This window comes from Natrix helvetica, assembly GCF_964273705.1.
Source record: "Natrix helvetica genome assembly, chromosome: 1".
NCBI lineage: Eukaryota > Metazoa > Chordata > Lepidosauria > Squamata > Natricidae > Natrix > Natrix helvetica.
In genome coordinates, this window is record NC_138548.1 from 44,323,555 (window position 1) to 44,467,733 (window position 144,179).

The 144,179-nt window shown below is 39.7% G+C and overlaps 1 protein-coding gene across 5 annotated transcripts; it reads right to left on the reverse strand.

Moving 5' to 3' along the window:
- Positions 1-30,878: 30,878 nt before the first annotated feature.
- On the reverse strand, positions 30,879-103,220 carry TUNAR (transmembrane neural differentiation associated intracellular calcium regulator). Of its 5 annotated transcripts, XR_014173973.1 has the most exons (4): positions 102,637-103,220; positions 88,275-88,552; positions 48,431-49,119; positions 30,879-30,999 (listed from the first exon to the last, which is right to left on the reverse strand). XR_014173973.1 is itself a non-coding variant. In XM_081937392.1 (3 exons), the coding sequence occupies exons 2-3, from the start codon at positions 88,311-88,313 to the stop codon at positions 48,934-48,936; spliced, it is 225 nt and encodes a 74-aa protein (XP_081793518.1). In that variant the 5' UTR covers positions 88,314-88,537; positions 102,637-103,220; the 3' UTR covers positions 46,283-48,933. The 5 variants fall into 5 exon arrangements, 4 of the variants coding, with proteins under 4 accessions (XP_081793518.1, XP_081793517.1, XP_081793519.1 ...); XM_081937392.1 differs by lacking the exon at positions 30,879-30,999 and having other exon boundaries at positions 46,283-49,119; positions 88,275-88,537; XM_081937391.1 differs by lacking the exon at positions 30,879-30,999 and having other exon boundaries at positions 46,283-49,119.
- Between the last annotated feature and the right edge of the window lie 40,959 nt (positions 103,221-144,179).

Consider the following 144,179-nt stretch of genomic DNA (forward strand, 5'->3'; position numbering starts at 1 on the left):
TCTACACTAGAAAGAAATAGCGGTTGTGGTCATTAACCAGCATAAGGGAATTGATATTCAAATGTCCAAAACCAAATTGACAATATCAGGATAATTAGGAAAGAATACCAACAAAGAATTTTGGCTAAAATACAATACACATTCAATGAAAATATGGTATGAGATGTGCTTAGGCTACAAAAGGGAGCAAAGGAGAAAATATATGAACGTTAGCAAGCCAATTAATATAAACATTGAAATAGCAATAGAAAATACAAATATATTGTAGATAACAATAAAATTACCCCAAATGATCTTACAGATTCCTGTAAAATATGAAAAAAATGTAGTATAATAATGGATGGCATGTACACACCAAAGCATAAAAGTTAAAAAATAGCCAATGCTCCAATTCTGACCCTGAGCTGTTTCTGATTATCTATACTCAATTAGGCTCAATTGTTCCTAATTATTCTTTGCCTGATTTTGCATCTGCCATGCAAAATCTGTCTACTTCATGTGTCATTTCAGGGTTTAGTTTAGTTTAGTTTATTAAATTTATAAACCGCCCCCTCTCCCCGAAGGGACTCGGGGCGGTGTACAGACAATAAATATACAATAAAAACAACAAAGCAAAACAGCAGACCCAAACAAACCAACTTAGACACACAGTCCGTACAATAACCAAACTAACAATAGTTTAAATAGTTCCAATTAAAACCAATTAAAACCCCAAAATTTAAAAATTTAAAATGCCATCCAGGAGGGTCAGGATTAGATTATACTGTATTTCTCATTTACAATTACAATTGCCAGCTAATTTGAACAAGTGGGTCTTGAGTTTCTTACGGAAGGAGCGGAGATCAACAGTAGTTCTAATATCGGGGGGGGGGGGAGGTCGTTCCAGAGGGTTGGGCCCATCACAGAGAAGGCCCTACTCCTGGGCACCGCCCACCCGCATTGCTTAGCGGATGGTACCCGGAGGAGTCCCTCTCTGTGAGAGCGGATTGGCCGCAGGGATGATGTTGGAAAGCAGAAGTTGTTTACAGTGTTGATTGTTGTATCCTGTTTTGCTGGTCAGGAGTGCAGCATTTTGGGCATCTCGAGATTTTAACATAAAATTGACAATACAGAACCATCATACAGGTGTTTGATGGTTTCTACCTGTCCTGAATCACAAGAACATACACATAATGAATATAGCATCTTTTTGTATCTTCCAGCCAGATGTCCTGAATGAAGAGTATTTCCAAAGCACCAGAAGGCACGACAAGAAGCAAAGGATGGAATCTAATCAAGGAGAGAACCAACCTGAACTAAGGGGAAATTTCTTGACAGTGAGAACAATTAACCAGTGTGAGGGGTCTGTAAATATTTTCACGACCCTCTTTTTGACTCTTGCAGTGTACAGGTCCACAATGGAAGGCAGGTTGGCAGTAATTTTTTTTTTCTGCAGTTCTGATTATCCTCTGAAGTCTGTGTCTGTCTTGTTGGGTTGCAGGACCTAACCAGACAGTTATAGAGGTGCAGATGACAGACTCAAAGTGCCTTCCAACTCTGTTATGCTGTTATATATTAGCCTGCTTTCATTTTTGTAATGTAGCTCTTGAGGTTTAATGTTCCTTCTCTTCTAGATCATCTATAAGCAGTTTCTGAGTGTTTGGTGACCCCTTTCTCATTTTATGATTAGCTTCATCCGTGCTGAGAGCATCAACGGGTATGTAGAGATTGATTAGGAAGGTCTAGGTCAGTGATGACTAACCTTTTTGCCATCGTGTGCTAAAAGCAGGGGGAGCCCGAAGGTGGGGTCGTGCGTGTGCCTGGCCACACCCATAATTTTATGCGCCCTCTCCCGCGCATGTACGTGTGATCCCCCTATGTTCTCCCCACTTTTTTATTTTTTTTATTTTAATTAGATTTCTAGACCTCCCACTCTCCCCGGAGGGACTCGGGGCGGTGTACAGGTATAAATTTAAAAAACCCATCCAAACAATAATATACATCGTTAAAATTAGATTAAATAACCCCTGTACAATTTATAAAAATTAAAACTAACCCATAAAACCAATCATAAAATTTAAAAACCAAAGCTGAGGTGGGAAGGCTGGGATTAGGCCAGGCCAGCTAGCTGGAACAGGTGGGTTTTAAGTTTCTGATGGAAGGAGCGGAGATCCGTAGTCAATCTAATGTCAGGGGGAAGGTGATTCCAAAGGGTCGGGCCCATCACAGAGAAGGCTCTTCCCCTAGGCTTCGCCCGCTGGCACAGCCTAGTGGACGGCACCCGGAGGAGTCCCTCTCTGTGTGAGCGGATAGGCCCCACTTTTGCCACGTGATGGCACGGTAGACCCATTTTTTGCAAAAAAGGACTCCTCCCCCCCTCCCGGAGGCTCTCTGGAGGCAGGAAATGGCCCATTTGCTGACTTCCGGTCAGACCAGAAAGCCCGTTATTCGCTTTCCCGAGGCTCCAGAGGGTTTCTAGGAGCTTGGGGAGGGGGAAAACGGCCTTCCCTGCCCACCCGGAAGCCCTCCAGAAATGACCCATTTGTCAAATTCAGGGTTGCCCATTGGGCCATTTTTCTCCCTCTGGAGGGTTCAGAAGGCTTCCCTGAAGCTTCCAGAGAGTGAAAACGGCCCAACGCGCAAACCGGAAGTTCAGGAACAGACTTCCGGTTTGCCCGTTGGGCAGTTTTTTGCTCGCCGGAGGATGAAAAACAGCCGAAAATAAGCTGGCGTTAACAGGGCAATGCCTCGCGTGCCCTCAGAAATGGCTCCGAGTGCCATCTGTGGCACATGTGCCATAGGTTCGCCATCACAGGTCTACATTTTGTCAGTCTTTTAAATAAATTTTAAGAATTAAAACAGAGAAGTGAATTAGTAGCTTTCCTCTAAATAGAGGGAGTGATAGTTCATTATTATATAACAAATTAGTTTGTATATCAGAATCCAAATCTAGGTCAATATCAGATGTGAGAGAAATTCTATACTGGTTAAATTCTTGAATCTTGTTGTAGGTGTGAGCCTATAGGGATAATTTCATCTTCTTGGAACTGCATTGAACATGAAAGTTGGGAAGTTATACTCTCCTCTAAGTTGTTGTCCAGTAGGTCTAAGCGATGTCAATGGAGATGTTTGTTTTAAAATCAGGAATCTATTCTGAAGATCTGTTAACTGAGCATAACAATGAGTCATTGGAGGGGAGAAAAATTATCTCTACACTGAAGCATTGGTTTCTGTAGTCATTATCTTCTAGATAGAAGGCTGTAGCCTCAAGCAAGTGGGGAGAGTTCAGCTGAATCAGGCTGGATTGGAGCATCTTTAAAATTCTGGAAGAGAAAACATTATTTTTGTTGAGTAGTCTGCCATTCTAAACATCATCTGTGCATTGCATGATTTATGAACAAGATTCTTTTAAACCCTAGTAAACTAGGCAGAAATGAAATGTATCCAGATCTATGAGCTTGGGATGACAGTTTAGAAGCTTGCTTGGCAGATTTATGACCGCTTTCTTATGCGCAGAATTCCTGGCCAACAAGCTATTTAAAGGGATAAACAGCAGAGCCTATCCTTTGAAGCACTCAAGTTTTATTTCCAGACTGTTTTTAGTAGAACATTTCCCATTGTTAGATGTGATATGGCAACTACTAGCACCAGGCATTGTTAGAGCTTGAATGAGCTTATCAAGTTTAAACTGAATGTCATTTAGAGAAAAGAATTTTTGTGGGGCAAAACTTTCCTTTCTGTTCCCTGCAAAATAGTATGGCTGATGGCAACTAGAGTTATATCAAACCTTGTTGGGCAATATGGAATTGGCAAGTGTTGTCATTTCTCAACCTACTTTGGAGAGGATGTAGAGCAGGGGTGTCCAAACTTGGGAACTCTGGGAGTTGAAGTCCACAAGTCTTAAAGTTCCCAAGTTTGGACACCCCTGATGTAGAATCTTCTTTTTCAAGACAGCAAGCTTGTTTTTAGGTAAAGGGGTACTTACAGCTCTGTGAGAAATAGGATGGGCTAGGAAATATATAATTTGTTTATTCCTACCTTGGTTTGCTGTTTCCCCACCTTTTTGTGCCTTGTTGAATACTATCTGGGCTTTTTATCCATCTTTTCTTCTTAGTTCTAGGTTGTTTCCTTGATTTTCTTTGGTGGTCATTTCCAAAGTAATCTATTTTAATTTTTAGCTTGGATTTTTTCCCCTTTATATAGATACAATTGCCACCTCTCAAGAAACTTTATATTTCCATGCACTACATGCTACATTAGCTTTAGAGGCCTCACCCATACTACATCGCCCATATATAGTTAACTTAAGGTTGCCAATGGCTCCCTTGAAAATGAGATTTTAAAACTTTATATTCAAGGTAGGATACCAACAAAATTTGAACTAAAAATCAAAGAAGTGTCTAGGAGAAGCATGCTAACACAAGTCATTGCACTGTAAAATTGTGAACAACCCCATTGCCACTATCTGTGGGCTAATATGAAGTTGGGTTAACCTATAAAGTAGGCCTGTCTACCCAGATATTTGAAGAGACAAAGGAGAACAAGGACAATTGGAAAGGAGAACAAAGGAGGGAAAAGGAGGATACACTGATTCTTTAATATTTGCTCTACATTTATTGGAGGGGAAGGGATTACAAGTGAGTAAACAGTCACACAATGGGAATACACTGAGAAGAAAGTGCTAGCCTCAATTGTTTGCCTATGGTGTTCCTGGTTAGGAGGTAAAAGCTTTCAGTTGGTGACTAATTAAGGTCCTGTCAATTTCAGGCAGCAATGCAAGCCACCCTGAAGGTAATAATTAATTAGGGTCACTGCTCAGAGCTTGTTAACTCACAATTAGCACTTATTAGGAAAGTGCTGCCTAATAGAAAAAAAAGCTGCTTGAGGAGAGAGAGATGCTCAAAAAGCCAGACAATACTTGATTTTAAGACTGCCTACTAGCCTTTGAGTAAAATTGTCTACCCACCGCCTGTATCTAGGGCCAAACAAACATTCTTTTGGGCCAAAGTGATACATTAAGTTTCAGAGCAGAATTTGGCAATAACTGTCAACTTTTCAGAAACTTCACTTATTCAGGAATTGGTTTACTCAGCAGAAGACTCACAAACACAACTCAGTTGGACTCTAGACAAAAATTATACCATCTAATGGATCATTTGCTACTATATTGCATTTGTGCCCCTGAAGTTAAACTCTAAGTAGGCTTTTTCCATAACAGAGTTAATAGACGCTTCAACAGTCTCTTGATGGCTGTAGGAGGTAGAGGGGAAAATGTTACATAGCAATTCTGTATAGCTTGCCCCCTTCAGTACTTATTCACAATCTCTTTACTTTTGTGCTTTCTTTCGCAACTCTGCTTCAGGCTACCATTTTGCCTAAGGCACCTCTACTTGTCTTAGTGTAGTGTCCTCCATTTCTGTTATCCTAAATGAACCTGTTGAAAGCCTATCTAGCCCAGTTTCTTTTTCCTTGAGCAGCCAAGTGAACTTCAGTTTAAAAATGCAAGCAGGAGATTTGTACAAGAGCCTCCAGGTTTGGGAGAACTAAATTTATTTTTTTCAAAACAGGAAATATAATTTATACAATTAATACGTGAAGACTTGTTCATTTAAAAGAAATCATAGGGCAGGTGTGTTAGTGCTATTTACACGCATGAAACATTAATTTTAAAGTTTTCATAAAACGAATTATTAGACTGGAATGTGCATTCAGTTTTCCTCTCAGATCGTCTTCCACATTTGCATTCGTATAAAAGAAAAAAAAATACCCCCAGGCTATCACTGTGCTAAACAACTAATTTCCACATCGTCTTATGCCCTGAGATGTCAAACCACCTAGTAGGGCTGTATTACTATTACTATTATCCTTCTCATCTTTCCTATTACCTATTTCCTTAGCTTCTTATGACTATAACTTTGTTATTTCTATCTCATGATTTATGTTGATTGCTTTTATTAGTATCTTATTATGATGTATGTTGATTAATTATTTAGTATCCTATGACTATCACTGAGTGTTGTATCTTATTATTTATGATGATTGTACTTTATGATTATGATAACGATTTATCAGTTGTTGCTTGTATGTACGCTTATGTATCAGAAACAAATTCCTTGTGTGTCTAATTACATTTGGCCAAATAAAGTTATTCTATTCTATTCTATTCTATTCTATTCTATTCTATTCTATTCTATTCTATTCTATTCTATTCTATTCCATTCCATTCCATTCCATTCCATTTCCCACTCTCCACTCCGCAAAATTACTGTACTATCTAGGGAAAGGGGGAACTATAGGATTAGTAGTAAATTAATATATTTTACCACTCAATTCTGGAAATTAGTGGGTGAGATTTTTTTCATTCTCTAAAACTTCTTTTCCTGCTAGATAGTTGGGTAAAGAAAAACTGGACGGGGGAAAGTGAAATATCAAGACATAATGGAAGAGTTTTTTGCAAAAGCTGAGCATAGCTTTTGCAAAGCTGGTTCTGAGCATATATTTAAAATACAATGAAGTAAGTAGAATAATAAATCCACATGCAAAATTGCAATTTTCAATACTAAATTACTTTCTTCATAGGGTAGCTTGGGTACAGTCTGACTCAGAAAGTTTGTTAAGTCTTAGGTTGCAAGTGATTGGAAATACAGACCCTGAGAAAGAAGAGGATATATCGAGCGATCTGATTTAGGAGAAGGCCTGCAGAAACTTGAAAATCATCTTTATTCCTATGCTTAGAGGCTAGAAAAAAAATCCATTCAGGTGCCAAACCATGTGATGGTCATCCAAGAATGATAATAACATACTAAGTTACTTTAAAGCAAGGCTGTCCAACCTCAGGGAGACTTCTCCAGCCAAACAAGTCATAAAGTGGCCAAGATTGGATACCTTGCTTTAAAGAGTCCACTGGAGTTGGGTGGCTTACAAATCCAAACAAAGAAACAAATGCAGTCAGGGCAAATTGCACCCCCTCTTCCCCCACCAGCCCAGCACAGATTACCTTAAACCTCTTTTATCCTTAGAATTATCCCAACATTCACTGAAGCACTTGTCAGAAACTTAATGGGATGATTTCCCATCATTTTGAAGTGGGAAAACAAAAGAAAATCAAAACAATTGAAAGTGCACTGTTTTTAATGAAAATATTACCTCTCTCTTTAAAATATTACCTTTCTCTTTAAATATTACCTTTCTCTTTTCCATAGACAACCTTTCTTTGGCACATGGCAGTGATAAAGGATATTATGCCAGAATGTGGCCTTTTTTTTTACATTTTACATTACATTTTGTACGTTATCAACCATCATTTATATCCATGATGGCGAACCTATGGCACGTGTGCCAGAGGTGGCACGCAGAGGCCTCTCTGGGCATGCTCACCGTCACCAGCTGCTCTTCTGGTTTCCAGCATGCCAGTTGATCTTCAGGCATGCCGGAGCACCGAAAATCTGAAGAACAGCTGGCCAGCTGCTCTTTTGGTTTCCGGTGCGCCACAGGTCTTCGCGCATGCTGGAGCTCTGGAAAACCAAAGACCAGGGGGCCAGTGCACACATGCACACCAGCCAGCTGGTCTTTGGGTTTCCAGCATTCCATCACACATGTTCCTGTTGGGCATTCAGTGCCAAAAAAGTTCACCATCACTGATTTATATCTTAGTTTAGGTGAATCCCTACACACTAAGTGTCTAATGTTTATAATCTATGTTTAACAAACAAAGCATTTCCTTCCTTCAAAAATGGAAGAAAAGAAAATTCAGTCTCATCCTCAGGCCTATTTTACTTTATTCCCATAGCATGATAGCCTTTACTTTCCCTCAACTATAAAACATAGTTCCCAACCACAAAAAGGTAGCCAACGACTTATTATAATAACATTTGGGATACATATGATCAGGCATTTGTCATGATTTTCTCAGTTTGAACATTATGGACCACTTAATTAGAAGCATCTAAAGATCTTTGCCTTAAAAATATAAAATCGCTATTAATTAATTTAATTAATGCTCTTCGTTGCTGACATTTAGTATGTAAGATTAGTGGATTGATGTAACTGATGTTTAATTTGGGTTCAGCACATTTTTGTTAAATAAATTACATTTGTGATGTTTCCATGGGAACAAAATAATTGGCGGGTTGCATATTGCTACAGGATTGTTCCAAGTAATATTGTGTTTTGTGGAAATTCAGATGGCATATCATCCTCCTCATCTAAGTGTATTGAAATTCAAGTATCTTTTTGTGAAGAGAAGACTACAGCTTAGAATAAACTGAAAAAATCAGGCTTCAGATCCTTAAGTTATCAGTATTTGGAGTAGTTGTTGTCTCCTTGGCAACCTGATTTAGAAGCAGCAGATTCAACAGTGTAAGAGCTGCCATGGATCATCTCAAAGATCTGTTTAATCCAACATACTCTTCTAACAGTGGCCAATAAGAACCTGTGTTGCCCAGTTATGTTTTTTCAGTATTAGTCTAATATTAGTCCAAGTTAGGAACAATCACTATATCTTGTAGCAGCAAACTCTATGCACCCTATGAAAACTACTGTATAACTGTCCTAAATTTAATTTCCTGGGTCAATTCAGTATTTTATTGTAATCAGAAGGTCTACACCTTTCATCAATCAACAAGAAGGATTGCAAAAGGTGTTCATCAATTTGCAAAGAACAGCAAAACTTCCAGTCCAGGCCACATACTACATTTTGTTGAGCCCAAAAATTAGTATTTGGAATAACCTGTAAAGGATGATATCAGAAGCCAGATTAATATCCTCCAATCTTCAGAATGTTGTAGCTTGTAAATACATTATAGTGTGTGTGTGTGTGGGGGGGAACAATTAGTGATGGATGGTTAGAGAAACTGACTGATCCCTTCCCCATCCTAGAATATGCCGACATGAATACGAATTTACAACTTTAGCTTCCTTGTACATATTCTGTCCATATAGAGATAACGGAAAAGGGCCTTTGTATGATCCTACATAGGAATATTCAGCTATTTCTACATAATGTGCATAAGTTTCATTTTGATGATGATTTTAACACTGTCTTCATTTCTTATTCCAGTTACAATGATGAGTTGATGTAGTTGCATAAAGTTGTATTCTAAGTGTAGTTTGACCAAAAAGCCTATGTTTTAAATAGTAAAAAGTTATTTTGTTTAAATTGTGGTTGAAGACACAAAGCCTAGCTGCCCTTGTGTATCCTTGCCTTCTCATTCTTTCCCTAATATATAAATGTGGGATTAAATATACACATGAACGACATGAAAAACCAAAACACTGAATAAATGGCAATGCTAAACCAGTTCACAGAACATTGTTACTTTTATGATTGTGGCCAATATTATTTTCCGTACCTACGTGCAACTTGTATTGGTGTGAGGGCACCGTCTTGTCAAAATCATGCAAAATCTGGTTGATCTTTGAGAGAGAGGTTAATTTGTACTTGATGGATGAAGTATGAAAGGCAAACAACATCCCAATTGCTTTTGATATGATACCAAATGTGATATGATCATATTCTTTTACTATCTATTTTATCACTCAAATATGGGGATATAAAACACGAGAAACACTGTTAGAACTCCTTATCTGATATTTATTTGCCCAATATGTGCAAAAAAAAAAAAGGGGGGGGGGAAGCAAAATCATACATTAATTAAAATTGATCTTGCAATACATGCTTTCGTAGCATATGACAAAATTATTAACATTTAAAATAACATTCATATATGAAATAAAATAGTAAATATATTAAACCCAAATTTCTAAACAATTTTATATCTGGCATCACAGCTTAGCAGAACACTGATTGTTCAAATATAAAAGGTGACCTCAGTTTCTGCAAATCACTATATAAATGGTTTTCTGTTATTGTAGTATCATTTTTGTTTGTTTGTTGCAATAATGGATAATTTTCATCAGCCTCTGGAGAGTTGCTGATTCCATACTGTGTAGACCCTCAAGCCATTATAAATCAGAAATAGAGGTCGCAGGATACCTCATTGCTTGACTACAAATCCAATTTCACATTTCTGGATCTAATCTAATGTTTTTCACCTTCAGCAATGTACTGTACTGTGTACTGGTTTTAAAAGGGCCACCGAAATATCACTGACAATTGCCATCTGCCATACTAGCTTTTGAATGAATACATCTGGATAGTGCTACTTGAAAAAGTAAAAGCCAGCTGTACAATTATATAGTTCTTTCATCACTCAGAAAAATGGTTGCTTGCTAGTAAAAAGGTTAGAGATTCATTACTATTATTTTCATTGCAAAGAAATGTATGGTATTTTAATGAATATCAGATTTCTTGTGGCACAGTAGGAAATCTTGTGATGCTGAATGGGAAGATAAGCTCAACTTTTGCTTTATAAAGGCCATCTAACAGTATTTGAAAATCAAATCTGACTTTGAAAAGGGTTTTCAAAAAGCACTGTATACATATGTGCATTTGCATTTATAGAAGGTCATGTTTTACTCCCCAAGGATTTCCATTTCTTCAGTTCATGGTTTATTTAATAGAAGACTGAAATTACTTTCTTTGGTTACATTTGAAAAAGAAAATGCATCAAAAAGGAAACAACAATGTACATGGTATTTGCATAGGATAATACAGAATATTTTACCACAGTGTGGAAAACTGATCAGTCAACTTTTGTATTTGATTCAGTTGCTATCCAAACCTTCCTTCCTCCCTCCCTTCCTCCCTCCCTCCCTCCCTCCCTCCCTCCCTCCCTTCCTTCCTTCCTTCCTTCCTTCTTCTTTTTTGCCTGTCTGTCTGTCTGTCTTTCCTCCCTCCCTCCCTCCCCCCTCCCATCCATCCATCCATCCATCCATCTCTATTTATTTTTGCAATTTAATTCTTTAATCAGTTTTGGATTGTACAATCTTTAAGTAAAGTACCACCCTCTGTAAGGGTTCTAACTTTCAAAATATCATTTTTTCTAGACATTTTCCATTTTAGGCTGATACAGTTTAATAATCTGTGATGGATTAATCCTCCACGGGTTTTGTCTAATAATTTATCTCAAATGACCTGTATTTATAGCCACAGGGTGTTCTCAGCTCTTTTGCTCCATTTATGAAGTGCGGTCCCTGGAGAGCTTTACCTGGTGCCTGCTTTAATCTAATTTCAGCATTCAGAGCACTTTTTCATTTTCCTAGGATTGTTTGGACTCGAGCTCTTTTCATGTGCAATGAGTTTTCCTGTTCTCTTTTTCCTGATTTATTTGTGATCTGAGACATTATTTCTCCCCAGTAGGTTGGATAATGAGCTTCTCTGGAAGTGCTTCTGTATTAAAGGGCAGGTTAATTCTGTGTACATGTAAACAGAAAGAAAAACCTCATCTTTGGATGCATCCATGAATATATAAATACACCACATACTATTTTTTTTTATTCTGCCATCTTCCCTCCTGCACTGGTTTTTTAGTGGAGGGAATTGGCAGCTTATTGCCTTCGGCAAACATCATCCAAGTGAATGTGGAATCCTGCTTGGAGATCAAGTGCTTTATGCTTATCAGACCCTGGCTGTTTTTCTTGCCCAACGGCTTAAAGCAGGCAAAGGATGTTGAATTATTTATAAAGAAAAGACTGGCTGGGCTGCATCACCAAATGGCAGAAGACTGTTCATTCATACTTCAGTCCTAGATCAGGGCTACTTATAAAATGGAATGAATAGCCAATACTTTGTTAAAACCCCATCGATTTAATTTGAGAACGTTGTGCCTGAGTAAATATCTTAGAGAATGATTGGGCAAGTAGTCCTAGATGAATTTTAAATGCTCTGCCAAGGAACATTCTGAGAGAGGCTGATATTCTCCACTTTTTCTCTCCCTTATATAACCCAAAGGCCCTTTATGGTTTAATGTATGTGGTCAATCTTTGTCTACAGAATGTCTGCACCTCTCAGTGCTTAGACCAAAGAGTTACATGAAAGCATATAAATTGTCTTGTATCATTACATGCAAAGAGATAAGGGGAGAGGGAGAGAGGGGGAGGGAGGGAGAGAGAGGCAGAGAGCATTCTGAGATACTTTGCAGACATTTTAACTGCCACCCCATTTCAGTTCATATTAATGGTACTGTATATCCTAGGTACTAGTGACTGTGACACTAAGGGATGGCATGACTTCTGCAATTAGGGAGGTTTTAATATAATCCCTGCACAAGTGAAATCAAGTACCTGGAAAAATAGTGTTGTTTATCAGAATCACTAATAAAGCCAGGGAGTCCACAGACTGTTAGGGAAATGATTATATAACAAAAGGTAAGATATACACTGTTCTATAGGGAGAACGAGGCAGACAGGAACTGAGGCAAGGCAGGTTGAAGCTAACACAACCTTTATTAACAGTAACAACAGCTCAGAAGTAAGGCAAACACGAACCAGCAAACAGCGAAGCAAAAGACAGCTGACAGCTCTTTTATACTCGAGCTGTCAGGTGCTTAACCAATCTGGTGGCTGGATTCTCCCGCCAGCAGGTTGCTTGCATCTTAGCCAATCAGGAGCTAGCAATGTAAGTCTATGTAAGTCTATGGCAGGAAAGCTCAGTACATAACACCCCTCCCCTCCCAGTTGGCACATGCGTAGTCCTCCAAGTACGCTGGCCAACGTCGGATCCGCCCTGATCGTCGTAGTTCAGGGGTGGCGGCCATAGGAGGCGTCTCTGCTGGCTGGGCCTGTGGAACTGCTGGAGACTGAGCGGCCGAGACGGCGGGAAGAGGAGCCATCGCTGGATCAACTGGACTTCCAGGTAGTGTTGGCGACGAGAATGCATTGGAGATGGGCGCGGAAGTGGCTTCTGGCGGCGTTAGTTCTCCAGGGTAGGATTGGGCCTGCCCTGGTTGGAGGTCTGAAGCACCGGTCGTTCTTCGTCGAAGTTGGTTAATGTGTCGGCGCCACTCTCTTCCATCGTTGAACTGGACCCTATAAGAGTAGGGTCCAGTTAACTGTATTATTTGTCCAGGGAGCCACCTTGGTTTAGCCCCATAGTTCTGGGCGTAGATTAGGTCTCCCAAATTAAAGGCTCGAGCCGCGTTGTCTGTGTTGGGGCTTTTATCAGACACATAGCCGGGGTGTAGCCGGTCCAGGGTCGTCCGGAGCCAGCGTCCTATCAGCTGTTCTGCTGGGCTCTGGTTGGTGACCGGGCACGGCATTGTATGCTGTGCCAGGAGATATTGGGACAATTTGTTATGCCAATTTCCTGGCCCAGGCGACCCAATGCCTCCTTAGCAGACTGGACGGTCCGTTCAGCCAGGCCGTTGCCGGCTGGGTGAAACAGAGCCGTGGTTGCATGTCGGATGCCTAGATGCCCTAGGAACATTTGGAAGGGTGCCGACGTGAACTGGGGTCCGTTGTCGGACACCACCACATCAGGCAGCCCATGGGTTGCGAAAAGCCTCTCCAACACCCTTATGACAGCCTCTGAAGTGGTGGATGGCATGAGTGCCAGCTCCACCCACTTCGAGTAGGCATCCACTATAATTAAAAAGTTCTTCCCTAAGAATGGACCAGCGAAGTCTAAATGGACTCGTGCCCATGGAGCCCGGGGCATGTCCCACTCTCTGACGGGCACTGACGGGGGAGCTGGCCTGGACTGCTGGCACTGTTGGCAGGCAGCCATCCAGTCCTCAATCTGCTGGTCAATTTTGGGCCACCACACGTAGCTCCTACCCAGTGCTTTCATGCGCATGATTCCTGGGTGAGCAGTGTGCAGACAATTCAAAATTGGCGCCCTAAGCTTGGGGGGAGGTACTACCCAGTTTCCCCACAGCAAGCATCCATTGAGAACGGATAGCTCATGCTGATGTACGGAAAAAGACTGGAACTCCTGATCAACTGGCCCTTGCGGCCACCCCCTGCGCACCCAGTCCAGCACCTAGGAGAGAACAGGGTCTTTGGCAGAAAGCCTGGCAATATCCTAGGCGGATATTGGCATGGCTAATTCCTCAACTAGGAGGACAGAGGCAGCGAGAGCAGGGTCAACCACAGGTGCTGGCAGGGGGCAGCGGCTGAGGGCATCAGCATGCCCCAAGTTCTTCCCTGGCCTGTAAAGCAGCTGGTAATTGTAGGCAGCCAGGAAGACTGTCCACCTGGACATTCTAGGGGACAGGATCTGAAGGGTCTGACGGTCCCCTGCCAAAAGACCCAAACGGAGTTTGTGGTCAGTGACCAATTGAAAAAAACGACTGTAGACGTAGTCGTGAAAACATTTGACCCCTGCTATAGCAGCTAGGGCCCCTTTGTCCAGCTGACTGTAGTTTCTTTCCGCAGACGAGAGTGTGCGGGAATAATAGGCAATTGGGGCTTCTGAGCCATTAGGAAGAACATGGCCCAGAACAGCCCCATGCCAAAAGGTGATGCATCACACACCAAAATCAGAGGGAGGCGATCGCTGTATTGGACCAGCAGTGACTGGGATGTGAGGATGTCCTTAACTGCCCTGAAGGCATGGGCTTCCTTAGGACCCCAATGCCAGGAGGTCTTAGAGTCCAAGAGCCTGTGCAGGGGCTCAGCCAAAGAAGCCTTATGCTGCAAAAATATGGCGTAAAAATTGAGGAGCCCAAGAAAGGCTTGGAGCTCCACTTTAGATGTGGGTGTGGGGGCTTTTTTGATTGCCTCTATCTTGGACGGGGTAGGGTGGATGCCTTTGGCATCCACGAGGTACCCCAAAAATTCTATGCTGGGAACTCCTAATTTGCATTTTCCTCGCTTAAGTTTTAGCCCCGCCTGGCTAAGTTTGATGATGAGGTCGGCTTGATCCTTGGCAGAGACAAGCACATCATCGAAATAAGGCACTACCCCAGGCAGCCTTTGGAGCAATTGCTCCATTAGGCTCTGAAAAATGCCTCAGGCTATGCTAACCCCAAACTGCAGCCTCTTGCACTTAAAAGTTCCCCGGTGGGTTACGATGGTCTGGGCCATGGCAGTGCTGATAGGTTTGTGTCAAGTCTAACTTGGCAAACACATTTCCCCGCCCCAGGGAGTGGAGCAGGTGCTGCACCACAGGTACAGGGTAAGGATTGGCTTGCAATCCTCTATTGATGGTACATTTAAAGTCACCACAAATCCTAATGATCCCATCCTGTTTGATGGGTATCACAATGGGGGTCTCCCAGGGGGAGTGGTCCACTGCCTCTAGCACCCCTTGAGTGATTAATTTGTCCAATTCTAAGTCTACCTTGGAACGTAGGGCAAATGGCACTCTCCTAGGCTTAAGGTGGATTGGTGCCACCTGGAGGTCCAAGCTAAAAGAAATAGGTGTCCCCGTATATTTACTGAGCCGGTCATCAAAGACGTCTGCAAGCTCGCTGGTCAGCGCGGTGAAGGGGTCTGGAACCACGGAGTGGATGCTGGAAACGTTGAGCCCCAGCGCGGAGAACCAGTCCAGCCCTAGGAGGCTGGGCAGCTGGCCGTCGACTATAACGAGGGAAAGAGGCCCTTGGAAGTTGTGGGTGGCGACCTCGAATGTGCCACAGCCCACAATAGGAATTAGTTGCCCCTGATAGTTCCTGAGGTGAATCGGGCACTGCCGGAGGGTATCCTTAGCAAGGCTGGGCACTATTCGCTTGATGGTGGCCCAAGAAACAAGGGATTTAGAGGAGCCAGTGTCCACCTCCATTTTACAGGGTTTCCCCTCAATTTGGACAGTCAGATAGATTTTGTGGGCTGGCTTTGAGAGCAATGCGTGACTGATAGCCCATTCAGAGTGCTGCTGGTCACCCGAGATGGTGAAATAGTCACGGCGGTGACTAGGCGCCTGTCTTGTGGACTGCTTTGGCAAGGTGTGTTCAGGAGGCCGAAGAGCAAGTGGCATGGCCGCCCTGCACACCTTGGCCAAATGTCCCTTTCTGTCACCACTGACAGGTGGCAGCTTTGAACCTGCAATTTGCCCTTGCATGGTTTCCCGCCACAGCTGAGGCAACCCGGCTGAGGCAAAAAGTCTCTCTGTGTCCGTTTTTTTCGGGTTGTCAAGTTGAGGCGGCTGATGTCCTCTTCAATGTATGAGAGATCGTCTGCTTCAACCTTGTCATAGTGGACAGCGTGGCCCCTGCTGGCATGAGTGGCTGGTGGCAGAAATTTTTTAATTTCTGCGGTAGACTTATCGGACATTTCGTATGCCGTGGCTTCATCCACGGCTGCCTGAAGGTTCAGCTCTTTTCGCGCCAGCAAACGTCGCTGGAGTCTGAGGTCTCTAATGCCACAGACCAGCTGTTCTAACAGGGCATCGTCCAGCACAGGGAAGTTGTAGAGCCGCTGTCCTGAGGGAAGCCATGTAGTCCGACATGGATTCCTCTTCTCCCTGGATCCTCTGTTGGAACGCATAGCGTCTCGCCATATGTGAGGGAGTTGGAGAATAATGGTTCTTTAGCTTCTCCAAAAGCATCTCCCAGGGCATTGAGTGCACTGACTGAGGGGCTGCTAAGGCCCTGGCTGTGCCGAACATCTCGTTGCCACAGGCGCTGAGGAAATAGCCTCTTTTACGGCCACTAGACAAACCAGTGAAGTCGTTTGCCTCCAGGAAGCACTCAAACTGTTCGAGGTAAGAGTCCCATGTCTCAGTGGCCAGGCTGAATGCTGTGAATGCCGGTTGGGTAGCCATCCTGAGAAGGACGGGCAGGAAAAAATCAGCTCCGAGTGACCTCTCGTCGCTTAGTGACTTTAGTCAGCTCAAACAGTGGCTTTGCTCTTGTCCTTTACCTCAGACCTGATCCCACCTTCGTCGCCAGTGTTCTATAGGGAGAACGAGGCAGACAGGAACTGAGGCAAGGCAGGTTGAAGCTAACACAACCTTTATTAACAGTAACAACAGCTCAGAAGTAAGGCAAACATGAACCGGCAACAGCGAAGCAAAAGACAGCTGACAGCTCTTTTATACTCGAGCTGTCAGGTGTTTAACCAATTGGGTGGCTGGATTCTCCTACCGGCAGGCTGCTTGCGTCTTAGCCAATCAGGAGCTAGCAATGTAAGTCTATGGCAGGAAAGTTCAGTATATAACATACACAATACCTTGGGTATTCCAAAACTAAACAAGACTAATAACCTCAATATTTTCGGCTTGATTTTTCAACTTTCTGAGCAAATTTTATGTCATCTCTCTACGATTACAATCTTTCTTTTCTCTTCATCTGGGATAACTTTTATCTGAAAAGAAAAGGCTGTTTTCCTCTGGTGTAGTGAATTGGATATTTATTTAGAACTGTTCAATAATCATGAGTCCTTAATTCAGGTGAGTCTCTCCTGCCACCATGTGATCATGCATCTTTTCTTGAGAAATTTCATTGCTACAGAAACTGTACACTAAATAATCTGCTTCTAGTAAAAAAATATTTGATCAATTCTTCTCCGATACCACTTTTGAAATTTTCACATCTTGGATCTTTGCTGTGATATCCAGGGGCAACAACATATTGGTTTTTTGATCATTTTTTATATGCATTGTTTTTTCTGTTCCCCCTAATTTTATTTTCTTAATTTCCTTAAATAAGAAAAGGTCTGTGAAACTAGCATGCTGCAGAGCAAAAAGAGAGATAAAGAAATGGATAGAAACTGAAGTATGATCTATATTTCTAATAGTGCCTCTGTAAAAGCCAAAGGCATTTGTAGAAAATAAAATAGTGTGTGGTTCAGAGGTGGTATTCAGCAGATTCTGACCAGTTCTGGAGAACTGGTAGCAGAAATTTTGAGTAGTTTAGAGAACCGGTAAACAACACCTCTGACTTGCCCCGCCCCCATCTATTCTCTGTCTCCCAAGTCCCAGCTGATTGGGAGGAAATGAGGATTTTACACTATCCTTCCCCTGGAGTGGGGTGGGAATGGAGATTTTACAATATCTTTCCCCTGTCACGCCCATCAAGCCATGCTCACCAAGCCATACCCACAGAACCAGTAGTAAAAAAAAATGGTGTGGTCGCAATCAAATGCTTTGTTTGTCTTATGGTACATAAATGTTCGTAAATGATCACATAAAACACAAACATTTTGTGAGAGTGTCCATTGGCCTCAAGGGTGGGTTCCTGCCAGTTCTAACCTCTTCTATAGAAGAGGTTCCACAAATCTACAGTGCCATTTAGAACCGGTTCCAGCTCCCTCCCCCCGCCTGTTCCCACATCATCAAGATGAAGAGCGAGAGGAGGAATTCTGGGAGTTGAAGTCCACAAGTCTTAAAGCTGTCAAGTTTGAACACCCCTGGGGTTTTTTTCTAAAGGGCTGGGGGTGCAAGAGTCTTGTAATTTGACAGCTTTAAGACTTGCACACTTCAATGCCAGAGTTCCTGAGCCAACATGACTGGAGGAGGAATTCTGGGAGTTGAAGTCCACAAGTCTTAAAGCTGTCAAGTTGAACACCCCTGGGTTTTTTTTTCTAAAGGGTTAGGGATACAAGGATCTTGTAGTTTGACAGCTTTAAGACTTGCGTGCTTCAAATGCCAGAGTTTCTGAGCCAACATTTTGGTTGCTAAGCAAGAGCGTTGTTAAGTGAGTTTCACCACATTTTACAAGTTGGCCACGCCCACCCAGTCACATGACTGGCAAGCCACTCCTACCCAGTCACATGACCGGCAAGCCACTCCCACAAAGCAGGTCACACCTACAGAAGAGGTTCTAAAAAATTTTAAAACCCACCACTGATTGGCCTGGAAGATTGGGGATCCTTACTCCAAGTTATTTGTCTCCATAAAGTCTATTAAAAGCTGCAGTATGTGATTTGTGTTACTAATGATTAGGAAGCAACAACTCACTAAGGTTTAAATCAGACTTTTTATTTGAGACCATGCTGATATCTAGACTGACAGCTACCTTAATACAACTGAAATTTTGCACGTGTGCTCATCTTCACATGGGTTGTTGTAGTCAACATGATAGACAACATCTTAATTATGTACAGGATTGCTGCTCATATTAGGAGGCCCCCTGATATGGAAAGCATTATGAACTGATTCTATTGTCTTAGGCTAAATTATCACTAATGTTTATATCAACTGTTGACCAACTGCTGCCCCATTGGTTCCTAAGGGCAAATGAAAAAAATTAAATGATGACAGCAACTTAGCAGACAACCATTTCTTCAAAACTTTTAAAATTGTAATAATGAAAACTCCTCTATACATTTAAGACAAAAGCTTTGTTATTGATGAAGGTGGAAGAATTTGTGGTTATGAGCATTCCTGAAAGCAGAATGAAGCAGAAGAGTGAAATCTCACACAAAGACTAGATAGAATGATTTACCAAAAGAGAACACAAAGTAAATTCTTAGCTCTCTATTTATAGTCTATGTTTTCTTTTGGTCGGTAGGTTGTAAGATTCTGAAGACTTCACATTAATGAAATCATATTTCCAGTTATAATGTGGCCAGATTGCAAATGTCCTGTTTTTCCTCTAATCATTCCAGTAGAAATGTGCAGATTAATAAAATAGGTCAGTCTCATATGAAGTATGTACAGAAAATTATCAATTGTTAAATTATCAATTATTAAACTGACTCGAATTACAGTTGATAAATAGAGAAAGCTACAAAAAGAAAGGAAAACTAATATTTTTCTTCTCTTCTTCTCTATTTTTATGTAACTTGGAAGAAGACTTTCAGAAAAAAAAGGAAGAAAGGGAGGCTGTTCTATATTTATTTATGCAACAATATGTGCTTATTAACTTTTTAAAAAAATATTTTTAATTTTCAAAACAAACACAACACAAAGAATCCTCCTTTTTTACATACTATAGAAAGTGTATCAGTTGGTTACAAAAAACTTTTGTGTATCTCTTCCACAGTCATCAATCATAATTCATATTAACTCAAGTATTTTAACTCAGATATTTATACATATTACCCTCATCATATCTCCCTTTTCATTTGACTACAATTGTTTAAACATCCTTCATCATAAAATATATCATGATTTAAAACATAACCACATACTGTCATTTCATTTGCTATTTCTAAGATCCTCCAATAGCACTGAATCCTTATGGCCTATTCTAGCTAAACATCCATAATATCTAGTAACAAAAATTTCTAATCCTCCTTACCAAATCACTGTTTACCATTTACATCCAATTTCCTTTGTTGTACCCATACATATATATATTTTCCTTTGTATCATTATCCCTCCTTTATTTGACTGTATCCTGTATCATAACAATTTCCCCCGTTATAATCAAAATTTAACTAAATTTAACTTAGTTCTTTTTTATTAGCCTTTATATATAACCAAAAAGATTTCTAATCTTCCTTTCATGGGTACCATTCAAATATTCATATCCGATTATTACTTATCATTATAATACATATGTATATATCATTATCATTATCAATTATTTATTTGACTATATCTATTGTCACTAAATTTCACTAAGTTTAACTAGCTTTAAATTATGCACTTCCATCTATCAACCTGTATCTTTCCAGTAGCAAAACAGTCTCATATCTTCTGCCATTTGTGGTATCAGTCCTCTAATCATCTCCTTTATCAAATTTGTATGGACTCCTCTTAGCAACTTATTGCTTATTAAGTCTCTCATGTGATTTCGATGCCCTTCTTCTGTTTCCTTAATCAGCTTATCTTTAATTGTTGGTGGTGTTATCAATGATGTTGCTAATAAGATTTCTCTCTTTAAATCCATAAATTCTTTTGTTTTTTCTTCTTCTGTATCTTGCCATCTGGGTAGAGTTCCCCTCCATTTAATTCCTCTTTCAGTGTTCAACTGTTTCCATTTCCAGACACAAACCAATCACCATAAATATCAGCAATTTTAATATCTTTATATTCATTTTCCTCTTCAATTTTTAGGATTTTAACCACCACTTTTTCCACTTGATAAACAGCTCCAACTCCTTCATCATATTTTGCCGTTAGATGCTCTAAGTCTTCCAACTTCTTCTCTATCCTCTCATATGTTTTGGATAATTTCTGTATTTCTGAGAATATCTTTTGCAGGCTTAAAATTTCTTTCTGCTGTTGAAGTTGTGCCATTATCTCCAGCTGACAAACATGGCTGCTCTGGCTTAGAAGGTTTTTACAGGATTAAACATAGATTCACAATAAGGTCTTATTTTCACTTTTCTCTGGTTAAAGATATACTTCAAAAGAACATCTGTATGCTTTTCTTCTTATCATTCTCTATAAACAAACAGTGAGACCTTGAAGTACCAAGCCAGAATAATCAGTGAGGAAAGTAACAGTGCTTTGTTTCCAATACACAAACTCCAGCCTCTTTCTCTCTGTTGTAACAATTTTCTTTATTCCTTTTGTATCTTTTTTATATTTCAAGTTAAACAAAAGTCAAATTTTTGAATGAGTTATAGAAGAAAAGGGGGAAAACACCCACAGTAGTGAAGAAGTAGAATTTTAGTCCATAGATTACAAAGAATAATAACAGAAGAAGAAAAAATAGAAGAAGAAAATTTAATCCATTTGTTTTTCCATCCATGAACATAGCATTTAAAAAGGAAGATAACCCACTGTCCAAAACCATTCAAAGCTTAATTTTGCAACTTGTTTCTTCTGTTCTCAAATTTAAATTAACTTTAAGTTTTTTACAGGCAATCTCTTTTAAAACGGCAAAAATTTCTCACCAGCTGGAAACACTTTCTCTTTCCATATCCTTCTATTTTGGAGGCACCCTGACTTCATCAGACTAATGGCTGGATTTTTTTGTTGCCGGCTTGAAGAACTTCTCTTGGATCCATCAGGGACTTTGTGATGTCCCTGAGATCAGCAAGATGTAGTCTTCCTGTTCACAGTCTCTGCGGGATGGTTTAGGTCCAATTGGGTCACCCACGGCAAAAGTATCGGCTGCGGTCTCGGTGCATCGAGACCGCATGTCTGTATCGTCACGACGTTGGGTCCTCCTCCGTGCTTATTAATTTTTGATTACTGCAATAAATATTCTGGACAGTCCACAATCAGGTCTATAAACATTATCATATAAAATCACAAAACAGAATTTAACCACAGGATTGAGAGACAATACAGCACCCCAGAAAAGCTTGGGCAAAGAACAACATTTGAACTGCTTTCTGCAAAATTAAAAGGGATAGTAGATGAACTTCATCATGTGGGACAAGCTATTTCATAAGCTGGGACATCTACTGAGAACTCTGGCATGTTATAGTTAAGGGTACGTCTTCCAATGTTTGAATTCCTTTGAAATTATAGAAGAAATATTGGAACCTGGGTTTTTTTTTTTGGGGGGGGGACATACTGTAAACCTTTGCTTCACACATGGGTCTTCCTCTTTTTTTTCGTTTATCTGTCAAAAGTTGGGGTTGAATCTCTTTGCCATCTGCAGGCACTTTAAAAGAAGTATTTGTCTTGGAATTAGAATGCATCCTTTAAATCAGATTTTGTGCACATAGTTTGGGATCTTTATCCCAATACAAACAATTTGCGAGTTTCAGCTCTTAATTACCTTGTGAATAGGATGCCCTGATGTCAGGTTTTCTGGGGAATTTTATCCAAGAGTTTAGAAGGTATGAAATTGGTTGAACAAGCAGCAACAGCCATTGCTATATTGCTAAACACCCTGCGTTTCTCTTTTTGTACAAAAGATGGCCCTCAGTGTTTAAGAATTGGGAGCATCCTCAGAAGTAAAGTCTATCCTTTTTAGTGTGAATGCATAACCAAGATATTCTCCTTCTATTAATGTATTATCTTTGGAAACAACATGAGCTGCCTTTCCAGGGAGAAGGTATAAGAAACAATGCCAACATAAACAATTCTGGCATGCTTTTGGGATTGGCAAAGAAAACCCAGAAAAGAATATACAGTTGTATTGGTGTATATTCACCTGAATATATATAGACAGTCAATGCGAACACTGAATATATTTTCAATAGGTTCTTTCGGTTCTGAATTTCAGTTTAAGTTGCTGTTCTTTCAGTAGAGTTACTTGTTGTGCAGGCATGTATGTGTGTGTTTGTATGTATAATGATTGATTTATTGATTATGTGTTTGATTGATCATAAAAGAGTGCAGAGAAAAGCTAAACAAGGGATGGGCCTCAAAAATTTCAGCAACGGGTTCTCTGTCCGGTTGCTGGGTGGGCTTGGCCATGGTGAGCATGGCCTAGCCAGCCTCCTGCACCACAGTGGGGGGCTGTTTTCGCATTCCCAGGCTCTGGAGGCTTTCCTCAAGCCTCTGGGAGGACGAAAACCTCCTCCCCGGGCTCTGGAGGCCCTCCAGAGGCTGGAAACGGTCTCTAGGAGGCCCATTTTCTCCCCTCCCCGAGTCTCCGCACTGGCCGTGCACTTACCTTGCATCCAAAATGGGCCACATGGAGACTCCTTTGAGGGACGGGGAGGGGTGGGAGGAGAGTGGTGGGCAGGGCCAAGCAGGAGTGGGATTTGGAAGTTCTCTGAACCGGCCATAAAGTTAGCTACTAGTTTTCCCGAACCCAGGCGAACCCATAGCAGCCCACCACGAGCTAAACCACAGGATGAATGGTTGTGGGAACTAGGTACAGTATGTCTAGTCTAACAAAGAGAAGAACTAGGTAATCTGATAGCAGTCTTCCCATACTTGAGGGCCTGTCACAGAGAAGAGTTAAATGATTTGTAGCTCTATTTCTTTGTTGCTACCTACTGTTGCTATCTTTTTTGCTACCTCTATTACCAATGCTTCAATGCTGCTAATCTTTTGGATTTTGAAAACTGGTGAGAGGTGTTTCAGAGTCATTGAAGATATCAGCAGTGTTTAAGAAGGCTGGCTGGTAAGACATAACATCTGACAAATAATGAATAAATCCATAGAGAGTTTCCAAGGTTCCATTTCCCAACAATATGCTTGAAAGAAAAAAAGGCAAAACCAGAATCCACTTGAGATCCATAAAGTAGCCCCTTATGACTCTGGAACATTCATTGTTGATCTGACATCAAGATTCAAATGATTGGCTTACATTAGATAGCATCTTGAATTATATTTGTCTTCTTGTTGATGAAAAGAATTGTCAGATCTGGAAGCCATATTTTATGTTGGGCCTTCAGACCTGCCACATTTTCGACTGTGGGAAAATGGGAGGGGGGATTATATGGCGTATGGGTGATATATAGTCAAAATAACACTTTTCTCAGAGAGTTCAAGTCCACCTTGCCCTGCAGCTGCAATGATGTACGTTTTGGACGGTGCCTGATTGGATCATGTGATGGACATGTGTGTGCTGGGCAGGGACTTGAACCTTCTTTTGGGTGGGGAAAACCTGGAAACTTTCAGATTCGGGTTTTCCCAGATGCGCCAATATGACATCTCTAATAAAATGGAACTTTGAGGAAACTCAAGCCTCGGAGTCTTCTTTTGTTGGGGGTGTTACTTGAAACCCTGACAGAAGTAAGGTTTGGTTCTAAATAACATTGCCTGTTGCAGCTACCCAATTCTAACCAAACCTTATCAAAAACTTCTGATTCAGCATTAACTTGGAAGTGTTACATTAGGCACCTTCATGAGCCATATGGAGCTGTGTCCGCGTAGACCTCTAAGCCCACCTTCAAGTTTCTGCAGAAAAAGTAATTTATTTTTGCAACAAATATAATAACATGCCAAGGACAATCAATACCAGGAAAGTCTGAGTGAGAGTGAAACAATACATATTGTCTATCTTTTCTGGGGCTTGTAGCTTATTTGTTAAGAGTTTTTTACCCAGTGTTTCAGTCAATGTATATAACACTACTTCTCCCATTTCCCTCACACCACCACTGTGAAGTAGGTTGGGCTGAGAGAGAATAACTGCCCAAAGTTATCTGCTGAACTTCTGTGGCTCAGAATAGACTTGGGTCTTCTGGTACAAGTCCAAACCGGAACCAATAAACCACAGCATCTCTGTTAGGGTTAAATAAGATAATGGGGACATGCTTACGAACATGAATATTAAAATACCAAGGACATATGCCAAATACACAGGACACATTATCTTGCTGGGACAATTACAGTAAATTTGCAGAAATGGTTTGTTCATTAGAGACTTGGAATCAGTAATAAGCATTATATGCTTGAAATTCAGAGATGTTATTAAAAAGTGATAAATTGAAAGAGGGACATACTTTTATGTGAAAATCTCTTGTCAGCTAGTTCACAACAAAGGAAGTTGATTGAAGGCAAAGGAGGCAGCTTATGGAATCTGAAGCTTTTCACAAGTTTAATAGTATATTAGAATTAAAAAAGAATTCTCAATCCATGCACATATACTTGAGCAATGAAAGGTAATGTTAAATAAATGAGCCGGTATTAGGCTTTCATATCTACAGATCTAATAAGGGTAAGGGAACCTGTTTTGAACATAGTTTAGTTTAGACCTAAAAATGTTAATTTTCTTCACAAATGTCAGTTGCAAAATGACATAATTGCCCTACTTTACCTTTTACCTTCACCCATGTAGTATAGCTGCATTATTATTATTATTATTATTATTATTATTATTATTATTATTATTATTATTATTATTATTATTATCATCATCATCATCATCATCATCATCATCATCATCATCATCATTATTATTATTATTATTATAAACTTTTATTAGTTAAACATGAAACTCAGTCAACTGAACATTTAAAAAATGTATATCCTGGAATTCTTTATATATTTCCGCTGGCAACCCATCTGGCCCTGCAGCTTTATTATTCTTTTGTCTTTGTATGGCCTCGGTTATCTCTGATGTTTTAATGTCTTCATTGAGCATGTCCTTAATCTCCTCTGGTACCTTTGGGAACTGCCCATGTACTAATGGCTTTAATTATGTTTCCAGCATTCAGTTTTGATTTTAATATTTGCGGACCTAGTGTATTCCTTTTGCGTTGACTTTTTGACTTTTCCATTCAATATGTTATCTGCTTCCAATATGCCTAGGGATTTGTAGCTGTCATCCTTTGTTAATGCTTTCACGATGCTTCCATTTCCAAATTCTATTCCTTCTATTTTTTTCCATTTTTCCTTGCTGCATAGATGATATAGCATTTTTCAAGTCCAAAGTTCATTCTGATGTCGCTGCTGAACAATTGAACTTGTTCTGACCTAGGCTTCACCAAATCATGAAACAGATTCCTTGTCCCGAAAAAAAAAACCCTTCTAGCATTCACATTCAGCAAAGCAAACAGTCTTTCAAGGGTGAATTGCAACAACAGACCTTATCAGTATTGGATAGTTGCCAGGCCGATAGCTTCCAGGTGCAACCAGGGGTGGATCCAACTGGTTTAATAACCAGTTCACTGAGCACGCTGTGTGCGCCGTTTATTTTTGATGCTGTTAGCCATAGTACTTGGACTATTACTGAAGGTCGGGATTTCTAGGTATGGTGTTAAAGTGTTGTACTCCTACCTGAGCGGGCATGCCAGGTATAATTGTAGGAATGGTCAGACCTCCAGACAATTCATTACAGAGTGCCCCATGTAACCAAATAGAGGAATCCTTTTTGTTACACCTGCACTTATTGTTGAACATCTTCACTCCTAATCTGGTGGGAGATATGGTGGAAATCTTGACTCAATGTCTGAAGACTGTCAGGGTCTAGATGAGGGAAAAGAGGCTCAGAGCAAAATAGAAGGGTGGTTGATTCAGAGCATGATTGCTTACAGGATTGTGTAATATTTGACTCTTGATGGGATTATGATCAAATAGAAAAAGCAGGATCACAATTTGGAAGTCTCTTGGATACATGTCTCCTGCTTGAAGAGCAGGTAATGCTCATAGCCTTGTAGGGGTTTTGCACAGCTTTGGCTGGTGCACCAATTGCAAATTTATCTGGAACAGAATGTACCACATACATTCGTACCCTTTACATCTAAATTAGATTGTTGTAATTCATTCTATATTGTATCGGGCTGCTATTCAAGACCACTGGAGACATTAACTGGTCCAGGACATAATAACATGTGAGTTTAGTGGTTAATCACAATACTGTCACATTAGGTGTCTGTTATGGGAGTTGTACTGATTCCCAGTAGACTTCTGGGTACCATTTAAGGTACTGGTTGCTACCTATAATGCCCTATATCCATGATGGCGAAACTATGGCACACGTGCCACAGGTGGCACATGAAGCCATTTCTTAGGGCACATGAGGCATTGCCCTGGCAGCTCCAGCATACTGATTTCTGTCTTCATTTTCTGACATTTTTCACCCTCCGGTGGCTTCCCTGAAGCATCCAGAGGGTGAAAAATGGCCCAACGTGCAAACCAGAAGCAAGAAAACGGGCCATTTCTGGCCTCCGGAGGGTCTCGGTGGGGGGGAGGCAATTTTTGCCAGGCTCTTATAAAGGGTCTGGAGCCTGGGGAGGGCAAAAAACAGGTCCACCGTGCCATCATATGGCAAAAGCAGGGGTGTGTGGGGATGGGGGTTTGAGTCTGTGCGAGGGCGCATAGAATTGTGGGTGTGGGCCCACGTGCACATAACCCCCCATGCTCCCCCCACTTTTGGCACGCGATGGCAAAAAGGCTAGCCATCACCGCCCTATATAATAGTTTCTGCTTGCCTTACTGAAGAGGTACAGAGCTCATGGTAAGAATCTCACTTAGTAGGAGGTATAACAGGAAGAGTGGGCATTCTCTGCAATAACTCACTTCTTTTCAAGAAGCTTTCTCCCTGTAGCAAAGATAGCACCTACTTGGATGGCCTTCTGAAAATATTAGAAATCCTGGCTCTTCTGGAAAAACACTGGGGATTAATCATAAACAGTATTGACATATCAAACAAATCTTTAGTTTATTAGTTTTAGTGCCTAAATTGTAAGATTGGATTTTGGAAGATATGATCATAATTAATTATAATATAATATTTCAGCCCATTCACCCTCCCACCCTCCATATCCAATGCACCTGGTAAGAGGCAGAATTCTTTGGTAGTCAAGCACAACTAATGAAATAGATGAACTACTTGGCCTATTTCAATGACTATGCCATAAAGAAATTGTCAGGGGTACAGAACATCAATTAACCATGAAAAAAAAAATAGGCCAGCCTCTTTTATTTTATTTGTGGTAGCAGTCACAGTCACAATAGAACTATTTTGCCAATGAGCCAGTTCAAAGCAGTGCAGAAGGAATACACCATCTGTAAAATGTATTGTTTAGAAGGGAGAGGAAGAAACCCTGTTATTTAGTATGTGTGCTTGTAAAAAGGTCTACTTATGAAAGGAAGCCATTTAATTTCTCACTGGTCTCATTCTGAACTTGCTCAGTGATGCCCAGAAGACCAAGATATATGCTTTATCCATTTCCACTTCTGTGAGGGAACCATCTTCTCTCTTTGGACCTAACCCAGTTTTCTTTGTTTCTGCTTGTAAGAGACACAAAACAATACAATCACCAGAATATCATCTGACAACAGTAAACAAGCACCAGCTTTCAACTGCTTTCTAAGGCACAAGACAAACAACTGAATGAGATCTTTAATTACTTGGCTTATTCAGAGCATTTCTAGTTTGTCTTTCCTCAGGAGAATTCAAGGTGGCAACAGCAAAGATAAACAAATGGATTTTATATGTCCAACTCTTATAGTATAGCAGCACAATAAACAGCAGCGAAAAATATCAGCTGTAAGAAACAGCTCAATTTTCATACAGCTGTACATTTTTATCATTTAAATCTGATTGGAGTTCTTTCCACATTCTGGTTATTCATTTTGGAGAAGGAAAATGTTTTTCTTGGCTGGAGATTCTAAATGTCTTAGTTCAGCTTAGACATTACAATCTCTTTCTCTGGTCATAGGTAAAAGGCAAGATGCTAATTAATGTTCGAGCCAGTGTTTTACAAACTTGGCAACTTTAAGATGTGTGGACTGCAACTTGCAGATTTCCCCAGCCAGCATGGGGTTTAAATTGATCAAGCAATAATGGATTTTCCAGATTGGGGTGATATGATGATGATGTTATTCATTCAATTGTGTTCCAATTCTTGGCGATTCTATGGGCCAGGTGCTGCCAGGTATTCCAATCCTGCACTACTTCTTTGGGTTGTTCTGTTTTGGCTGGTGTCAGCTTTGATGGTGTCCAACCACCATGTCTTTTACTGCTAACTCTCTTAAACACAGATTGTGGTAGGGCTAACATTTCTGTAGCAAAAGTAATATTCTTTTTAAAATTACCGTATATTTTCAACCATCAAACATAGAAATGTCACTGTTTTTTTCCTGTTCTCAATTTTTCTTTTACAGTATTCTCAGTGTGGTGGCTTCTAAATAAGTAAGATCAATAATGCCATCTAACTGGATGACTTCAGAACGGGGTGAAATTCAGCAGGTTCTGACAGGTTCTGGAGAACTAGTAGCAGAAATTTTGAATAGTTCGGAGAACCGGCAAATACCACCCCTGTCTGGCCCCAGAGTGGTTTGGGAATGGAGATTTTGCAGTATCCTTCCCCTGCCACGTCCACCAAGCCACGCCCACAGAACCAGTAGTAAAAAAAATGAATTTCACCACTGCTTCAGAAGCTGTATAAAAAAAAGGCTCTTGGGCCACGTCTGGCTAGCAGCCCGCATTTCATTGCTCTCCAATTCTGCCTATATCCTAAGGACAAAAAAGAAAATCTGTCCAAATTCATTTAGTATCTCACGTTTTCTATTATGTGTTATTTAGCCCATTACCACTTCAATTTGTGAAATCTTCTTTACAAACATAGACATCAAAAAGAAGGCGTGTGCATCTTTATAAGTGTTTGTCCCAAAATGTGTATATTTGTGCATACTTTCCCCTGATACATAAGTCCAGGAAAAGGTAGATTTTATCATATGAGATGAGCTATTTCATACTTCTGGAAACCAAATGATGCCTGGGGATGCTGATTAAAAAAGGTCAAGCTGGTGGTTTCAGTCATGAGCTCATGGCTAGCACCTGGATTTTTGGGGAGACTAGTCTCCATTTACCTTGGGCATTCCCAAACTCTTCGGCTTTAATATTACTACAAATAATTATGATTTTCATTTTTAGATTTTTATCCCTCCTTTTAAAACATGTATTTTCATCAGCTCAAAGTAGTGAACATACCAAATACTCCTGACTCCTATTTTTTTCCAAAACAGCAACCCTGGCTAAGAACGACTGACTGCCCAAAGTCACCCAACCAGTTTTCACCCTAAGAGAGGTCTAGAACTCACAATCTCCTGGTTTCTAGGCTAGCACCTGAATCATTAGACCAAAGTAGCTCTTAATAACAATCATGATGAGTCCCATTGTCCCTTGGGGAGAGGTCAATGTTGACCTTTTTGGAAAGCCCTACTTTAACCCCTGTTCACTGCCTGTGCCACTGGTGCCCATCACCAGCTGTAGGATGGGTACCTGCACATATCTTCTGTTCTACTTAAATGATTCTCCACTTGAATTTAGAATTAAGAAAATTCAGGTTCCAACTTGTCCACAGAGCTGTTGAGCTACAGTGTTGACATTCATTTTTCAACTTCTGGAATTCAATTTATTTTGTACTTATCACATTCTGGAACTGCCCAGCTCCCTTACAGTGAGACAAGGGTCATAAATGGGGCAGAACCATCATGCCCTGTCCTACTTTGCCTCCCATATTTTCCTTCTCTGACCTTGGGGACTACAAAGAAGAAGAATTTGCCAGATATAATTTCTTTCTTTCTTTCTTTCTATGCTGGCAGAGATACAATCAGATTTATGTTCAGGGAATTCCCCACTGACAGAGATTGGATCCATCCCATCTTTATTAATCAGACTGCATCTCTCATTTGAAATATTCAGTACTTTGATACCTAATTACAGTAAATTATTTAGCAATCGTTTAAAGGATAGAATCCAAACCAAGCCACCAATTTCAGCAGTATCTTTAATCACACTGTACAGCCAGAGAACTCTGAGCAAATATTAACACAATTAATCAATGTCAACATGTCAGTCACATACTAAGCATCTTCATTTAATTATTCAGGCATTCCTTTTCTCCTGCCAGAATGTGGGGGCTCAGCTGAATGGTAGTTGTGTGAAGGTCACCCTCTGATATCAAGACATTTCCCTTTAGGGCAGGAGTTCAAACCTACTTTGATTACTCCTGTAGGAGTTCTTCTCTCCATTTCAGTTGCCACTGTCAATGAATGAAATGATATCTTACTATCTCTGTGGAGCAGTTTAAACATAACATTTGAATAACCTCCAGTAATTGGATTATAATTGACTTTCATGCAAGTGTTTATAGATAGTGATAGAATTACTTTGACAATGTGCTGGATTTTCATTGGAAGCAATTCTTTTTGGTAAAGGTTTTGTGGATTGCTTTTTTCTATCAAGAGTTACATCCTGCTTTATTGATGGATCCTCAAAAGAGCTAAAACAGTGCAGACATAATCCAAAACATAGTGAAAAACTAAGTAGACAAGCAGACCATTGAAACAATGAGCAATTTCAGAATGTCTGAATGTGTAGAAGACCTCCAAGGTCCCTTCCAACTCTGTTATTTTGAATTGGCTGATAAGTGCAACACCTTGTGTAAAAATAAGAGAAGCTACTGTTGGAATTCTCTCGCCTATGTATTTACACTGTATTCTTACAAGCTGCAATGCCAATTTTTGATTTTTATTTACCAGGTTCTATGAACTCATCCAGAGTAATTTGTAAATTGTGATTATATATTTTGGAGCATTCTACAAACCCTATTCAATAAAACTTAGTGTGCTGCATAAACCCAGACTTAATGATAGACCTCCAAAACATAATCTTCCTTTTCATTACTCCCCACTAGATCAGCTTCTGAATTTTCTGCAATCATAATGAACTTATTTATTTGTGGTTTGAATTCTTCTGAACAGAACTTTGTGAAAGGAGCAACAGATACATTTGTTTGAGGTACTTTTTCCTAGGAAAGTAAGACAGTGACCTGACACCTGCTCTACATTAGTGATGGACTCATGATAAATGGATGTAGTCTTAGCTAGCTAATAACTCCCCAAACAGGTGCAGTTAGATTAGTTCTAAATCACATTGAGAACAATGGAAAACTGAACTCGGTAGCTAGCTAGCAAAAGTATCTCCTGGGAGGGCAACACTTAAATTACTCAAGATGACAGAATTGGAGACATTGTTTGCAGTGCTCTCTGGAAGGGGATAGGAAAGATGGAAGTTTTCAATACATTTCCATTCTGGGAAAATAAGAGCAAAGGAGGATTTATAGGTTATGAATGTTAAGGTACACTCTAAAACAAAGATAACAACAGAGAAGGAAATTTCTCTATTGCACAGAGGAAAGCAAATGAAAAACGTTCAAGGCACTCTTTTAGCTTTTGTCTAGATTCCTGAATTATGATCTATGATCTGTGATGTTGCCATGGAAGGAATAGAGAAAAGAATCTGAATGCTAGGACACCGCCCAGCTATATTTTCCTCCTCCTCCTCCTCCTGATTTTTTATTTGAAGGATACATTTTAAATGTAAATTTGTAAACTGTGAGTGAGTAGTATAGCCTTTATTGTCATTGTACAAAATAAATATAATAAAATTGGTGAGACAAAAAAGTGAAACAGAGATGCTCTTGAAAATAGATATATAGCCAATGTTATTGTCAGAAAGATGGCTGTGAATTATGGCTGCCTGAGCTGTGAGTAGCTGTCTACATATTTGATAGTAAAGACATCTCCTAGTCACATTCAAGTCCTAAAAATTGGTTATTGTTTTTGTTACTATCACATGCTCTGTAATAGCAGATTTGTGATGCACTTAGAAGGTCAAATTATTCATCATCTAGCTGATGTGAACCAAATATTGTACACTAAGGTATCAAATGCAGTATTTAGTCTAATCTTATGCAATCGCTTTCAGTTTTTGTGGATATGGATTTCTCATACTTGTAGCTGTCTAGTCTACTATGTGCTATCTTGATCCCTGTTCATCTTGGCTTCTTCAAGTTAGTCAATGGGGATGGATTCAGTGAATCTATCATGAGGTGAACACATTTTTGTATGATGGAAAGTTACCTCTGGCCTGAAGGGAAATAATCTGCTCATTCCTGAACAAACTCTCCCTTAAGCCAGAAGACTTAAATTGCAAATACTGTCTAATCAAAAAGATGCTTGAGAAGATCATCATTGAGCCAGTTGCAGAACTTCATGGAGGAGACAAATTTTCTATTTTTTTCAGCTTGTTTTCAGCCTATCTTTGGGACAGAAACAGGGAAAGTCATTTTGATGGATCACCTGCTGCAGGAGAGAACCAATGGAAATGTAACTATTTTGACTCTGCTTGATTTCTCAGCAGCTTTTGATAAAAATAACCAGTATGGTTTCTTCCTGGATTGTCTCCATGAATTGTGTTACGGTTGTTCTGCTCCCATTTGCTTGGATCGTCCCAGACATTTCTGCAGCATTCCAGTGAATCTTGCTCAGCACAACTTTTCAGAAATAGGGACCACCTTGGAGGATTTATAGTCTGGTGGATTTTTTTTTTTTTTTTGATGCTGAGGAAGTATTTTTGTGATGCAAGGTGAAACCTACTGTGGCACTGATCTCCCTAAGATACTCCTGAGCCTCCCTAAGATATGCCTAAGCCTGGAGTATCCCAGCTAAAACTATGTAGAGAAGACTCCATTGAAGCAGCCATTGGGAGATAGCCAGGGGTGGGATTCAGCCAGTTCGGATTGGTCCACGCGAACTGGTACTTCCAGTGAGCATTTAGCCCTGCCCACCTGCCCCTGCGCTTTCCTGTCCTGTATTTCCTTGTCTTTTAGCTCAGCTGATTCACACGGCAGAGCGGATTGCCGCCTGTCAGCTGTTTTATTCACAGGTGCTAACATAGAAGGTAAGTTTTTAAGTTTTTTAAAAGGCAATTTTTTGAATGCTGCACACGTGCACTCACCAAACCGGTTGTTAAACTGGTTGCATCCCACCACTGGGAATAGGTCTTGGGTCTAGGCTGCCCGTTCTTTCTAGCTACCTGGGAGAATAAAAAAGTAATCTAAAATACATTTATTATTTACTTCAGAGGTGTCCAACCTTGGCAAATTTGCAGACTTCAACTTCCAGCATTCAGAATGCTGGCTGGTGAATTCTGGGAGTTGAAATTCAGAAAATCTAAGTTGCTAAGGTTAGACACCCCTGATTTACTTGTAATTTCTTCTGTTGTTTTGTTTTAACTCTACTATATTTTAATATGCAGGGCTTGAGAGAAAAGCCAGGATGGGGATTAAGATGAAGAGTGGGGTGGGTGGGTGGGTGGGTGTGCCTTCCATTTTGAGAAACAACAGCTATAAATAAATGTGTATGGTTTCAGAACTAGTGTTTTTATGGTTACATGCATTTCAAATCTCAGTCACCCTAGAGCTGAGTGATGGAAAAATACTTGCTTATTGATTGTTTTTTTATTTAGTTTCTAGACAGTGGAATCCCGGCACTAGAATTCATTGTTTCCAGTGAGTTATAAAATTATGAAGCTAAACAAAAGCATGAGTGAAACTTCGGGAGAGTGACAGGCTGGTATGTGGGGTGCATGGAAGAACTGAAAATGAATCTGGTTTTTACTAGGAAGAGAGATTGCATCTAAGCTCATGTGAGTTAAACTTATGGATGCATGAGGAGCTTGCACAGCAGACCTTGGACTTCATTTAGACTTGGCTTCCCACTATACTTACTTTGATTAATAAATCATTATTTCTTTTTACCTCCGCTTGCCACTTAATGTAGGTAGGTTTGAATACAAAATACAATAAAATGTGCATAAAATACTTGAAATATTACCTAATTACTGATTTAAAGTCTTTCATTCCCCCTCCTCAATGATATATCTATTTTGATTTTTTTAAAAATTGAAATTATGTTTTGGATCTAGAAAAAACAGAGTTTGCGTATGTTGGATATCTCAGAAGGGTTAGGGTTTCTCTAGTTTCTTTGGCTATAGAGGTGACAAGGGAGAAATGTACTTTCAGTCTTGCAAGATTCAGATATGGTAATGTTAAATGAAATAGAATTTGTTCATCTTGTCTGCACTACCTTGTAAGGTTGAGAGTATTATTGCTTGACCTATATAGATATCCTCACATTAAATTGTGCTATCAAGGAAGAGTGTATTATTAGATGAAAATAAGTCCAGAGAAAGATTAATTATCAAAGATTGGTGAGAAATAACAAATACGGTTATTTCCATCTGATACTACTTTTTAGTTTTTGTCACTGATTTATTTAGATTCATTATGGTCAAAGTTCTGGACCTTTGGTCTGATCCAGGGAGGCTATTTTCATTCTGTTCCACTATGTGTCAAGAGAGAAAAACCAGCAACTTTAAACATATTTAGTGGGTATGGATCAAATTTGGGGAGATTCCTTTTGAAAACAATGTTTGAGCCTATTGAGACTCTGGGAAAAGGCAAACCCTAGCAGAATTGCCTAGCAGAAATTGTCTGCTACAACATTCTACCTGTCAATGACTTCTTCAGCTTCAACCACAATAATACACGGGAAAGCAATAGGTAAAAACTCAAGGTAAACTGCTCCAAACTCGATTGCCGAAAATACGACTTCAGCAACAGAGTGGTCGCCTGAAATGCATTACCTGACTCTTGTTATTATAGCCTCAAACCAGTGGTGAAATTCATTTTTTTTACTACCGGTTCTGTGGGCATAGCATCATGGTGTGGCTTGGTGGGGTTGGCTTGGTGGGCGTGGCAGAGGAAGGATACTGCAAAATCTCCATTCCCACCCCACTCCAGGGGAAGAAAACTGCAAAATCTCCATTCCCACCCCACTCCAGGGGAAGGATATTGCAAAATCTCCATTCCCACCCCACTCCAGGGGAAGGAAACTGCAAAATCTCCATTCCCACCCCACTCCAGGGGAAGGATATTGCAAAATCTCCATTCCCACCCCACTCCAGGGGAAGGAAACTGCAAAATCTCCATTCCCACCCCACTCCAGGGGAAGGATATTGCAAAATCTCCATTCCCACCCCACTCCAGGGGAAGGATATTGCAAAATCTCCATTCCCACCCCACTCCAAGGGAAGGAAACTGCAAAATCTCCATTCTCACCCCACTCCAGGGGAAGGATATTGCAAAATCTCCATTCCCACCCCACTCCAGGGGAAGGAAACTGCAAAATCTCCATTCCCACCCCACTCCAGGGGAAGGAAACTGCAAAATCCCCATTCCCACCCCACTCCAAGGGAAGGATATTGCAAAATCTCCATTCCCACCCCACTCCAGGGGAAGGAAACTGCAAAATCTCCATTCCCACCCCACTCCAGGGGAAGGAAACTGCAAAATCCCCATTCCCACCCCACTCCAGGGGAAGGATATTGCAAAATCTCCATTCCCACCCCACTCAGGGGCCAGTCAGAGATAGCATTTGCCAGTTCTCTGAACTACTCAAAGTTTCTGCTCCCGGTTCTCCAGAACTTGTCAGAATCTGGATTTCACCGCTGCCTCAAACCCCCATAACTTTAACCTTAAACTGTCTAGTGTCGACCTCATCCCATTCCTAAGAGGTCTGTAAGGAGGCGTGCATAAGCACACCAGCATGCCTACTGTCGCTGTCCTACTATCCCCATTTATTCGTACCCATTTCCTGTGTTCATGTCCATGTTTATACTTATACCTGTTATCTCATACATGTTTGACAAACTAAATAAAATAAAATAAAATAAAATAAATAAATAGAATCCAGAAAATTATCCAGCAAAGTCTGGCAATAAGGTCAAAAAGCTTGATAAAAAGTGACATGTCATGAATGGTGCTGGAGCAGAAACTAATATAAGAAGAATAGAAGGTGGAACGTGGCATCTGCAAAAGGCATCTTTGAGTGGGCAGGTTTGATTATGGTTAGGTTGAAATTTTCAATTCTCAAAGATGATTTAGTGAAAAGATGATTTTTGTGGATTACTGCAGTGTACTTTATAAGGGGATGCCTTACAGAAGCTACATGAGGCACCCATACCAACAGTTATGGGTGCATCTTGCTATGCCCAAACATTATTTCTGGTATGAGAATTTCACTGTTATTAGTGACCTTCAAGTGTTAGTAGCTCCTATAAAGTCCTTCATAGAACAGGGCTTGGCTAGCTGTGGGATTACATCTCTTGCATCATTTCAGAAGGTTCGAACTGTGTGGCTGTGTTTTATGTTCCATTCATTAAACAATAACATCTGATAGGACCTACAAAATATATGTTCTCTGTCATGGTATCTGCTGCTTGGAATAATACCATCCAGGAGTTCTAGCTCACCCACCCTTGCTCACTTTTAAATTAGTTTTGAAAATTAGAGTCAAGTTCTGGAATGAGTTCATCCGGTGTGCCCATCTAGTGTATTGTGTATGTTTCGGTTAAAGTGTGCTTGTCTCCCCCTACCCCTCTCCAATTAGTTACTGTTATGCTATTCTTTGTTTTTAGATATATATTTGCTTTTTATCTGGATATCTCCAGATCCGGAATTAAACAGGGAGGCTCCAATCAATCAATAATCAATCAAATAATTATCTTTCTCAATTAAATTCCACATGTAAGGATAAAATATGTCTCTAGAAAAGAGGATTAATGATAATACGATCTCTGGGGCTATTTAATCTGCTGTCTAGGTGGTCACTTGGTATAGACAACAGTGGCTTCTGATGGTGCTTTATCTAACTCTAACCCTAATTCAAATGCATTAGGAGAATGTCATCTTGGGAAAGACTGACCATAGTTTCTGTACATTAAAATTAACTTCTTGGCCATTTTCAACATAGTGACCCCATATGTTAGACAGATCTGATTATTCATAGACTAGACTGTCCTAGGAATGGCAGCCATAAGGAGATTTCAACAAAAGCATAGATATTTGCTTGGGGCTGTATGCAAGATAGGAGTGATACAATGGAGCCTGATCATCAGCTTAAACTGAATCCAGATTGTGCCATCTGCTTCAGGCGTCCCAAAAAATTCTATCACATTTTAATATTGAAATATGGGCTAGGAAGCCAGGTTTTAGGGATCCATATTTCAAAGATTTAAATTTACTGCAGAGTACTCAATTCTCCACCCATCAGGGTGGGATCATTTGTTATAGCGCATTTGCCAATTATTTGCTAAAAATTCCACCCAAATTTATGAGAAGTCTTGATTTGATTTTTCAGCCTCAGGCTTGTTCTTTCATTCTGTGTGTTTTCAATTTCTTCCTCTGCCTCCTGCTAGACAGACAGACAGACAGACACACACACACACACACACACACACACAAACCTGTATGTATAAGCATACACAAATCACATCAACTACAACTACAAACAAAGAGAACTCCCTAAAAATGGTGGAAAAGTGTCTCTTATTTCAGAAGAAAAAATAGATGTTTCACACTGATTTCAGCTTAAAAATATAGCTCCAATGAAGGTTAGTAAATAAAAGTAAAATTAAAAGAGACTGGGATTAATATTCAAGTGGTGCAGTTCGAGACTGATTTGTTTTTTTCTTGTACTTATTCGGTATCAGCAATACATAAATAGATGAGATGCAAATGCACACAGAGTCCCAGATTCTCTTTTACAATGAAGAACAAAAATTGAGATCAGGAAGTACAGAAAGAATAGTATGCTTTATGGTGAATAACATTGGTTAGATCTCAGTTGGAGGTCAGACATATTGGCTGAGAGAATTAGGGGCACACAGAGAAGTTCCCTTGCATTTTGTTCTATTAGCTTTCATTCAATTTGCTAAACCGGGGTGGTGGGGTGGTGGTTTCAAACTCAATTTCATTGAGGGCCACATCATGGTTGTGTTTGACTTTGGGGGGCTGGGGTGGGCATGGGTAGGGTGGGTGTGGCCAGTTCTATGTCACTCATGTTGGGGGCACCTATGGTGGCCCGAGTGCTCTGCCAACAAAAACAGGCTCCCAAGCTCTGTTTTCGGCTGAGATGGCCTCCTGCAACCCTCTGCCATCAAAAATGGAGCTTGGGAGGGCCACCCATGGTCCTCGTGAGCTCTGTTTTTGGCTGTGATGGTCACCTGCAACCTACTGCCAGCAAAAATCGATCTCGGGAGGGCCACACGCATCCCTCCTGAGCTCCATTTTTGCTGGCAGAGGCACCACAGGCTGATCCTTTGCTGTTTTCAGGGCAGCTTCACTGCCTGTATCTAAGCACCCTACTGCATCTGGCCTCCGGGCCTTGAGTTTGTCACCCCTGTGCTAAACAGACTTTGTTTTTGGAAATTATCTCAAAGCATAAGAGAATTTTAATAAAATTAATATGGGTAAAGTATTGCGTGGTTATCTTTAGTATGTGACAAGATGACCAAGGAATGTCTTTCCTTTGGCATATTGTCATTTGTTTGTTTGTTTGTATCCTACCTTTGTTATTTTTACAAATAAGTCAAGGCAGCAAACATACCTAACACACCTTCCTCCTTTTATTTTCTCCACAACTCTGTGAGCTGGGTTGGGCTGAGAGCAAGTGACTGGCCCAAAGTCGCACCACCATCTCTCTAGCAGTACAAAGTTCCCCTGGTTTTCTGCATTTTCCTAACACTTCAAAGAAAGACATCAAGAGAGAACTTCTCCCACTGGGCTTTTTCTACCGCATTTTCGATATAAAAGGTTTCCGGGTGATTCCCCAAAGGAAAACTTCACAAGGGAGCTTCTGTTTTCATTTTCACCTCCGCCTGGAGAAGGTCTTCAGTCCAAGTAGTACAAAGTGAGGATGGAGGTAAATAAAATAGCAAAAGTCTTTTCCCCCCTGGGGTTCCCGAGTTTTTACAAAATCACAAGGAAAGTAATGGAATAAAATCTATTGGTGTCACTTGACCTGTTTTGTGGGGGAAGTTTGCTAGTTGCCTTTGACCAAACAGTACAATATTAGTATCTCACATTTCAGATCCCATTGCAACTCTATTTCTTATCACAGGTATATTACAAGACAAAATATATGACAATATAATGATTTAGGAGAAGGGTTTTCAACATTTTCATATATTTCATATATATGATTCGATAGTCTCTGAAGAGTAAATTTACTGACAAAGCTGTGTATGGTTTGTTTGTTTGTTTGTTTGGCAAATAAATAAAGTGATAATGGAAGACTCTTTCCTCCCTCCATTCTTTATTCATACTCCCCACTCTCCATTCAAAATATGTGGGGAAATTTGCAACATTATCTAGCTAGCAACATTATCTAGGAGCAAGCCTGCCATTCCTTGCTTATCTGTTTGTGGGGCTATAACTGTAATAGTCCATTCATTGTGTGACAATGCAGCCATCCCATGATGAATGTACCAGCACTAGTCCTTTTGTGGGGCAAAACTAGTTCCTTTTATGTGTGGGAGAACCTGGGCTGGCTAAGATAGTCTTCCTTTGTCATGTTGTGCATTTTGTATTGCAGCATGCTTGGAATCACAAAATAAGCAAACAAAGCCACACAGTCATCAGATTGTATCCTTTGATACAATCCCCCCATGCTTGGTTGGCAAAGTGCTTTTTCAACATTAAGCTTCTTAACACCCCACTGAGAAAAAGATGCATTCTTATCCAAACTGAAGAGAGGTTAACTGCCTTTCCCTCGGCATGCAGAGAACAAAAGGTAAACACAAACCAAATTATAATATTTTTGTTGTTGCTTTTCAGCTCTAAAATGTAACCAAAGTTTGTACCTGTCAGAGGGACAGGTTCCAAAACAACTAATTATCTCCAATTAGCAGAGTATTTTCCATGGATATGAACTTTGACAAACTGTAATTTCTGTGGAATAGAAATCAATCTTACCCATTTTATAAAGTTCTCTTGAAAATTTATATTTTCCAGAACTTTGAACAGGAAAGCCCAATTGCAAAAGGCCTTTTCTGCATTTAAAAAAATCAATGTGGCTAGTTTTTCATTATGTTGCTCCAACTATTTCAAAATATTTCAAAAGACATTTTTAAGATTGTTCTTTTGCTGTCTTTTAAATAAAATCTGAGATGGATCTTCATCAATAAATTCCTACCTAATTATTTTCAGTCTATCAGCCAGAATCATTGTAAAATAACTTAAAATTCAATAATGATATCAGCCTATAATTTCTTGTTACAGTCAAATCTTGCCCCTCTTTAGGTTTTAGTGCTTTATTTTGGGCTCTTTCCAACTTACTGGCATCTTCCCTGTCTGTTGATTAAAGTTCATTGTATTTTATAAAGATTGTAAAAGTCAATTTTCAAAACATTTAAATAAGTACCTAATCATCACTCCTGGTTTTATGTTTTTATAGCTTCAGAATCTTCTTTTAATGTCATAGGTCCACTTAAAATCTTTCTCTGTAATCCTTAACAAATTGTATTTCTTTTGAAAGCATCTATTTTTTCAAGAGAGATGTCACTTGCTTTATACCAGTTAGAATAATAATGATAAAATGCTTTTTGCATCCATTAATACAATACAATACAATAGCAGAGTTGAAAGGGATCTTAGAGGTCTTCTAGTCCAACCCCCTGCCTAGGCAGGAAACCCTATACTGTTTCAGACAAATGGCTATCCAACAATACATCTCCTTCTTGTAGCTTTAATATCATTTTCTTTTCTTTTCATAATTCATATGGCAACCATTTTCCTTGTTTGTTTGAAAACTCCAAGTGTTTTTGCTTGATATAATTCATTTTTATTTCCATTTTTTTACTGTCAGCATCGATAACTGTTGTTGTAAAAGCTTAATTTATTGAGAAATACTTGTCTTCTCTGGAAATGTCTTTAATTCATATTTTCTCTTTCTCTCATTCAAAATATTTAGCATTGTCTCTTGATTCTTCTTTTTGAGTTCACTTTTATATTGTATAAAATAACCTTTATTAAATGCTGTAAATTTTTTGGTAATGTCTCTGTTTTAGTAACCTCAATAGCCAAATTCTTTAAACTCCACATCATGTCTATTTTTGAAAAGGATTTGTGCTTTTCAGAAAAATAGGTATACTCTCTTGAATTTCCATTTACCCATCTCTATATATCTATAAGGGATGCAGTAGCTCAGTGGCTAAGATGCTGAGCTTGTTGATCAGAAAGGTTGGCAGTTTGACGGTTCGAATCCGTAGCACCACATAACGGAATGAGCTCCCATTACTTGTTGCAGCTTCTGCCAACCTAGCAGTTCGAAAGCATGTAAAAATGCAAGTAGAAACATAGGAACCACCTTTGGTGGGAAGGTAACAGCATTTAGTCATGGCAGCCACATGACAATGGAGACGTCTTCGGACAGTGCTGGCTCTTCAGCTTTGAAATGGAGATGAGCGCCGCCCCCTAGAGTTGGGAATGACTAGCATTCGGGTCGGGATATTTACGAGGGGAACTTTTACCTTTTTATATATCTATAAGCCATAAACTATCCATGAAATCAAAGAAAGCATTTCTTATTCTTGCAAATCTTCTATTTAGTCTGTATACCTTATTTATTTCTACTTCTGTATTCTTCTCAACCCAATCCATATAATTTGCCAAAGCTGTAACAACTGTTTCTGTATGTCTTCACTAGACTCTTCTGGAATTGCTCTAAAATCAATCTCAAATAAAAATTCCTTCTTTCTCAATTCCAGTAATAGCAAATTTTCTCTTTATCTTTCTAGCTCTCTGTCCATAACTTCTGTCTTACTCTCCAAAATTTACACTTTATCATCAATTTGTCTCTCCCGATCCCCGCTTTGTCTTCTTGTGTCCTTAGCACTTTTATCTCAAATGGCACACTCTACTTATAGTCAGCATCACAGTCTGTCTCACATCAACCAAGATCCACCAATTGTCTTCATTAGTAAACAGCAAACATTCCCACAAAGGTCAGGTTCATTTCTCTATTTTAATTCCAATACAAAGCATTCTGCCCCTTCCCCAAAAAAGTTTCAGAATAATTATCCCCTTTATCCTTTTTAAACTTCTCCCTCTTCTACTCCTTCTTAAGCTTTTTGCCAAAAGTTTTTAAACCTTTGAACTTTTTTCCCCCTTTCACTTACCAAGTGGAAGGCTCCTATTCTTCTGCTCAGAAAACCTCTCTTTAGCTGTAATTTAATTACATTAAAAAGCATTTAAGAAATTGACGCTTGTGTGAACCTTGTCTTCATATTGGCTGCATTACAGCTGTAAGCTTGACTGAAATCCTTCAATTCTCAGCCATTCAACTCACAAATCAACTGCAAAAATCATAGCTCCTGCAGTCTCCTCATGAGCAGCTACTGACTTGAGGGCAAGTGGGCGATCTCACAATCTCTTCTTCACCTAAAAAGGTTGTGCTGGCCAGAATTTGCCATCTGGTCACCTGTCTCTGCCATAAGGCCATCACTGCTCCTTCGGGGATGTGTAATCAGCTATAGAGTCTCACCTGGAAGCCAAAGTGGTTTCCAAAGGCAGGGAAGCAATATGATTCCTAGTTCGACACACGTTTACGCCAGATTACAGAATCGTGTACAGTGCTTACTGTAGGCATGATTTCCCCAAAAATAAAATATACCAATGGGGATATCACCAAAGAAAATAGTTGCTCAAAGGGGTTATATACTGTCCCTCAGTCAAAACAGAAAATAAAACCTAGTAAACAAATGGAAGAGAAAAGACCTATTGCAGGCCAGTTAGAGTCCTGCAGCTTATTAACCTTCAATGTTTTCACACATTTTCTCTATTTTTCATGCCAGAAACTGTAAGATCATCTTCCCAGCACACGCATGCGCACTGGGAGGCTGATCTCTTGGTTTGCAGCATGCATGCGCATGCATGCTCCCGTTTTGACATGGTGTCGAAAAGGTTCGCCAACATTGACATAGAGGCTCTTCTTTGAAAATTAATGCTCTTAAAATACTCTGTAGTTTTGAATTGGAGTAAAGTTGATGTACAGAAGAACATGTTAGAACCTCATCCGTTAGCTGAAATAGGAGGATCTTTCAATTTGCATTGACTTGACACAAGAAATAAAGTTGAAATATGTTCTTTCTTGGTAGAAGCTTTTCAATCTTGTTCTATGCTTCATTTAGGGCTCCCAAACCCAAGACAGTAATGAGAAGAAAGTAAATAGATACACCACAGGTCCAATTCTTGTCAAGCCATTCACAGTGTGGCATGATTAAGAAGCAAATAATACAAAGAATTTGATGAGGTGTTTTAATGCAAAAGTTATAGAGTACAGAACTTTGGAAACTGTAGTAGGAATCTTTGGTATTCATTTATTAGTAAATTCATTAAGGCAGCAAGTGTTTGAACATTTAATACTCTTCTTCCCAAGGTTTTTGCAGCCCATCCTCAGCTGTACTTGAGATAAGTGCTATGAATTTATTTTCTATTTACTGGTTTTTTAAATCTAATAGAAAGTAATGCTTCAATCTGCTTTCCATATCTAGGTTCTCTTCAGAAATGTTAGATTTCAGCTCTCAGAATTCTTAGCCACCTTTGTCGAAGACTTGGAGAGGAGTTATGAAACTTAAATGAAGAACACAAGGAAGGAAAAATCTGATGCCTTTCTTCTCTCCAGCTTGGGCAGTCATTATTGTTATTATTCACTGCACAGTCAGCCAGATGTTTAGATTGACCTTGGCACTTTAGGTACCTATTAAGTCCTTCTCAAGGACCTAAGATAGGCAGATGTTGTTGTTTGATGTATTAAAGGTATTTCAGGATGTAAGCTACTACTAATATTATTATTAGGGTTAATCTCCAATTTGATTCACAGTCTGGGACTGGCAAAAATGTAAGAGGTTAAGTGCTAACCAAGGACCTAAAAGCTGTTAAGGTAGCTTCTGGGTATATAGGCAGTTCTGAGTAGGGTGGTTTTTTTTTTTCAAGGTCAGGAAATTCAAGTCTAATAAGTTCAAAATTGCCATGTATCTAGGCAGCCCTTTTTGGTATTGCTCCAAGGGCTCCTATTACTATTGGTACAACAACCATTGATTTCTTCCTCCACAATCGTCAACTTCAATTTGCAAATCATGATATTTGGTTATTTTTTCTAGCTCATTTTGTGCATTGGTATTGCAATATCAATGAACCAGCATTATTTTATTTTTCACAATAGTGATGTCAGGTGTATTGTGGGCCAGGTGTCTGTCTGTTTGCATTCGAAAGTCCCATTTAAACTCATTGCCTACCTAATTCTAGTAGACTCTTTAATAGTATGATTATTTATTAACAATTTTAATTTACTTGAAATAGTATACATTATATTGCTTTATTTTAGTATAATAAATACTATTAGAATGATGGACTTTTGTCAATCCAGTTTTGGGGCCTCAAAGATTGATTTCCTTTGGATAGGTCTTTGGCATACACGGGCATCACCAAGAAGCCCAGAATATCAGGGTCAGGAGATATATTTCAAATTACTGTATATACTCAGGTATAATTCCATCTGCTGATAAACTGACCCTCAATTTTTTCATTAAAACATAAAAAATGTGTCACCCACAGTTAAATCATGAAAATTAAAATATGGAAAAAATTGAGGGTTTCCTTATTTGCCAATGGGCTTATACAGACAAAGTACAGACAGGATATATTGGTTCTTTTAAAAACCTGAGGGAGGAACCTACTATATATTCATAGATAAGCTTCCCTTCCCTTTACTTTCCAAAGAGCTGGGGAGGATTCCTTCCAAGATGCTTTCTCCACCCACATTCTTTCTGTGGGCTGAAATATCTCTTGTCTGACTATTGTCTAGTCCTGTGATGGTGAACCTATGGCATGCATGCCAGAAGTGGCACGCAGAGTCACCTCTCCGGGCACGTGAGCCATTGCCCATTGTTCTTCTGAGTTCCAGCGCATCGGCCAGCTGGTCTTCACGGGTGTGGGAGCACTGGAAACCAGAAGAGCAGCCGCTGGTGCACATACATGCATCGTACACTGCTCTTCCGATTTTTGGCATATGCATGTGCACCAATCAGCTGGTCTTTGTGCACGCATGTGTGCCAGAAACCGGAAGATCAGATGGCACATGTGTGCACTGGAAATTGGAAACTGGAAGAGCAGCCGCCTGGAGTGCACATGCCCACTGGGCAGCTGTTCTTATGGTTTCTGGTATGCATGCACATGTTCCCGTTTTGGCACTTGGTGCTGAAAAGGTTCACCAACTCTGCAACTCCACTTCCTCCCAAGGTCATTCTAACACCCCATTACAGTATTCTGAAACTGTAGGGTAGTTATCAGAAACCAGCATGATTTCAAAGTACTGGAAAATCTCTTTTGTCTTGTAACTACTTCAATGGATTAAGAGAAAGCCATAGATACACTATATCTTGATTTCAGTAAAACATTTGCAAGAGTACACCATGCCATTTTGATTAGTAACTTAATTAAAATGCCGGATAGATGTGTCTAAGACTAGGATTTTAACAAGTTAATGGCATGACAGCTCAATAATTTCTATGATTTCTTATCAATTTAAAGAACAGAAATGAATGAATGGGCTGCCACAAAGTTGAGTTTGACTCTTCAGTGTTTTTATTAAAGACTTGGATGGAGTGATGAAGGAAATGTTTGTCAGATTTGCAGATGACACAAAACTGATTATGATATATACTGAACTCAAAACGATCTTGATGGAGTGAAGTTATATTCTGAATATAACAGGATGAAATTTAATAGACACAAATTCAAAGTTCATCCCTTAGGAAAAAAAGCAATTAAATGAACAGGAATAATGTGGAGGATACTTGGCTTAGCAATAGTGCACCTGAAAAAGATAGAAACCGACAGCATATAAATATGAATCAGAACTGTGATGTAGTTGCAAAAAGAGCAAATGTTATTTAGGTAGTATCAACAAAAATATTGATTCCCGATCAAAAGAAGTAATCATTTCACTGCATTCTGCATTGGTCAGCCTCAAACTATTGCATCCTATTCTAGGCATCACATTTGCAGAATGATTCAGAGAAACTGGAACAAGTTCAGTAAACCGTAGTGAGAATAATCAGGGGATTATAAACTAAAATGAAGAGACATTGAAGGAACTAGATATACTTAATCCCGAAAAGACAAAACAGAGGAGTACGTGATGGCCCTCTTTCAAAGAGTCAAATGATGCCCCACAGATGAAAGGAAACCATGCCCTCTATTTTTTGAGTGCAGAGGATGGATAATAGATTTAAGTTAGGAAGGCAGATTCGAACTTTTTAATATTATGTTTGACAGTGGATCCTATTAAATACGGGACATAGTGTTTTCTTGTTCTTTAAATTTGCTCAAGCAATGGATAGAGACCCATCTGCTGGGATGCTTGAATAAGCAACAGTGTTTTCAAGATGAGGTCAAAATAGGCAAGAGGAAGGACGTGGTGTTCAGATCCAACCCCAACCCCTTTGGAATGTGCAGGTTTTCAGCATCCAAAAAAGCAGCAAGGCTTGGAGCACAATTCCACATCTAACATATTTCCTATCTGATTTCCCTACTGTGTGGACATCATTTGCTAGAGCTCAGTAATCGTAATTTGCTATTTCAAATGTATAGTTCTATAGTATAATCTGTCTAAAACTGACTGTGACAAACAAAAAGTTCTAATTTACAGACTTAGATAGCAAAGGATAGGAAATTTGTCCTTTTCAGTCTCTGAAAAGCTATTATCTTTTGGAAACAATAGTATTGGAAAAAGATTCTGAGATGAAAACCACTGAAAAGTTTGGACAAAATGTCTTCCTAATTTCTCACCATTGGTTATGCTGGTTGAAGGGAACTGAACTTCAACAATATCTGAATACTCAACTGACCATTCAAATGGAAATAGGGCTTTGCATAACTGGTCCAAAATATGACCATTTGAACGTAGCCATTTGCCTCAAGTGAGAATTCTGATTTGTTCTTATGATCCATTTGCTTCCTTGGCTACCATTTCATTTATTAATTTATAACATTTATAGACCACCCATTTTACCTCAAGGTAACTCTGGACATCTTACAATCATGAAAAATAAAAACTCTATATATGCTAAAAACATATATAAAAACATAAATAGATTAGTACAAAATCCATGGTATTGTCAGGAATCCTCTCCTATGCCAAAGTTCAAAAAATGTCAATGTGCTTTTCATCTTGCTTCTCCAAAGTCCAACTTCTGCTTCCATAGAATGTCATAGGGAACATAATTGCTTTCATGGTTCTGATCTTTGTTGATATAGACCCACCTTGGTATCTGAATATCTTTTGCAAGGCCTTCATGGCTACTCAATTGAATGCTAGTCTATAGCAAGGGTCCCCAAACTTGGCAACTTTAAGACTTGTGGACTATGCATTGCTGGCTGGAGAATTCTGGGAGTTGAAATCCACAAGTCTTAAAGTTGCCGAGTTTGAAGACCTTGGGTCTACAGCATATTAAGGTAAATTTTCATTGCACTCCTTGATTTCCATTAGCATGAGATAAAGGACATTACACATGCGGTTTTGAAAAATGTGTGGTGGAAGGGATCGCAGTTATTTCATGGGATAGATTGAGGTTGATCAAATAATGTAAGCCTGGCCAATGAGTTTACTTCATGCTAAAAATATAACACATTTATTAAAAATATACGTATATTTATAAACATTGGTATGAATGGATACCCATGTCAAGATAATAAGAGAAAATGAAAAAGAAGGGATGCTACTTACTTTGTTCAAAAGTTTATCTTTTGTTTGCTCAGGTAACTCAGCAGAATCCATCTTTCCCTCCCTGTTTATCATTTCTGATTGCACCATACAAGTTCACTTGAAGCTAAAAAGCCCACTTGTCACAACCCAACTAGAACCACAAAGAGATGAAACATGAAAGAAAGCTATCTAGCTATCTGTGGTACACATTTTGGCATAGAAATGCTATACATTTGTCACTATTATGGTAGTGTCCAGTCTTTGGCTGAATTGAAATGCTGCTTCCCAAATCAGATATTTATATATTTGCAGACATTTCTCTAGAATGAATGAAAATAGAGAAAGAGAAAAAAGTAAGTTTCTTTTTAACTATAGGGAGCAGAAATCTGGCTCAGTTAATGTGCTTCAGCCATCACTCTGCACACAATCCTTTTGCTACTATTTCATATACTGAAGAGTCAGTTCTCATTAAGTGGTTTGCCAAGGTCTCTTCTCAGATGTCATCAGCAGTTTGCATCAGCAACTCACAATGTTGTATAGATGTACACAAAAATGATTACAATAAGGTTTAGAATTGTTCCAATAATCCCCAGCAGGGCGAGAATGGATTCCTCCTTGCTCTCCTTCTCTTGATTTCCTTTTTCTTCTTCATTTCCATTAGTAATTACCATCTTGTTCACCAGTTTCTCAAACGTTCTTCTCAGAGTAACCTACAATTTAGAGAAAAAGAGAGTGAAGGCTAATTGACCATTTGCAATCAGAATTTGTGATAAGATGGCAACACATTTCCCCACCCTGATGCTTTCCAGACAAACTAGAATCACACTCTTAGATCTGATTATCTTCTGCACCCAGATTAAATGGATTTCTTACTGCTTATCTGAGTAAGCATCTGTAGTTCTTGCTACAGATTAGATTTAAATGCATGGAGAAGGCAGAAGTGATACACAGGCAGGGATGTTTGAAACTAGAACAGAGGCTCAGGTTATCTGCCTCTGTTTTAAATACAAATGCTAAGCCCTTTGTGGCTCACTGGCTAAGACACTGAGTTGTTGATTGGAAAGGTCAGCAGTTCGGCGGTTCAAATCCCTAGCGCCGCGTAACGGAGTGAGCTCCCGTTACTTGTTGCAGCTTCTGCCAACCTACCAGTTTGAAAGCATGTAAAAATACAAGTAGAAAAATAGGGACCACTTTGGTGGGAAGGTAACAGCGTTCCGTGTGCCTTCGGTGTTTAGTCATGCCGGCCACATAACCACTCAGACATCTTCGGACAGCACTGGCTCTTTGGCTTTGAAACAGAGATGAGCACCCCCCCCCCCAGAGTTGGGAATGACTACCTCATATGTGCGAGGGGAATCTTTATTTTTACCTAAGTCCTTTGAGCCAATTAAGGGTATATTGCCAGCTCCGGTCAGATACCTGAACTGCTATTTTCTGTATCAACAGTCATTTCAAAATGCTTTTCAAATGTAGCCCCACTTTTCCATTTCAAAAATGTGTATCCTGTAAAGCTCTAGCACAGCGGTTCTCAACCTGTGGGTCACCGATGCCTTAGGGGTCGCCTAAGACCATTGTAAAACACATATTTTCAATAGTCTTAGGAACCGAGACACCAATTTTATGGTTGGGGGTCACCACAACATGAGGAACTATATTAAAGGGTTGTGGCATTGGGAAAGTTGAGAACCACTGCTCTAGCAGAACAGGTGGTGGACACCTCCACCAAACAAACAAACTTGGAAGCTTGTACTCCCACTGTAGAGGTTTGCCTTCAGCCAAGGAAAAAACGAGCTATTTCTAGCAGGACTACCAGATTCTGTAACAGCTTTGTTCCCTATGCCATCTGTCTGCTGAACTTGCAACATTCATTTTTCTTGCCATGTAAATGTATACCTCCGAACTAGACCATGTTGTTTCTCTGTGTCATATAATATATGTGGATATATGCATCATTTTATATTTATTTATTTATTTATTCTGTCATGTTTATGTAGTGTATATTGGAGGTGGTGACCCTTTCAGAGCTGCATGCAATGAAATTTCATTTTAATGTATGCCGATTCAAAGTGACAATAAAGTTATTCTATCTTCTAGCTAGCTAGCTAGCTAGTCATGGTTTGGCTTATTTCTTCTGTTGGACTTGCAAGTCAATTGTTTTTAAGATAATTTCTCCTTTTTTTGCATCATCAGGGTGATGATGGGAAATCATGACAATACCAGAACAATTGATACCCATAAAAAGGGGAAAGTCTTCAGTTGTGTGGTTGTAGCTGGCATATTAAGTTTTTAAACCTCCCTGAAGACATTCCTCTATGAATACATTGGTCCAGGGATGATAGATATATGTATTTAAAAAATGAACTTTTAAAATGAAAATATTTAAAATAGCAGCTTTAAAGTTAAAGGTAAAAGTTCCCCTCGCACATATGTGGTAGTTGTTCCACCAACTCTAGGGGACAGTGTTCATCTCCATTTCAAAGCCGAAGAGCCAGCCAGACGTCTCCATGGTCATGTGGCCGGCATGACTAAATGCTGAAGGTGCACGGAACGCTGTTACCTTCCCACCAAAGGTGGTTCCTATTTTTCTACTTGCATTTTTACGTGCTTTCGAACTGCTAGATTGGCAGAGCTGGGACAAGTAATGGGAGCTCACTCCGTTGTGCAGTGCTAGGGATTCAAACCGTCAAACTGCCAATCTTTCTGATCGACAAGCTCAGTGTTTTAGCCACTGAGCCATCACGTCCCTTGTGCAGCTTTAAAAAGGGACAGACAATAAATAGAAAGTCAAATCCACAAGCTAAACAGCTAGACTTTGCAAACAGGAAAAATTAAGCTTGAAGACTTTCCTGAAATAACCGACTGTTCTGTTAGCATTTCCCTAGAGAAGCACATTGTTAGGGAAGATAGTCTACCTTCTCAGCACCACACTTTACAAATCTGGGCTTCAAATCCTTGTCTCAGAGCCCATAGGTAGAACCATGGATGTAATTTGTGAGGCAATGTTGTCATGAGCTTTGCCAATATTAGGTCAAAGCAGACTGACGAGGATTTGTTTCAATGAGATGCTTTGTCTTATGGACGTTCATCTTTGCATAATCAAGAAAGGATGAGATATAAGCCATATTCCCCAATAACTAATTTTGCGTCAGTGTCAGAAGCATCTATAGAAGGAAGCGGACATGCAAAAAGGTGGGACGGTCTTGGTTATTCTTTGCACAGTATTCTCTTCCTAGAATTTCTGGAGCTGTAGACTTGGAACTTGAAAAAAAAGTACTCTCGCATTTATGTGCTGCCCACTTGAATTGAGTCTGAGAGGCAGAGACATAAAAAACATAAGAAGCTGAAACAACAATCAAAATTGTAAAAAAAAAAAAAGATAGCTGAGCAATCAACAAACAACAAACACAATGAAAGCAAAACCAGCCCATAAAAGGTTGCCTTTAGGTGCATCTAAAAGAAAGTAGAATTGCAGCTCATTAGATATCTTGAAGGATGCTGTTCCAGAGAGCAGATGTCATGACAGAGAAGGCTTGTCTCCTCAGTCCAAGCAAAAGCTGTTGCTTGATAAATGAGACTCAAATCATGTGAACTCTGTTAGATCTTACAGCAGGAGTGACAGATGAAAACAGTCTTCTATAAATTGATCTGGTGTTTAGCAGCAACAGCTGGAGAGTAGGACAACTGAGGACCCAGCCACCAAATACATTTACTGAGAGCTAGCAAATGGAATCAGTCTCAAAAATAAGTTTTATCTGCTCCATGAGTGACCTGCCTCCAGATTCTCATTGTTTTTCCCTCTGCTCATCACAAGTTCTTACTCCCTCTGCCATAACAAAACTCCCACAAATCTTGCCCTGCTTCCCAAGTCATCTGCTCTATCTAGCACAGTGGTTCTCAACCTTTGGGTCGGGACCCCTTTGTGGGTCAAACGACCCTTTCACAGGGGTCGCCTAAGACCATCAGAAAACGCATATTTTCGATGGTCTTAAGAACCAAAACACCAATTTTATGGTTGGGGGTCACCACAACATGAGGAACTGTATTAAAGGGTCGCTGCATTGGGAAGGTTGAGAACCACTGATCTAGCATGTGCTCAACTCCAAAATGAATCATGTACACCTGGAAAACAGCTGTGGCAAACCATTCCTTGGACAGTGCATGGATTTCACACCAGAATTCCATACAGACACACAGACATACACAGGCACAATAAAAACAGGATCATTAACTGATTTTCTCTTTTATTATCTACCCTGAATATCAAGTAAAACATGTGTAGCCTGGACAGTTTGATAAATGGCAAGAAGTCATTGTTTTCAGGAAATTCTTTTGATCACAGTAAAATGATTTTTTTAATCATATGACCAGCAATGATATCTGAAATGCAGGCATTCAGCCTACATCCCAAGGTACTAGGTTAAATATTTATTGTGACACTGTGCTGGGATGCCAGATTTTATCACGCCAAAATACTTAGCCTCAGCCAGAGAACTAATATTTTTCAAAATCAGAAGTTGGATACTTTTTGTAGATATTTTCTATATAATTATTATATTTATTTTTTTGAAATCCTAGAACGGGAATGGTCCATCTCTTTGCTGTTTACTATATAACTGAAAAATATTTTGGCTGTCTCCCAAAATCAGTAATATAGAAGCATTAGATTCTCGATGTTTCCTCGAGAATTTTAAGTTATGTCCTAATTATGTTCACAAGTATATCTGGAAAAAAACCAAGTACTGAAAGAACCACCCTGGCTAAAGCTGAACTTCACACCACCAAAGGAATAAAAGTAGATGTAATAATGTTATACACATTGCTATGTTTTCAAAAAATTCACAATGGGAAGAGTCATGTACAATACCTGTGCACTAAGAATAAACAAATACAAGTTTATGCCCAATTCAAACTCAAAGCAAAGGTTTTCATTCCAAAACTTTTATGCTGGCTATAGCTTAACAGAAACAAAGGTTGAAATATAATTTGGGCTGTCCCAAAGAAGAGGGGATAAACCTATTTTCCAAAGAATCTGAAGGCAGGGCAAGAAACAATGGATGGAAACTAATCAAGGAGAGAAGCAACCTAGAACTTAGGAGAAATTCCCTCACAGTGAGAACAATTGGAAAGATTCAGTGGGAAGATTTGCCTTCACAAATGGTGAGTGCTCCAACATTGGAGGTTTTAAAAGATTGGACAACCATTTATCTGAAATAATATAGGGAGTCCTGCTTGAGCAGAGGGTTGGACTAGAAGACCTCCAAGGTCCCTTCCAAGTTTGTTATTCTGTTTTTAGTCTCGGTGAAACCAAAACTTAAAATAGATATTTTGGCTGAAGGAAGGAAACAGTGGGATTCAGAACAAGGGTCTTGGGCTGCAAAACACTAAACTCTTATAGATCCAGTAGCATTAACTAATTAATAATCTTACCTAAATATAAAGCAACCATTCGCCCTAGTTTTATAGGTATTTTAACTGAAAGGAATGTGAGGACAGAGCTGCTAATTCTATATTTTTGATCTGATATACAAACAGCAAATCACCTTCTGCAAAGAAGAAGGACATCTTGGCAACACATAGACATTTCATTTCATTTCATTGTTTATTAAATGGAGAGAGGAACATGTAACATCTACCATCAACCTAATATTTAAAGTTCATTTGAAAATTTACATTTATTTATTGGCAGGGAGGCAGGCAGGGAGGTAGGAATGCTGCTGTCGAGAAGACAGCCCACATCCTGAGAAACACAAACATTCCCGTCTGGCTGTCATTATTTGTATCTTAAGTACCAATTGCATTAACAACTTCAGAATTCAGTAGTAACTGTGAATCCTTCATTTACCCTTGCTTTGCAAAATTCTTTTAAACTTGAAAAAAATGACAATAAACAGGCTAAACTAATAACTTTAGTTAGAGCTTTGTAGCAAAAATTTTTTTTATTTTTTTTATTTTTTATTTTTGGATTTATTAGCCGCTCCCTTTCCGGGCAGGACTCGGAAATTCACTGTCAACTACATGCACAAGATATCAAGGCGTGACTAGCATAAGGTAAAGGTTCCCCTCGCACATATGTGCTAATCGTTCCTGACTCTAGGGGGCGGTGCTCATCTCCGTTTCTAAGCTGAAGGGCCAGCGCTTTCCGAAGATGTCTCCGTGGTCATGTGGCTGGCATGACTAAATGCTGAAGATGCACGGAACATTGTTACCTTCCCACCAAAGGTGGCCCCTATTTTTCTACTTGCATTTTTACATGCTTTCGAACTGCTAGGTGGGCAGAAGCTGGGAAAAGTAACAGGAGCTCACTCCGGTACGTGGCACTAGGGATTCGAACCTCCGAACTGCTGACCTTTCTGATCCACAAGCTCAGCATCTTAGCCACTGAGCCACCGTGTCCCTTATGAATAGCATACATATTCCTATATTTAAGCCTAGTAGGCAACCAGTGAGTCATATTTTGCATTTTTAATTGTACTCCGAGGTCTCCACAACAAGCCTGGTAAAACAGGGTGAAATACAGATGGCAAAGAGGAACAAAAAAGTTTAAAACTCCGAAAGAGTTAATCAAACCAAAACAAACCATCATTATAACATTTGGGAGCTGGGTGGGGGATATATGATGGTTTCCTGAATTATAGCTTATGCTCTTATGCTCCACATAAGAACTTATGCTCTTGGTTGTGGAACTTTCAGAGTGTCTTTGAAGTTGACACAACCATATATAAAAGCATCCTGAAACTCAACATTTAAAAAATCTAATTATTGCACAGGATGGACATAAGCAGCTGATTAACAAAATCAAAGTGCATTACTACTTCCTGCAGTTATGTCACTTGTACGTGAAATAAGCACAAATGCATACCCTTCAAATGCCACTTGCAATAGTCATGATGCTTTTCTTTGGAAAACTTCTGCTTTCCCCTTGGAATCTTCACAAAAGATTCCCAAGATTCCAATTCATAGCAGTAATTTACTTTTCAGCTAGCCAGGAAGTGGCACAATGAGTGACAAAGAATTGTCATCTGTTTTCTTCTGGCTAGGCTCTGTGGTTTGCTAGCCAGTGAATTTCTTGTATCCTGCACATGCATGCTGTGAAGTGCCAGCCCCCTCTGTTTGACCAAACCAGATGAGAGCTGAGACCCAGCAACATCGACCAACTCAGCCATGTATGAAGATAAATAGGGCTGAAGCAGTGATGAGAGAGAGTAGAGCAGGAGCAAGAGTGAATGAATCTCAATACAATTCATGTATTGCACTGAGTAGATAAATTCACCTGGAGTCTTTTCCAGTATAAGCCTCACTCAGTGGAGTGGTTGAAGAACAGAATGGTAGTTAGGTGACCCATGCAATGCCTCTTCTACTCTTAACCTTCCCTTTCAATTGCTAGGAGACTGAAAGGGACAGCCAGGGGAAACCACATAAGTCTTATCCAATGTGCCTCTCAGAAGCCAGGAACTTCTCTCAAAATGATTTGCTCTAATGAGAGCAATGTGACTCAACTACAGTATTTATCCTTCACTATTGGCCATTTCTGAGCAAATGAATACATTGCTGCTATGGGGTTGGTTTAGAGAAAGGGTAAAGGGTTAACCATTAATCCTCTTCCAGTAAGTCAGGAAAGTCCAGCAGAAAGGCACTCATTAAAAGAAAAACAAGTAGCTCTACCAGATCAGCAGTTAAGCATGATTAATAGCAATAGCAATAACACTTAGACTTATATACCACTTCATACTGCTTTACAGCACTCTCTAAGTGGTTTACAGAGTCAGCATATTGCCCCCAACAATCTGGATTCTCATTTTATTGATCTTGGAAGGATGGAAGGCTGAGTCAACCTTGAGCCTCATCAGGATTGAACTCCTGGCAGTGGAAGGCAGAGTTAGCATGCAATACTGCATTTGGACAATACAATAATACAATACAATAGCAGAGTTGGAAGGGACCTTGGAGGTCTTCTAGTCCAACCCCCTGCCTAGGCAGGAAACCTTACACCATTTCAGACAAATGGCTATCCAACATCTTCTTAAAGACTTCCAGTGTTGGGGCATTCACAACTTCTGGAGGCAAGCTGTTCCACTGATTAATTATTCTAACTGTCAGGAAATTTTTCCTCAGTTCTAAGTTGTTTCTCTCCTTGATCAGTTTCCACCCATTGCTTCTTGTTCTACCACTTGAACCACTTTGCCACCACGGTTCTTATGATACTGGTTATCCTCTCAGGATACTGGTTGGTAGACAAGAGACTGGACAACCAAATATGATGAGACCACACTTTGGCCCTGGGTACCCAAAATGGGAGTGGTCCTAGCTCCTCATTTTTTTCTAACTCAGGCAGAAAAACCAGAACATATTGCACTGTTGGCCAAACCAAACCAAAAAACAAAAAAAACTAGAACCTCTTCTCCATGGCAAAGTGCCAAGCATTCTACCTTAATTTGAGATAGGTATCTTTGGCCTGATAAAGAGAATCTTATGATAAAAGTAAGATCCTGGGTGCAGCTTAATTTGGTATCCTCCAACTGGGCAGCTATCCAACTATCCTCCAACAGTTTGAAGCTCTGGTCCTGGGAGGTATTGTCAGCATAGAAAATCAGTTCTTTGAACAATAGATGCATGGAATTAGGTGGAATGGTGAAGTTGGTTCATGAGAAAACTCAGCTTCCTCCACCAGGCTAAACATCCAAAGTAATCATCTGCACATTATTTGATGCCTTTGGAGCATCTGACAGCTACTTCAATCACTTCATAGGCATCCTCAACCCAGGCATCTTTAGAACAAGCTGGCAATATAGGTTGCCAGGTTTTGCCAGAAGTGTGAAAGACATGTGACTCACAGCAGCTGAAACAGAATTGAAAAGTTTAACATACTTTTATCTGGAATATCCATATTTCAGATCCTATCTAAAACCACCCAGCTCTGTTTCGATCTATGTCCTGACCAAACATCAGAAAAAATCATGCTGTGGTTTGGGCAGAGATCATTTGAAACCAGAAGTTTATGTCTAGAAGGCTTCAAACATCCCCACAACTGTGCTTTTTGAGCTCAACTTTGAGTGTGATTCAACCTTTTGTTACTTAGAAAATCTCAAATCACGTCAAATTAGAACAATTCCTCAGAACAGGTCAACTGATAAAAAATTTGCCAGGCATCCTTTTTTTAAAAAAGAAGAGGTGGTGTTAGGGGCAGTTGGGAAATAAGAAACATTATAAGGGAACAAAATCAAATTTGTAAGAGAGGGAGTAAGATTAATAGCAACCAACCAGAATGAACATGAGGATTGGTAAATGATGTGTGTGTGAGAAAATTGCCTGTCCAAGTTAAATGTGGGAGATCTTGGATTTGTGACAATTTTTACTTCTTCTCTTATATCAGATCTGTATTTCTTCTTTGTTAATCTGTCAGGCAATAACACACTGCTTCATTAGCAAAACTATGAGAAAGGAGGGTACCAATTTGAATTGCCCATATTAATTTACAGGTAGTGATAGACATTGAGAAAAGATTATTATAATTTAGATAGGAAATAATGCATGTCCCCACTCAATGCAATTATGGCTGAATAAGCTATATATCTGCTCAGTTTGCTTTCTAGAACCAACTATTAGTTAGCAACTTCAAGCCCCTAACTTCAAGCCCAATTCTTCTAAGTGGAGTGCTCCATTGTTTCACATCTATAGATAAAATCTTGCAAGACTGAGAACAATACTATCTGCATTAATAATATACCCTGAGAATTATTAAGGAGGGACAGTCTTCACCCTATTTCTCTCACACTAAACATCTGGGCTAAGTTGTCTCTTACTCCTCTGGAATGCACCCCCTCCCTTCAGGGAATCCACCTCCTAACTACATTCCATTGCATCCAAGTTTGAAATAGAAATAGCAATAGCACTTAGACTTATATACCGCTTTACAGTGCTTTACAGCCCTCTCTAAGTGGTTTTACAGAGTCAGCATATTGCCCCCAACAAGTTGGGTCCTCATTTTACCCACTTCAGAAGGATGGAAGGCTGAGTCAACCTTGAGCCTGGTGACATTTCAACTGCCAAATTGCAGTCACCCGGCAGTCAGCAGGAGTAGCCTGAAGTACGTCACTCTAACCACTACGCCACCACGAAAGTTAAAAAGAACTTTCATGAAAGTTCAAAGCTCATGAAAGTTAAAAAGAACTGGACTGATACTGGATAGTTTTTCAATTTATTTCATTTGCTTTTTAATACAAGACAATATAATTCATAATTCTTGAACTAAAATGTGAACAAAACTTTCCTTTAAAGGTTTTGCTCTTCTCAGAATGTGGGGATGGAATCCTCCAATTTAAAAAGATGTACAAAGTTTTTTTGTGTATTTGGGAGAATTATGCATAAAATGCATATTCTAGTGACAATTGCACACAAAATTGTGTACATAAGTGAAAATGTACATAAAATACATGTTAGCACTAAGCAAAATTACCCACAAAATGAACACATAGGAGAATAATTCATAGCATTATACATGTGGGGAAACATAAATGAAAATATGGAATTTGCATAAAGCTTATTTTAAAAAAAAAAAAACTCAGAACCTACAAATTGATGTAGGACTAGCATTTTTAACAAAATTAAAATTCCTTACTAATTGTCTTCCAAATATTAGCACAATCCACTTTGATGTATATCAATTATTATTTTCAATATTTTGATTTATTACTTTTGTGTGTTGTGAGCTGTTTTGTATCCCATATTAATTCATTTTAGAATAATATTTTAATGATTTAACATGACTATCTGGAACAGTGTTTCTTAATCTCAGCAACATTAAGCGGTGTAGACTTCAACATCCAGAATTGCTTGCTGGGAAATTCTAGTAGTTGAAGTGCATCTTAATATCTCTGAGGTTGAGAAACATTGATCTAAAATAATGAGGAAAATAAGCTGTGATAACAGTGAAGTGGTAGAAAGTGAAACAAAACTATGGCCAGGGGGTTTTCAAGGCTAATGTATTACATGGTTGGTATCCTTTCTGCTATGTGCTCTGTTTACTGAATAAAGCATTTGCTTTCTAAATTAACTATCATAAGCATGCCTTTAATGGGTGATAATAGTATTTCTTCCCACCATCATTTTTTTTTCTGGTACAAGGACCACTCACACCATTTTTAATTGGTTGGCTTCACTAGTCCTCTATTATCTGTTACTTACTCTTTTTTTTGTAATTAGTATCCTGTTTTCCTGAAAATAAGACCTCCCTGGATAATAAGCCCAATTGGGTTTTTGAGCGCATGCGCTAAAATAAGCCCTCTCCCAAAAATAAGCCCTCCTGAAAATACTGCAACCCAGCAGCAGCCCTGAGGTGACCACACCTGCCGCCTCCTGCACCTCAAAAATAATAAGACCTCCCTGAAAATAAGGCCAAGCGCTTATTTCAGGGGTCAAAAGAAAATAAGGCCCTGTCTTATTTTCGGGGAAACATGGTAATTTTTGTTGTCCATCAGCTGCTATGCTTTTAAAAGTGCATAACAACTAGAAAATAAACATCTCCCACAGGGAGATTAGTTTACAATAAATACTTCATTTGTTGAATTTATATTTTTCAGTGAGGCTTTTACATGTACAAAGAGGTTTTCAAGAGAACAACACACAATGACAATATAGTGTACACATAGTATAGTCACCGATAGCTCAAATTCTAGAAAATGATATGTTTCTTCAGCAACACAGACTTCTACACAATCCAAGACCCTAATCAATAGCTTTCCAGACAGTTATGAACTTGTAGTATCTTCAGACTTGCCACTGGATATTTGGTGGCCAGGGAGAAAAAGTGGCAGAAGCCACAAACATGCCTTGTAATCCCCACACTTTGTAGCTCTTCACAAGTACAACTAAATGTCCGAAGAAGGTAAATGTTGCTGCCAGACATATGAATGAGGTCAGGAGGGTGAAAGAGACCAAGATATTTTTAATTTATGAACATGGAGCAAAACTAGTATATCCTGCCATTTTATTTTGATGACTCTTACCTTTCTAATTCCAAATTCTGCTTAGTCTTGATGCTTAAAAACTTGGGAAAGTAAGCTCCACTAATAATTGTATAGTATTATGATCAAATTTTAAAATTAGCTCAATCAATTCATTCTCAATTAAATGCACATCTTGCATGTGGTGTAATGGGAACTACCATTTTCAGAATGCAAACCAGGAGTGGGTTCCTGCCAGTTCTAACCTCTTGGCTGCTAAGCAAGAGCGTTATTAAGTGAGTTTCACCACATTTTACAAGTTGGCCATGCCCACCCAGTCACATGGCTGGCAAGCCACTCCCACCCAGTCACATGGTTGGCAAGCCACTTCCACAAAGCAGGCCACACCTACAGAAGAGGTTTTAAAAAAATTTGAAACCCACCACTGATGCAAACCTCACACTACTAGCACTGATAGTGTTACCTAGTTAGGTAATGTAATGACTACAAGCAGACAACCAAATTCAGAGACCACAAAGGACTCCATAGATATGAGAGGTATGAATTCTGTACCAGATTTCCAAGCCCATTCAGTAATAGTCAATTACGTTTAATGGTAACAATTGTTAATTTAAAATAAATATTTAATGCCTACTGAGGTGTTTTGGTGTCTCTGGGAAATCCCTATTCTTGTTGGCCCTTATTGTGGGGACACTGATAGCAACAGCATAAAGGCTAATTTATTAGATTTGTACATCTCCTGACTCCTGTGATTCTGGATAGTTAGCCACTGTTTCTTCCTTGATACTTTTTGAATTTTCAGTCTAGCCTACAGTTCTGATATTCCCTTTAGGTCTCCCATTGTGCAGGCTTAACTCAGCTTCACTTCACTTCCCAATGCAGACAAATTCAGTCAGGTATTATTCTCTGTTGTCTAGAGTTCATTGGACTTGTGAAATTCATAGTCTTCCAGATACAATGAAAATCACGCTCCAACCTCTGCCCAATCACATTCATATATGAGTAGCAATTTTAAGATAGAGTTCTAGGTGTCACAGAATGGATAAAAGACCAGAAGGGATTGTAAAGTAAGGAAAAAGAATCTAGAGAAGACATGAAAGCAATTGTGATCTCATAAGGTGATTTCCTGTAAAGTATCTCTGTCACAAGACTTTTCTGAAGGATTTAAGGCAATGGTGGGTTCCAGTCTAAATGATATATTTTAAGAAACTGTATAAGACAACATGTAAACCATGTCATCTCAAGATTATACAGGTAGTCCTCAATTTACAACCACAATTAAGCCCAGAATTTATGTTGCTAAGTGAGAAATTTGTTAAGTTTTGCCCCATTTGAGTTTTGCTCCATTTTATGACTTTTCTTGCCGCATTTGTTAAGTGAATCACTGCAGTTGTTAAATTAGTAACATGGTTGTTAAGTGAATCTGGCTTCCCCATTGACTTTGCTTGTCAGAAGGTTGTAAAAGGGGATCACATGACCCCAGGATATTGCAACAGTCATAAATGTGAGCCAAGCATTTGAATCTTGATCATGTCATCATGGGGATGCTGCAATAGTCATGTGTGAAAAATGGTTATAAGTTACATTTTTCAGTGCCATTGTAACTTTGAACAAATTGTTGTAAGTTGAGAAGTACCTGTAATAGGTTGTATCACCATATCCTGTGCAAAACAGAAAGAAAACCAATTAGTACAGATGGTTACCTGCTATTAGCATTTCTACAATCCTGGTCTCACTACCATAAACGTTTTGTGTTTGAGTGATGTAAAAACTGAATTTACGTTTGATGTAGAATGTTTGCTTTATATTAGCAATTCAAAATTTGATGCTCCTTTTAAAGTAAAGGTAAAGGTTCCTCTCGCACATATATGCTAATCGATCCCGATTCTAGGGGGCAGTGCTCATCTCCATTTCAAAGCCAAAGAGCCAGCGCTGTCCGAAGACATCTCTGTGGTCTTGTGGCCAGCTTGACTAAATGCCGAAGGTGCACGGAATGCTGTTACCTTCCCACCAAAGGTGGTTCCTATTTTTCTACTTGCATTTTTTACGTGCTTTCGAACTGCTAGGTTGGCAGAAGCTGGGACAAGTTATGGGAGCTCACTCCGTTATGCGGCGCTAGGGATTCGAACTGCCAAACTGCTGACCTTTCTGATCGACAAGCTCAGCATCTTAGCCACTGAGCCACCACGTCCCACCAATGCTCCTTTTAGGCATGACTCAATTGCTCTAGTTTCCCTTGATTGCAATTGGTAGGCTGATGAGTATAAAGTCTACAGCTGTGACTATACATAAAACAAAAAGTATCACAATTTGTTTCTTTTGGAAAGGTTGGCATGGTCTCTGTCACCTTAGATTATTTACAACTTAATGCCACGTATGCATGATGCAGTGACTCAGACGCTCTCTTAAGCAGAAGGTCATGAAACGTTAACCCTTTATACCTGGCCTTTGAAACATTCGGAAGGATATCATAATGTGCTGTATTTTAAAGGAAAATCTTGGTTTGTTTTCATGATTTCTTGAATGCAGACTTCATTCCATTGCTTCCTCACTTTTTTTTTTAAATGCAGGGTTTTGTATTTTTAAAAAATTAAGACTTCAGGGCTTGTTGTTAGTAGTTACTCCTAAGCAAAGTTGTATAGAAGATGCAGAAGTGAAACCTGCCTCTCTTTATTTGGAAATAACTGCCACAGAGTTCACTGCCATTTGTTGCCAAATATAACTGCATAAGACTGCAGTGTGGCTGGAGGCTTTTTTTCTCTGTCAGAAGAAAGGAGGGGGAAAAAAAACCCCTACTGACAGAGGAATTCAGGCATTAAATGTCTTGATTTGCAGAACAGCTCTATTAAAAGGACTAAGCAGCATATAAGAGGAGGGGGGGGAATCTCCCAACTTAGTCTTTAGATAAAAAAAAAATTAGGGCATGGGCCAAACAAACTCATTTAAAATCACAGCAGGGCTGAAATTTAGTTTGAAGACATTTTTTTCCCCTAAAAAATATTTGTCCACTGAATTGAGCAATTCAATTTTAAATATTTGTTTGTCTGTTGAATCCAGCAATGAGCTCTCCTTTCGCAGGCCTCCAATATATATTGCTTTTGTTTCATGAAGGCTTCTCTTGGGATACATAAGACCACTCTGTGCTGTAATTAGATGGGCTGCCTTGTTATAGGTTCTGTGCGCAGAGTGAAGAGGGAAAAAGTCGTTGCAAACATACTTCAGCCTTTCTGTGAGGAGGCCAGGTTTAGAACCATCTGCTATTGTCAAGGATCTATCCGCTCCCTACTCTCCGCAGGGATGTGCAATATTGGCTTGTCTATTCCTTGTCTAATTGCTGTTTGAGCACCTTCGCCCTAAAAACAGTGGCTTCTTTCCTGCATGAACACACAAATTAAGCTGATTTTCCAGTGGAAATCAGAATTTAGTTTAACATTCGCCAATCAATGGCTTTCTAGTTATGTTAGATTTGATCTCCCTCATGCCCAGCCAACAAGCTTTTAGAATACCTTGAGCTTCACATTTCTTTGCAGACATTTCATTACCTTCTAGGGTAGCTTCTTAAACATTATAAGCTAGCATTGAAGATATTACTTAGGTCTGTGATGGCGAACCTATGGTATGCATGAGGGGTGGGTTCCTGCCAGTTCTAACCTCTTCTATAGAAGAGGTTCCACAAATCTACAGTGCCGTTTAGAACCAGTTCCAGCTCCCGCTCCCCGCCCGTCCACTCATCATCAAGATGAAGAGCCAGAGGAGGAATTCTGGGAGTTGAAGTTCACAAGTCTTAAAGCTGTCAAGCTTGAACACCACTGGTTTTTTTTTTGTCTAAAGGGTTAGGGGTGCAAAGGTCTTGTAACTAAATGCCAGAATTTCTGAGCCAGCATTTTGGTTGCTAAACAAGAGCGTTGTTAAGTGAGTTTCACCACATTTTACAAGTTGGCCATGCTCACCCAGTCAAATGGCTGGCAAGCCACTCCCACAAAGCAGGCCACACCTACAGAAGAGGTTCTAAAAAAAATTGAAACCCACCACTGGTATGCGTGCCCGAAGTGGCACCCAGAGACATCTCTCTGGGCACACCAGTTGTTGCCTGTTGCTCTTCTGAGTTCTGGCATGCATGCAGTCTTAATGCATGCAGGAGCACTGGAAACTGGAAGAACAACTCCCTGGCACGCATGCATGTGCTGAGAAGCTGAGCTTCCGGTTTCTGGCACGCACATGCGCACCAGCCAGCTGGTCTTTGTGCACCCATGCATGCCAGAAATGGAAGAGCAGGTGACCAGTGTGCATGTGCATGCCTGGAGCTTGGCTTCCCAATGGCGTACATGCATGCCGGGAACCTGCACTTCTGGTTTCCGGTGCTCCCCTGCCCACTCCCATTTCAGCACTCAGTACCAAAAAGTTTGCCAGCACTGACTTAGATGAATAATGAAATGCCTATAAATGAAAAATCAAACTCAGAAAACTGTCACAACCCAACACCAGAAACTTGTGATAGATCAATTCACTTCTACCTTGGTTATTTTCCAGTTTGGACAATCCAAAGGATTGTTTGTCAACAAATTAGAGTTTATATTTCCCAAATGACCATTATGGTTGGGGATTATGAAAATGATATTTCATTGTGTCTGGATGACACAAAGACAGGGGAATCTGCTGTGGTTTGTGGAAATGGGCTATTAGATGCCTGCTTCTGGAACTGTTGTGTATACAGGATTTCAAATCTGGAATCTGAACACATTTTAGGAAACTACCTGTAAAACCCCAGTACAAAACTTGAAGCAGTTAACCTAAAGGAGATACAAATATAATAAAAAAATATCACTCACAACTATGTCCATTTATTTGAGGCATATGGTATACAATATAAACATTGTAAATATTAATGGTAATATTAATAATTTATGATGTAATTTATAAAGTGTTATGTTTATTACTTAAACATTTATTATTGGCAGATGAAATATGAAGTAATTTTTAAGTATATAAGTAAATGTTATACAAATAATCAATTCAATGGAACAAACTCATTCAGCATAGGAAAATCTCTTTAGATACATGGTTAAAGAAGTTTGTTTGTCGCTCATCTCCTGTCTCTGCCTTTTTCTTTTCTGTCGCAAAAAGTTTCAGAATGGCACTTAAGTGAAAAGGATTTTGCAAGATGCAATTACAGGCATACAAAACATTTGTTCCTTACCTTTACCTCAAAATTAAGCATTTATTCTACAATTGAAGCTACCTTGCCAGGTGAGAAAGCCAAAAAGAATAGAGGGAAAATAGTTTTTTTCCTCTTCCCACTTTTAGAAAGATGATACTAAGTTTTCTAGTAAAGCTGACTGTCAGAGGGTATGATTTGAGCAAATGGTGTAAGGATCAGAGGTGATATTCAGCTGGTTCAGACTGATTCACTTGAACTATTAGCGGAAATCGTGGGTGGGGGTGGGCCTCCCCACCCACTTACCCTGGCTCCATGCCATCCTATTTAGGCACATTTTTGAGGCCGGGCACATGCACCGAAAGCACACATGAAAGCCAAGCACATAACCAGAAGGCCGGGCGCATGCATGGAATGGGCACGTGCACCTGCGAAGTGGGCGCACACGTGTGCGCACATTTTGTTACTGGTGGTAACAAAATGTGAAACCCACCACTGGTAAAGTTCCTCTTAAAGTTAAAGCGATTTACAAAGCACCACCGCCTCTCTTTTTTCAGGCTTGAGCAGCAGGGACGTGCGGTCAGGGGAGGCAGGGGAGGCAGAGCCTCACCTCTCATCATGAAATAATAATATATAATAATAATATCCACAAGGGAGTTTCATACATATAAAAGGAAGAGGAGGGAGGAGGAGGAGCGTGCGTGTGGGGGGGTGTGCCAGCTGGGCAACCGGTGGAGGCAGGAGGGTTCTCGGAAGCGCCAATAACCTTCCTGCCTCCGCTGTACTTTGCGCGCTCCTCGTGACTGCAATAGACGTCCAGAAGTGGCAGGGGCTTGATGACGTTGCCGCAGCTGCCGTGCGCGGACGGACGGAAGTAGCCAGAGTGGCGCCGAGGCAGTCCGGTGGACGAGCAACCGAGGATCAGGCTGCCTGATCCTCCATCGCTTGCTCGCTCTTTCATCCGCCTGGACCCCTCGGCAGGACTCTGGTTACTTCCGTCGGGCCGCGCCCAGCAGCAACGTCGGCAACGTCATCAAGACGAAGTGGCTTGGAGGCAAAGTGCTTTTCAGTGCTTTTCTGTGCGTCTGGCGTTTAGGTAGATAGCCGGATGTCCTAAACGCCAGACGCACAGAAAAACAGCTGCTGTTGGAGATCGCGGAGCGTGAGCCGGCGGAGCGCGCTCAGGAAGGCGGGGAATGGGATCACGATCCCATTCCCCGCCTTCCTGAGCGCGCTCCGCCAGCTCGCGCTTCGCGATCCTTTTCTGTGCGTCTGGCGTTTAGGTAGATAGCCGGATGTCCTAAACGCCAGATGCACAGAAAAGCAGCTGCTGTTGGGGATCGCGGAGCGCGAGCCAGCGGAGCACGCTCAGGAAGGCGGGGAATGGGATCACGTGTGCTGGAGGCTGAGGCAGCCTCAGCCTCCAGCACTCGTGGTCCCATTCCCCGCCTTCCTGATGACGTCATTAACCTCACCAGCCATAAACCTCACCACACGTCACTGTTGAGCAAAGAGTTCAAAATACTGTATCTCAACCAGCTGATAATCTGACTCACACCTTAGCTCTATGACACTGGCAGTATGATCTGAAATTGAGGGATATTATCATCAGACTCTTGTTAAAGATGGAGCAGTCCTGTTAGCCTTGGGGTTTTCCTTGGATTTCTGAATCAGCAAAAAATAAATATTGATAATATTTCATTGTTTGAATGTCTTCTAAATTAGAAATAAAACTACAGCCTTGGAACTTTTGGGTTTCATTTGATTTTATATTGGTAATGAAAGGCTATCAGCAACTGATCTAAACAATCCTTTTTTCTTTTGCTTAGGAAACAGTAATATAAACATTTGTTTTTGAGAAATCCACTGAGTTTTATGAGATTTAGTTCATAAAGTGTGTAAACGCACCTGCGTGCCTAACAACCCCGTCCCCATTTATTTATGCTCATTTTCCATGTTCTTATTCATGTTTATTCTTATTCCTGTTGTCTTGTACATGGGTGACATTCTAAATAAATAAATATATGATTGGGCAGTATTCATCTGCATTTGCATTCTACCAAATATCAGATTGTAAATTAGCAGGAAAAAGGTAAAACAACTTGTAATTTAATCAACAAAACCTTTTATTTATTGTTTTAAAAAACAGCCATCTTAGTCTTTTCTTTTCTTTTACAGTTTGTGCCAGAAACAAAATAGTTTTTATATTAGAGTGCTCTTAATTCTCAATCCCACAATTTAAATGTGCCCTTATACTGACCTCCAATGATTAAGATTAAATAGCCAGATGCATCAACCAATTAAGGCTATAACTCTATATATTCTTATCTGAGGGTTAATATAGTTTACTAAAATAGAATTGAATTCCAGGTAAACACATGAAGTATTGGAATGTTCAAATGCAATCTTAAACTTAGTAGGGAGTATGTCCTGAAAGAAATAATCTTCCAAAGATTAATTGACCAACTAAACTGATTAAAGTTTGCAGCTCTCAGGTTTGAATCAATGGAGGTTAAATTAGGTACCCAATGTGTTTCCTTTTTAAAGTACTATTTCCATTTGCATTCAAAGAGAAATTGTCAACTATTTAAAAACCTGTATTAATTAACAGGCTATCATAGCTGCAAATATCGGGGAGGTCATTAGATGACAGCAAAGAGTTTTTTAATCTCTTGGTTGCCTTCTCATTGTACCCAGATAAGATTTACACCCCCCCCCCACACACACACACATCATAGACTCAAGAACTCATTAATATACATGCTTTATTCTTTTCAATTTTGAACATCTGTCTCTAGATATAGGGTATTAGTTCTGTTCACACATGGACCAACGAAAAACTGAACTATCTTCACTCCCCTTGCAGAACTAATTTAAATTCTCCATCATCTCTTATACTACAGCAAAATTATGTAACAGCTTTGTAATTTGCCAGTTGCATTACAATATAGTGAGTAGAATCATCTCAGCTTTTATTGAGATGTATACCTATGCAGCCACATAGGCAGACTCCTGTTGTCTACTTCTGGATCAACTATGTTGCCTGACTTTCATAATATTCCATGGAGAGATGCTCACACATAATGAAGCCTCATCAGGCTTACAAACAGCCCCAATATTTTGCATGGGAAAGTAAAAAATAAAATAAAACAGCTGAGGATTACTTGGAGATTCTTTTGTAGGGAGATGTGAGTTACTTTGTAATAGTTGAAGAAGGTTTAACAGTCAGTGCTAAATCATGGTCTACATTAAAGAACACACAACAATATAAAGATCTTATGAATTGTGAATAATAGATTAAATGTGCAGAGATCATAGGTGTCCAGTACAAACTAGAATGAAGAAAAAAATGGTAAAATGTAAATCATAATATCACAACGTAAATCTTGGCTTTCATATCTGTGTCCCAATGTTCATGTACATACAATTAGATGGTTTGTGCCACAATGTACATTTCATAATTTGTCCCTCTTTGCTCCCTGCCACCCTGGGAAAATGGCTATAGTTGGAATTCTGTGAGTTGTGTTCCAATTCTGAGAGTACAGGAAATTGAAATCAATGACAATCTTTAAATGAGACATTTGACTGCGTCATTTGAGCTTTTTATATTTCTTTGTAATATAAATGTGTTTATTGGTATTATGATCCCAAGGGTATTTTTTCATGGTTCCTGGAATTACAGTTAGCCCCTTCCAGAGGTGGGTTTCCACCGGTTCGGACCAGTTTGGGGGAATAGGTAGTAACTTGGCCTGCCACGCCCTCGAACCAGTTGTCTCGGCGGTGCCATAGGCACCACCATCTTGTTTTTTAAGTACTGTGCATGCGCATGTGTGCGCAAAGCATGCAGGCGCACGGGGCGCATCCCTGAGTGAACCAGCAGTAGCAGCATCCGGTACCCACCCCTGGCCCCTTCCCATAATAAATACCTCAATAAAGAGATAAGGAGGAATCTGTGTTTTATTTCACTGTGGAACAGAGAAAATAACCTTCTGCAAATCTCTTAAATCAGTAACATCATATCAAGGCTAGAAGAAGAAAACAAGAATTTATATTTTCATTCTTTCAAGTCCTGATTATATATCAGGTATAGAGATATACCCAAGAACAATGTATTTAATTAATGTGTCTTCTAATAATTTCATATCTGGTTATATTCAACTGGAGTCTGGAGCCATCATTTAAATTGTCAATGAGCAGTATTTGCAATTCATGTAGAGAGCAGCTTCAAACTGCTAATTATGTTCATGTGCAGTATAAAATTATGTTTCTGAAAAGGTAGGACTCCTGATAAAAATTGTCTATCTCTCATCTAAGAAAAATGTTTTGATTTATATTGGGAAACCTTTCCTATCACTATCAAACTTTTTTCCCCAATCCTTTCAATTCTTTCAAAATATAGAAGGCTTAGTTTCCTTATTAAAGACATCAGTTATCCACCCATGCCACATCTTCTCAGTTTGTGCACAAATAATGCTATTAATATTCTGTACCAGTTTCATAAAATAAATAGCTTTTCTTTAATATTTCTCAGCAGGATAGTTTTTCATTATCACATTGACTTTATTTATTAGTATTCTCAAATACCTGCATAAATACAAAATAAGTATGATTAACTCTCCTTTGAGTTTAGCTCAACTCCTAGTAACTCTTTGGGGGGAGGAGTAGAAGGCATGCTTATCAAATTTGCGGATGACACCCAAGTTCACCAGCACTTTATACAATAAAACCTTTATTCAGAAAAACCTATCCAGTTTTATCAATGGGGCAAAGGCAATAGGATGATGCTCAATATAGATACAGAGATATAGGTTGGGGGCCCTGATTGAGAGGAGAATCTAGGACAGTGGTTCTCCACCTTCCCAACCTTCCCTTTAATACAGTTCCTCATGTTGTGGTGACCCCCAGCCATAAAATTATTTTCGTTGCTACTTCATAACTGTAATTTTGCTACTGTTATGAATCGTAATGTAAATATCTGATATGCAGGATGTATTTTCATTATTACAAATTGAACATAATTAAAGCATAGTGATTAATCTGCCAATCTTGGTTTGGGAGAAGATTAGCCAGGCTGGGATTTTCCAGGATAAAACGACCTCCCTGCCTGCCTCCAGCAACAGTTCGTGGTTTACATGAGTTTCACTTTATTAAGTTTACTTTTTTTACATTCCATTCCCCCCCCACGCAGTTTTCTTTCTTTCTTTCTTTTTCTTTCTTTCTTTCTTTCTCTTTCTTTCTTTCTTTCTTTCTTTCTTTCTTTCTTTCCATCCCTCCTTTTTCTTTCTTTCCATTCCTCCCTCCCTTTTCTAATTTTTCTTTCTTTCTTTCTTTCCATTCCTCCATCCCTCTTCTTCTTTCTTTCTTTCTCTCTTTCTTTCTTTCCATTCCTTCCTCCCTTTTCTTCTTTCTTTCTTTCTTTCCATTCCTCCCTCCCTTTTCTTCTTTCTTTCTTTCCATTCCCCCCTCCCCTTTCTTCTTTCTTTCATTCCATTCTTCCCTCCTTCCTTCCTTTTTCTTTCTTTCTTCTTTCTTTCTTTCTTTCTTTCTTTCTTTCTTTCTTTCTTTCTTTTTTGCCTTCTTTCCATTCCACCCTCCCTTTTCTTCTTTCTTTCTTTCCATTCCTCCCTCCCTCCTTCCTCTTTCTTTCTTTCTTTCTTTTCCTCCCTATCTTTTCTTCTTTCTTTCTTTCTTTCTTTCTTTCTTTCTTTCTTTCTTTCTTTCTTCTTTTTTGCCTTCTTTCCATTCCTCTCTCCTTTTTCTTCTTTCTTTCTTTCCATTCCTCCCTCCCTTTTCTTCTTTCTTTCTTCTTTTCATTCATCCCTCCCTTTTCTTCTTTCTTTCCATTCCTTCCTATCTTCCTTCCTTCCTTCCTTCCTTCCTTCCTTCCTTCCTTTCTTTCTTTCTTTCTTTCTTTCTTTCTCAAGAATCGTTACAACCAGACGTGGGAGCGCGTAGCGGTTAATTTGTGCGAGCAATCGATTTAACACAGATTAAGAAGTTGCCCTTTAAATGGGATTTTAAACAGAGGCTTAAGCTACATAGAACTGTGCTTCCATCCTGAGTGGAATTCCTCGGGACAGAAGGAATGGGTGGGCGAGGCCTGTCCTCCCCTCCAACCTCTCCTGCCAGTCCTTCCCAGGAGCCAAAAAGCCTCCGAGCTCAGTTTAGCCCACAGGACAGGACTGGTTATGCCCAGAGCAGGGATGCGACTGCTTCACCACCCGGTGCTCTTCATGCACCTTCAGGAGGTGGACGGAGGTGGATGGTCTTAGGTGACCCCTGTGAAAGGGTCATTCAACCCCCAAAGGAGTCGTGACCCACAGGTTGAGAACTGCTGATCTAAACAATCTATAATTCTATGATTTTATAGTAATTGATTTCTATCTACTCTATCTCTGCATTCAATTAGTCCTGTCTAAACCAATAAGACAACGAATAAATGAGAAAGAATAAAAACCAACTTATTTTTTATGCTATAAACCTCTTAAAAACCCACTTCAATCCTATATTACCAAGATAATCAGTGTCAGTTATGTATTTACATTAAGGCAAAAGGCTGTTTATTATAATTAATCTGACATTAACTTTGGGCAGGGAAGAGGCTTAAAAAGAAGTAAAAATTATTCACTACATTTAAAGTGACAATTGCAGAATCCATAGCATAATACATCCAAAATAGGTTGGTCTAATCTTCTAGTGGAACTGAGATGCTTCTCCAGCAGGAGCTGGGAAGTTCTCCCCTCATAAATATATCTATAAAATAAGAGCAGTTGGTGAAGGCCTGTTCCCTAAATCATTGTAGACAGTGGTGGGATTCAAATTTGTTTACTACCGATTCTGTGGCCATGGTGTGGCTTGGTGAGCATGGCATGATGGGCTTGGCATGGCTTGGTGGGCATGACAAGGAAAGGATACTGCAAAATCTCCATTCCTTCTCCACTCCAGGGGAAGGTTACTGCAAAATCCCCATTTCTTCCCAATCAGCTGGGACTCGGGAGGCAGAGAATAGATAGAGGTGGGGCCAGTCAGAGGTGGTATTTACCGGTTCTCCAAACTACTCAAAATTTCCGCTACTGGTTCTCCAGAACTGGTCAGAACCTGCTGAATACCATCTCTAATTGTAGATTTTTAATCTATTTTTTCCCCCTTCTAGGATTGGCACCAAGAGGGAAAGGAAGAAAAGGAGAGAACCTTTGTCTAATAAGTGGTTACAGTTGCATACAGTACAGGAAAATTGCATCATCACATTAGCACTTCATGTGCAGTGGGGTTTTCTCCTCTATTTCTTTATCTCCAACTTCTTATACCTGCCTTTAGGGCAGTGTTTCTCAACCTTGCCAACTTTAAGACGTGTGGACTTCAACTCCCAGAATTCACTAGACAGTCAGTTCAAGTCTATACATCTTAAAATTGGCAATATTGAGAAACACTGATTTAGGTAGATTTTCAACCTTTTGCATTTCATTTTGAAACCACAAGTGAAATCATGGGAAATATTCCCTAGATATCAAAGATAATGAAAGGCATATTTTTTTTCTTTTTAAATTAAATTTATATTCTACCGTTGCACCAAGGTACAAGTTTTTTAACAAAGTTAAGAAACCCCTGAAACAATAAATTAAACTGAAAGCTGAACAATAAATTGTAGCATAACACAAGCAATATTAGAAGCTCAAAGAAAGCAGCCCATTAAAAACAATACAGCAGTAGTAAGCAATAAATAAATCAATACAAAGAACGAAACATAATGATCGCACTATTAAGACACTGATAGCATCCTCCCTCCTGAGGTTTTTTACATCACAGGCCTTCTTAGGTAAAAATGCTTTGGGGCCTGTCAGCAAAATGTTCTAAAGAGGAACCGTGGTGACGCATGGTTAGAGTGCAGTGCTGCAGACTACTTCTGCTGATTGCCGACTGCCAGCAGTTCGGCAGTTCGATTCTCACCGGTTCAAGGTTGACTCAGCCTTCCTTCTTTCCGAGGTCAGTAAAAAGAGGACCTGGATTATTCGGGGCAATGCACTGACTCTGTAAACTGTTTAGAGATGTCTGTAAAGCACTATGAAGGGGTATCAGTGGTGGAATTCAGCCAGTTCGCACCTATTTGGGAAAAAATATTGTTAACTTTCTAAGCAGTTTGGAGAACCGGTTGTTGGAAGAAATCTCATTTTGGTTTTTTTCCCACATTAGAGGCCTAATCCTGTAAGGAAGGCAGGAAGGAAACATTCTGGTGTTGTTTCTAGCCTAATCTTTATTGCCCTGCTTACAGAAACTGCCTTTCCAGTTAACCCTTTTTACATTGTAACAGCTAAGGTGAAGCGCCCATCAACGTGAGTGACGTTGAGTGATGCCCACCCAGTCACATGACCACCAAGCTGGTTATTAGGACAGAGAACCGGTTGTTAAATTATTTGAATCCCACCACTGAGCGGTATATAAGTCTAAGTGTTATTGTTACTGCTAAAGAAAGGAGCTGCTCTGGCTGCTTTTGAAGTCTGCTGAGTCCTTAACTCAGCCCTCTGCATAGCAAAGCAGCTTCACTACTAAATCACAAAATACTTCTAACATTCTGCTGTAATTAAACAATGATCCACTCTGGTAATTTTGAATTTGGGAAACTCACAGTAATCCATTCCAACTTAGATCCTCTTCCTTTGTATCAATATATATAAGGAAGAGAACCCGTGGCTTAGTGGTTAAGACTCCTGCCTAAGATATATACAGCCCGGGTTCTAATCCCAGTAAGGGTATAGCTAGCTGATGAGAGCTAATTAGCTCGAAATAGATCTATCCTAGTCTCCCTTTATTTATTTATCAGTACAATTACAACACACACACACACACACACACACACACACACATATATATATATTACCATTTATACAATTTATTAAGATTTACTGAAATTTATTTGCATATGCCATTGATCCTGTGTTAGCAGCAAGCTCTTCAGTGTGAAAATTGACTCCTGCTAAAAATGCTTTTTCTAGAACTTAAAAATACTGAGATATCCATTATTGACCTAGTTTGCTTATTGTAATCATATAGTAAAGAAGATTTATATGAGCAAAAATAATGTTATTAAAGTGAACTACTTTGGAAGAGAGGAAACAGAATTATGCCCCAAGCTTTAATGACTCTGCTGCCATGACAATCAAAGAGCTTGATTTGACAAAACTTTTATCCACATGAGTTGTTTTTATTCACTTCTTAGCTTCCCTTCCGTTCTCTTTTAAATAGGTGCCATAAGTCACTGTGCCTCAGTGTTAAGGTCAGTCAACAAGAATTACATTAAAAAAAGGTGGAAGGAAGAATATGCTATGTTGTATATGGCGAAAATTTTATGAGATCTTATTTCCTACAGTGGTGCTTAAATGTTTGTGAACTTTTTTTTGACTTTTCAAGTGACTTCCAGTTTGCTCAGAGGGTCATTTTGCATGCTCCGAAGGCTTCAGGGAAGCCTCTTGATGGTCCCTGAAGCCTTTGGAGCGCTTAAAACGACCCTCTGAGCAAACCATAAGTGACTTCCTGTTTGCTCGGAGGGTCGTTTTGACTGCTTTGGAGGCTTCAGGGAAGCCTCCTGAAGGTCCCTGAAGCCTCCGGAGGGCTTCCCGGGGGGCGGGGGAGGCTGTTTTCGCCCTCCCCATGCTCCTATAAAGCCTCTGGAGTCTGGGGAGGGAAAAAAAGCATGCAAAAATGGGGGGGTCGTGCATTGCATTATGGGCATGGCATGCCTGCACACGACCCCCCTGCACTCCCCCCACTTATGGCACGTGAGCCAAAAAAAGGTTCGCCATCGCTGGACTAGGCCATTCTAAAACATGACCACTTTCACATTCTTTGGTTGCTTTTTTGCATTATCATGCTTCATGACCCACTTTCTCTTGTGTTTTAGTTCACAGAGAACTTCTTTTTGTAGAATTTGCTGGTACAATTCAGAATTCCTAGTTCCATCAAGATCTGGGTGAGCATGATGAGCTAAAAGAAGTGAAGAGGACAACACAACTAAGACTGAAATATCAAGGGGTCCTTGGTGCTCTTTGAGCTTGGTTATTTTTCATTACCCAAACTAGATAACCTGATCATGATGTTGATGATGATGTTACCTAGTTTGGGTAATGAAACATCTTCAAAAAAACAACCAAGCTCGGAGAAAACAAAGGACCGTTCATTTCAGGCTTGAGCTACAAATATTATCCTCTATCACTGACCCAGGGGTGAAATGCTACCAGTTTGGACCAGTTTACCCAAACTGGTAGTAAAAAAAATGGTACCAGCTTGGGTGAACTGGTATTTTCAATGATTGGCTGTGACATGCGATTTATATCTTATCTTTTCAGAGGTTTTACCTGTATATAAGGAACAAAAAGGGAAGGGCCAGCGTGTAGCAGAGTTTAATGTTTGGCTAAAGGAGTGGTGTAAAAGGGAAGGCTTTGGTTTTATTAGTCATGAAGCCTGTAGCTGGTCCAATGAAAAACTGTACAAAAGAGATGGGTTGCACCCATCCAAGAAAGGAACTGAGTTACTTGGCATTAAATTCACAGATTTTCTTGATAAACATTTAAACTGAAGAGCGGGGACAGAGAATTAATAGATACAGAACATCTCTGTCCCCAGCAAACTAAAATTCATAGGGTTATAAATGCATGTAACATAGATGTGTGTGTGGGTAAGATTATCACTCCTGCTGTCAAGCAAAACCAAGCATGTAATAGTGATTGTCATACCATGTGCACGAATCACACAAGTGGCAAGAAAATAGGGGCAGTCAGGCATAATACAGGTTATGTAGACAGTAAACACAAGGTCAATGAAAATGGACTCAAATGTCTATATACCAATGCACAGAGCATGAGGAATAAACAGGGAGAATTAGAAATTCAAGTAAAAGAGGGCAGATATGATATTATTGCCATTACAGAAACTTGGTGGGATGAAACTGACAAATGGAACATACAGCTAGAAGGATTTAAATTATTTAAAAGAAATAGACCAAATAAAAGAGGAGGTGGAGTTGCACTATATATAAGAAATAACTATGTCTCTACAGAAATAGAGCACAACAATAATGAGAACTATCTTGAATGCATTTGGGTCAATATTAAAGGTTGTGGGGGAAATGACATTGCCATAGGTCTATACTACAGGCCACCCAACCAAGCAGAGGAAGAAGATGAACTTTTTGCTAGTCAGCTAACTAAGGTATGTAGGAAGCACACCACAATAGTAATGGGAGATTTTAACTACCCTGACATCAACTGGGAAACAAACTCTGCACCAAGTGGAAGATCCAACAGGTTCCTAACAAACCTAGCAGACAACTTTGTTTTCCAAAAAGTAGAGAAGGAAACAAGGGGATCAGCCATACTGGACTTAATTCTCACTAACAGAGAGGAAATGATAGAAGGTGTTGAAGTCATAGGAACCCTGGGGGCAAGTGACCATGCAATATTGGAATTCAACATTATCCAAACACAAGTAGTAGAACAAAGTCAAACTAGAGTCTTGGACTTTAAGAAAGCTAATTTCAATAAACTTAGAGAGAGCTTGGGAAAAATTCCATGGATGAGAATCCTCGAGGGGAAAACAACTCAAGAAGCTTGGGAAATTTTGAAAAATGAGATTAGAAAAGCCCAGTCTAACACAATACCAATGAAGAAGAAAAACAACAGCTCCCAAAAGAAACCAGCATGGCTGCATAAACAACTATCTGACAAACTGAAAGACAAAAAAAGTAAGTATAAAAAGTGGAAGGAGGGGGACATAACTAAGGCAGAATATCAGCAAATAGCCCGAGCCTGTAAAGATGAAGTGAGGAAAGCTAAGGCTCACAATGAAGAAAGGCTTGCCACAAAAGTAAAAATTAACAAAAAAAGCTTCTTCCAACATGTTAAAAACAAGAAAAAAGTTAAGGAAACAATTGGTCCATTGCTAGGAGAAAGTGGCAAGAAGGTGACAAGCAACAGGGAGAAAGCAGAACTATTTAACTCATGTTTTGCATCTGTCTTTACACAAAGGGATAAAACAGTCCAACCTATCAAAAGCAGCACCACAAAATTAGGAACACAAATTGAAATAGGGAAGAAAATGGTAAGTGAGCACCTGTCTACCCTAGATGAGTTCAAATCACCAGGACCGGATGGATTACACCCCAGAGTTCTGAAGGAACTAGCAGACGAGATCTCAGAACCACTGAATTATATCTTTCAGAGATCCTGGAACACCGGGGAACTACCAGAGGACTGGAAAAGAGCTGATGTGGTTCCCATCTTCAAAAAAGGGAAAAAATTAGATCCAGGAAACTACAGACCTATCAGCCTAACCTCAATACCAGGAAAGATTCTGGAAAAAATAATCAAGCAGCGAATTTGCGAACACCTAGAAGCAAACAAAGTAATAGCCAAAAGCCAACATGGATTTGTCAAAAACAGATCATGCCAGACTAATCTTATTGCATTCTTTGATAATGTGACAAAATTAGTGGACCAGAGGAATGCCGTTGATATAGTTTACTTGGACTTCAGTAAGGCTTTTGATAAGGTAGACCATAACCTACTACTAGATAAAGTAGAAGAATGTGGGTTAGACAGCATCACCACCAGATGGATTGGTAACTGGCTGACCAACCGCACTCAACGTGTAGTTCTCAATGGAACTGCATCTACATGGAGGGAAGTATGCAGTGGAGTACCCCAAGGCTCTGTTTTAGGCCCAGTACTCTTCAACATCTTCATCAATGATTTGGATGAGGGAATAAATGGGGAACTCATCAAATTTGCAGATGATACCAAGCTGGCAGGAATAGCCAACACTCCAGAAGATAGGCTTAAGATACAGAAGGATCTTGACAAACTTGAACATTGGGCACTATCTAATAAAATGAAATTCAATGGTGAAAAGAGTAAGGTTCTACATTTAGGCAACAAAAACGGAATGCACAGGTACAGTATAGGTGATACCTTACTCAGTAGTAGTAACTGTGAAAGGGATCTTGGAGTCCTAGTGGACAACCATTTAAATATGAGCCAGCAGTGTGCAGCAGCTGCCAAAAAAGCCAACACAGTTCTAGGCTGCATCAACAGAGGGATAGAATCAAGATCACGTGAAGTGTTAATACCACTTTATAATGCCTTGGTAAGGCCACACTTGGAATACTGCATTCAGTTCTGGTCGCCACGATGTAAAAAAGATGTGGAGACTCTAGAAAGAGTGCAGAGAAGAGCAACAAAGATGATTAGGGGACTGGAGACTAAAACATATGAAGAACGGTTGCAGGAACTGGGTATGTTTAGCTTAAGAGAAAGAAGGACTAGGGGAGACATGATAGCATTATTCCAATATCTCAGAGGTTGCCACAAAGAAGAGGGAGTCAAACTATTCTCCAAAGCACCTGAGGGTAGAACAAGAAGCAATGGGTGGAAACTAATCAAGGAGAGAAGCAACTTAGAACTGAGGAGAAATTTCCTGACAGTGAGAACAATTAATCAGTGGAACAGCTTGCCTCCAGAAGTTGTGAATGCCCCAACACTGGAAGTCTTTAAGAAGATGTTGGATAGCTATTTGTCTGAAACGGTATAGGGTTTCCTGCCTAGGCAGGGGGTTGGACTAGAAGACCTCCAAGGTCCCTTCCAACTCTACTATTGTATTATTGTATTATTGTATTATTGTATTATTGTATATTAGCTAGAAAGCAGGATTTCCTGCTTTCTAGCCAATCTAAGTTGGGTGGCACAGCAGATTTCCCCCCTCGCTGTTCTACTTACCTTTGCAGGCATGCTTGGTAGCAGGCTCTGCCCACCTGCCTGAATGTCATCACATCCATTTTTGTTGCTTTGTGCATTCATGGAAGGTCCTGTGCATGTGCGCATGCTTACATTTGCAAACCGATAGCAAATGTAAGTAGATTTCACCCCTGCACTGGACCTAAGTGTCACGCCTAGTCCAAGGGAACCTCTTCATATAAGCTTAAAACATTTAAAGAATATAATAAATGGCAAAAAGCTAAATTAAGAATTTAATTTTAAAAAGTTTTAAACAAATCAAGGGGCCAGAAGATTTAGGAATATTAGTGCTCTTGCTAAGATTTTTGAAATAACTAAAATAATATTTGTGGGACCATAAATAGTTCAGTCTATTAAGAAAGAGATGATTCGTTGAACGTTTCCTGACAGGAAGTCAGCAAAGCAAAGGCTCAGAATGAACAAAGACTTGCAAAAGTAGTCAAAGATAATAAAAGTTTCTTTCAGCATATAAATAACAAGATAACAGTCAAGAAAACAGTCGGTCCACTAAAGAGAGAAGATGGCAAGGATGTAACAGGCAGTAGAAAGAAAGCAGAGCTGCTTAACCCATTCTTTGCATCAGTCTTCACGGAAAAAGAAACTATAGCCCAACCTACCAAAAATGTAACTGTAAAAGACAGACTAGAAATAAAAATTAAAATAAGCAAGAAAATTGTAAGAAAACATCTGCCTGATCTTGATGAATATAAATCACCAGGACCTGATGGATTACAACTCAAAGTTCTGAAAGAGCTGGCAGATGTTATCTCAGAACCATTGTACCATATCTTTAAAAGTCCTGGAGCATCTGGAAACTACCAGAGGATTGGAAAAGAGCTGATGTGGTGCCCATCTTAAAAAAAATGGGAGGGGGACCAGACCCAGGAAACTACAGACTAATCAGCCTAATACACCTGGGAAGATAGAAGAAAAAAAATATGAAAAAAGCAGATCTGTGAACATCTAGAAACAGATAAAGTTATAACTAGTAGCCACCATGGGTTTGTTAAAAACAGATCAGACTTGTTTGATCAGGCTTTAAATATGAAATACTTGTATAAGATTCTGAAAATCCTTCATGGGTTTTTTGCCAATACTTGGACATAAGTAACAGCATTTTTTTGGATTTGTGAATGGATGGAGGAATTATGGGAAGAAATGAATTATGCATATAAACTTAGAGGGAGTCTGGAAATATTAAATTTGACTGCATGTGTTGCAAAGAGGATCAGGAGTCATTTTAAAAAATATTCTTATTTTTACATATATTTTCTGTTCCTTTTTTCTACTTTTTATTTTTCCTTTCTATTTTCTTTTCTCTCTCTGATTTCAGTTTTTATTAACTTTTAATGTTGTTAATCTCATCCATAAAAAGCATTTTAAAAAAAGAAAGAAAATATCCTGATGGTATGTAGTTTTCCGGGCTGTAGCACAAAAATAGCTGATCACAATCTTCCTGTGGGATTTTATTTTTAATTTTCCAGTTTGGCACAAAACACAAGAGATTTCCTAGTAGTTCCCATCTAAGAACTTACCTATTGTTAACATATAGAAAGTTAAATGACCTTGTTTGACTTTCTTCATGATCCACATGGTTCCTAATGCTAATGACACATGCCAATTATTTATGTGTGTACTCTATATTCTAAGACAACCTTCAGAGGAGCACGAAAAACTGCATCCATACCTATGTTTCTGTGTGTCCTAATATACACAGTATTGTTTACTATTGGAAGAGAAGGGTCTCCATTGTGAAGCAGCCTAACCTGCTATATTAAATCTTCTTACTTCATTGACTAGATCTGTGCAAAGCCCAAGCATGTGCTTGATTCTGTCCCCACTAGATTCCACAGAGGTTGAAAAGAAGAGAAATATTTCACTTAGGTAGGGCGTGAGGGATAGACTATCTCAATGTTTGCATGAAGCTCCAAAATGCTCCTGTGTTCCACAGAGCACTGTCTTCTCCTTTGACTTGGCTCAAAACTTCATCTGTATGCTACTAAGACTCTCATTGTTATGATCTTTAACCGGGTTAAAAACAATGCATTGCAGGGCAACGAATTTTGAACCAAGGTACCTCAAATGGGCTAACTTCCAGAGTGTGTTCCAAATCCAGGACCCATGATTTCCAAGGGAATGAAATCTGGGGATGTTGTAGTTGCTTTAGTGCTATTAGCTCTACTTCACTTTGCTTGCGGTTGCTGCCGCTGCCACCACATAACGCTCCTTTTGAGTATTGCATTTCCCAGCCACTCTCACAATCTCTTTCTCCCTTCCCCGCCCAGCAATATCCGTTTACCTGCCTGCTTGGAAAGGAAAGGAAGGGAAGGGAGGAATAGAAAAGGAGGAATAGGAAGGGTAGAAGTAAGGAGGGAGGCAGCCCCACATACTCTTCTCAGCCAATGCTGCTTCCTGTGTGCTCCCTTGGTCTGCATCATACACATGCACCTTCCCTGACCTATGCAGCATGTCATGTGCACTTCCACGCACTCTCCATAACCCACCCCTTCTTTTGTGTCTTCCATGTTCTTTGTGACTTCCCTTAGGCACCCCCATTCACCCTTCTCAATCTATGCTCAATCCCCCCTCACACACACACTACACTGCAAGGTGCCTCTTTTGTACTCCCAAGCACTCCCAGGTATCTTTCCCAACCTCTGCTTGCCTAAAAGGAAGCCCTCCTCATCCTGTTTGGCATCTTTTAGGAACACCCACACTTCCTTCTCAAACAATATGACACCTATCACACAGCCCCATGTCCCTTTTCTAATCCATACCCCCACAAGCCCTTTCTCATTCTCCCACCCAGCAGCAAACACTTACCTGCCTTCTGAACTGGAACCTGATGCTTTTTTTGCTGGCTTCCCTACTGATTTTCTCCCAGAAAAGCTTCCCACAATTAAAGTAAATGGGGAAGCTGATGGGAAATTTTGGACAGAGACAAAGGCAGGAAGGCTGGAAGGCCAGAAAGCCAGAAGAAAGGGAGGAAGAGACAGAATAATAGGGAGAGAGGGAGAAAGGAAAGAATGAATGAAGGTGGAGGGAGACACCGTGTGAAGGAATAAACGAGTAGGGAAGAAAGGAAGGAGGAAGGAAAAGGGAGAAGGGAGATGGGAAAAGAGATGGAACAGGAATGAACAAAAAGGGAGGGAGAGGGGAAGGAAGAGGGAGAACCAGTGAGGAAGAAAGGAAGGGAAGAAGGAAAAAAGGAAGAGGGGTTGGTGGAAGGGAAGGGCAGGAGGAGGGAAGGAAAGAGGGAGGGGGGAGGGGGAGGAAGGAAAGAGGGAGGGGGAAGGAAGGAAGGACGATTTCTGATGCTTCCTGCCAGCTTCCCAAAAGGAAACTCAATGGGGAACCTGGCAGGAAGTCAGAAGTTGTTCCCATTACCACTGCTTTCTTCCTCACATGTGGTCATTCTGTTTCTCTATTTAAGTAAGGAAATAACTCTAACAATGACTCAATGAGACACGGGTTGTCTAGTCAACCTTATGGAGTTTTGATTTTAAAGAATATTGCCCTGAATGACATCAAAGGGGTCTACTTTTCAAGAGTTCCTCGGAGAGGCCTTAGTTCTTAAAGCATTTTTCGTATTCTATTTCTGAATATTCATGTTTATGTATATCACAAATAGGTACAGTTTTTGATGGAGGAAATTGGGCTGCTGCTTTTATTGGAACTTAATAAGAGAAGAATCAGAAGTTAAGGAACAGTAAAGGATGGAAAAGTGTCTGGGAAAGAGTGTTGAAGTAATAAAGGGCAGGGGGAGATAGGATAGGAGGCTGCAACAGTCATTGTTGGGAAAGCAGGACTGAAAGCTGTATGGTCTTACTTCCTTTCTAACCAAGGGAGTTAAGATGATAACCAAAATGGCTCTTCCAACCTATTCAATGCCAGATCAACTGCTGCTAAACCATAAACCATAAATTGAGGAGTGGTGAGGCAGTGGTTAGAATAAAGTATTGCAGCCTAATTCTAGCAACTCCCAGCAATTTGATTCTGATTTACTTAAGGTTGACTTAGCCTTCCATCCTTCTGAGGTTGGAAAAATGAGGATCCAGATTGTTGGGGGCAATATGCTGATGCTTAGAGAGGGCTGTAAATCACTATGGAGTAGTATTTATTTATTTATTGAATTTATATTGCTGTTCTGACCTAGACTTCACAAAATCACAAAGCAGATTCCTTGTCCCGACAAACCCCCCTTTTATTAAGCTAATGTGAATTTCTCTCATTCACATCCAGCAAAGTCCCGGCAAACAGTCTTTCAAGAGTGAATTTATAACCACAGACTTTATCCGGCTCGGAGAGTTGCCAGGCCGATATCTTCCAAATGCAATGCTGTATACAAGAAAATACTTGCCAAGGAGTCTCTGAGGCTACAAACAAATCTTCACACTAATTAAGCAAACTAATTGTCTCCTGCAAACTCCACTCTTCTTTTGCTCCTCTTTATTCCCTATGGGAGGGGCCATTCACTGTCCACCTGTGCCTTTACTCCCAAGTCGGCCCTTGTCCCTTAACTGTTCCCTTCTTTTGGCAACTCTGCTCATACGCACATCGGGAACAGGCTCCAGCTGCTATTCTGCCCCACTGATCTCTGACTCCAAAGGCAGCTGATAACTGTCGGATGGCCCTGGCCCTATCTCTGCCTCTGACGCAGAGCACTCATCAGAGCCTTCCTCAGATTCCAGAACTGGCCCATGTTCCTCTGCCAACAGCTCTGTTGGCCATTGGCGGGCCACAACACTTGCCGCCTATTTGCCCATGGTGACTCAAGGCAGCTTACAGAATATAAAACATCATTTGAAACTAATAAAAAATAATAAAAAAATAATATAATAAAATAAAATCTTAAAACTGGAAGGCAAAGAGAGATGAGATTCCTGGCACATGGAAATTCCACTAACTAGATGCTCTAATCAATACATTCCAAAATTTTGAGTGTGTGCTATTGTCCAGGAAGTTCCTAGGTTAGAGAAGGTATATAGTCATCATATTGTCCACTCTGCTGGCTAGCTGTCTCCTGAGCTAGTTAGATTAATCTCAGGAATGATATAAATTACCCATCTTCGCCTTCGGGGGATTTCAGTGTTCACACTGAGGTTGCCTTGTCATAGCTGGCTCAGAATTTCCTGCCTACAGTGATTAATTATAGATCTACCCCAGCTGGTTCCTGGCATCAGCATGTAGTGGAACACACGCTGAGATTAGTATTTTAACCAGATGGAGTTGGTGATCTGAAGACTGTGAAGATGAACGAGACATTATTGAAATAGATTGGGTACTTGATATTATCAGCCTTAAGTGCCCTTTTATTTCTGGTGGAGCCAGATCATCACTTTGGTTTTGTAGGGAGCTGAGAGTGATATTCTTATGAACATCTTCTGTTGTGGACGGGAGCTTTGGACACTCCTCCCTAGTTGTTCTGCTCCTTGCTGGTTATGCCAGAAAATTTTGCTGGAGAACACTTAGTGCATTGACCAACTTGATATGTTGACACAAAACATATAAATTGGTAAGATTATGTCAGGCTTATGCCCCATGGTGGGATTCAACCGGTGTAACAACCAGTTCGCTTTGTGCATGTTTTGCCGATCAGCTGGGCTTCAAACAAAGGAAATATAGGAGGGAATAGAGCAGGGGCAGGTGGGTAGGGCCAACTGATCGCCAGAACTGTTTGCCAGAACTGGTCCAAACCGGCTGAATCCCACCCCTGCTTATGTCTAAACCATTCAGCACTGAAGTTAGGAAGGGAAAGATTCAACTTCAAATGGCTGCAAATTTATATTGGGCTAAAACACCTTCAGCAGATCTGCTATGTTGCATAAATACCATATGGTAGCCTTGTCCAAATAACACACTTGCCTTACACCACCTGCTCTGCCTGCCTACCCAGAAACGAATTAGAGAGAAACAGCAACAGGAAAAGCCAGGCTCTCTGTTATAGAGCTCATTACCATAGTCCTGGTAGACAATGAACACAGCTTCCTTCCTAACCCTGATTGGCTGCAGGGGCAACTAAATCAGGTCTTCTGCAAGTTCTTATAACAGATAATGACTGTAAAAAAAAAATTCTTGGCAGAACCTCTTGCACCTGAGCTCTGAATATATTGACAGACGCTACAGCAAACATCGTTGTTCCTATTTGGGAGCACTGTGTGCATCCCTGGTGTCAGCTGTCTTGTTTTCCAGTCCTTGCCAGCCCTCCCAGCATACAAGGAAAATGCTCATACATGTGTTCTCTTTCTTTCCCTTCTTGGCAACCTTATGAAGGGTTTGTTATGGAAAGGGATGTCTATCTCTTCTGCAGCTATTTTTCTCCTTCATTAAAAGCCTTGCTTTTCCTACAAGGAGGTTGGATGTGTTTTTTTCTTCTGGAGACCCCATTTATGAAGAGTGGCTAGGTGGTGGGAGTTGGGGGGAGTCTTCTCCTTTCTGTCAAGTAATGCTGGGAAGATACTGTATGGTGGAAACTGGGGGAGAAAGGGCATTCCTGAAAGGGAGGCAGCCAGAATGTGTCTGTGTGTAGGGCAGTGGTGGGTTCTGGGCAGTACGGCCCAGTAGGGGCATACCAGTAGCCACTGGGAGCAGCGGCCACTGTACCGGAATGGTGGTTCATTGGGCCCACCCACCCGCCCATGTTCCTTGCTGGTTTTTGAGGGAAACAGGCCAATTGTGCATACGTGCACAGCTTACGGTGCCTGCGTAACCTTGTTGAGCAGCTGGGGCATCGCAGGGTGGTGGCATCTGCATGTGTGCACAGTGTGAATACCTGAGGTGGACGTCCAGCCCCGTTGCAGCGTACCAGTTGTGATGGGATCCGGAACCCACCACTGGTGTAGGGATATACAGGAGATCCCCCCCCCCTTTTGACTTCTTTTTGAAGTCCCGAGTCCTAAGCATGAATCAGTGCAACTTTTCTAGAACAAAAATATTTTACAGTACTGTTATGAAATCTGGTACAAGGACTGTCTTTCCTAGAAAAAATATGGATTGGCTTAGTTTGTGGTTGTATGTGTTGTAGAAAATCTAGCTGTTGTCTTAGTTTGCTATGCACACCAGGCCACCATGTAGTATTTATAAAGAGCATTTCACACAAGTGCAAGCACTGCAATTTGTTAACCCAGACACGACTTTCTGATTGAAGTTTTATCTCTTCAAAATTTGTGTCTTTTATAAGTCTATAGTGTTCATGTCTCTTGTTCCATGTCATCTGTTCATTTTTTTCCCTCCATCTTTTGAACAATCCAGAAATTAATTTTGCTAAATAAACTCTTTTCTGACCGTATGCTTTATGCTGTGCATTTTCAGGGTTTCAACTTAGAGCAAAACTCAGGGTTTTTAAAGGGTTTCAACTTACCAGAAAATATTTGAAGCTCAAGGTTGAATTGTGGGCTCTTTGGTGCTCTCTGCGCTTGGTTGTTTTCTTGCAGATGTTTCATTACCAAATTGGGTAACATCAGTGCTAGTTTGATAATGAAACATGTGTGAGAAAATAGCTCAGAGAGCGTCAAGGACACTGCGGTTTTAACTTACTACCTTTCTCTCTTGTGCTTACATTGTAGTTCCTCATTAATAGTAAATAATGCCAATGACCAGGATTAATTTATCCTACATTTTCTGAAGGCAAACTCTTTGAAAAAGGCTCTGCCAATGGGAAAAGCAGAAGGAAAGAGAAGAAGGGTACCAGCCAAAAGGTGGAGGGACTTTGTTACAGTGATGATGAATTCACTTTTTGGAGATTTCAAAGACCAGATTGAGAAAAGAAAATCTATCTGTGTGGTTGGTAGGAGTTGAAAACAACTTGATGGTGCATAATTAATCAATCAATCATATTAACTAACATGGATCCTCTGAATCAAGCTTACGATGAAATTTGAAATTCCTTAAAAAGTGGCAGAAATGAAATGCCTCTCAACACCCATCCTTTAGTATTATCAGGGAAATATGTTTATGAAATCCTTCACCGAGGTCTTTTTAATTAAAGAATGATTCACACATATCATATTTTCTTATATTTAAAATTATATTCTCGCCATCTTTTTATCTGACTAATCTAGTTGCCAATGTTTGCTAATTCAAAAATATGCAGACCCAAAGTCATCTACCAAAGCATAAGATATGTTTCTTTATCAAAAGGAAGCCTTCAGTTTGACGCCAAACAAATTTACTTAACTTCTGTGGCATTCAGCCTCTTTGTAGGTTTGCTTAACATTCTAGTACTAGGTAAGAAAAATCTTACACTTTTCTCAGCTGTGAGAAAAAGGTGTAAAGTTCATATTTTACTACAGAACAGACCGCAGTTACTTTTGCTTCATTGTGACATTTTTAACATGTACCTTACTGAACAGAGGAACATCTAGTGAAAATACAGCTCTTCCAGAAACTGAAGATGCTATGTGATTTCTGTTATAAGAAACTTATGGTGCAATTGTGGAAATTGCTGGAAAAGAGCATCTGTGTGAGTCAAACATTTCGTTATATCTTGCCACCTAAATAATAAGTAACTTTATTATAGTTTTAGACCAGTTTTTATCTAGTTATCTATATTTTCCTACTCATAGGGCATTTGTGGGCATATCATTTATTATATGCAAGAGAATGAGACTTGTAGAAGACTGTTTTGAAAGTACCATGCTAGACTGACAGTAGACTTAAAAAAAAACATTCTATGCCCCGTTTTTCATTTATGGACTTAGTTGAAATCAGTTAGCAACTCACAAATAAATGCATAGTAGGGTTACAATCTCATCACCTGAAATCTCAAACTACTGCAAAACACCACATTGAAACTACTTTAAAATCAGTGTCATAAACATTTGATTGATAATGGTAAGCATTGATTCCCATCAGAAGAATAATGGAAGGACACATTTTTACATGTGTTTTAGAATTAAAATGGAAACAACAATAACAACATTTGGTGTATCCCAAACAGCATTCTGTGTGAGCAAGGAACCAGGCCTTACCATGCAGTAGTGCATCAGGAGGAGAAAATCTGCCAGCATGCCACAGTGATTAAACTCAGCATAGAAACTAAATTCCCTTTGGAAGGCGTGAAGATTATCCAACTCATCTTTCTCTGCCAAGTGGGCAGGTTTTCTCTAGGCTTCAATCTTTCACCAGTAGTCAAAGCATTAGCGTGCATCCTACTTCAGTCAGTGGGAGGAATATTTCCTCCAGCTTTGCAATGCCATTTCTCATCAGCCTGGAGAAGTTCTTCATTCCTCTGCTGGCATCAGAGAGACTCCAAGAGAAACAAATAAAGATGGGGAGGGGAGAGGGGGAGAAAAGGCAAGAGAGAGAAAAAGATCTTAGTAATGTATATTGAAGCACTGTCAGCTCTCTGAAAAGGAAAGAGGCATTCTATTTTCATACTCCGAGCAATCCAATTTTATCCATTTTACCTGCAGAGAGGCAATTATTTTGTAATGAACAAACATTCACAATTCCCACTTGGCACACATTGTGCAAATACAATTCAGTTTTGTATCGCCAATGAATATTCTCCCAGCCATCAACAAAGAAATGGAAAGATACCTCTAAACTTGCCCTTGCTTAGACAGACAAAAATTGTACATTGGTATTGGAAAGCAGCTGGGGAAAACAGGCATAAGACTTAGTAAAATCTTCCTAGCAAGAGGGGGGGGGGAAGACTACAATTCACATATCTCAACCACCCTAGATAAGGTTTTAATTCTGATTTCAAAAGGGTTAGGTGTCAAAAATAGGAGTGGGGGAAGGACATCTAGAGACGGGTGGATTCTTTGGGCTGCTCTCTTCCCATTACTACCCTGTTTCCCTGAAAATAAGACCTTCCCGGATAATAAGCCCAATTGAGCTTTTGAGTGCATGTGCTGAAATAAGCCCTCCCCTGAAAATAAGCCCTCCATGAAAATATTGCAACACAGCAGCAGCAGCCATGAAGTGACCATGCTCGCCATCTCCTGTACCTCGAAAATAATAAGACCTCCCCAAAAATAAGGCCAAGTGCTTATTTCGGGGCTCAAAAGAAAGTAAAGGCTCTGTCTTATTTTCGGGGAAACACGGTAGTAACTTTGACTTTCCCAGATCTTTTTGCAGGGCTTGTTAACTGATTGTGATTGTTGAACAGTTAATTTCACCACAGTCAGAATACCTCCAAGAGGAACATGCCAAGTGTATAAGAGAGGTTTCTTTCTCTGATCTTCAACTATGAAGATGTATTAATGTTAATCCCCTTTCTGCCTGCTGTCTGTATATATCTATGCCTGTCTTAAGAATGAAAGAATTTTGACATTCACATAACTTAATACATGCATACCCAATCCCCTTGCATCTAATTATCCCTGCAGTAGGCACAGCTAAGAAGCTCTTGTGGGGTTAGGCAAATAGTAAGGCTGCTGTCATTCAACTGGAGTTTTTCAGTTTTCATCAATTTCCATATAGTTGATTCTAATTTTACAGTTAGAACCCCATCCTTATAGATGTAGGTATGGTATCCTGTAATTAACCTGCATTTTGAGGCTGTTTAATCAAGCTGACTCTTCCCATTTATTCTCTCAAGTTGTGAAATAACATTTTTGCTCCAGTCCTAGATCCTGTAACTGTTTCCCTCTTTTATTGTACAAAGTGCCCTGTGCCTACTAGATGTTTAATTCTCATTAATATATAACCTTCTCTTTCTGCTGTCTGAACCAAACAAGGTTTAGAGGGAGAGAAAGAGGTGGCAGGACTATAAAATTTGCCCAGTGAAATCAACCCCTTCATCAGTTAAATTCTGAGGCCCACTGTTAGATACTCCCCCCTCTAGCTGTTGCAAGGACAATAGTAGTTTCCAGTCAGGTCCTCTCTTTTCAAGCGGGAACAGACCTGATTGGCTGAAGCACTGACCAGTTCCCCTTTAAAAAGGGAGCTGCCAGACCTCTCACTCAGTGGATGCCTGTACTTGACCAAAGAAAGAGCTGTTGTTATCTTAGCCCAGTGATGGCGAACCTATGGCACGCGTGCCACAAGTGGCACGCAGAGCCATTTGTCAGGGCACGCGAGTTCACCTTTTTAAAAGCTATTTTTCGCCTTCCCCAGGCTCCAGAGGATTTATAGGAGCCTGGGGAGGGCAAAAAGAGCCCCCCGCCCCTCGGAGGCTTCAGGGATCGTCCGGAGGCTTCCCTGAAGCCTTCGGAACGCTTAAAACCACCCTCCGAGCAAACCGGAAGTGACTTCTGGGTTGCTCGGAGGGTCGTTTTAAGCATTCCAAAGGCTTCAGGGACCGTCCGGAGACTTCCCTGACGCTTTCGGAGCGCTTAAAACGACCCTCCGAGCAAACCGGAAGTCACTTCCGGTTTGCTCGGAGGGTGGTTTTAAGCGTTCTGAAGGCTTCAGGGAAGCCTCCGGATGGTCCCTGAATCCTCTGGAGGGCCTCCAGGGGGGTGGGGGAGGCTCTTTTTGCCCTCCCCAGGCTCCTATAAAGCCTCTGGAGCCTGGGGAGGGCGAAAAAAGCATGTAAAAATGGGGGCTCGCGCGTTGCTTTATGGGTGCAGCATGCCCGCATACTACCCCCCTGCGCTCCCAAATCGGTTCTATCAGCAGCACTGTAGGTGCGTTATCTTGTTTTTTTACTACTCACATGCGCGCGCACCTGAAGCATGTCCCTGAGTGAACCGGCAGTAACAGAAGCCGGAACTCACCCCTAGTGGGTTGGGGGCAATTTCAATAAACATGAAGCTGTTTGTTTCAATCCTGGCACTTCCTTTAATATTGTCCAGCCTTGGTATCCATCCTGCAAATTCTAAATTAGCCAGCAACACAAGAATTTCAGAAAACATGTGCAGATGGATAGGTCAGAGGGGGAAAACACAGTATAAAATTTGCAAGGGCAAATACATAGTGCGCATTTTAAGCACAGAAATGTGCATTCCCCTCTGTAACTCACTACAGCATTCGTCAATAGCAACCCATTATTTAAATGGTAAACTGGGTCAGGATTACAATTACAGAAGGAAGGTCTCAGCCTCTAGTGATTAAATTGCTCCTGTCCTTAAAAATGGAGCCTGCTCTTCTCTGCAGAAATGGATCATTTAAAATATTAAGAAATGTCCTCTTAAAAAAGTAAAGAAAAACTACTCATATTAGTACTAGGTTGGATATACTTTCATCTGAAACTTTTAATTGTGGCTCATATTTCATTATGAAGCCACTTCCTTCATAAAAGCAATAGAAGAACTTGCTTTTAGGTAGAATGGGACTCATACTTTATCTAAATGAGTACTGCCTAACATTACTGTGGTTCTCTAGAATCTCTGGTATAAAGCCTTTAGCTGGGGATGTGTAGGACTTTTTCTCATTTTCTTTTCCTTTCCTCATTTCTTGTATAATTCACTGACACTTGACCTTTAGATTACTTTCTGCCTGCAATTTCCCTTTTTTCTGTTCAATCATACTTTCATTGGGTGTATTTGGACCCTTGTGCCATATTTGTACGGCAGACTAAGCTGAAAAGCTTGGTAATTAGCATTTGTCACACATCTCCCTCAATTGCATATGAATTAAGAATGTTCTGTGCCTTGCTGTGAACTTAAACTAGCTACTATCTGGGATTTATGGAAACTGAATTGTATAATCTAGGGAAATCTTGGATATGATGGAGGTGTTGGGCCAATGATACTGATACTTCAGTATCTTGTATCCTGTATCCAGTATCTTGTATCCAAGGGAGAAGGAGAAAGTACATTCAGAGTTAAGTATTTATCCTTTGTTCCTGTCCTTTGTCTAGCACAGGGGTGTCAAACTGTGCTAACTGTGCCAATAGGGATACGGCCTTCATTGAGGGTCGATCAGGGTTGTGTTTGACCTCGGGTGTGTGGCCAGGAGGGGCATGGCCAGCTCAATGTCTCTTGTGTTGGTGCCTGTGGTAGCCTGAGCACTCTGCCAGCGATAACAGGCTCCCAAGCTGTATTTTCAGCTGTGACGGCCTCCTGCAACCCTCTGCCAGTGAAAACAGAGCTCAAGAGGGCCGCGTGCAGCCTTCCTGAGCTGTGCTCTCACTTGCAGAGGTTGCAGGAGGCCGTCACAGCTGAAAATACAGCTTGGGAGCCTGTTATCGCTGGCAGAGGTACTGTGGGCTGGTCCTTCACTGTTTCCAGGGTGGCCCCATGGGCCAGATTTAAGTATCCCCACAGGCTGGATCCGGCCCCCAGGCCTTGAGTTTAGTACCCCTGGTCTAGCAGATTGTCACTTCTTTTTAACCTTACTTCTTAAGCAAATGGGGTACACGGTGTTGATTTTTCTTCCTGATAGGCTGTAGTTACCTAGCCTCTGGACTTTGCCTATAATGTGTTCCCTCAAATAAATAACTTGTTATACTCATAAATCCTGCCTCAGTAATTAGTCATGAGATCATATTCTCAAACTTTCAGGAACATTCCCATGCTGCAGAACAGTTTGATCACCAACAGTGTAAAGGTGACAATTCCTAGAACTCTGAAAAATACTTCTATTTATTTATAATAATAAACAAGCTGGCGCTTCCTTTGCTCCAAACAACTTTAAGTCACTATTTTAATGACTCTCCCCCAGTGAATCTTTGGAGGAGGAACGTTTATTTTCCCACAATGCTTCGGAAGGTAATTAAAATGGCACCTGCAGGCTTTCCAGGAAAAGGCTGCAGTGCTGCTTTGTGACAGTGTTTTAATATTCTGGTTGCCGGGCAAGCCAACAGGTCTCACAATTTTAGGAACCAATCAAAGGAGGCATTTTATCCAGGGCCCTCACTGACAAACTGGAGCCAATTCTATTGGGAAACACTGACACTAAGCATCCTTTAGCCTTCCATTCAGAACTGATGTTTCAGCAAAATGTTTTCTGCATTTTCTACATTTCTGCTGTTCTATTTTAGCAGGAGTCTTATATGGTATGGGAGGAGGGAAAGACTGGGGGGGGGGGGGAATCCAGTTTTGTTTTCATCCACATATTGCAGTCTTAATTTCAATTCAAGATGTTTCTTTTTTTATAGATTGAATTTGACTGCCTACTTTGCAGTCCTTTATAAAAATAACTTCTCAGCTTACCGCCACACTCTGTATCCCTGACTCAGAATCTATGTTTGTAAAAATACCACACACTGCAGTATATAAAAGAGTACCTAAATACCTTCTCACAAAAGTGACAATTTTTTATTCAAAAACAGAGCTGTAATCTGTCTCTAAGCTCAAAGTGTCTCTTAGGGTTGAGAAAGTGGAGATAAAATGAAGGGAAAGCCCCTTAAGGGAATATTGGGTTCTCATAAAAAAGGACAGGAACAGGATATAAATGAAGATAAGCAATGGAATTTGTGAGTTGCTTTGTATTCGTGTCCCTAAAGAGGTGCTTTGAAGCACAGAAGGGTACAAAGGTAGTCCTTTAGCAATGTTTTGATACAACAGCATCATTTTCAGAAGCACACAAAACCTCTTGAAAGACATTGCTGTGTTTTAACATAGCTTTCAAAAATAGCCCCATATACAATGTATGGGAATTACAGAATCTAATATTGCACGAAGAATTGAATTATCATCACTGTGCAGAATAAATATCTCCAGGCTATCTCTGTCTTGGAGTGTCATTATAACTGAAGAGTCAGTCTCATGAATGGTTTTATACCATGGCATCTCTTAGACTTTTAAAATCAGACCAAGATTTATCTTCAAATTGTGAATCAGATATTTCAGGAGAAAATATAGATTCATTCAGAACCAAGCACATATCAAAAATCATCTTCTAAAAATTTCCTTTCAGAGTACTATTCAGCCAGCTTTTAATTCTAATCAGTTCAATTAGCCATTTCCCTACCATCTAGATTGTGTTGTTTAGATCTTGTCTCCTAATCATATTTCAACCAAAATGTTGATGCCTTCTTTTAAAAAATTCTTCTCTGCGGTTAAATCAATTCTGATTTTTATCAATGGCTTACTGAATGGAGTGGAATTTGTGTTAAATTGGCGCTAAACTAAGGAGGTTGTCTAACATCTTACCGAATCAAAGCATAATTCAAAATGACATCGACAGACAGTTCAAATACCACAGGATGATGTTTAACTATAACAAATATAAAGAGGTACATCATGGTTGGGAAAATCGAATGCATAGGTTCAGGTTTGGCATGAGTAAATATTAGAAGAATATAGACATCCCAGTGGACCATTAGCAGTATATGAGCGAAAATTTGGTACCTCAGTTGCACTTGAAATATTGTGTTCGGTTCTTGGGACCACAGATTAAAAGGAAAATATGTGGAGCACATTTAGAGAATTAGGATAATCAGGGGGAGAAGGCCTATGAAGAATCATCAACAGAATTGGGCATGTTTGACTAAAAAGAAGACCAAAGAGGAAGGTTTTTCAGTTTAATGACTAAATAATTGCTCCAGAAAAGAGGAAAACTGTTTTTGTAGGGGAAAAGATCAATAGATTAAATTTAAAAGAAAGGCGAAACATTAAAAAGAATTTTCTAACAATCATGCTGTTATGTGATGGATATCCTATTTAGAAGTTTTCAAATGGTGGCTGGGGATGATTTAGTAGATTCTTTTATTGAACAAAGAGATGGATTTGGCAACCGATAAGGCTATATGATTGTTTCCCATTATAAGATTCTTCATTGTGTTATTGGTTATGTCCATGCCTCCCAGAACTGATAATAGCAAATCATCAAAACATAGGCCAATTTTTCCAAATATTAAAGGCTGCTTGGCTTAACTAAGATTCACTCTTAACTTTCTCCGGATACGAAATAATGACTGATTTTATTGTAATAGAGAATTAAGTGATAGTTTTTTTTAAAAAAAATACGTTAAAAAGAAAATCAGCCAGATGAATTAAGGAAGAGAAATGTTGGATTTTTATAAAATTAGCCCACAATGATAAGCTTGAGGACTTGGAAATAATATATTTTTAAAATTAAACTGTCATGAAAGAGTCATATTTGTTCTTCATTGATGATGTAGCAATAAAACCAGATTTGTTGCCAGATATGCATTCGCTGAAATTTGCATTGAAACCCTCTCCTCCGATGAGCATTCCTGCATATTTTCAAAAAGTATTTGTCACAGAATACTTTACATCTCTAAGTATATATATGAATATACAAAGTGGGTGCTACTTCAGCAGAACAGATTTATGAGAAGAAAATCAAATGCAAGTCTGACGTGGAAAAAAAAAAGCTGAGAAAGGATTCCAGAGAAGGAAAAGGAGAAGCAAAGAAGTTTGCAGATGATTAAGCCATAAAGTAGAGAGAGACTTCTCTAGTACTAGACAGAAAATAATAAACCTGCGACTTCCGGTCCCGGCGGCTGACGGCGACGGGCAGAGACTGCTCGCCCCGCGCATCCCCGGTGGGCTCCCCACTCCTTGGGGGGCACAGGACGCCCCGAAAAGGTGTTCTGCCGGAGGAGCAGCGCGGCGGGAGGACCCCTGCATCGGCGGCGGCCGTCGGGGGCTCTCGCTTTGCTCCATGCACCAGGGAGCGCGAAGGGGAGGTGCGCTGAAGCGCCTTCGCTGTGAGGCTGTCCGGAAGAAAAAAAAGATACTTGAAGGATGCAGCGGTGGTGCGGTGAGCACTTGCTGGAGTGAAAAACGTCTGTTCCCTGCCAGGGTGATTAGAGAGTTCCCTTTTGCCTGGTCTCTCTACCCCCCGAACTCTCTTGGCTGCTCTACCATTCTGACTGATTTTTCTCTATACTGACTGGACTCTTTATTACTAACAATGACATCCAAAAGACCACCTCCTGGAAAGTCCGGCTTTGCTGCCTCTGCCCCGACATCTGCAACCTCAAGTCCGAGTACGCAATCAACATTGACAGCTTTTAAACAAGTTAAAACTACGGACTTGGAGTTTCATCAAATGTTTCAGCAAATTCTACAGGGACAAGAGGAAATTAAGAAACAGCTGAAGGAGATGAAAGAAGAAATTAGAGGGAACCAGGAAAAAATTGACAAGAACTCACAGAGACTGGATCTCTTGGAGCAGGGGGCGGCTGAGATGAGGGGGGGGGGGTGGAGGGCGTGCAAAAGGGAAACAAAGAGCTTGATACCCAACAAATGAAAATAGAGTTTGAGAGAATGTCCTTTTATCTTAGATTTCAAAATGTGATGGAGACAGATGATGAAAATATTAGGGACATCATGACAACTATCTTGGCTGAGTATACCCAGAAAGAAAAGCAACAGATGGGGTGGGAAATAGACCTGGTCTATAGAGTGAACTCCGCATATGCTAGAACACACAATGTCCCCAGGGAGGTGCACATTAAATTTCTTAGGAAAAGCACAAGAGATGAAATTCTGAATACACAAAGGGGACAAGCCCTGATATACAAAGATAAGGAGATAACCATACTGAAACAGATCCCCAAGAAAGTGAGGGAGAAAAGAAAATATTATTCGCAATTGGTGAATAAATTATACCAGAAGGGGGTGTGGTTTCATTGGTTGCTGCCTGAAGGTATGTTAATATTCTGGGAGGAGACAAGGGTCAGAATTAACACACCCATAGAGGTGCAGGCCTTTATGGAAAAAAATAAACTACTCCTAGAAAAGCCAGAAGACATCCCAGTAGATACACAAGACACGGGAGGGGCCGGAGCACTGCCAACGGGGGGAGATGGGGCGACATCAAGAAAGCTTAGATCACACAAATAAGTAAGAAAATCCACATCATATAAATTGATTGAAATTATTTTTGAATTTACCACACTGACTATATGTTATTATGTAATATTTGAATGCTATGCAAATGTACACCATGAGTCTGGAGGGGGCGTATTCCTACCGCAGTTTGCGGCTGCCACAATTTGTAACCATCCCCATACTTTTTCCTTTTGTAAAACATCAAAAAACCAATAAAACTTTGTTTTAATAAAAAAAGAAAATAATAAACCTGCATTTCCCCCCTATCAGATCTCACTCAGTTTGATTAAAAGGCCTTTGCTCTTGAAATTTTCTCTGTGAAATTTTCTCAGTGGAGAGTGATCTTGGACTTACTTCAATGCTTGGTGACTCATAGGTGGGTCTGAATGGTATCTCTTTCATTATATAATAATCTCTCCAGCAATTTGCATCCTCCCTGACTTCTCCCAATTCATTGGAATTTTTTCCCAAGCTGAGTATTGAGGACAGCCAGAGAAGCTCTATGGTAGCAGAATAATGTGGAACACCAATAGCATGGTAAAATAAGTTAAAAATGCTGGTAAAAGAAAAATAATTTCTTATTTTCTTTGAAAATAAGGCCAAAAAAAGGGACTTTTTTTAAAAAAGAAAACTTCTGACAAATGGCAAAGCAGACTTTGGGCCCTCGTTAGCTTTAGCACTTCAAATGGCTAGAATTGCTTGCAAGAAAACACTAGTTAAAAATGTCATTGTATCCATTATACTGTATTTCTGGGTGAAATACAGTGTGAATAAATGATTAAAATATTCAACATTAAATTAAAGCCAGACTGTAATACCAATGGACAAGAGTATTTCTTGCATTATCTTAACTCTTCTATAATTTTTTAATTAAAGTCAAACCAACTAACAACCCTGGTGTCAGGCCTGCAGTCATCTTTTCTTTTGGGTCTTTGGCCTGCCACACTTTCTATTATTTTGCTATGCATTTTCTATTGTGGGAAAATGGGAGGAGGGCTTGTAAGGAGTCACATAGTATGTAGCCATAACAAAATTCTTTCTAGAAAGCCAAGGTCATCCTTTGTCTTTGCACCTCTGCACCTGACCAGAATTGGATGGGTGGAACTGCCAGCATGGCAGTGGGAGATTGGACCATGTGATGGACTTGTGGGTATGGGGCAAGATCTTGAACTTTCAACCAGGTGGGGAAAACCAAGGAGCTTTCATATTTGGGTTTTCCAAAATGTGCCAACATGGCTCTCTTAATAGATTGGAACTTTGAGCAATACCTTGCCTTGGACTCTGATTTAGTTTTGGGTGCTATTTGGAACACTGACACCTGGGCAGGATAACTTTCCAAGAAGCTAGAAAGTTACCCCATAGTTTAAAAATTATTGACTGTAGGAAATATATATACCATGTGTACTTTTCAGCAAGTTAACATTGTAATGTCCTATACAATGGCTGCTTTATGGGAAAAAAATTAGTTCAGTCTCCCAACAATATATGAAAAAGGAGATTGGCTGTAGAGATACCTTGGATACACCAGAGAGAAGTTACTGATATACAGCATCATCTGTGAAATTCCACTCTCAAGCCATCTGTTATACTATAATATAAACTATGAAAATATGATATATTATATTATAATGTAATACACACTATGGAAAAAGCAAATAATTGTATATGTTTTACTGCAATTGACAGATGAGTAGATTGAACTGAAATATTTGCAAAGCGGTTCTGACCTATTTTTTTTAAAAATTATCATCTAAATCAACTGTGTTTTAATGACATTTACTGAACCACCAAATTTAATATTGTTTCAGGATGCTCAGATAAAGACTTGTAAAAGCACCTGAAATTTTGAGAGTTTCTCAAAATTTCTCCTTCAGCTCACCAACCAATTCAGGTTCTGCGGATTTGTATTTCATTCTGTTTCTGCAATGTTTCAACACATTGTCTGTACTACTTATGGCAACCTGTTTCTGACCTGGAACGCTCTCTCAGCGGCGATCTGGGATGTTAAATTGCTATTAAAATTACGTCTGGATATGTAGCTGGACCTGGGTTTGAACACTATTCTACTGCTTTGTGAGTCAGTGTGAGTAAAAATAGTGGTAATGGTGAGGCCAGTTTTTTTTTAAATCAAGATACTTGGTTTTATTTCTGTTTTTTAAAACTAAAATAATCAGTAAAACAATGAACTTAACCAATGTAGTTAATGTTGCATGAATTCATGGCTAAAGTAAAACACATTTCCAATGTGGGTATCAAAATGGAGCTATTTTTTCCATTCTGTGTACAAAAACTGATTTGATTGACAGTTGAATCTTGGTTCAACATCATCCCAGATATCTTCACTATCCTAATAAGCAACATCCTTGTGTCTAGGGGACACAAGGAAAGCTGAATGGCATGCAGTTTTTTTCCTCTAGCGTTTTTTTTATACAAACAAACTGATTGCCTCCACTTGTTTATTGGTGAAACTAGGCTTCCATGGCTGGATCTAATTCATCCCTACAAAAGAGTTGCTATTTACATAAAATGGGAAAAGTCATTAAAAGTTTACATGATGCCTCTAGTTTCCTTTTGAGCAATAAATAGCAATTCTTAGTGTCAGAGCTTCCATTTAGAACTGATGCATGGGGAAATAGATTAATCCCATTCCGCTTGCACCATAAAACAATCCAGTTTGGGTCTTATATCCATATAACACTGTATTTAATTTTTACTGGATAGCTGTTATTTCTATGATGGACTATTCTTTATCAGTCAAGGGAAGCAGATGGCTTCTGCTATCAGATCTCCAACAACATCTCCAGGAAACGGGCTTCAGATCATATCCTAAAATTTGCAGGTGAGGTTTCGGAGTGGAGGGATGTGTCCTAAACAAATGATTTCTTAATCTGCCTAGCTGAAATCTATGGCACATTTGCAATCAGCTACCTAAAGCAGCACCCAAAACAAAAAGTAAGCTCAAAAACCCCTTGCTGAAGTGAGAGGTGTCTCTTCTTAGATTTTATACAGCAGCCTCTCAGAGGCAAAACAAGCAAAAGTGATATTTTCATCAGTTTGGTTTTAAAATGCTCATTTCCTTCATTGCCATTAGAGGTCTCCAAGTCTTCTGCTATATGCCCACTTTCCTGCCACATGCACAGAACTTTTCTCTACTAATGGTACTCCACTTTAGGGGCAGAGGAAGGACTATGTTATAGGGCTGAAATGCAATCACAGGGATCACCCAAATGGTATGTCATCGTCGTCGTCATCATCATCATCATCATCATCATCATCATCATCATCATCATCATCCATTTATTTATAACAAAAAGGACACGCAGAACTGCAAGAATAATCTAGTTGAATTTGCAGGATTACCATATAGAAACCTCCAAAGTGGATCAAACTATTCTAAATTTGACAGGTGCATTTTCTTTGTTTCTGAAGCTCATGACAGAAACAATAATCCTCCTGTTTATAATAATCATGTAATGACATGACACGCAGGATGTGAATTTCCTGAATTCAAGAGTGATTGTTTGCCTCAAATCCTTTTAAACGTAAGCCAATTTACACTTTGAAAGGATGTTTTAATAACTTCAGCAAACTAATAGTTATATTTGTTACATAAATGCCACACATTAAATTTGATTACCACATATACCTAAAAGAAAAAGCAGAGGAAATTATATCAGTTTACTAAAGGATAAGACCACATTGTAGTGAATTAGTATTATAAGAGTCTGTTATCACTTGTTTGCATTAGTAGGCATTATTGCTTTCATATTATAAAGAGGAAAATCTGCTTCCGTGCACTGCAATTTGTACAGATGAAACATTTTCTAAAGAATTGGGGCCATTTTTTTCTGCATTGAATTAGCCTCCCGGAAAATAAAAAGGAAATTCTGCTTCAAATTGAGAAATCAGTTTATATAGTGCCCCTCCCCCCACCGAAATCAGAAATTATTGTAAAAACTGAGATTGTGAGACAAGTATTTTGCATCCCTCTTTATAATCCTAAATAATCTTACTTAGACTTTCAATGCAGATAATCTCAATACTTGGAATTATTTGACTGTACATTAGAAGTAGGCGCGGAAAACTGAATTTTAAAGGTTACTTTTAAAGAACCCACTCTCATTAACAACATTAAATGGTTTGTCTTTTCTATGGAACTATTTTCATTTTCAGTTAAATTTTCAACCCTATTTTTAATGAACTCATATGTATCAATTCTCTTAATAATGTTTGCAGAAAGGATGCAAAAGTTGCAAGCCACAGCACACTGAGTATGCCAGAGTAAACATGCTCAATCTGTGATGCAACTCCCTCAAGCACCATCTCTTGAAAATAAATATGTTCCACTGGTTGTCTATGAATTTACTTCCAGGGAAATGTGATTAGAGTTCAACATGCATTAGAAAATTGAGAGAACTAAACAAATTTCATTTTCATATTCTTTTATTTAATTAGGAAAAAGGACTAATATCAAATAAATTCCTGCAGAACTCTCATATTGTAGTGTCACATTGATAAAGAGCAATATTATATTTTTTTCTGTTTGCTTCATACAAACAAAGACACTCTTTCACTTCTGGATTCTTATTTCTCTCTATCATTCTAAATTCTTTTAAATCTTTATGTTTTAATATCTCACCTCTTTTCTTTGACTGCTCATAAGTTACTTTTGAATTGTAAACATGTATAAGCAGAGGTGCTAAATCATTATCCAATGGAGAAAATGTAATATTGTATCTGCTGTTAATTAAGCATACAGCTAATCACAAACTTCAATTATAATTTTCCACTGTTGGTAGGCTGGTGTTCACATTTCATAAGATTTCAAATATAAATATAATATAATATAAGCTAATTTTTAAAATGTTGCTTTTTATAAGCAAATATAGTTTTCCATTTGGTAATGATACAGTTAACATTTATCTTCAACATTGCCTCTTACTTATTAGCCATTCCCTTGAAGTCAGTCTTAAAATGATATTTTAAGCCTATAGTAACTTTGTTTTATAATAATTTTATGACAAAAGGTACTGAAATGAAAATTGAATTAAAATACAAATATTATTTTTTTATATATTGAAAATAGCTCTCATGATCAAAACTACAGTATAAACAACCTTTTAAAAGCAATATGTGTATTTAAAAAAAATCTAATGATCTTTTTATTTAAAAGTATGAACTCTTAAAATATGGACCTTTAGTCTTTCAGTAGTTTCGGAGATGAATCAAATAACACAGATTAACTATAAATCCCATTCACAAACTTCATTTTAATCTGGGGCTTCTATTCCCCTTGTCCACATTCAAAATAATGGAATGTTGAAATGAATGGAATTCTGATTTGTGTGAAAACCCAGTGACGTAAAAGCTTTGGTATAACAAAGATTGAGAAAGAAAATGAAAATATACATTTTGGAATCATGCAGCTCAGCCCATGTATTTTTACCTAAAAACAGGTACACATCAAGTAAGATTTATTTCAGAAGAGAAGAGTCTAATGTCCTAGCATCCAAACTTATTCAGCTTAATAACACCTTTGCTTAGCCTGGCTAAGATACAATAGCAAAAAAGTACCACTCTGGCAACAGTAATCTATTCAGAAATAATTACCAAAGTGTTATCATAGTGGATTGTTAAGAGTGAATATCATGCCTTTTTCCTCTTGCAAATTAAAAGAAGCCTTAAGACTCACCCATTCCACTAACAAAGCGTTTTAAAAGTTTAATCCATCAGAATGTTCAGGTCTTATCCTTTCCAGGATATCAGCTCTTCAAATTAATCAGATGTGGAAAGAATAACATTCTCTCCAGCGCTTATCCCGCCTGGTTAGTGACAGCTCTTTATGGATATCAGCAGCCTTGCTGAAGTATTATTGTAATCCACCCAAGCTTCCCAAGATTGCTCAGGAGATTGAGTCTGAAATATACATCATCTTTCATTTTGGAAGCTGCTCGATGCTCTCCCTGCTGTATGTCTCGCTTCTGAGATGCTTGGATTATCTCAAACTGGAGGTAGTACAGACTTGGCTATTTATACAGCTTCTGCGTTGCCTGCCTGGAAAAAGAAGGAAGAGGAACAAATGGATCTGAACTCTTCAGAGATGCAAAATGCTTTCACAGGCGTAGGCATTTCCCAAATCAAACAGTTTTGTATTCATCAAACTGGAAGGCAGCCCCTGGGTTTGAAGAAGGCAAGAAAGCAGGCAAAGATACACATGGCTGTGTGGAGATTCAATTCAGAACAACAAGGAAAAGGAACAAGTAGCAGCAGAAGAAAACAGCGGGAGAGGTTGAGCATCTTGTGATTGCCTTGAATTACACTCCTTAGGGAGGGGGGGATTTAAAACAAAACAAAACTGTTGAAATACAGCAAGGAAAATAATCAGTTGGATCAGCTAAGCTTATACAACACATGTTTTCATTTGGCTGATGTTTAAGCCTCACAGTTTTAGTGCAGAAAGAACAAGATTAGCCTGTGAGTAATATCCTTTCTCAGTGTTTCAATACACCCTGATATCTACGGGGTTTATCCTGAGATGAAATGATTAAAATAATTAGACTAGTAAACATCAAAGTTTACATTCATGAGAAGACCTTTTGAAATATCAAATGAAGGGATAATTAATATTATATGATTTCTGATAAAATGATGTGGTTTTCTCTCTCTCTCTCTCTTTGATAGCGATTGTTTGCACTACCGCCTTCTAATTGGTAGAGCTAACAACCTTTCTGGCCACAGCAGGGCTGGCCTGGAAGGGGTATTGCAATCAAACTGGTTGCTAAGTCTTACTTCAACATTGGCCTCTGCAATATCAGAGGGCAGCAGCGGGGGAGAGAGGCCAGATTGAACACAGCTTTGCCCTTTATCAAAATTAAATTGAAGAGGGGCTGAGAGAGAAAGCTGTAGAAACTGCCCCTCCCATCCTTTGGGAACTTTCACCCAAGACTACTATTTCATCCTGTGTAGAAGAGTGGAAGAAGAGGAGGAGGAGGAGAAAAAAGAAAGTAACCTGATCCTCTTCAAGCACACAAAGCAGTGGTGCTATTCAACCGGTTTTATCCGGTTCAAGCAAACCGGTAGCGGTGGCGGCAGAACATTCCGCCCACCTGCCCAGATGTCATCACACTCTGTTTTTGATGCTCTGCACATGCACAGAAAGTCCTGCGCCTGCACGGAGGTGGCACGTGAGAGTGAGGTGAGCGTGTGTACGCTCTCACATTTGTGAACCAGTAGCGAAGGTAAGTTGATTTTACCCCTGACACAAAGTCTTGTGCCAATAGGATTCTACGGATCAGTGCTACAAATGTACAAATTGGCTTTTCTAATTTTCACATCTATGAAAATGATTGTAATATTCAAACAGAATTTCCATATATTCAATATATATAATATATATATTATAAGGTAAGTTAACAAAGCAGTGAACACAGCTGAAAAAATTCTTTCTTAAGCACTAACACTTGATAATTTTCTTGTTGTTTTTATCTGGTAGAATTAACAAAATTATTAGGGGAGATAATTTTTATCTGAGTACATCTTTATGACATGCATGAATGGAAAACCATATAATATATCTGTTCCATAACTATAAAATATCCAGATAGACTGAAATTGATCAAGAAATTCTAAATCCCACCATGTTAGCAGCCTGAAAACATCAGACTACAAGATTGCCCTTTTGCTGTCTGAAATACAAGCTAAAACAGAGCAGTCCCAATATAATCAAGAAAAGATGGCCAATTTACTTATTTGATTTCTCAGTTATCTATTCATAGTTTCAATTAATCCTTTATCATACCAGTTTGATAATATTGTAAAATCAAATTAATTTTTTTTAAAGCCACCTGGATTCACCTATGTGTGAGTTCGGCAGTTTTGTAAATAATAATTAAAATATGTATGTTGCATATTTCTCCTACTATGCAAGTATTTGTCATATTATATGTATTCACTTTTCACAAATTTTAACACAACACATTTTGCAGATTATTTTGTATAAATGCATATATTTTGTGCAGCATTTTCCTAATATACTTTCCTTTTAATTGACAAATTAGCTTTTAAAATTCAGAGAGGTATAAAAGGTGCTGCAGCCGCCAAAAAAGCCAGCACAGTTCTAGGCTGCATTAACCAAGGGATAGAATCAAGATCACATGAAGTGTTAATACCACTCAATGATGCCTTGGTAAGGCCACACTTAGAATACTGCATTCAGTTTTGGTTGCCACAATGTAAAAAAGATGTTGAGACTCTAGAAGAGCAACAAAGCTGGTTAGGAGACTGAAGGCTAAAACATATACAGAGATATACAGAGATAAAATGTATATGGAGATATATAAAACATATAGAGATGGGCAGTGGCAGCAACTGCTTGGCATGGTCTTCTCGCTTGTGGCCCTTGGCTGCCTCCACTGCTCCTCGCTTCTCACCTGCCGCCGCAGCCACTTCCTCTTTTTCCGCCTCCAGTTGCTGCTACTGTGTAGCGATGCTGTAAGGCCACCGCGGTGCCTGCAGCAGAAGCCGCGATGGTAACACTGTGGCCTGCCCAGGTCTGAGTGTGAATCGCAGCCGGGCCCTGCCTTTCTGGATGGGGAGAGCGAAACCCTCCTGGGCTGCCCTTTAAGGAGGGGGAAGCCGAAGAGCTTGCCTCCCCCCTCCCCAGTCATTCATTTCATTGCCTCCTTCACCTGGGAGGGAGTTCTTGCCCATTTGACCTTCTCTCTTCCTCCCTCCCTCCGTGTCTGTAGCGGAAGAAAGCCTGGCACCCCTCTAGCTGAAGAAGAGGAAGAATAAGCTGGGGGGGGGGCAGGTTGGTACTTTGAGGACCATGAAGAAATTTTTTTACTCTCGTTGGGAGCAGGGAGGATCCGGCGCTGGTTCAGGCACCCTAGGAGGGGGTAGTGGTGGTAGCATGGGGCCTCGCAATGGATACATTGGCCAGGTCTTCAACGTGGGGAGGCAGCAGGTGATGGTGGAGGAGGTAGTGGCAGAAGGTGGCTTCACCATTTCTGGTGAAGACCAGCAATGGGATGAAATGTGCCCTCAAATGAATGTATGTAAACAACTAATATAGAGAACAGTTGCTGGAATTGGGCATGTCTAGTTTAATAAAAACTAGGATTAGGAGTGACATAATAGCAGTGTTCCAACATCTAAGGGATTGCCAAATATTACTGCCACAAAGATGAGGGAGTCAACCTATTCTCCAAAGGACCTAAAGGCAAGACAAGAAGCAATGGATGGAAACTAATAAAGGAGAGAAGCAACTTAGAACTAAGGAGAAATTTCCTTATGGTTAGAACAATTAATCAGTGAAACAACTTGCCTCCAGATGTTGGGGATGCTCCAACACTGGAAGTTTTTAAGAAGATGTTGGACATTACAATTCAACTGAAATTGTATAGGGTTTTCTACCTGAGCAGGGGATTGGACGATAAAACCTAGAAAGGTCCATTCCAATCCTGTTGTTCTGTTCTGTTATATTCTGCCTGTCCTGTCATGTTCTGTCCCGTCCCATCCCACCCTGCCCCGTCCCAATCCATCATGATCCATCCCGTCCCATCCCATCCAGAGGTGGTATTTAGCATGTTCTGACCAGTTCTGGAGAACCGGTAGTGGAAATTTTGAGTAGTTCGGACAACTGGAAAATACCACCACTGACTGACCCCACCTCCATCTATTCTCTGCCTCCAAGTCCCAGCTGATCAGGAGGAAATGGAGATTTTACAGTGTCCTTCCCCTGCCACCAAGCAATTCCACACCCATCAAGCCATGCCCACAGAACCAGTAGTTAAAACATTTGAATCCCACCACTGGTCCTGTCCTGTTCAAGTGGGATTCAGCAGATGTAATGGCTTGACCCTAAAACAGAACAATGCCCCTTCTGTGGATAATAAAATCAAGTCTACTCTCAACTATGGAAACTCACTTAATAAATTTGGGTCAGTGAGTCTCTCAGGCACCTCACAGGCCTATTGTAGGGAAAATCTTGCAGGAGAGACTACTACAGCTTGACATCTTGAAGGAAAACTAAGACATAATCTAAGTAATAAACAATCATTTCCTGAACTGACTGTAAGACAAAAGAAAAACAGGCTTCCTATTTTACAAATACCAATGGTACGACTCATTAATGTTTGCAACTACAGATAGTCCTCAATGTACAATCATTTGTTTAGCAACCATTCGAAGTTATGAGCATGCTGAAAAAAGGGGCTTACGACTGGTCCTTGCACTTACAACCATTGCAGCATTACTGTGTTCATATGACCAATTCAGGTGTTTGGCATGTATTTATGATGGTGGCAGTATTCTGAGGTCAAACGATCATCATTTACAACCTTCTCAGATGAATTCTAGCAAGCAAAATCAATGAGAAAGGGTGTTTCATTTAGCAACCATTACAAAAAGGCTGTAAAATCCAGCATGAATCACTTAACGACCACATCTCCTAGCAACAGAAGTTCCAGTCTCAATTGTGGTTGTAAGTTAAGGACTATTTGCATTAGTAATTATATCTCAGAAACTAGATATTTAGGAATGTGAGTTGAACATGCATATAATATGTGTGTTCTGAGAGATCATCATTGACTAGAATATTAGTGGCATGAGTTAGTTTTGCATGTCTCTAATAATTGTGTCTAGCTTGAGTCAGTGTGCAATTGTTTAGAAATGAATATTAAAGCTAACATTTATTTCTATCCACGGGTTTCCCTATTTTGTATACATCTTTTTTCTAATATGCAAATATTTATATGCAGTTTTTTCATATTTTTCTACATGGCTTTTGAACTAAGAGTGTCATATATGCAGTCTGAAGAAAAACTTAATTCCAAACCATGTACTAATATATTATGAATTAAGTCAATTTTCTTAAAATTTGGATCTGATATCATTTTCCTGTAAATTTCTCTGAAAGTAATTGGTGTGCATCTTTAGGTGCAAGAGAGACAGAAAGACACTATTCATACAGTATATGTCAGTATCAAAGCTATACTTATTTTGGAGAAAAAAAAATCTAAGAAAAAAATGCAGAAATATAAATAACTGCCTTTCAGATCAGGCTATGAATTCATCTGGTCTAATATTCCATTTTCAATTGTATTGTTGGGAAAAGCAGGGGGAGGCTTCAAAGTTGGAACTAGCTTCAGGTCCTTGCGCAACCTCAAGATATCCAGGACTAAACCCCTTGGGCTCTATAGAGTCGCATCTATCTATACCCAGGCTAGGTCTGAAAGACTGGGGAGATTCCTGTATAATAGGCAGAAAGGAATAAAGAATAAGCTTGAATAAGTTTTCTTTGAAGAAAAACCAGAAAGTCCAATTGCCTCTTGAAAAAGCACCTTTGGCACAACCATGATGACTGCACGACTCTCCATAGACATCTACACATATGGGTCTGTTGTTTGTGCCTGACAGGTATGCAGGCAAAGATGATGTTGGTAATATGTGGTGTTAGTGTCTAGCATCTGGTTTTTGCAAGTACATTCTCACTAAACATTGAATCTGAATCATATGAAAATTGATTAGAAAAGTTGATCTTTTTCAGAGAGGAGAAGTTTTGAAATATCTGTGCGATTGTGATATACAATAGAAGGTGTTGAACCAAACACATATTCTGTTGCTTCAGATAGCAGAGTTAAAACCAGTGGTATAAATTGTGGGACATCAAATGTCAGATTCTATGCTAACAATAAGAGCAATTTTATGGCAGGAAATGAGAGTGGGTGGTAACTGAGGTATTTTCTCCCTTGGAACTACTTAACTATGTAAGCCATCTTTTGGGGATAGCAATAGCACTTAAACTTATAAGCCGCTTCACAGTGCTTTTACAGCTATCTCTAAGTGGTTTACAGAGTCAGCCTATTGCCCCAACCATCTGGGTTCTCATTTTAACCTCCTTGGAAGAATGGAAGGCTGAGTCAACCTTGAGCCTGGTGAGATTCGATCTGCCAAATTGCAGTCAGCCAGCAGTCGGCAGACGTAGCCTGCAGTACTGCATTGTAACCACTGCGCCACCATGGCTCCTATGTAGTTGTAGTTTTCCCCCCACATTACCCAGAACAGCTCCACTACATAATCCCCAGGTTCCCTACAGATGCTACAGTTTTATAGATGATTTAAGTGGCTATCATTAGATATTGAAAAACACTCAGGGGGGGGGGGTGCAATTGTGAGGAGCACCACATAATTCATCTTGTTTTGAGAAGCACCTGCTTTCAAATGACATGGTCTTTCATATTCCTGAAAGAGAGGAAAAAAACTGTTTGGAAGCCTTCAGTTCTTATGGTTGCTGAAAGGTCCAGAAGGAGCAGCAGTCAGACTTAATTTACTAATTCCCAGATAGTCTTCATCCTTGATGTCATTAATTGCTTTTCCAGAATCGCCTGGAATTGAGAAATCATATCTCACAGTCACTTTGCCTGACCATTGACGTTTCAATACTGTCCTAGTTCTGCCTATCTCAGAAAAATCCAACATAGGCTTCTTAAAAAGAAATCCAATACTTGCCTTTTTAAAACAAAAGGGCCTGCCTTTTCTCAAGAAGGCACTTATTAACTACATGAAATGCTGCTAATAGCGTGTGTGTGTGTGTGTGTGTGTGTGTGTTGTATTTGTGCGGATAAATACATAAAGGGAGACTAGTATAGATCTATTTCAAGCTATTTAGCTCTCATCAGCTAGCCATACCCTTACTGGGAATCTAACCAGGGCTGTATTGCATATTAGGCCTATGTAATTGCCACTAAGCCACAGGCTCTCTTCCTTATCAGCTAGGCCAGGGAAATAGGTATGTATTTGTGTTACAACCCCTGGTATGCCCAAATATATGTGCCAGTTTGTCCCATTAGAGGTACAGGGAGAGCCTGTTCTCCACTTACCACACCCATTTTGGGGAGGAGGTGTATTAGGGTACATGTTCCAGTCCAGTTGGAAGGTAAGCATAGATATGCATTTTTCCCACATAAAAAAGAAGACTCCATTTTCTCCTACACATACGCCTATGTTCATGGAGAAGGGATGGGCTCGGAAGTTCCTTTCATTAGTCCAGACTTGTAAGGTTCCTGCCCGGAACATACCAGTCAGAGGCCTGCCAGAACCCACCCCTGGTCTGGGTCAATATATCTTACACACAGTAATTATAATAGTAATATTGTTTATATTTACATAATCACAATCTTTCAACTTCTAACATTTCTGTACACATAGTAATTATAGTGTATTCTTAGATTAAATAAATGTGATGTAAGGAGTTACAAGATCCCAAGGGAGAAGCATGAAAAATTTACCAAAGTCAATCAGAGTTAAAATTGTAAAAAGGGCAAGAGATGATGGATAGATATAGAATACGTCTTAATATGGTGACTACTTTATTAAGAGTTAGAAAAAAGAGATAGAAGTCAGAAATTGGGAAACTAGTATTATGTATACTAATAGCGGGAATGAGGTGACTCAGTGGCTAAGATGCTGAGCTTTTTGATCAGAAGGTCAGCAGTTCAGCAGTTCCAATCTCTAGTGCCGCGTAAGGGAGTGAGCTCTGATTACTAGTCCCAGCTTCTGCCAGCCTAGCAGTTTGAAAGCACGTAAAAAATGCAAGTAGAAAAATAGGGACCACCTTGGTGGGAAGGTAATAGTGCTCCATGTGCCTTCAGCATTTAGTCATGCCGGCCATGGAGACGTCTTCGGACAGCACTGGCTCTTCAGCTTAGAAATGGAGAGGAGCATCACCCCTAGAGCTGGAAACGATTAGCACGCATGTGAGGGGGACCTTTACCTTATACTAATAGCTTTCTGATCAGAAATTACAAACCATATTTGACTAGAGTCTAGAGGTTAATGGGATGTACCTCTCCAAATAGCATGTCCCAAGCAGGTTACAATCTGACATTGATCCAGCTTTTTTGTTAGGTGTAGTCTCCTAAAAGTAATGGTGATTTTAGTTTTATATGATGTTCTATTTCAGGGCCCAATCTACTGGTGACATCTTCCTGGCCAGGTTTTCTGCAGTGTGGTAAATAGTGAATTGGTTAACTTAAGTAAATGTGGCATTAAGTCAATTTTCTGGCTCCTGCCCATTCATTTTAATAATTTTGACATACAGTATTTGTCAGTATTCAAACGTTAACACAAGTTCCGTGTCAATGGGTTGTTCTAACTCCTACTTAACCTGCTACACTTGTAATGGTTCCAACTACTTTTTAGACTGCTACTTTGTGAGCTGAAAGCACAACTGTCACTGAATTTACTTAATGAAGTTTTTCAAGGATTTATCACAGTTCTTTTCCATGATGGAGGAGAAGCTTGATTGACTATCTTTTGACTCATGCTTCTGCACGCTGAAATGAACATGGAAGAGCAGTTGGACTTCCTGCATAGCAAAGAGATATTGATGACAAAAGAGTGGCTCAGTTCTTGCTGTTGAATGTAGAATATTGTACAGAGGAGCTGCAGAGGTAGTTGAGCAGCACTTAATTTTTTTTTCTTCTAAAATGACAGAGCTGTCAGCTCCCTTCTCAGTATTGTTGCGATTTAATGTGAAATCTGACGTTTGGATGATGTCTAGTCAAATGAGGACGTGCATATTCATGTAAAGGGAATTCCAAGCTTTTCTTAATGAAACATCCTTTTGGAAACCTGAGGAACTGCAGGAGCTGAACTGCAGGTGATTTCTGATGTACCTGAAAAAACCTCTTTAGATAGATGGTTTACAACTGCCCACAGACTATCAAGATGATATTAGAGGGCCTCCATTCCTTGAATTTCTTCTAATGGAACCACGGTAATTCAGTTTCTGAATTCTAGAATAGAAAGATTGTTATTAATAACTAAAAATTTAAATTCTTCAAATTATTATTTTACTGTGCTTTTAACTGCGTGCAGGATGCCTTGGTCTTGGCATATCAATGCTTCTACCTTGGATAATTCCAATGTTAATCCTAATCTCTTTTCCAAATAAAGTGTTTCAGATAATTGGCTCTCCTGAGCAATAGATTCAATAGATCTATTGCTACAGATTTTTTGTAACCTTGATAACTAGAGGTTCAGCATTCCTTCGATGCAGCTTTGCCTATCAATTTAAGAATTTGCTATTCCAGATAATTTATGAAAATATAAGAGTTGAAAGATCAGTGTAAATGTAAACTGATTTGAGCCACTCCCATGGAACACATTAAGTTAACCTTAGAGAAATGTACCTATTGTCCAAAACTGTGGAGGTGTTCTTTCAGTTTTTGTTTTAAAAGTTAAGGTAGAAAAAATTCTATATATTATTGCTGATTTTTGAGGATGGAAAATGCTAGTAAACTGACTCAAATCATCCCTACATTGATCTGTTTACTGAAATATTATTATGTACATGTCAACTCAGGATTATACCTCATAAATTAATGTACCAATACATACATTAGTGTCAGTGGTGGGATTCAATTTCTTTTACTACCTGTTTTGTGGGTGTGGCTTGGTGGGCATGGCTTGGTGGATGTGACAGGGGAAGGATACTGTAAAATCTCCATTCGCTCCCCACTCCAGGGGAAGGTTACTGCAAAATCCCCATTTCTTCCCAATCAGCAGTGACTCAGGAGGTAGAGAATAAATGGGGGCAAGGCCAGTCAGAGGTGGTATTTACCGGTTCTCTGAACTGCTCAAAATTTCTGCTACCGATTCTCCAGAACTGGTCAGAACTTGCTGAATACCACCTCTGATTAGTGTTTATAGACTCTTTGTTTCTGTTTCTCTCTCTCTTTCTCCCTCTCTTTCTGTCTCTCTCTCACACACACATACACACAGATCACACTTTATTTGACAACCTTAATAGGGCTACTTCATTGGGAATTATGATGCTTAATCACTCCTACTAGCTGTTCTTCTTACCTGCTTCTTCACAAGATTTCCAGCATTCATAGTTCTTCTTATGTTAAATATCCCCCCTGTATTTGACATTTGAAAGCTTAAGGATACCAGTTAAATTGGGAAATTTAGAAAGAAGTGGGTTTTTTGTAGCATCTTTTGGGCAAGTAATGAGGAAATAAATTTTACAGGTAGTTCTTGATTAATGACCAATCATTTTACAACTGTTCAAAGTACAATAGTCTTGGAAGGGGTGTTTACAGCATGTAAAGCACTTCCTACCACTGTAAAATGTCATGCTGCTCCTCCCAATGGTCACACAACAGCATTCCAGGTGCTTGGTAATGAGCTCACATTTTGATTTGGTGGCAGTATCCTGCAGTCATATGACATAATGCAGAATACGTAATATAGAATAGTGGAGTTGCAAGGAACCTTGGAGGTCTTCTATTCCAACCCCCTACTCATTCTGGACAAATGACTGCCCAATGACTGTCTTCTTTAAACTCTCCAGTGATGGAACATCTACAACTTTTGAAAACAGCTGATCCATTGACAAATTGTTCCCAGTGTTACAAATTTGCTTCTTAGTTCTAGATTGGATCTCTCTTTGATAAGTTTCTGTTACTTTTTGTCCTTGTGCTTTGGAGAATAGGTTGTCCTCTTCCTTGTGACAGCCCTTCAAATATAAGACTGCTATCATGTCATCCATAGTCCTTCTCTTCATTAGACTAGACACATCCAGTTCCTGCAACCATTCATCATGTGTTTTAGCCTCCAGCCCTTTAATCATCTTTGTTTCTCTTTTCTGCACACTTCCAGAGTCTATATATATCACATTAATCAAAATTAGATGCAGTATTCCAAGTGTGGTCTTAACAAAGTAGCATATAGTAATATTAATATTTCACTTGAGCTTGAGACTATTCCTCTGATGATGTAGCCTAGGACTGCATTGGCTTTTTTGGCAGTTGCAACACACTGCTGACTGCATTTTGGATATCCTTAACAACCACATAGTTTGCTTAACAAAAATGTGGTTCACTTAAAAGTATGGCAATTTACTTTTAATCTTGAAAATTGGATCAGGGCACATGGCAGCCTGTTTAACAATTGCCCTGACTTACAACCAAAATCCTGAGCTCAATTTTGGTCATAAATCGAGGACTGCCTGTACTGGCATTCTTGGAAAAGACTAGAAAATTGTCTGCTATAGGCAGTAGCCACATTGCAATGTGAATCTCCACTCAGTTTTACATCCTATTAAATTTTTCAGTGTGAATTTGGAAGGTCTGTTTTACATATATAAAGATTGATGATAGAGATAGTCAGAAAGACAATATATAGAATCAAGATCACTAGAAGTTATACATTTTATAATGCCTTAGTAAGCCCACACTCGGAATACTGCATCCAGTTGTGGTCACCACAATATAAAAAAGACATTGAGATTCTGGAAAGAGTGCAGAGAAGAGCAACAAAGAGGATTAGGGGACTGGAGGCCAAAACATATGAAGAACGGTTGCAGGAACTGGGTATGTCTAGTGAAAAAAAGAACTAGGGGAGACAGGATAGCAGTGTTCCAATATTTGAGGGGCTGCCACAAAGAACAGTGGATTGACCTATTCTCCAAAGCACCTGAAAGCAGGACAAGAAACAATGGGGGAAACTAACCAAGGAGAGAACCAACCTAGAACTAAGGAGAAATTTACTGACAATGAGAACAATTAATCAGTGGAAGGACTTGTCTACAGAAGTTGTGGGTGCTCCATCATTAGAGGCTTTTAAACAGAGCCATGTGTCTGGAATTGTATATGCATAGGGTCTCTTGCCTGACCAGGGGGTTGGACTAGAAGACCTCCAAGGTCCCTTCCATCTGTTATTCTGTTACAAAACTACAATCACCTAAAAAGCTAAAAGTAAAGAAGATCGTAATAATAACACTGTCACAATTTCAGGAGATAGAATCCAAATATGCACAATATGACAAATTTTATTTTATTTTTTAACTTAAGTCAGAAAGTAAATTTAGATAATTCTCTTTCTGCCAAATATCTGTGGAACTTGTAGAAAAGCCAGAAGATGAATCTTATAGAACTTTCCCAAGAATATCTAAATCTGGGCATTTAGTGCATAAAGCATTTTGGTAACAGTAATTTGTCCAGGGAGCAATTTTTCATGAATATGCTTAGAAAGCATTACTCCTATGTTTGGAAAGCATTGAGCTATCAATTTGTTAGAAAGAATCCAGCTAGACCTGGAAGCTAGAGATGTTCTGCATGCATTCTAGGCATCCGCGGAGGCTTTTGGAACAATTATGTCATAGTTTGGCTAAATCAGCTCATTCCAACTCAGGAAATGTAGCTTAAAAGTTCAGAAGCTCTTACAATGTGGAAGAAATGAGAAGTGTCGTGTGTAATTTATTATTGAATATTTGCATAGTGTCAGGAAGAGAGAAGGTCAAGTGAAGTAGGCCTGTGGCATTGCCAAGTAAGTCCATTATTTATCAGGGAGAAAAATTTGTTAAGAGGTTGATTTCATGGTTGCAGAACTTCAGTGATATGTTCTATTTTCTCTGGTGAAAATGGCAAATTAATGATGGATGGACAATATTTAGAAGAAGATAGAAAGAGTAAGTAGTGGGCGTATCTCTGTTGATCATAGATTTGATATGAGCATATTTTTCGTCTCTGTCCTGAATCTACAGATTCAGTTAAACTTTTCCAAAGGAGAAAGCTGTACTCACATAGCTGTATGTCTAAATATGCTCCTTTTCAAGCATTATGACAGACATAGAGACATTGGAGAGTAATTGGAAGATGCTTGAAATTTTGGGCTTGGACAACATAGAACTATGCCGATTAAGTTCTGACCTAAGCATAGTACACAAAATTGTCTGCTACAACGTCCTACCTGTCAATGGCTACTTCAACTTCAACCGCAATAATACACAGGCAAACAATAGATACAAACTCAAGGTAAACTGCTCCAAACTTGATTGCAGAAAATACGACTTCAGCAACAGAGTAGTCAATGCCTGGAATGCTCTACCCAACTCTGTTGTTACATCCTCAAACCCTCACAGCTTCAACCTTAAACTGTCTAGCATGGAGCTCACCCCATTCCTAAGAGGTCTGTAAAGGGGCCATGCATAAGCGCATCAGCATGCCTACCCTCCCTGTCCTATTGTTCCCATTTATTCCTACCCATTTCCTGTGTTCATGTCCATTTTTATACTTATACCTGTTATCTCATACATGTTTGACAAACTAACTAACTAAATAAAATAAAATAAATACAGTGCTGGTTACTGGCTAGCACAGTGATGGTGAACCTTTTTTGGCTCGTGTGCCATAAGTGGGGGGAGCGCATGGGGGACCCCCCATTTTTACATGCTTTTTTCGCCCTCCCCAGGCTCCAGAGGCTTTATAGGAGCCTGGGGAGGGCAAAAACAGCCTCCCCCACCCCCCGGACGCCCTCCGGAGGCATCAGGGAACCCTCCGGACGGTCCCTGAAGCCTTTGGAACGCTCAAAACAACCCTCTGAACAAACCAGAAGTCACCTGTTTGCTCGGAGGGTCATTTAAGTGTTACGAAGGCTTCAGGGACCGTCCGGAGGCTTCCCTGATGCCTTTGGAGTGCTCAAAACGACCCCCCGAGCAAACCGGAAGTCACTTCCGGTTTGTTTGGAGGGTCATTTTAAGCGCTCTGAAGGCTTCAGGGACCGTCTGGAGGCTTCCCTGACACCTCCGGAGGGTGTCCGGGGGGGCAGGGGAGGCTGTTTTCACCCTCCCCAGGCTCCTATAAAGCCTCTGGAGCCTGGGGAGAGCAAAAAATGGCTTTAAAAAAGGGTGAACTCAGCTGGCCAGCGCACACATGCACGCTGGCCAGCTGACAGGGCAGCGCCTCATGTGCCCTGACAAATGTCTCCGCGTGCCACCTGTGGCACGCGTGCCATAGGTTCGCCATCACTGGGCTAGCAAATCAGCACAGTCCTACAGTATATCCACCTACAGCAAGATTGTGTGAACAATAGGAGGTATTAATAAGAACATTCTTTACACAAAGTATTCTAAAATGAGTTGCAGTGTCACAGTGCTTAGAATGCAGTACTGCAGGCTGCTTCTGCTGATCACTGGCTGCCAACAGTTTGGCAGTTCAGGTCTCACTGGCTCAAAGTTGACTCAGCCTTCCATCCTTCTGAGGTCGGTAAAATGAGAACTCATATTGTTGTGGGCAATATGCTGACTCTGTAAACTACTTAGAGAGGACTGTAAAGCACTGTAAAGTGGTATATAAGTCTAAGTGCTATTGCTAAAAGAAGCTGTATATCAAAACTGACAGGTAGTCTCTTTATCATTAATAAGGAATGGTGCATGCAAAATGGCCGCATTAAGGCTAGTTGGATCATCTATGCCTTATCTATCTTACTAAAAAGCATTATGCAGAACTTTCAATTCATTTTTCCATGAGCTTATCTGTTAAAAAACATGGCATAAGGGGGACTATGACTGGGAATGTGAGAGGAGAGAAATAAGAATATGTTGTTGTATCTATGAAAATAAGAGAAAAGAGGGACATAGAATATTTGGTCTCATCTACTTAAGTGGAGTTGCTGACTACATTCAAGGAATTGAAGGTATCGATTTAATCATGAATGCAAGTGCTAAGTATGAGTCAGAAGGTAGAATTTGTATCAACTCGATTGTTGTGGGTGTGTATGAAATAAATATACATACTTGGATTATGCTAAGTGCATATCACACTAGTGAATAGTGATAAAAGAAAGATGAATCTTGGAAAACTGTGCAAGATTCTGAATGAATGTAATTCATGGGAAATACTAGGAGAACATGAACAGGTGGTGATAAATGAGAAGATAGTGCAGAAAAGGAATAACTAGTGATACTCCTTACTCTAGGAATACAGATTTTCAATACATGTTTTGAGAGTGATTGTTTATCTGTATCACAGCAAAAGAATGAGCATAACTTTTACAAATAATTGACTTGATTGTTTATGATATAAGATAAGGATAACTGGAGAATATAAGGATAATAAGATATTCTGAATATAGAACAGATCAGTTTAAAGTGGTGTCAATAGTGAATTTTGTAAAAAAAAATGGGAATGGAAGAAAAAGAAAAAAATGAAAATGAAAATCACAAGAATAAAACTAGAATGACTACATCAATGCCTGAAGATTGGAAGAATGCCATTATTGTTTCCTTATATAAATGTAAAGGTAGCAGGACTGAATGCTGAAAGCTACATAGCAGTGACAACACTTTGGCTGAAATGTTTTGAGATTAGATAAGGAGCAAGATATGGCAATGGTCATACAGCATTATGCCAAGTAGAATATATACAGACCACATTCTTGCTGTTTAACAAGTCACTGAGAAATGTGTGTATTTTAGAAGGTTTCTGAGATGTTTATTGATTATGAATGAGGATCAGATCACACATGTTATCTATTTAGGGAGAAGAAGAGGAAGATCACAGTCATTGTAGTATGGACTTGATGAGAACAATCATACTGTTGTATTGTTGTATTGCTCATTTAAAATAAAAACCTATGTGATTGCAGAGATATGCAATAAAGCATGTACTTTTATTGGAATGCACTATGGTAATCATTAGGCTTCTTGCCAAAAGACAGTGGGATGGAGAGCCTGGAGTGAGACATTTCTACAGATTACATACATTTGGTGATTTACATTGGAAACAGAAAGATAAAAGAAATAATACAATAACATTATGATCCTTTAGCTGGAATGCTTTGATAAACTAATAAAATAACTTTTGTATTGTATTGTATTGTATTGTATTGTATTGTATTTATTCAGCCATCTTACCGTAGGATAATTCTGGGCGGCTTACAGTTACATATAAGTTAAAACATAAAAAGTTAAAAATCAAATATTGAAACCGAAGACACATGGGGAGAATGGAGGTGAAATGGGGGAAAGGTGGGATTATACCACATTTCATACTTGTAGGAGGATAAAATCCTTCCTGCTACTGTGAACATGTACAATAAACACCACTGATTATGTTGCAATTTCCTTTAATATTATTTTACTCGGTCTCCCCACAAAGGACCGCTATCTGGCTTTTCTGTCTCCAATCCAGGGTCACAGTACTAGGTATCAAGCCACACATATATAAGGCTGACAATTATAATAAGTTTAAAGCAATGTGAAAATCAAGTGAGCGGGTTCAGCTAAGAATCCTTCATCTTGATATAATAATAGGTACATAACCAAAAATGTCAGAGGTTATGTCTTATACTTCGGAGGAGCAATAAAAAAGATTACTCTCGTTTATAGTTTCTCTTTTATGTTTTCTTTTGTATTCTCTATATAGCTGACTTTATTTGCAGCATGCTTATAGTCTCTTGATCTATTTCCTTCATTTGAACCCTTCTTACATCCCCCCCCCCTGGAATTCTGGGATGGTGTTCATCTCAGTTTTTTCTTCTGTCTAGCAAAGTCAATTGTGCCACTGAGATTAATCTATTGTACAGTGCATCTGTCTTCTTGGAGAAAATCTGACTGAACCCTGATGGGTTTACTTTTGGTGAAATTTATTTAAGATTAGATCAATTCTTCTTGTACTCAGTGAAAAAAATAAGCACTGAGTTCCTTTGTTCACATCTAATACTTTTGGCAATGAAACTATCCCAGTTTCTAGCCCAAAAAGTCAAAACAAGAGCAAAACATAGCTCAAAGATTAAAAATTCTCCATACTCCTATCTAGATGTCTGATTGCTTTTAATTTATGTTTTTGCATGCTTGTGAGAGGTCTGTAGCATTTTCTTTCAGAATCAGCCCCCAGGATTATTGCGTCAATCAAATTTGTTTAAGCACCATTCAGATACCTTGAGCAGATGTGATTTTTATTAGCAAGATGTCTTCTCTTTTGAATTCTTCTCTAATTTCATGCCTGGAAGAAAGAAGCGGGGAAAAACCTGGATTCTTATATGAATATAAAATTGGTATGAGAAAGTGGCTGAAACTTGAAGTTAAAACCTAACAGATTTATTTTTTAGCATGTCTTGAACCAACGTTCAGAATTTTTCTGCTTGTTTAAACAAGTGGAATTAAAGATTAAATGAGCATAAAAGATGGGATTCAACCTTAACAGCTGTTAAACCCTTCTGAAATAAGTGGACAAAATTTTCTTTTATGTTTTTTTAATTAAATATTATTTCATATTCATTTTGTGAAAAGCACTAAGCACTTATTTCTTAATGCCTTAAGTAAGAGAAAACTAAAATTAATTGTGAGATTCAGATCCCTAAAAACTAGACATTACAAGAGAATAACGATTAGTGGGTGAATGTGTGTATATGGAATTGAATTACTGACATGATTTTAGCTAGGCAAAGAAGATTTTTTTTAAAAAAAGATAAATTAAATCATCCTGGTTTATTTTATAAATCTTATTGCAGATTATGTATAGCTCACCTCAATCGAAGGGCCTATATGCTGTGAACAATCAGCTGTGTTCATCAGGAACGTTAAGGTTACATAAAGCTATTCCATAAGAGGATAATGTAAAGAACTGACAGTAAACAAATTCCTTTTGTTGCTTATTGATAGATTTGTAGGTCCACTTTTTTCTCCCACGGCTTCCAGAATCATTATATATTGGTTTTGCCCTGAAGTTCCAAGATGAAAAAGAATGTTAAATTTTGGCCTAGAGGTAATCATTGTAAAAGTGGAATGAGCAAGGCAAGAAAAGAAGAAAAACAACAATACTGGAGGCTGTAAATTCCTGGTAAAGGTAAAAGTTTCTCCTGTCCAATTGTGTCTGACTGTAGGGAGTGGTGCTCATCTCCATGTCTTAACTGAGAGAGCTAATGTTGTCTACTCATGTTTCCATGCTTTTGAATTGCTAGATGGTCAGTTCAAAAATTGACCTAAAAATTGCTAGATGGGCAGGAGCTGGGACAAGATTGGGAACTCACCCTGTTGCAAGGTGCTTGGGTCTTTCCAGCTGACAAACTGTGTCTTTAACCACAGGGCCATCACATCCCCTTAAAGGTCTTGTAAAGAGCTGCTTTGGTGCAGTGATTAAAATATCAGACTAGAAACTAGTAAACTGTAAGTTTTAGTCCTGCCTTAGGTACAATGCCAGTTGGGTGACTTTGGGTCTGTCATTCTTTCTCAGCCCTAGGAAGTAAGTAATGGCAGATCACCTCAGAAACACTTTCCCAACACAAGTCAAGACAGTTCCCAGGAGCCATAATCTGATTCAAAGGCATGGATACATGCATACATACATACATCTGTACTTCTGGATCTCATCCAGACAATCTGTTTACAGTAGACAGATTTGCATTCTAGCAAGTTAGTAATCTGGTTTGTTACACAAAACATGGATCTCCCCACTTTGACATCCAGATTTGCGGGGGAAGATACTGGAAACAAATGTATTACAGTTATTTCTCATTATTTGCATCCCTCAACCTTTCAAAAGATGGCACCTGAAAAATTCTAAGCAAGATTCCCATGCACTATTTATTACTTTTTTAAAAATATGCCTTGGCTGTTTGGGCAGCAAAAAACAGACTATGATAAACATTGCACCTACTCAGTTGTCCTGCCCATATGTAAGTAATGAACACAATCCACAAAATCAGCCAGCAACTATTGACCATGAGTGTCTGAGGAGCTGTGAAGTTAGTGACATAAGTATAAAGGGCATGAAATCATCATGCATTTGACATGAATTATATCATTTTGGTGGGTATTGGGTAGGCAACCTTTTTTATTTGGGTAAGCTCAGTACATGGATTTACTTTAAAAAGTAGACAGGAACAGGATAACATTAAATTTTATTTTCCTTACATTAAATGAATTTTATATAGGATCTAATTAACGCAATTACTTCCCAATGGTTTTTCCTCCTTCGGTCATTTTAAAATTTGGTGACAAATTTGGAGGAAATTTTAGGGGCTGAAACATGGAAATTGCAGATCCGGTAGCCTATTCTAAGATATGCAGTGCTATATATCAAGATACACCACCATGTTTGATTATGAATTTTGAAACATTCCATGCATAGATCATCACCAAAATAACAATTTCTTCCATACAGAATGTCCCCTTATCAGTCAGGTGAAGGGTATTAAATCTGGTGCCTCTTTTCAACCATAACTATTATGACGAAGTCAGGAAAGGTAAGACTCAGAATGGACTAAGACTTACCTCAAATGCCAAAAATAGTAATAAAAAGATTTATTTCAACATATTTAACAAAAAACCAGAAAAAAGTCAAGGAAACGATTGGTTCACAAATGGAAGAAGATAGCAAGAAGGTGAAAGGTTGCAGTGAGAAAGCAGAACTACTGAGGGTAGAACAAGAAGCAATGGGTGGAAACTAATCAAGGAGAGAAGCAATTTAGAACTGAGGAGGAATTTCCTGACAGTGAGAACAATTAATCAGTGGAACAGCTTGCCTCCAGAAGTTGTGAATGCCCCAACACTGGAAGTCTTTAAGAAGATGTTGGATAGCTATTTGTCTGAAACGGTATAGGGTTTCCTGCCTAGGCAGGGGGTTGGACTAGAAGACCTCCAAGGTCCCTTCCAACTCTACTATTGTATTGTATTGTATTGTACTTACTTCATTCTTTGCATCTGTCTTTATAAGTAAAGGTAAAGGTTCCCATCGCACATATGTGCGAGTTGTTCTCGACTATAGGGGGCGAAGCACATCTCTGTTTCAAAGCCGAAGAGCCAGTGCTGTCCAAAGGCATCTTCATGGTCATCTGGCTGGCATGACTAAATGCTAAAGGTGGATAGAACGCTGTTACTTTCCTACCAAAGGTGGTTCCTATTTTTTCCACTTGCATTTTAAGTGCTTTTGAACTGCTAGGTTGGCAGAAGCTAGGACAAGTAACAGAAGCTCACGCCGTTATGTGGCACTAGGGATTCGAACTGCTGAACTGCCAACCTTTCTGATTGACAAGCTCAGCATCTTAGCCACTGAGCCAACACATCCCTTTCTGTCTTTATACAAAAGGGTAAAATGTCTCAACCTACCAAAAGCAGTACCATAGAAGACAGAGTAGGAATGCAAGTCAAAATAGGCAAGATAAGACATCTATCCACACTAGACAAGTTCAAATCTGAGGACCAGATGAATTACATCCCAGGGTTATAAATGAACTGGTAGCCATGATCTCAAAATCACTGAACAAAATCTTTCAAAGCTCCTGGAGCATCAGGGACTTACTAGAGGGCTGGGGGGGGAGGGGGAAGAGATGCTGTCGTTCCAATTTTCAAAAAATGGGGGGAAAGTGGAGCTAGGAAACTACAGACCAATCAGCTGATATAAATAACTGGAAAAATCCTGGAAAAGATAATCAAGCAGTCATTTTGTGAGTACCTAGAAACAAGCAAAGCTATTACTAGAAGCCAACATGGGTTTGTTAAAAACAGAACATACCAGAGAAACCTTATTGCCTGCTATGACAAAGTGACTAAATTAGTGCATCAACAAAATGCTGTGGACATAGTTTATTCAGTAAGGCATTTGTCTAAGTTAACCACAATCTACTTGGTAAGATACAAAAATGTGGGATAGACAGCATCACTACCAGCAGTTCACAAATGGCTGACCAACTCACTCAACATATAGTTCTCAGTGAAACTATATCTACATGGATCATGGGTGGGCCATTAATTTCCCCAAGGGGTTACATGAGAATCTGGGACTGTTGTGGAGCACTAACGCTATCACCCACCCCCTGCCATAGCCCCATTCCAATGCCACAGTACCTCCTGCCCTGTGGGCTGTAAAATTTCCAGGTCTGACATGGAGGGAAACATGCAGTAGGTATCTCAAAGGTTAGGGTTAGATCCAGCACATTTATGAAATTCTTCATAAATGATTTAGATGAGGGACAGAAGTGGAACTCATCAAATTTGAAGAGGATACCAAGCTGGATAGAATAGCCAGCATTTTGGAAAATAGACTCAAGATACCAAAGGTTATTGACAGACTTGAACACTGGGCCCTATTCAACAAAATGCAATTCAGTAATGAGAAAAGTAAGGTCTTACATTTAGGCAAAAAGAAAAAAGAAATAAAAAGAAAATGCACAATTGTAGAATAGGTGGTACCTGGCTCAATGGCAGTACCTGCAAGAAGAATCTAGGAGTCTTAGTGGATGATGAATTAAGTATCAGCCAGAAGTGTGTTGCAGCTACCAAAAATGTCAATGCAGTCCTAGGATGCATCAACAGAGGGATAGAATCAAGATCATGTGAAGTGATGGTACAGCTTTATGCTGCGCCAGTAAGACACACTTGGAATACTATATCCAGTTTTGGTCACCATGATATCAAATAGATGCAGAGACTTTAGAAACAGCACAGAGAAGAACAACGAAGGTGGTATGGAGGCTAAACTTCGCAATGAATGGTTGCGGGAATTAAGTATGTCTAGTCTAACAAAGAGGAGAATTAAGGGTGACATGATAGCAGTCTTCCAATACTTGAAAGGCTGTCAAAAACAACAACAAAGGGGGTTGATCTATCCCCCTGGAGGGCGGGGCAAGAAGTAACAGATGGAAGTTCATTAAAGAGAGATCTAATCTAGAATTGAGGAGTGCCTGACATTGAGAACGATCAATTAGTGGAACAGCTTGTTTCCAGAAGTTATTATTTATTTATTTATTATTTATTTATTTCTTCGCACTTCTAGACCGCCCCCTCTCCCAAAAGGGACTCGCGCTCTGTTACTGGAAGTTTCCAAGGAGCAGGGGTGAGCTGCTCCAGGTTTGCCTGGATTCAGGTGATCCTCTAGTGAAGATTCTGCATGGCTCGGTGAACCCCTAAATCCCACTCCTGCCTGACCCCCGTCCCATCCACTCTGCTCCTCCCAGATCTCCAGGCAGCCCGTTTTGGATGCAGGGCCCATGCAGAGGCTTTGGGATGGCAAAAATGGGCCTCCCAGAGGCTGGAAATGGGTCCATTTTTGGCTACCAGAAAGCCTCCGGATCCCAGGGAGGCTGTTTTCACCTCCTGGAGGCTCGAGGAAAGCTTCTTGAGTCTGGGGAGGGTGAAAACACCACACACACACACCAGGGTACAGGAGTCCAACTAGGCCATGGCCATGCCCACCCAGCAACCAGGCAGAGAACCTGTTGCTAAAATTTTTGAAGCCCACCCCCGCCAAGGAGATATTGGACAATTATTTGTTTGGAATGGTGTAGGGTCTCTTGCTGAAACAGGAGATTGGACTAGAAGATTTCCAAGGTCTCTTCCAATCCTGTTATTTTATGTTCTACATAAAATACATTTTATGGTTTGCCTGATAAAAGTTGCCATTCCCATGGTCAAAATGCTCCAGTGCATTCCTTTCTCTGTTTGGCTGAAAAAGCTGTTCTGTTTGAAAGTTGACCACATGGTACTAACCAAACTAGAATTTTGGATTGTTTGCTCTGAAAGGATTGTCTTCAACTTAAATATTTTTATTTTAAGAAATTAGCCCATAGGCTTTTAAATTCTTCACTCTTTGCTCTTCTCACAGTACATAGGCTTGGGTTTTATAGCAATTATCTCCACTTTTTCAAAGTAAATATCAAAAAGTAGATATTTGATCCATTTTCTCAGCTATATTTTTGGAATTCTTCTTAGGATGGAGCCATTAGCATTAGCCTTCCCCACCCAATGGTAGAGCATAAAGCGTAGTCATGCATACAGCACAGAACCTGATGACGTTAAAAGGTTTAGTTGCAAGTTCATTCTTAGCATTGGCTGTAACATTGTTATGTAGAGGTCACTGTCCAATTTATCTCTTAATGCACATACAAGCCCTAGACTGAGGAGTGAGATTAACCAATGCAGCAGAAAAATACACAATGATTCATCATAGCAACAAAGCAAAACAAATTTATCAGGGATTTCAGCTGGTTGAATCCTTTGTAAAATAACATGGAAACAAATTGTTTGGCCTGCTCCATTTGTGATGAAGGAATGTGATGCAGATAAGAAGAAAGCCATAGTTCTCAGCCATTGCAATGTACACAAATTATTCTTTTGTGGTACAAGAAAATGTAATTTCTTTTTCATATTGGGTGGGATTAGCTTTAGAGTTTCTATTATCTTTTCAAGTAGCTGTTTTTTTTGTGATAAGAAGCATATTTCACAAAATATTTTGTAAGGCAAAAAAAGAAAGCAAAAAGAATATGATCTCAATCAATTGGGAATAGATGGATGGATTTTGTCATGGGATTTGTTGAAGAAGCAACTATAAATTTGTCTAAATTTACATCATTCTTTGATATAGCTGGCTAAAAAATCTTACCTTATCAGGATCTATTTGATAAACTCTATCTCCTCTATTTCTTCTCCTATATTCTCCAAATGTTTGGAATATTGTCCAGGACAGGGGTGTCAAACTCAAGGCCCACAGGCAGGATCTGGCCCATTGGGTGCTTAGATCTGGCCCACGGGGCTGCCTTGGAAATAGTGAAGGACTGGCCTATCTTCCTGGGCTTCGTTTTCTCTGGCAGAGGGCTGCAGGAGGATACCCTCAAGCCTACCGGGCCACCACAGGTGCCAATATGAGTGGCATTGAGGTGGCCATGCCACCCTGGCCACGTCCACCACAGCCACTCCCCCCCAAGATCAAACACAACCCTGATGCAGCCCTCAATGCAACTCAGTTTGACACCCCTGGTCTAGGATGACAATTTTAGAATTTTCTCTCTAAGGACACCTCTTTGTTGATAATTAAGGCTATAAGATGCCTGTAGAAGTTTTCTTCACTGTTTTCAGAAATGTTCATGATCAGCACATACAGTATTTATGTAATAATACTGTAAGGAAACATAGTAGACAAGAACATAATGGACTACATAAAGACTGTAACAGCCGTTATGTAGGACGGACAGGGAGAAGACTAACAGAGTAATATTTGCTATGTAATGAATTCTATGTCACTTTTTTCATCTAGTAATAACATTTGGTGTTCTGTGGCTTTGTTTCAGTGCACAGAAGCATTTGGATTACCTAGTCTGTGCTCAGAATTTCATCACCATCAAATTTAATTAGTATTTACATGGGATACCTTCAGCAACAGCTAAGACTGTAGGATCTCTCTCTCTCTCTCTCTCTCTCTCTCTCTCTCCCTCCTTCCCTCCCTCCTTCTCCTTCTCCATCTCCCTAACCCTTCCATTGCTATTAAGAAATCTTTGAAGTTTAACAGATTAACAGAGTTGGAAGGGTCCAACTCTTCTAGTCCATTTCATATAATTGGCAGCCCAATCTCTTCTTGAAAGCCTACTGTGATGAAGCTCCCATAACATCGAAGGCAAGCTGTTCCATTGGTTGATTGTTCTCACTGTCAGAAAGTTCCTCCTTATTTCTAGGTTGAATCTCTCCTTGGTCAGTTTCCATCCATTATTCCTCGTCTCGCCTTTAGGTGCCTTGGAAAACAGCTTGACCCCTTCCTCTTTGTGGTAGCCCCTCAAATATTATTACACTGCTATCATGTCTCCCCTGGTCCTTCTCTTCTCTAGACTAGCCAAGTCCAGTTCCTGTAACTGTTCTTCATATGTTTTAGTCTCCAGTCCCCTAATCATTCTGGTTGCACTTTTTCTAGAGTGTCAACATCTTTTTTATAGTGTGGTGACCAAAACTGGATGTGGTATTCTGAGTGTGGTCTTACTAAGGCTTTATACAGTGGCATTCCTTGATCTTGATTGTATCCCTCTGTTAATGCAATTTAGGATTACATTGGCTTTTTTTGCTGCCACTGCACACTGTTGACTCATCTACATAGATGAGTCCATCAAGTCAATAGGATTTTAATTCAGTGATGACTTCTATTCAGTTCCTTAAGACTTACTTGATGACCCTTCCATACAGAAGTTGCCATAAGGTTTCCACACATGTAACTTGATTCATAAATCTTTAGTTATTTGGTATGACCCCACACCTCCCCCCCAATAATTAGCTGACTATAGAATCTTCACGGACCCAACATGGTTGGATCAACATTTTGCTTACACAGAAAATCAGCTATTACAAAATGCTTTTATTTTTCCTAGCCTTTTATAACTTTCTTCCTTTTTTCCCCACACATGTGTCTGAAGGACACCACCATCATTTTAAACAATGGTGTTGTCTGCGCTACATCTCTTTGCTTTCTGTTTTTCCAGTTTCGGGATTCCTGGTTCCTATCTTGAGGTACTTGAGAAAAATAACAAGCAAGGTTCAAGATATTCTGCCAGGAAGATGGAGAATATAAAAAATTTAAAAATGGATTCCTTATGATTCAGTATTGTGAGTGATCCAGTGCACAACAGGTATCCAAGTTAGACATGCCTGGATCAGTCTAAAATTATCCATACCAGTGTGACAAATATTATTATATGATATGAAGATGTTTTTAAATAAAAATCTTTTAAAAATATAAAATCCACATGTCTTTTTATACTTAATTTTATAATTTAGAGACTTTTCTTTATTTCATGCATGAACTATGAAAATATAGCTTACTTTCAGGAAATACTGGGCTGCAGATTTGATTGATTAAAAAAAAAACTTTAAAAAACCCATTTCCATATTGCTGCCAAGAAACCTACATGGGCATGTCAGTGAAGTCAGCAGCAGCAAACCAATTAGAACGGCACTTTACTGTAGGTTACTTTATACATTACATAGAGAGCAAGACAGAGTTGGAGCTAAAATGACAAAACCTGATGCATAATTCCATCATTAGGAATATAGATTAAGAGATGCCAGGCAAATCTGTATGGCTGCTTATTCATGCTGCAACTAACTGTGTCTTGGCAGATCATTCTATTTTATTTTCAGATAAATCCATGATGGATTTCTTTTAAATCTGCATTAATAGGAATGCATTACTAAACTATTCACAATAGAGAAAATAGGAGCAAAAGATAAATCCTGCCAGAACCAAGTAATGGTTTATCTAATCTGATATTCCCTAAGCAACAACCCCCCAAACACTAATAATTCATAGGCTGTGAAACTTGGAGCCTTGATAAAGTTGTAATGACTGATACCCATGTATAACTTTGCACTCCTCTGTAACCTCCTTTTAAAATAATCTTGAAGGAGTGTTTATTTTTTAAGCTATCAATACATCTTGAAATATTTTATCAGTTGAGTGTATATGAATTATTTTACCCAAAATAATTTGGTAAAATATTTGGTATTTTTCTTGAAGAATAATTTGCTTTCAAAAAAAATTCAAAGAAAGAGAAAATGTCGACGACATTCTCCCAGATAATATGCACTAATATAATAAAATAATGTCCAAAGGGTTTGTGAAAATATTCTACCAGTCAGTTACAGTATATCTTCTGCAGCCTTCCTGGCTTTGCTTATATCAATTAAATATATTGAGGTTGAGGCTGGTTTGGACAAAGAAGCAAAGGGCCAGGTGAGATCAAATTGGGCTGTTAAAACAATGCGCAGGTATACATATACTAGGTAATATATATTCACAAACCAGACAACTTGTGCCCCATTGCTTCATCCTTTCAAGGTATTTCCTTACCAAATTTCTCAATGCCTTCAGCAATGACAGGACTTCCAAATTATTGCGTTCACTGGAAAAGTTGGGATACATTCAGAAATCTCAAAAGAAGTTTTAGAAAATGCCCCCCCAAAAAGTTTCTTTCAACAAGTAGAAAACAAGAAAAAAGCCAAGGAAATGATTGGTCCATTAATGGGAAAAAATGGCAAGAGGGTGACAAGGAGCAGGGAGAATGTAAAACTACTCAACACATTTCAAGTGATCCTTAGAATATGAAACAAAATAATTCAATGGAAATGCCAAAGTGAATAGAAATTGGCATTACAATTTCTGGAAAAATGAACAACAACCTTAGATATGTTGATGTTACCACTTTGATTGCTAGAAGTGAGTTTTAACAAAATTGAAGATGAAACAAAAGAGTTCAAAAGTTGGCCCTTTGTTCAATACTCTATTTATTTTATTTTCAAAGGGCAATGCTAACCCAATGAAAATATGTGAAGAAAAAGTCTAAGTGATACCAGATATTATTTTCCTAGTTTCAAACGTTCATAGGGATGGTGATTGTAATCATGAAATCATGAAGAGATGTTTGCTACTTGGGAGAAATACTGTGACAAATCTAGACAGGATATTAACATGCAAAAACATTACACTGGCTACTAAGATATGTATTTAAAACTCATGCAATTGTCAGTGGTAGTCTGTGATTGTGACACCACGATTATCAAAAATGCTAAATGAATGGAGATGTTGAATGCAATTGTTGATTGTATACTGGTGTATAAGAAGAAATAAATAATAAAGTAAAAACTGCCCCCTAGAAAATAACATAATGAAGCTAAAAGTTGGATTTCATTTGTCATGGGTAGGAAATTTAATGCATTTGGAAGAGAGGATAACTAAAGACAAGGTGAGTAAATGCTACCACTGATATCACAACCATGAGTTTCCTGGAATTCAAACGGGTAATGACTGATAGATAATCCTCACAAAATAATGGTTATCAGGTCAGAAAAAATAGAAGCAAGTAAACAAGCGAATAACACCCAAAAACTGAATATAATTGAAGTGGTATTTTGGGTTTTAAGAAAAGCAAATTTTAATTAACTCTGAGCAGTGATAATTGCAATTCATGACAGGAGAAGCTAATTAAAAAAGAAACTAAAGATGAGTGGGAATTCTAAAAATGGAGATAGGAGAAGCACAACGGCAAATGGTTCCAATAAATATAAAAATGGAGCACTGCAGAAGAAGCACAAAATCTTTTATAGAAGATATTAAAAACAAATGGTCACATATGTGATCTTTATTAAAAAAAGAAGAGAGAGAGAGATGAAGTCAGAAAAGCTACAGTTTAAAATAAACAGGTTGGAGAAAGATGCTAACAAAAATAACTTTTGATACATTCAAAATATTACGAAAAAAAATCCAGTTGCCATTCTATTTCAATTCTCCCTAAAAAGGGTCATATTTTCCATCACACAGTTGGATGAAGAGGTAGGATATAGGGTTAGGTTTCATAGACATGTAGGATTAGGCTTCATGGAAACTTAAGCTTAAGTATCTATTTATCCTAAATGAGTTTATATATTGAGGGCCAGAAGAATTTCAACCCAGGGTATTAATTATCTTTGCGAATATACTATAGAAATTGATGACTGAAAGAGGAAAAAGAAAAAAAAAAGAAGGGTCCAAGAAACGACTGAGTCCAATATGGTATCAGTATCTGGGAAAATTTCAGAGCAGATCAAATGTAGTCATTTTGAATATTAATGATACTCACCTGGATTGCCTTCACAAGCTAGGAGTGGGAGTATTGTGTTGCAATGGCTCTTCTCCTTCTTCTCGGTGGCACAGTGGTGACTGATGCCTGCCTGCAATTTGGCAGTTCAAATCTCACCAGGCTCAAGGTTGACTCAGCCTTCCATCCTTCTGAGGTGGGTAAAATGAGAACCCAGATTGTTGGAGGCAATATGCTGACTCTGTCAACCACATAGAGAGGGCTGTAAAGCACTATAAATCAGTATATAAATTCAAGTGCTATTGCTAAGTGCTATTCTGGAGGAATCCCAATCTAATAGTAGGGGAGATGGCCTTTCTTTGCGGTGTTCCTCAAGACTCCACACTCTCCTTTTTCCTAATCAACCTGTGAGGTAATTTGGAGGCATGGGGTAAGGTATCATAAGTATGCTGATGGTCTTCAGTTACACCTCTCTACTGTGGGTTGACCCAGAAATGTCATTGATGTTCTTTCCCACCATCTGGAGGCTGCGGAAATCTGAATGAGGAATAATAAGCTTAACACAAGAATAAATATTCCATAGAATTCCAATCAGTTGGCTAGATAAATGTTGGCTGGCAGGCATAGCAATTGATTAAATCATGCAAATCATACCTCAGTTTAATTTACCAAATATTAGTAAATAGTAAATTGAAGAAAAACATCAAGTCGAGTCCCACATGGATCAGACCAGAGTCCTAAACAAGTAGATGGAGGGAATGCGAATCAAGTTTTCCCTTGGTGTAAACCTGGATGGTATAGTTAATAATCCAAAGGACAGAAATACTTCAAAATTATCTTGACAGGTTAGAGAAATGAGCTGAATGCAGTTTAAGAGAAAAAGTTATCCCAATGCATACCTGCTCATTTTGATTTCTGTTAATTTTCTCTTAGCAATGCCAGCGGGCGGCGCCCAGGAGTAGGGCCTTCTCTGTGATGGGCCCGACCCTCTAGAATGACCTCCCCTCCGACATTAGAACTACCACCGATCTCCGCTCCTTCCGCAAGAAACTCAAGACCCACCTGTTCCAATTAGCAGGCCTGGCCCAATCGTAGTTTTTAATCTTCAATCCTCCTGGCCGGTATTGTAAATTCCTGGGGGTAGATTTTTTAAGCTGTTTTTTAATTTTTACTATTATGGTACAGACTCTATATTTAATTTGTTTTTAAGGGGTTTCTATTATATTTTTTATTGTGTATACGGTATTTTAGCTTCTGTCTGTACACCGCCCCGAGTCCCTTCGGGGAGAGGGGGCGGTCTATAAATTTAATAAAATAAATAAATAAATAAATGCATTGGGAGAACTTTTGCTTGGAAACAGTCTTTGTGAAAAAGAGATGGGAAAAGTAGTTGATTGAAAAGTGAATCTAAGTCAATGGGGGTGAGGTTGCAAATAGAGTTCTTCCCTGGTTATTTTCAAAATGGTGGGAGCTCAGTTCTTCAATCTGCATGGCCAGAATGCCTCACAAGTACTGTTTCCATTCCATTCCATTCCATTCTAGACATAGCTGACTGACCACAGTTTAGAGGTATTAAAAAAGATTGGGGTACCTTCAGGCCCAGGAGTAAAATACTGGAAAGAGAGCCTACATACCACCGGAGAGAGCTATATTTCAAAACAGATTGGCATTATTTCCAAATATACTTGCTTAGATGCCTAAACTTGAAATCTAAATGTACAGCAAACATAATTCACAGTCATTTATGTACTTAGAGTCCTTTCACATTTGTTCTTTCAGTTATTGTCTTCATACACCACAAATTTTTTGGAAGTCACATATTCTGGCTTTGGGTGATGAAAATGAAACTCTATCTTGATTTATGGCCAGGTAGTCCTTTACATAACCAACTATTCCTGTTATGTGGGCTAAGAAGAGATTAGTGGATATCAGGAAACACAACATCTGAGCAGATGAGAAAAGCAAACCTAACTTCAACAGAGGGGTGTGTGTGTGTGTGTGTGTGTGTGTGTGTATCCAACAGATAATCTGATGGAACCTCAATGCCACATCCAGTCTTGTTTTCTATACCTTGTAAAGTGAGAAAAAGAGGGAAATATAAATTTGAGAAAAGGGTTATACCAGAACACCATGTTAAACAAACAAAACCGATCTGGTTCTGTATAAGAGAGTAAATCACTTACATATCAATGAAACCTACAATTATTTTGAGTGTTGGCTGATGATTCCTATTAACAAGGCACAGCAGATAATCTAAAGTCTCAATTATTAACACATTCTTCAGAATTATACCATGTGAATATCACTGACTGAGTTTTTGGAGAGAAATGAAACATCTCAAGGCACAACCCACTTGAAACAAAAATTAAAATAAAGCATGCTTATTTAGCAATGCTGAACTTAAATAACCTACCCAAGGAATTAGGTTTTGCCTCCCAAACCAGAAGGATTTGCCAAGAAGTAGACAGTGGTCTCAGAAGTTATTTGCTATAAAGATTTGTTAATTAATTCTTGTGCTATTTAATTGTTTAGAATACTTGCAATAACAATGAGAGGTTAGTGCCAGGTTGGCTTTGTTTGAATTAAATTGTCCTTGAAATGAAAACTCTTGCTTATCAATCAATCAGAGTAGAGCTGGAAGTGACTTTGAAGGTCTTCTAATCCAACCCCATGTTCAAGCAGGAGACCCTATCCCATTCCAGTCTTTCCTATAAAACTTCCAGTTTTTATTACATCCATCAACTTTTACTAAACATGAAACAAGGTAGCATGCTATACAGTTGATTCAGACTTTCTGAATTGTGCTTCATGTTTTTAACATCTTGATGTGTTACTTTATCTCTGAAGTACTGTTAATGCTGCTTTTTAAGTAGTTTTGAAAGGTTAGGATTATCAGATTAAGTTGCAAAAATTGGGATGACCACTAGATGGCAGAAAAGAATTAAAAGGGTCTTGGTTATTAATGCTCTTATCCAAGAACCACTGGAAATGTTGATTTGATAGTCTTATGAACAGTTATACTCAAATGCTTTGACAAAACATCCTAAACAAATGCTAATATACATATATGTGACATTTGTCTGCTTTCAATCAGGAACTCAGCAAAAATGAATTCCCGCAATTAATTCCGTAGTGCCTCTACAGCTATTACTCTAGTAAAGGCTAATTGCCTAAATTAAGATTGAATTTTCAGTATTTGAAGGACTGTTTCTAAGCATCCTTCGCTAATACTTTAATAGTACTTCTAACTCCCTTCCTACCAAATCAACACATAATATCCAGAGGTGGGTTCCTACCGGTTCGGACCGGTTTGACTAAACTGGTAGTGGTTTGATGGCATGTGTCACCATAATGTTTTTGTCCCCATTTTTATGGGCCAATGCACATGCATACGGAGCGCACTCAAAATTGTGCATGCACCGAACTGGAAGTAATGCCGGCAGCAACCCACTCCTGATAATATCCCTGCCAGGAACCAAGTTTTAAGATGATTTTTGGCTAAATTAGAGAATGTGTTTCCAGGCGGAGCATCTTTAATATCTAATACCACCACTATATCAACCTAGTATAATGCATGTTAGATGGGAAAAGTTCACTTACAGATGACATTAGAATAAATTAGGAAGTGAGACAAAGCTGCATCCTGGGCCCTAGGTTATTTAACATTTCTGTGATCTGGAGAGCACACTACTTCAGCTTGAGGGGCATTGTCCATCATTAGTTAGAAGGAAAATTTGTGTCTTATTACATGTGGATGATGATTTCTTTTTACATGTACTAGACTGGTGTTAAATCACTTATTTGAGGCATTAGTTAAGTATTGCCTAGAAAATCAATTACAAATTAACTATGATAAAAAAATAAGACTTTGGTTTTGAGGGCGGATTTAATAACAAGAATAACACTTAGTAAGACACTAAAAGAACAACAAAAACAATCATAAAATACTTGCTATACACAAGTACATTTGAGATAGCAATACCGTTTCACAAGTATCGTGCAATGGACTCTTAGTCAATTCTCTTGGATTGAGAATTGGATCTGGTGCCATTTCAGACACTCTTCAGTAGGAAATAGGTAGCTTTGCATTTATGTTTCTGTTGAGTAATTGAGTATTGCCACCATAACTGAGTCCATCTTCTTCTCCTGTTCTCTTTCCTTACACTTTCTCTCTTTCCCTAGAGAGCTAGGTCTTTGCATAATGTATCTGAAGCAGAGGTGAAATTCATCAGGTTCTGACCAGTTCTGGAGAACCGGTAGCAGAACTTTTGAGTAGTTCGGAGAACCAGTAAATGCCCCCTCTGACTGCCCCTGCCCCCATCTATTCTCTGCCTCCCTGGTCTCAGCTGATTGGGAGGGAATGGGGATTTTGAAGTAACCTTCCCCTGGAGTGGGGTGGGAATGGAGATATTACAGTATCCTTCCCCTGCCATACCTACCAAGCCACGCCACCCCCACCAAGCCACACCCCACATAACCTGTAGTAAAAAATTTTTGAATCCCACCACTGATCTGAAGTAGGGTGTCTACCAAGCTGGCTAAGGCAAGTTGTCTCATTCCGCCTCCTTTTTGCAGAAAAAAAATTTGCTAGACAGAATTCTCATTCTGGCCTCCAATCCTCACCACAATGCCACCTCCATTCCCTCAGAGATAATTCTCCATGAATCCTTACCAGAAATTCAGGATGGGCAATGTTTCTCAAGCTTGACAATTTTAAAATGTGCTGGCTTTAACCTTCAGGTAGCTGGGGAATTCTGGGAGTTGAAGTCTACACACGTCAAGGTTGAGGAACATGGAGCCAAGGTACTATTATAGGAACTCATTCTATTATTTTATTATCTATTATTATTATTATTATTATTATTATTATTATTATTATTATTATTATTATTATTATTATTATATTGTATTATTATTTGTGTTTGTGTTTGTTTGTCTTGATATTTTTTGGAGTTTGATGTTCATCACACAGACTCCATCAGAATTGATAAGATGATACGTGCTTTTTTAAATAAATAATCACCATAGCATAACGATTTCACTCCCTTTTGATAGTCAAAAGTCAGGTGAGATGTGTCAAGCCTGGAAGCCATCTTTTGCGTTGGGCCTTCAGGCCTGCCACATTTATTGCTGTGGGGAAACTGGGAATGGGGTAGATATAATCCTAATAACATTCCTTTCTGAGAGAGTCAAGGACATCTTGCCCTGCACCTGAAGTGACATGACTGGGAGGCATTTCCAGTTCTGGTGGTGTTTGATCGGACCATGTGATGGACATGTGGGTGTTGGGCAGGGGTTTGCACTTTCACTTGGGTCGGGAAAACCTGGGAGCTTTCAGATTCGTCTTTTCCCAGATGTGCCAATATGACATAAACAAACAAAAACAAACAAACAAACAAATAAATGGAACTTTGAGGAATCTCAAGCCTTGGAGACTTCTTTTGTTGGGAGTGTTACTTGGAACCCTGACATTAACCTGAATCTGAAAGTCGTTTTTTTTAAAAAAACTATCTAAAAAATATAATTGCCAGGGATGGACAAAGAGGATCAGAATATTTCTCAGATGTGCACTGATGTGCCTGAAACTGCTTCCAAGCCACATCAATATAAATATGCATATATCTTTATAAAGTGGTCTTCAATAGCCTTTATTTGATTCTGAATCTGCTGAACAGGATGGTTCACCTAGAAGATCCAGATTCCTCCACTGTCATCACTATTAACTCTAGGAAGAGCTAAGTAGGAATGAACTTTGCTTTCCCCTTCAGGCTCTTAATTGCTGGTACTGCTATTTTCTGAGATGGCAGCTTCTATGACCTATAAAGATAGAAGGATGCTGAACACTGAATTCAGAAATGAAGAAATACAATCTTTTGCACAGAGCACAGGTCAGAACTACAGAAATGGGTGGGACAAAAAATCTGAACAAAAAAATGTTTACTGTGCTTCATATTCCTGAGACATAGTCATGTGACAAGTGCTCTGTCAATGCTAATACCTAAAGGCAGATGGCAGATATATTTGATACGCTGCAGAGATGTTGCTGGGAGCTTTCACTTCATTATTCATAAGAGAAACTGGATGTTATAACTTGGTTTGGATTGAGACTCATGGTTTGGTTTTCTGGAAGGTGAATGAACTGTACGAAGACCGACCTTAGGGAATCTCAGTTTTAGCGTTCTAAAGATGCTGGGCTTCTATTCCTGGGCAAGGAGAACATGTAGGATAGGGTTACTGAAAATGTTTAGCATAACAAATATCAGGTTCATAGGATTGAGTATAGGTTCATGGCAACAAATTTAAAAGTAAGGAAATCAATGGTTCCTTTTTCAGTCCATCTAAGGCCAACTAAATACAGATATCAGAATATCAGCAACCCTTTGCTTTGAGTTCTTTCTGGGTGTTCTAATATCTATTTTGGAATTACAATAGTGCTAAATAGGTACTTTAATGGAATGGGACAACCCGCCTCAGCCAACTCACCATGGCCAACTCGCCACAGGGACTATAAGATTGCTCATTTGCACTCCAGACAGTTGCTCCTCATGAAATACTGCAGGAATGGAGGTTTTTACAATTGGTTCAAGAATAGAGTACTTGGAGTCAAAGGATTTCAACCAATTTTACAACTATAATGTTGTAAAGAAATATTTATTGGGCCTCGGGATACATTTCTATTTGGTGAATTGTCATATTTTCTGGATTCAAAGGAATATAGAAGGAAAAATTATAAAGCTTTTATAAAAAATAAAATGTTATTAACATTTTCTAGCAAAATATTGGGATCAATTATGTCTTTTGATCCAGAAAATTTTAAAAGTGACTATACAATTGAAACCAGAGGTTTTTCTTTTGGGTTTAATGGACAAAAGGAAATAAATGTAAACATGTTATGGAACATTGGTTTTATATGTGCTATGATTGTCACCGCCCCGAGTCCCTTTTGGGAGAGGGGGCGGTATAAAAGTTTGAAATAAAGTAAAGTAAAGTAAAGTTATATGCACAAAAGTGGAAGGATCTCCAAATGAAAAAAGAAATGGATGGCGAAACTGATGGAATTGAAGGAGATGGTGAAATTCACAGGTTGATTAAATAAAAGACTTAATAAATTTGTACTTGGAAGCCATTTTGGATTTTGTGTTTGTGTGAGAAACTGAAAGAAATGAAATGTTGATTTTGGGATTTGATGCTTAGATGTACATGCGATTATGGAAATAATGTAGACAAATGTTAACCTTAGAGTAAGAGTTTGATGTATGTTTTTAATTGATATCTGTGTCAAAGAAAGTTGGAAGTCATTCTTTTTCTATTTTGTTTATTTTTATTTCTCCAATCTTTATTTCTCGTCTGTTTATCTTTTACTTTTGTTTTATTATTTAAACACAGGAAAACAATGATGTAGATGCTCTAAGGAATGAAAAGTCACAAAACTTTTTTTGTAAAAAAAAACAGAACTTGATTTTTAAAACATTCTTCCTGTGCTTCTATTCTAAATTGACAACATGTGAAATGATCATCAGACATGTGTCCTTCTAAATTAAACCCTGCTGGGGAAGCATCTCAAACACATGTTTAGATATATTTTAAAAAGTGTACCTTGGATGCAAACTGAATGTGTTATGAAGCTGAGAAAGGAATATACAGACCCACAAGGCCTGGGAAGAGTTGCCAATTTCTGCACTCGGAGGAATTTCCATATGTAGGTAGAATTTTTTTCCTTCCAAAATTGCAAATGACAATGCACTTCACTTAGTAAGGTCCTGAATTCCATTATCCCTTTTCTCCTAGTCCATTTGGAATATGACACATGAAAGGGTTTCAAAAAATTACAAGGTGATGTACAATAAATAACAAATGAACCGATGCTAAATTTGCTTCAACCTTGCTATTATTCAGAAGTCATTTAGGTCTATTACATCCTCTGCATTGCTGCCATTGTCATCAGCTATTTAGTGGATAATTCATCTGAGTAGCTGTGTGTGCATGTACACATGCAAATCATACTGAAGTATCTACCCACATCAGTAAACCTAATCCAGTGTTAGTGGGTTAAAAGACAAACAGAAATTTGTCTCAATAAGCTGCCCCTGTATTCACTATTAAAAACTGCTTGCCACTACAGTGTTCTGGAGCAGGGGTTGTCAACCCCCGGTCTATGGATTGGCATCGGTCCTCAACATGCCAGAAACTGGGCCACCCTAAACAATGAAAGCCCCATCTGCGGAATGCAGACAGCATGTACTGTAAATCCATGCCCCCTACGGTCCACAGAAAAACCTTTCTGCACAGAATTGGTCCCTAGTATCCAAAAGGTTGGGGCCCACTCTTCTAGAACCATAAATGTATGTTAAAAAAAATGAAACATTTCTGTTAGATACTTGCTTTAACTACAGTGGTTTCCACCAAGGTCCTCTGTTCTGGCAGGAACAGAGGTTTAATCCTATTGGTCGAGGGGTCTGACAGCTCCTTATAAAAGGGCTGCTGTCAGACTCAACCTTCGCTGGATTGTTCTCACTTGTTGTACTTAATAAAGAGCTGTTGTTACTGTTAAGCCTGTGTGTGCCTATCCATTACCCAATCTAACACTGGTGACGAAGGTGGGATTGGAAGACAACTAGGCAAACCGAAGAGTGTAGCAATCCAGCAAGTACATCCAGCCCCGAGCGCAGCGTGGCTTCGAGCAGCCATTTTTGAGCGGCAAACTCAAAATGCCCTCTGAACACAAAATGGCCATGCACACCCCACTGACTCTGTATGACCCAGTCACCAAGCACTGGGACTCATACATGCTATGATTTGACTGCTTCCTTGAGGCAAATTACCTCATGGGCCTTTCTGAAGGCCTCAGGAAGAATATATTCCTCGGGTACTGCGGTCGGGAAGTGTTTGAGATGGCGAAAGACCTCTCTGAGCTGACACTGCTACAATCAGTCACCTGGTCCATGCTTCAGCAGACGCTGAGGACCCACTATGCGCCCAAGCCGTGGAAGCACGTTTGCCAGCATGAATTTAACATCAGAAACCTGAAGGAGGGCGAGTCAATTAATGACTACATTGCAGCACTCTGCAAGGCCACAGCATACTGCGAATTCCGAGACCTGGACGAGCTGATTCTGGAACGCATAATTTGCGGCGTACGGGACATTAACCTACAGAGGAGGTTACTCGCTAAATCTAACCTCACTCTGCAGATCGCCTTGGACGAAGCCAGGGCATCTGAATCAGCTGTCAAATCTACTGAGACTCTGCAGCACCAAAGCGCTCCACAAGGCACGCGAAAGAGTACACGCGTACATCGCAAGGCTGCAGAGCCCGAGAGCTCAGAAGGTGAAGAAGATGACAGCTGTTGCATTTGCAGTAGCCACGCCCAGCCGGTGCGCAAATTCAAGCTGCATTTCCCGCCTTGTGCTAGCTGTGGAGGAGACCATGCCAGATCAGCTTGCTGTTTCTGCGATGCAACCTGCCAGTGCTGCAAGCAAAAGGGGCACATCGCCAAGGTGTGCCGGAGCGAATTCCCTGCCACTGCCTGGCAGCTAGAAGCACACCAAACCGCCAACAGAGGCCCAGCCAAGCGGCCTGGCAGAAGCCACCAAGGTGCTCAGAGGGCAACAATAGAGTCACCTACCACACGTCAATCGTCCAAGTCCGCACCAGGTGGCCAAAAAAGCTGAAGGTTACAGTCCTCATCGAGGACTCTCCATGTGAGATAGAGATCGACACCGGGTCATCACTGACCATCATACCGTGGTCTACCCTAAAGCAGGCTATCCCTAGCCTAAAGAAGCAGTATCTTCGCACCCCTGACATCCGCCTACGCGATTACCAGGGAAACCTGGTCCCCATCATGGGCCAAGGCATCTTCCAGGTGAAGTTCAAGGAGTTCAGTGGGAAACTCCCAGTGACAGTGGTCAGCGGCAACCTGCAGAGCCTCCTATGGCTAAATTGGTTCCAAGCCCTAGGCCTAGAGGCGACTGGTATCAAAGCCTTGAAAGACGACGACGCTTAAGCCATTTTAAAGGAGTTTGAGGACGTCTTCGGCACTGGTCTGGGTATGTGGGGATTCCAATTTCCTTTAGTTTGGACCCCAACATGGCCCCAATAAGGCTAAAACCCAGGACAGTACCTTTTGCTCTCCGCCCCAAAATTGACAGGGAAATTGACAAGCTCGTAGGCTAGGGAATCCTAGAGCCAGTCAATCACGCATGCTGGGAAACCCCTATAGTGACACCTGTCAAATCTGATGGGTCTGTCCGCATCTGCGTGGACTACAAGTGCACAATAAATAAAGTGCTACAACAAAGTGCCTACCCTGTCCCCATTGTACAGCACCTCCTTCATTCATTAGGCCCCGGAACATTTTTTGCTAAATTGGACATGGTGCAGGCATGCCAACAATTGCCTGTATATGGTGCTACAGCAGAGGGCCAAACCATTGTGACGCACAGGGGGCATTCAAATGTCACCACCTGCAATTCGGCATTAGTATCACCCCTGGACTGTTCCAAAGTGTCATGGAATGGCTTTTGCACAGGATTCCAGGAGTCATCCCCTATTTTGACGACATCTTGGTATCGGCTGCAAACGAGGCACAATTTTTAAAATGTATACGAACAGTTTTGGCTCGAATTAGAGACAAAGGCCTCCATCTCAAAAAAGAGAAATACCAAATTAACATGCCAAGGGTTGAATTCTTAGGGTACCTAATTGATGGCTCTGGGATTCACCCAACCACACAAAAGATCAAAGCAATTCAGGACGCTCCCACACCTTGCAATCAAACTGAACTGCAGGTGTTCCTCGGGCTCCTTAATTTCTACAGCATCTTTCTGAAACAGAAAGCCAGAGTTGCTGAGCCCTTACACTGTCTCCTGGCTAAGAATGTGAAGTGGTCCTGGAGCAAAGCCAAGGCTGCCGCATTTGCCGCAGTAAAGTGACTACTGTTGGCGGATTCCTTCCTGGTACAGTACAGCCAGACCCTGCCATTGGTGCTGACCTGCGAAGCTTTCCTGTTCGGCATCGGCGCCATCCTCAGCCATTGCATGCCCAACGGAACCGAAGCCCCTATTGCATTTTACTCCAGGAGCTTGTCTGCCGCAGAGCGGAACTACAGCCAGCTGAACCGTGAGGCTTTGGCTGCAGTGGCCAGAGTAAAGAGGTTCCATGAGTATCTATATGGCCGGGACTTCGAACTGGTTATGGACCACAAGCCGTTGTTGGGCTTACTGATTGGGGACCGACCTACCCCAGTGTCATTATCACCCCGCATGACCAGATGTACCATCTTCCTAGGTGCCTACTCCTACCGTCTCATCTACCGACCAGGCTCCACTTTGGGGCATGCTGACACTCTCAGCCACTGCCCGCTGTCGGAACTTCTTGCTGACCCTACCCCAAGATGCCAGTCCCCCTCATTGACTGCCTTGAGACTGGGCCTATCTCATCCAGTGATGTTGCCCGTCACTCTGCAAAGGACTCCACCATCAAGCAAATTTTGAACTGGGTGTGGAGGGGGTGGCCCAAGGGGCCTGTTGGGGCTGATTTCAAAATGTATTTTGCCAAACATGATGAGTTATCGGTTGCAAATGGCTGTTTACTGTGGTGGGACCAGGCTGTTGTTCCACCCAAACTGCGCATTGCAGTATTAGAGGCTTTACATGTAGGGCATTCTGGAATGGTCAGGATGAAGTCTTTGGCTAGGAGTTACGTGTGGTGCCCTAACATGGACAGGGAGAACGAAGAATGGGTGGCTACCTGCACACCGTGCCAGAAGTCCAGATCAGCTCCCCCAGAGGCGCCCACTAAGCAATGGGAGCGACCTCAAGCACACGTGATAGACAATTGTGATATGTGATCACACCCACCATCTTGATTGTTTTTACAATTGCCATGGTCACCTATCTTTATTTATTTATCATACTTAGCAACTGTCCATCTCCGTCACTGAGCAAGATTCATGTCATATAAATTTGCCTTGGAGCCAAAATTACTACCAAACTTTGGTATCCATATTGAAGAAAAATAATGGGGTGATAATTTGCACTTTCCATGTATCTTTTATTTCAAAATAATAGAGATAAAAATATTCTTATAGGAGAAGGATCAGTGGTGGGTTCCTGCCGGATCGCACCGGATCGCGTGCTCCCTTTCGGCGCTAAACCCGGAAGTATGTTCTGGCCCCGCCCCTGGCGACGCGACGACGCTTGCCTGCGCTCCACCAGCTCGGCTGGGAACGGAGACGTTTCTCTGCTCAGCAATGTCTTCAGTGGAGTGGTGGCAGCCTGGCAGGCTGAGCCTGCATCCCTTTCAGGCGCTCCGCTCCGCTGAGGAAACGTCTCCGTTCCCAGCCGAGCTGGTGGAGCGCAGGCAAGCGTCGTCGCGTCGCCAGGGGCGGGGCAAGACCGTACTTCCGGGTTTAGCGCCGAAAGGGAGCGCGCGATCCGGTGCGATCCGGCAGGAACCCACCACTGAGAAGGATGCTTATGTTCCCCTCATGGACAGTACTGGAGAAGTGCTTGACCCTTTAGAAGGAAGTTGAGAAGCAATTTTAAAAACAGTCCTGTTCTTAATTCAAAAGAGCTCTTTAAGAATCAAGAAACTCCATGGTGATGGAGGAAGAACAGGTAAAATATGAATGTCAAGTGACACTCCAAGTATTAAATGGTAATAACCAAAAATACCCAAGCTAATCAATGCAGAAAAACAGATCTGAGATGGCCTATAAACAAGGGAAGGATGGGATTTTCATAGAGGAAAGCTGGGATGAAAATGTTAGCCCTTATAGGCAGTGACTTCTAAGTAATTCTTCCATTGTGAAGAAGAGAAGAGACAAAATAATCTTCTTTTATCATATCTATTCCTCTTACCACATTACTCACTTATCAGAGAATATCTGATAAGTGAAATAGCACTTTCTGCTCTCTTATAATTCTCCTTTCACTATATCACAGATAGTAGTTGAGATCATCTACAGTGGTTATTACACAATACTTTTAACCAAGTCAGTTAAATTAACTTAGTACCTGCAGTCACAAAACATACTAAGCTAAAGTAAGTCTAACTCTGGTTTATTTTAGGAATAGTTAGCATGCTATGTGACTCCAGCCTTTTCAGTTAATTTAT

Coding starts and splice junctions, on each gene's coding strand:
- TUNAR (XM_081937392.1), bottom strand. CDS start 88,313: ATGCTGGCAGATTTTCTCCTCCTGATGCACTACTGCATG. Junction 49,120..88,274: donor TCCTGATGCACTACTGCATG/GTAAGGCCTGGT, acceptor TCTAAATTGTAG/GTTACTCTGAGAAGAACGTT.